Raw genomic sequence first — 144,179 nt, 5'->3', positions numbered from 1 at the left:
CCTTGCTCAGTGGGTTAAGGATCCGGCGTTGCCATGAGCTGTGGACGCGGCTCGGATCCCGCGTTGCTGTGGCTCTGGCGTAGGCTGGCGGCTACAGCTCTGATTAGACCCCTAACCTGGGAACCTCCATATGCCGCGGGAGTGGCCCAAGAAATGGCAAAAAGACAAAAAAGAAAAAAAAAAAAAAAAAAAAAAACTTCCAACAAACAAAAGTCCAGGACCAGATGGCTTCACAGGCGAATTCTATCAAACATTTAGAGAAGAGTTAACACCTCTCCTTCTGAAACTATTTCTAAAAATTTCAGAGGAAGGGATACTCCCAAACTCATTCTATGAGACCACCATCACCCTGATACCAAAACCAGACAAAGATACTACAAAAAAAGAAAACTATAGGCCAATTTCACCGATGAACATCGATGCAAAAATCCTCAGCAAAATACTAGCAAACCGCATGCGACAATACATTAAAAGGATTGTACATCATGATCAAGTGGGATTTGTCCCAGGGATGCAAGGATTCTTCAATATCCACAAATCCATCAGTGTGATACACCACATTAACAAACTGAAGAATAAAAACCATATGATCCTCTCAATAGAGGCAAAAAAAGCCTTTGACAAAATTCAACACCCATTTCTGATAAAAAACCCTTCATAAAGTGGGCATAGAGGGAACCTACCTCAACATGATAAAGGCCATATATGACAAACCCACAGCGAACATCATTCTCAATGGTGAAAAGCTGAAGGAATTGTTGTATCTTTGTTGTCATTTGCTTCTAGGTATTTTTTAATTTCCTCTTTGATTTCTTCAGTGATCCATTGGTTGTTTAGTAGCACAAAAAGAGATCAGGAACAAGACAAGGATGTCAGCTCTTGCCACTACTCTTCAACATAGTTCTGGAAGTCCTAGCCACAGCAATCAGAGAAGTAAAAGAAATAAAAGGAGTCCAAATTGGAAAGGAAGAAGTAAAACTATCGCTATTTGCAGATGACATGATACTATACCTAGAGAATCCTAAAGACTCTACCAGAAAACTGTTAGAGCTCATCCACGAATTTGGCAAAGTCGCAGGATACAAAATCAATACACAGAAATCGATAGCGTTTATGTATACTAACAATGAAAAAGCAGAAAAAGAAATTAGGGAAGCAATCCTGTTTACCATCACATCAAAAAGAATAAAATACCTAGGAGTAAACCTACCTAAAGAAGCAAAAGACCTATACTCTGAAAACTATAAGACACTGATGAAATAAACCAAAGATGAGCACATACCATGCTCCTGGATTGGAAGAGTTAATATTATCAAAATGACTATACTACCCAAGGCAATCTACAGATTCAATGCAATCCCTATCAAATTACCAAGGACATTTTTCACAGAACTTGAACAAAATATTTTAAAGTTTGTTTGGAAGCCCAAAAGACCCAGAATAGCCAAAGACATCCTGAAAAAGAAAAATGGAGCTCGAGGAATCAGGCTCCCGGACTTCAGACTATACTACAAAGCAACAGTCGTCAAAACTGCATGGTGCTGGCACAAAGAAATGTAGATCAGTGGAACAGGATAGAAAGCCCAGAATTAAACCCACATACCTACAGCCAACTAATCTATGACAAAGGAAGCAAGACTATACAATGGAGAAAGAACAGCTTGTTCAATAAGTGGTGCTGGGAAAACTGGACAGCCACATGGAAAAGAATGAAATTAGAACACTCCCTAACACCATACACAAAAAGAAACTCAAAAGACCTAGATATAAGACCAGACACTATCAAACTCCTAGAGGAAAACATAGGCCAAACACTCTCTGACATAAACGACAGCAACATCTTCTCAGATCCACCTCTTATAGTATTGACAATAAAAACAAAAATAAACAAATAGGATCTAATCAAACTTCAAAGTTTCTGCACAGCAAAGGAAACCCTAAACGACACAAAAAGACAACCCACAGAATGGGAGAAAGTCTTTGCAAGTGAATCGACGGACAAGGGATTAATCTCCAAAATTTATTAATACCTTCTGCAGCTCCATATCAAAAAAACAAACAAGCCTATCAAAAAATGGGCAGAAGATCTAAACAGACAATTATCCAAAGAAGACATACAGATGGCCAAGAAACACATGAAAAGATGTTCAGCGTTACTCATTATTAGAGAGATGCAAATCAAAACCACTCTGAGGTACCACCTTACACTAGCCAGAATGGCCATCATCCAAAAGGCTACAAACAATAAGTGCTGGAGAGGGTGTGGAGAAAAAGGAACACTAGTACACCATTGGTGGGATTGTAAATTGGTGCAACCACTGTGGAAAGCAGTATGGAGATTCCTCAGGAAACTAAACATTGAACTACCATTTGATCCTGCAATCCCACTCCTGGGCATCTATCCAGAGAAAACCACAACTCGCAAAGACGCATGTACTCCAATGTTCATTACAGCACTATTTACAATAGCCAAGACATGGAAACAACCTAAATGTCCATCGACAGAGGAATGGATCCAGAAGATGCGGTACGTATACACAATGGAATATTACTAAGCCATTAAAAAGAATGAAATACCAGCATTTTTAGCAGCATGGATGGACCTAGAAACTATCATGCTAAGTGAAGTCAGCCATACAATGAGACACCAACATCAAATGCTTTCACTGACATGTGGAATCTGAAAAAAGGACAGACTGAACTTCTTTGCAGAATAGATACTGACTCACAGACATTGAAAACTTATGGTCTCCGGAGGAGACAGTTTGGGGGGTGGGGGGATGTGCTTGGGCTGTGGGATGGAAATCCTGTGAAATCAGATTGTTATGATCATTATACAACTACAGATGTGATAAATTCATTTGAGTAATAAAAAAATGGAAAAAAATAAAAAATAAAATAAATAAAAAAGAGAAAAGCTAAAAAAAAAAAAAAAGAATGGGGCCTCTGTCTCCCCCAGTCCCATGGAGCTCTTGTGCACAAGCCCCACTGCTCCTCAATGCCAGATGCTCTGGTGGCTCTTTCTCCCAATGCCAGATCCCCAGCCATGGGGACCCGATGTGGGGCTCAGAACTCTCACTCCTATAGATGAGTCTCTGTGATACAGTTACTTTCCAGTCTGTGGGCTGCCCACCCACTGGGTATGGGGTTGCTTATATTGCATAATTGCCCCTTCTACCATATTGATGTGGCCCCCACTTTGTCTTCAGGAGTAGGATACCTTTTTTGAAAGTTTCCAGTCCATTTGGTTGAAGGTTGTTCAGCATTTTGTTGTAATTTTGCTGTTTTTAGGAGAGAAGTTGAGCTCCAGCCCATCTATTCCACCATTTTAATCCCATCTCCCAGAGAGTTTTTAAATCACAAATGGATGTTGAACTTTATCAAATCTTTTCCTACATGTATTGAGATGATCATGTGGTTTTTTATTCTTTAATTTGTTAATATGGAGTAATTAAACTTAAAGACTTTTGCATGGCAAAGGAAACCATCAACAATAAAAAAGACAACTACTGAATAGGAGGAGATATTTCCAAATGATATGACCAATAAGGGGTTAATATCCAATGTATATAAACAGTTCATACAACTCAACATCCAAAAAAAAAAAAAACCACAAACAACCAAATAGAAAATGGGCAGAAGAACTGAATAGGCATTTTCTAAAGAAGAAATGCAGATGGACAAACTCATGGAACAAATACATGAAAAGATACTCCGCATCACTAATCATCAGGGACATACAAATCAAAACCACAGCAAGATATCACCTCACACCTGTCAGAATGGCTACCACCAAAAAGAACATTAATAGCAAATGTTGGCAAGGATGTGGAGAAAAGGGAACTCTCCTACACTTTTGGTGGGAATGTAAGTTGGTGCAGCCCCTGCAGAAAACAGTATAGAGGTTTCTCCAAAAACTAAAAATGAAACTACCATATGACCCAGCAATTCCATTCCTAGGTATATATCCAAAAACAAAAAACAACATTAATTTTAAAAGATACATGCACCCCAATGTTCAGAACAGCATTACTTATAATTGCTAAGATACGGGATCAACCTAAGTATCCATCAACAGATAAATGGATAAAGAAGTACACACACACACACACACACACACACACACTCACACTCACCACGATGGAATACTACTCAAACATAAAAAAGAATGAAATGTTGCCATTTGCAGCAACATAAATGAACTTGGAGGGCATTATGCTAATTGAAATAAGTCAGACAGAAAAAACAAATGCTTTATGGTATCACTTATATGTAGAATCTAAAAAACACAACAAACTAGTGAATTAAAAAAGCAGACTCGTAGATAGGGAGAATAAACTAATGGTTATCAATGGGGAGAGGGAGGGGGTCAATATGGGGTGGGGAAAAAAGGTGGGGTTTTTATGGGATTATGTGAAAATGTGTGTGAAGCTTTTGAAAATTGTAAAACACTATAGAATTTAAAGAATCTTTCATTCAGGAGTTCCCACCATGGCACATTGGAAATGAATACAAATAGGAACCATGAGGTTGCAGGTTTGATCCCTGTCCTCTCTCAGTGGGTTGAGGATCCGGCGTTGCCAGGAGATGTGGTGTAGGTCACAGAGGTGACTTGGATCTGGCATTGCTATGGTGTAGGCCGGTAGCTGTAGCTCTGATTGGACCCCTACCCTAGGAACATCCACGTGCCTCGGGTACGGCCCTAAAAAGAAAAAAAAAAAAGAATCTTTCGTTCAATAGAAGAAGAACAATGCCTGGCACATCACAGAAGCTCAATAAATAGTACTTGCTCTTATTATTGTTCTTAGTAACCAGAGTAAAGAATAGTCTCCAGGAGTTACCATTGTGGCTCAGTGGGTTAAGAACCCTACATAGTGTCTGTGAGGATGCGGGTTTAATCCCTAGCCTCTTCAGTGACTTAAGCATCTGGCGTAGATTGCAGATAAAGCTTGGATCTGGTGTGGCTGTGGCTGTGATGTAGGCTAGCATCTGCAGCTCTGATTCAACTCCCAGCCTGGAATTTCCATGTGCCACAGATGTGGCCTTAAAAAAAAAAAAAAAAAAAAAAGTCTTGGAACAGCCCTGGCCACTTTAGGTATGCTGCTGTCACTAACTTTTGGGGGTAATTTGGCTGCCAACATCTTCAACCCAAACAGAATAGAAATCCTCATAGACATGTAAGGAAAAGATCTTAGGAGTAAAAGCAGGAAATACATGCATACATATACCAGTAAGAAATTAATTCAAGTACACAGGCCTTAACAAATATTCATCTTGTTTATACCAACATTTTATGTTAGTGTACATTTTTTAAATGAATGGAATAATTTTTTTTCCCCACTGCTTTCACCCAGGATTTGGGGGAAGCCATAACCCTCAGCAGCTCTGGCTACTCCTAGTCTGTGTGCAAGATAAATGCAGAGAGTGCTGTGAAGAAATGGGTCATATAAATGGGGAAAGTGGGCCATAAAAATTCATGATAAGAACTTGAGAGCATTATCTTCCTTCCACAATCTTTGAAACTCAAGTTTGTAAACATAAATTTGGGTGGAACTTAGTTTTAGTACTTTATGTTTAGAATGATGAGTTGTTTTGCTTTTAAAAGCTAAGTGAAACTATTAAGTGAACTCAGGAGACGTTTCTTATGCTAATTGGAAAAACACTTTTTTGGTAAATTACAGATATTGACAACAAAATTATAAGAGCAATTATTTTGCTCTAAATGTCTTTTTCCCTTTCTTTCCACTAGATGGCAGAACAGAACCATACTGGATCCTACTGATTAAGCGGCAGCTCTTCCTGCATAGAATTTAACTATATTTTTGTTTTGGTTCCTTCCAGATTTTTCTTTTGTCTAATGAGGGGAGAAAGTAAGCATTATCTATGCAAATTTTAGGACAATTTCTAGCATATCGACAGAGTCATTGTGTAGGCCCGGCTGGAACTGCCTTAGAGAAGCCCTGGAACTTTCTCCCCAGCCTTTGGAGAAATATTGGGCAATACCGTTTTGTGCTAAGGTGAATGTAAGTACTGAGGCAGATGCTATGCCAGGAGCTCCATCTCATTGAATCCTCACAGGGAGACTGTAAGGTGTAACCCCTATTTTGTAAAATAAAAGATTAAGAATTTAAGGAGCATTGAGATTAGGTAACTCATCCAGAGGAACAGAGCTGGGTTTGAACACTTGCACTTAACCCCGTGCTACTGCCACCTAAATGACTGCTGCCTGGTAGGTGTTAACTTCTGCCTGATCTGCCCTACTAGTTGGATTCGTTTCCATTGCACCACGACGGGAACTCCAGTGAACATTTTTTTTAATGAATGGAATTATTTTCTTTTCCCCACTGCTTTCCTCATGGGGCTAATTTCTGCCTGATCTGCCCTACTAGCAAACTAGAGCTCAGCAAAGGAGGAGTCTCAGGATTAGTCTAGTTGCTAGGCTGGATCAGGACCTTTTGCAAAATTTTGCTCTGTGAGCCAGAGTTTAAACTTGTACATTTAGACCAGTATATCTCTGAAGTGTGTATTTCCTTTTCAAGCCAGTTTAGAACCAAGTGGAACCAGAATTACTAATAATAATTGAGAGGGGAATTCCTGGGTGACTCAGCAGGTTAAGGATCTGGCATTGTTACTGCTATGGAGACTGGTTCAATCCCTGGCCTGGGAACTTCTGCATACCACAGGCGCGGCCAAAAAAAACCCCAAAACAAAACAATCAGTGAGAGGGCATTGGTATCATTTTTTTTTTTTTTTTTTTTTTGTCTTTTTAGGGCCGCACTTGCTGCATATGGAGGTTCCCAGGCTAGGGGTCTAATTGGAGCTACAGCTGCCTGCCTACACCAGAGCCACAGCAATGCCAGATCCTTAACACATTGAGTGAGGCCAGAAATCGAACCCGCAACCTCATGGTTCCTAGTTGGATTCGTTTCCGCTGCACCACGATGGGAACTCCTGGTATCATTCTTATAAAAATCAAAAATACCTTGCCGTAAGCTAAGAAAATCAATAATCAACATGAATTTTCAAAATATAGTACTTCTTTTAAAGATTAAAAATAGTATTTACCCAAGCTAGCAATTTTTGCATGCTTCATATAAAAGCTTATTTTGGACTAGAAGAAATAAAAAATCAGCACTCAAATTGAAGCCAGTTTTAATTTATTTTACACACACACACACACACACACACAGAGATAAGTAAGTATGAAAGGAACAAGGCTTTACCAAATATGTAAAACATTATGATCATGCACTTACATGTGTATGAATGTATGTATTTGATCTTTTTCTTCCTCTCATACCTTTAGAAAACATTTCTGCCATCCTGGCTTGCTTGGCTCTGGCATTTTCTCCCACTTGGCCCATCCTGTGTTCCCCGCATAGTGTAATCTGGTTCTAGCCAAATTATGACAGCTCTCTCTTGTTAATACTGAGTTAAGCTATATTGGTATGCGCATCATTCTCCATTCTTCCCTGCATGTCCCATAAGAGACTATCGCTGAGCCAAAAGTGTAGAAGTTGGTGGGAGAAACACACATCCTTGGGTCAGTGACCACATCTCTATTCAGTTGTTATCCCAGCTGTGAGAACAGCACCAGGTCTCAGCCTCCAGTGGCCCCAGCGCCTACACCAGCCTTAAAGCCAAACTCCTCAGCCTGATCCTCAAAGCTTACCTTGTTCTCTCTCACCTCATGTCCTTCCACTCTACCCGTGAACCTCTCAAGCCAGGCTCCAGGTCATCAGTCAGCATTGTCCCTTGGAGGCTGCATGGTGATTTTCAGAGCTTCCTGGGTGTGCCTTTATTATCCAGGTAGTCCAGTTGCTGGGATGGGTCCGTGGCCTGGATTTCCCACCTTGTGCTCTGGTGCTCTGCTGGGACCAGGGCTTTGCCTTGTACCAGGCACCGTGCCGCCCCTGCAGTGCTGCCTGTCGCCAGAGCCCCTCCCCGGTGGGCTTGATCCCCTCCCAGCTTCCCTGGGCCTCCTGGTCACAGGAGCACAGGCCACAAGTGGGAGGTTGTCCCAAAGAGTACTGCCTGCCGCCCTCCTTAACCTGTGCTGCTGCACCTCCTGCATCGGGTTACACTCTTCCCTTTCCTGCCCAAACCCCCTCTGACTCTGTAACTCCCTCTGGGCACAAGGCCCCTTTTGTCCCCAGAGGCCCTATCTCCACATCCCTCAGTGGCTCCCTGTGTCCTCTTGTCACCTGAGAGGCCCATGTTGCTGGGGTCCTGGATGTCTTGCCCAGCGTGCACGGGGTTATCATGCTCAGCAGTCCTAGGTTGAGGGCGGTTTAAGAACGAGCTGGGGTGGTAACACATAGGTGTCAGAGACTCAGAGAGCGTGAGGTGCGAGACACACGTAGGGTCCTGGTGTCCCCGACCTGGCAGCCTCCTGCAGCCTGACGGGCCAGAGTCTCATCTCCTCTGGGGACCAGCCCCAGGCTCACCCACTGCTCCCTCACCCACAGGGCATTGAGGCCCCAGTGAATCCCTAGAGCCCTCACTGTTGGCATCACTTGCCGTGACAAGTGAGCCAGGTTCAGGAGACCTGGTTCTGGTGCTGGAAAGTTGTGTGAAACTGACTCTCGGTTTGCCTACCTGCAGAGGAAAGAGGCTGGGACCACACCTCTGGGCCCGTCTTCTAGTTCTGAGGCTTTATGCATGTACTCTTTTTCCTTCTTCTCTGAACTTTATGCTCATAATACCCATCACAACCTTGAGCACAGTTCCAGGCTCACAGGGACCATGTAAATGATTTTCTTAATTGGCAATGGAATGATGAGTTTGTCCTAATCTGGTAAAGTGCTTTTTCAATTTGGCACTCCTAAATATATATTTTCTTTCCCCATCTCATAACAACTGCATTGTTTTCTGGGAGAAATTTTGTTAGAATAATGAATTGTAGTCTAAGTCCACCGACCAAACCCTTCAGATTCCACAAATACAGATCCCCAGGCACCAAATCTAGAGATTTTGGATTCAGTAGGTTGGGTGGGCTCTGGAAATATGTACTGACAAGCCCCTCAAGTAATTCTGAATCTGTGGCCCTGAGAAACATGACTCTAGGGAGAAAGCATCTTTAGGGCAATCTAGAGAGTAGGTTTGTTTCTGGGGGCACTGAGAGATATTTTCCCTCCTGGTGAAGAAAAGCATGGTAGGTTTCCTAGAGATGGTGCCCAAGGGGAGGGGAGTGCTCATTGGTTTCAGCAGATGGCCGAAAGTCTACCGCCCCGCTGCTGGACTCATGCATAGCCTCCATCTATGCCACCACAGCTATTCTCTTATTATTATTTTTTTTTATTACTCAATAAATTTATTACATTTATAGTTGTACAATGATCATCACAATCCAATTTTATTGGATTTCCATCCCACAACCCCAGCGCATCCCCCCACCCCCCAAACTGTCTCCTTTGGAAACCGTAAGTTTTTCAGTCTCACCACAGCTATCCTGTTCATGGAATTATTGTGCCCACGCTAGGGTGGCCGAGGGCAGAGGCTGGCTGAGGACACCTGGAAGAGCCATTCGGTTTGGCTGATTAGTGCCTCTCCCCGCTGTGTGTTAACATATATGTCAAAGATGTTTGCACTCCATGCCCTCTGTCCACATGCCACACTCTTCTTTCCCAGATACCTTCATCCCTAATCTGCCTGTCTTTCTTCTTTCAAGTCCCTGAATAACCAGCCAAGTGTGACCACTGCCCATGAGTGTCTGGGCATCCTTGCCCCAGGCCTCTTCTCTTTCTTCACAGAGTGGGTAGATGACCAGCTGCCTGCCTGCTGCTGTCTTTAGGAGGATACTCCCTTCTGCATCCCTTGGGGCCTCCTCTTAGTGAGGCTGTAATGCACCTCTGGACCATTTTTGTTTTGCACCCACATACCAACTGAGCTGTCCATGAACCTAGCTTAGCTGTTTTCCTTCATGTCAGCTTGTCATAGGAACTCTCCATGCAGTCTGAGATCTCAGATCCTAGAGTGGCCCCCATGACCCCTGCCTCCAGGTGTTCACTCTCTTAGGTAATCCTCTCCTCCTCAGTGTGGGGAAGTCCTGTGACTTGCTTCTAATCAGTGGAATATGGCAAAGGCTATGGCATGGACATGAGACTGCAGACATGATACATGATATAAGATAATAATGCCGAGTTCCCATAGTGGCTCAGCAGGTTAAGGACCCAATGTTGTCTCTGTGAGGATGCAGATTTGATCCCTGGCCTCACTCATGGGTTAAGATCTGGCATTGGCTCAACTCTAGTGTTGCAGTGGCTGTAGCATAGGGCTGCAGCTATGGCTCTGATTGAACCCCTAGCCCAGAAACTTCCATATGTCGCAGGTGTGGCCATAAAAAAAAAAAAAAAAAAAAAGAGAGAGAGAGAGAGAAATGGTAATGCCCCTCTCGCAAGGACACTCCCTGTGACTTGTTTGCTTTGAAGAAGCAAGTGACCATGTTATAAGATGCCAAATGGAAAGAACAAGTGGGCAAGGAGCTGAAGGGGGTGTCTGGCCAACAGCCAGCAAGAACTAAATGCCTCATTGTGGGAGTCTGCAAGAGACTGGATTCTGACAATAAGTACATGAGGCTGGGAGTGAACATGAAGCTCCTCAATGATCTCAGATGATAGCACAGCCCCAGTTGATGCAGCTTTGTGAGGACCTAGCTAAGTTGTGCCCAAGTCCTGGCCCACAAAAGCTACGAAGTAATAAATATGTATTATTGTAAGCCACTAGATTTGTAATATTCTTATGCAGCAATAGGAAACTAATACACAATCATAGATGTGAGCTGAGAGTGAGAGCCTGGTACAAAGTGTTAGGTGACACAGGAGGCAGGCCACCTGCTCATGCAACTATCTTGTATCCTCTTGTCCTATGCATGGCTGGTCCCACAGTTCCATGTTTTTGTTTTGTTTGTTTGATGTGCCCATGGCATGTGGAAGTTCCCAGGCCAGGGATCAAACCAGTGCCACAGCAGCCACCAAGCAGCTATATGCAGTGATAATGCCAGATCCTTAACCAGCTGAGCCACAAGAGGGCTGCACTACTTCCACCTTATGATGGAATGTTGCTGACTCCTCCCAACTTTAAGGCTTGGTGGTTTTGACCCAACCTGACCACTTAACATTCCATGGTTAAGTGTGTAATCTCCACCAGGCTTATTAGCATCAGAGGGTCCCTTTTCTGAATGCCTCTCTGCTGCAGATGTAGAGATTTGCATCAGGACCCCAAGGGCTTGTGCTGTGATTCTGCTCACCACAAGGCATCTTTCCTCACCACAGAGAACCTGATTACCATAGAGTCTACCTGGTTAGATGGGCCACTGGTTGTATTGCCCAGCAGCAGGTATGCCTGCACTTCAGCCTGGATCTGCTGCATAACTTCCTGCTAAGACTTTTCCTTGCCACTAAATAAATAAATGAGAGCAGTGTTTCTAAATAAGGATCATGCTGCCTCCAGAATCCAAAATACTGGTTAGGCATCATGCTTTCTTCTTCGTTGTGTGGGATGTGAGATAATTTGTACTTATTCAGTGGGGATCAGAGGGTATGTTCCAGTTTGCCACAAGTCACTGGATCTCTAAAAACTTCACTGATGTGGTAACTCCCTGAATCTTCATCTAGCCTTTATTTCTGTCCTCTGGAATGCATGTGCCTTATCTACTCTTCCAGTGTATTTGACACTTCTTATTTTATCATTTAATATAGTAAACACCGTGATCTTCTGCAGAATGTCCAGATGGCCCAGGTCCTTGAGACTATGTTATGGCCAAGGGTAGATTCAACATAGCTTGAGGGCAACACTGTGAGTGTATTGTGTGTCCTGTCCTATGGTAATGTGAACTGTTTCTGTCCTCCAATAAGGACGGAAAAGAACACATTATCAGATTGATAGCCATATACTATATATCTAAAGTCCTTTTTAGGGAGTTCCCATCCTGGCTCAGCGGGAACGAATCTGGCTAGGATCCATGAGGACGCAGGTTTGATCCCTGGCCTGGCTCAGTGGGTTAAGGATCCGGCATTGCCCTGAACTGTGGTGTAGATTGGAGACGCGGCTCGGTTCTGACGTTGCTGTGGCTGTGGCATAGGCCAGCGACTACAGTTCCAATTCAGCCCCTAGCCTGGGAACCTTCATATGCCATGAGTGCGGCCCTAAAAAGACAAAACAAAATATATAAAGCCATTTTAATCTGATCTAGTAAAGACACTGTATCTGGTTCAGTTGTAATTGGGAGGCTACTGCTTGGTTGAGTTTACAGTAACCCACTGCTATCCTCCATTGTATATCTAGTTTCTATAGGGGCCACAGCGATGAACAGAAAAGGCATGTGATAAAGACCACTATCCCTGCCTACGTCAGTGTTTAAGGGGAGGTGGCACTACTATTTGCCAGACCACTTCATAGGGCATTGTTTGTGGTTTACCATCCTGGCTGGGGCGGGGAAGGTGGTTTCACAGGCTTCTACTCGGCTTTCTCTACTATAAAAACCCAGTCCGAGGGCTGCGCGGGGACAGGATGAAGCACCGTCATTCCTGTACAGCCTGTGCAACCTTGAAAGTCTGCCTCTGACCTGCTTAACTACCAGGAACCGGAGGAAACGGCTCCCTTAAAGCGGGGCGCGCGCGGCGGGCCGGAAGTGACGCGTGACGCGCGGCGTGTTCCCGCCCTTCCCTTCGCTGGCTGTTCCTGGCGGGAACTCGGGCGGCTTGCTGACGCCGGCGATTCTAACTGCCCTGAGTCTGGCGGCCCTCGGCTTCTTGGGCCTGACATTCTCGGCTTGGGGAACGCAGCTAAGACTCCGTGACCGCCTAGGCCCTCTCTCTGTCCGGGAAACCCCAGGAACGAGCCGGCGGCGTCCACGCTCCGAAGACGAGAGTCTGAAAGGCCCAGGCAGTGCCTGGGAGGGAACACGCGAGGGGAGCCGGGGAGAACAGGTGACCAGCCGAAGGAATTGCGAGGGTTGCCTTCGCCTTCCTCTACTTCGCCCTCGGCGCCCCTGTGCTGTTATTCCACCGCCCGACGAAAGTGCTCACAGTGGCTGGACCAGCGCTCCAGCCTCGCCACTTTCTACCCTTTGCGCCCTGTTTGGTGTAACGGTGGCTCAATCCAGCATCACTCAGAGCCCTGCTTTGGGCGTTATTATTGTTCGGCAGCCTGTGGCGGGGATGGAGTAATTCAAGAATGTTAGAAACGTTAGTTGTTTACAGACATTACCAGTTTGTTTATTGATGTGTGTCAAGCACAGAACTGGGTGTGCACAATTCTTTGAATTGACTCAGTTACCTTGTGGAATGAGCCTTAATTTCTTTTTACAGAGGGGGAAACTGAGTCTCATAAATGGTAATTCAGTCACCAGTCTTACGGAGCACCTACTATTTACCAGTCACTGCTCTAGGCGCTGAGGGTACAGCGGTGGGAAAAAAAAAGGAATTGCCGCTAATGCTGGGTATTTTGAGATGAGCTGTCCTAAAAACAGCCTTGTGTTGCTGGGAGGAATGTTTACCTGAATGTTAATACTGCTTATCTTCTGGGTGAGATTTTGTGTGAATTTTTAAAACTCCCCACGCTTTTCTGCACTGTTTAGATTTCTCCAGATGAGCCTGTTATCAGAAAAACAGCTGTTGCCACTTTAACATCGGCATGTCCTCCCCCACCCCCCAAAAAAGCTTCTAAAGGCAGTTACATGGGCTCTGCCAGTAAAATAGGCCCTTCAGTAAGAGCTCTAGACCCCAAAGAAATGGAGTTTCCAACTTGGGGTCCCAATGCTCCTCCTAATTGCTGAGTCCACTCCCGAGCCTGAGCTAGAGCTAGGCACATGACTGAATTGGAAGGGTCTGGAGAAACCCATGTGCAGTTTGTCCGTTGAAGCCATTCCAAGAAGTTTGGAACTCTTAATTTTTTTTTTGTCATAAGATTTATCTTTATTCTATAGCTTGCTCACTATAAATAAATTTTAAATTCCTTCAGCACTTTGGCCTCCATTATGTCCCTCTAGCCCTCAGTACAGTGCATTCAGAGGATGCTAGGTCATTGGGTGATGTCCTTTATTTAGCAAGTATTTATTGAATATCTTTGTACAAAGTTTAGTGTGCTTTCAAGTTGTACTTCTTCATAATGGTTTCAAGATAACTTTCCTATTCTGTCTCGCACCTGGTCAGGGTGAAGTAACCATGCAGGCGTTTCTAAAAGGCACATCTATCAGCACTAAACCACCATTGACCAAGGATCGAGGAGTAGCTGCCACTGCCAGAAGTAGTGGAGAGAACAAGAAAGCCAAACCTGTCCCATGGGTGGAAAAATAGTAAGAACATTTGTGTTTTTATTAAAATAGTTCATAAATTACTTCTCTGACCATTTTTCTTTCTTCTCTTTTTAGGGGCACACCTGAAGCATATGGAGGTTCCCAGGCTAGGGGTCAATTTGGAGCTCCAGCCACTGGCCTACACCACAGCCACAGCAATGCCAAATCCGAGCTGTGTCTGTGACCTACACCACAGCTCACGGCAACGCCGGATCCTTAACCCACTGAGCAAGGCCAGGGATCGAACCCATATCCTCATGGATGTTAACCTGCTGAGCTACAATGAGAACTCCTAAATGATATTTTAACAAGTGGTTGAAACCTCTGGTGTATCCTCAGTTATTATCAAAGGATTGCAGGATTACTTATAAGCCGAATAATGCCTTCATAAGTGTTATTTGGCACCAACACTACTTTTAAAAATGGGAAATTTCACATAAAAATCTAGAATCTTAAATAAATTATACAAGAGAAAAGATCTAGACTTTCAGCCTCTCAGGAGATGCAGCACTAGATGCAGGTTCTCACCTGACAGCACTTAGATGAACATGAGTACTGCTTCTCATTTTGGTAAAGTCATACATTCCTTACTTCATAGTCCTTTCTAGTGCCTCTTGCCTTACATTCTGCTCTTCACTCTTGTCTTCTGCCTGGCCCCTGCAGGTATTTGAATATGAAACCTAGTGTATAATATACAGTAGATAACATAATCTGAAATAAAATTCCTGCCTGGCATTGGCCTGATTAATTAGAAAAGTATAAATCAAAGAATAGCTTTTGAGGAGTTCCTGTCATTGCGCAGCAGAAACGAATCCGACTAGGAACCCTGAGGTTTCAGGTTTGATTCCTGGCCTCGCTCAATGGGTTAAGGATCTAGCATTGCCATGAGCTGTGGTATAGGTCGCAGACGTGGCTCAGATCCCATGTGGCTGTGGTGTAGGCCAGCAGCTACAGCTCTGATTAAACCCCTAGTCTGGGAACCTCCATGTGCTGTGGGTGTGGCCCTTAAAAAAGAAAAAAAAAGACCAGCTTTTGATTAGTGAACTAAGCACAGAGCCTAATCTAAGGGTTGGGAGTGTTATTTAGTTTAGCATTAGTTAATGGTGTAAGACAAATGTTGTTATACTTTGTATTGCTTAAACTTGCTATTTTGTCAACCCTCAATGAAGTGAATAGGTATGCATTTTTTGTGCAGTTAGGTGACAGAAGAAATTGGTACCAACAAGTTAACAACATAGTAACATATATGTAACTGTATTGAACAAAATTGTTACCTATCCTGAGGTTTCTAAATAGTTCTCCCTTTTCAGCTTAGGTGCATATTGTCAAAATGTAATATTTCCAGGCAAGTGTTAACTTTACCTCTTTAACCATTTGGCATTTGTGATATTATAAAATTAAATCATTATGCATAAATTTTGTAGGCATAACAGATACAAACATTATATCTGGAAAAGTGGAAAATTACTTCATTCCTTCAGCATGTAATTGCCTAAAGTAAATACAATTGGGTTTCCAGCTGGCTTCCAATTATAAACATTACCGATATGAGAGCATTATCATTGGTATTTTAGCAAAAGGAGAGACTTCTGTGGTTACTATGATATACTAAATTATTTCTCTCTCTCTTTTTTTTTTTTTTTTTCCAGTCGCCCAAAATGTGTAGATGAAGTTGCTTTCCAGGAAGAAGTGGTTGCAGTGCTGAAAAAGTCTTTAGAAGGAGCTGATGTGAGTAGCAGATGGTCTGTTGTCATTGGGAGATTTAAAACCTAATTTACTTACCCTCTTCCTTCCTTTATAGCCTCCCACCCTGTTTAAATATTATTCCCTCTATACAGTAGACCCTTGATAACTATTTGTGCAATGGATGATCAGTTCAACAAATATTTGTTGAGCATCTCTTCTAGCCTATGGCATTGTTATATAGTACTCAAGTGGAGATCATTGAGCAAGGCAGGTGGGTCCCTTTTTACATGAGCTCTTATTTTGTTGGGGAGAGACAAAGAATAAACATGTAAGTAAAAGTAAATAACAGAATTATAGATAATGATAGGTACTCTACAAAAGAGCCAAAGATTCTTTGGAAATATAATTGCTCACCTAATTTTAGGATTTGGTTTGAACTACAATACAAAAAAAACCCACAAAAACAAAACAAAAAAAAAAACTGAGCATTTATCTATGTATAGCATCATGTCTCCTGCTATAAGGAGACATGCTATAAATGTCCTTGAGTGACTCAAATTTTAGATTAATTTCTAGTCAAGGTAAACCCATATGAATCATTAGCAGTTTAAAATTGTATATGATAAAGTGTTTAAGAGCTTAGTGAAGGAAGGAAAGCAGTTGCAGATGAAAGTGAGATGTGTTTTTGCTTTATTCCCAAGATCTTCTTCCATCCTATCAACCTGGCTACAATGCCAAATCCTTTAACCCACTGTGCTGGGCTGGGAATTGAACCTGCACCTCTGCAGGGACCCCAGCCACTACAGTCAGATTCTTAACCAACTGCACCACCACAGGAACTCCTGAGAGAGTCTTTGGTTTTTGCTGCCGTTATTCTCTTCCTGAAATTATACTGCAACAGTATATATTTTTAAAGAAGTTGTGCTTATAAAACTATTAAGGAGTTCCCATCAGGGCTCACTGGAAATGAATCTGACTAGCATCGATGAGGACGCAGGTTCGATCCTGGGCCCCACTCAGTAAGTTAAGGATCCAGCGTTGCCACGAGCTGTGGTTTAGGTTGCAGATGCAGCTCAGATCTGGTGTTGCTGTGGCTGTGGCATCGGTTAGCGGCTACAGCTCCAGTTTGATCCCTAGCCTGGGAATCTCCATATGCCGCAAGTGTGGCCCTAAAAAGGTGAGGGGGAAAAAAAACTATTGAAAAATCTAATTCTTCACCAGTATGTCTTGATTTGATCCAAATACCTTCAGCTTTTAATTTCATAGTAATATATAATAGCATACAAGTTAAATTGCAAAATATTTACACAGATTGCAGGACCTATTTTAATTGCTAGGATTCTCAATTCTTTAGGCAGATGTAGTGAGATTATGATCCAGTTCTTGACTTTATACCATCTAATTTATGAAGCTGAATTAAGAACTTTCTTCTTTAACCACTTAATTTTTTTTTCAAACTTATTTTTTTTTGAAACTCGAAGTAATATTTTCAACTCTAAAGACTAAAGGAAAATAATTCATTCCTTCATTTACTTTTTTTTTTTTTTCTTTTTAGGGCTGAACCCTGGGCATACGGAGGTTCCCAGGTTAGGGGTCCAATCGGAGCTACAGCTGCTGGCTTATACCACAGCCACAGCAACACCATGTGCAAGCAGCATCTTCGACCTACACCACAGCTCATGGCAATGCTGGATCCTTAACCCATTGAGTGAGGCCAGGGATTGAACCGGCAACCTCATGGTTCCTACTCAGATTTGTTTCCACTGCGCCACGACAGGAACTCCCCCTTTACTTTTAAAAAAAAAATTTTATTTATTTATTTTTGCCACAACTGGAGCATATGGAAGGTCCCAGGTCAGGGACTGAATCTGAGTTGTAGCTGGGACCTGTGCCACAACTGTGGCAACTCCAGTTCCTTTAACCCACTCTGCTGGACCAGGGATCAAACCCATGCCTCCACAGTAACCTGAGCTGCTGCAGTCAGATTCTTAATCCACTCTGCCACAGTGGGAACTCCTCTTTCATTTACTTTAAGGGTTTTAAAGTAGAATTATAATAAGCTTTTTCAGAAATCAATTTTAGAATTGAGTTCTTGAGTGCGCTGTGTTTATATATACACACATACATATCAGACTATCACATAAGACATAGTTTAATCATTTTACCATGTTTTAAAGAACTTAAATTATTGTATGTAATATTTGATTGGATGAATCATACAGAGGCATGCATGGATCAAAAAAAACAGTTACAGGAGTTCCCATTGTGGCTCAGTAGAAATGAACCCAACTATTATCCGTGAGGATGTGGGTATAATCTCTGGCCTTGCTCACTGGGTAAGGATCCCACGTTGCTGTGAACTGTGGCGTAGGTTGCAGACGAGGCCTGGATCTGGTGTTGCTGTGGCTGAGGTGTAAGCCAGCAGCTACAGCTCCAATTGGACCCCTAGCCTGGGATCTTGTGTCTGTCGCACCTGTGGCCCTAAAAAGCAAAAAAAAATTTTTAAAGTTACAACCTTAAAAATGAAGAAGCTTAGGAGGTTTTGTTTTTGTTTTTAGATAGGGAATCTCATAGTTTGTATCTTAACCTGTATGTTACCAATGCAACAGTAATAGTCTTTTAACTAATATATTTATATATTAATTTATTTTTTTGGCACACCAAGTACTACAGATGCTGAGAATATAGATGTGAATAGAACACATAAGGCCTTCTTAACCTCATCTAATGAGGAAGACAGATATTTTACAATTAAATCCAACTGTTAAATAAAAAATAAATACAAATTATGTCAACTGCAACAAAGATTGATAAGAGAATAACAGAATAGACTCTCTTTAGATTGGATGGTCAGGGAAAGCTTCCAGCTTGCTTTTTTTTTTTTTGGCCGCACCTGTGGCATATGGAGGTTCCCAGGCTAGGGGTCCAATTGGACCCGTAGCCACCAGCCTACACCACAGCCACAGCCACACCACATCTGAGCCATGTCTGCAAACTATACCACAGCTCTCAGCAACACCAGATCCTTAACCCACTGAGCGAGGCCAGGGATCGAACCCACAACCTCATGGTTCCTAGTCAGATTCGTTTCTGCTGAGCCACAACAGGAACTCCCCGAAAGCTTCCAACTTGTAATGCAGTTGGAGTTGACAGACAGAAAGATGGAGTCAGACCCCAGCTTCTGGGGGAGAGCATATGTACAGGCCAGAAAGTACTCAGCTGTTGGAGGCCATTAACGTTGGAATCCAGAAGGTGAGTGAGGTGGTGAGCAGATTGTGGACATCCTTGTAGCTTATGATAAGCAGGTTGAGTTTTTATTGTTGTTTTTGTTTTTGCAAGTGAAGTATGAGCCAGTGAATAATTTTTAAGTAGCAAGGAGAGTGGCTTCTGATTTGGATGAAGAATGAATGGATGGAAAGGAGGAAGATTAGGCAAGGGTGGCAGCAAGGAAACTACCCTGCCCTGTACAGTGATTTCTGCATCTAAAATGATGTACCGAAGAATGTAGTTTTATAACAGTGCTCATCAAAATTTAGTGCAGTTAGGGAGTTCCTGTTGTGGCACAGTGGGAACAAATCCAACTAGGAACCATGAGGTTGCAGGTTTGATCCCTGTCCTCGCTCAGCGGGTCAAGGATCTGCAGTTGCTGTGGCTGTGGTATAGGCCGGCAGCTGTAGCTCCGATTTGACCCCTAGCCTGGGAACCTCCATATGCCGCAGGTGCGGCCCTAAAAAGAAAAATAAAATTAGTATAGTTGTTAATCTGTACCACAGATCTATTGCCTGTTTGGTAGGAACCACGCCATTTAGACTTAAGGTATAAAAGAAGCCAACTAGTTATTTAATCTTATCCTTTCTTCCAGTGATGAAATCTCTCTGATACATGCGAGCATCCCTGTAAGGTACATAATCCTGATGTGGAGCACTGCCTGGGACATAATAAATGCTCAGTGTTTATGTGGTGTATGGAAGTTCCCAGCCTAGGGATTGAATGAGAGCTGCAGCTGCCAGCCTGCACCACCACCACAGCAAGACTGGATGCAAGCTGCATCTGCAACCTACGCTGCAGCTTGAGCTGGGCCACTGCAGTGACAACACCAGATCCTTAACCCCCTGAGCCACACAGGAACTCAGGTCTATGCCTCCTTCGAAGCAACTGACATTTTTAGAAAATATAAAATCTTGCATACTCCTGAGCTAAGATATGGGATAGGAAACTGACAGAAGCCTGGGATTCCCTTCAGAAATAAGAAATTTCTAATTATAGTATTGAAAACCCCACCTAAATATTAGGTTTAGAACAATCAGATACTGATTCAGCTTAAGATATTAGGCATTTTGGGGAAAAAAATGATAGTATTTGTGAAAAAGCAGGATTTAGTACTGTTATTATGATGACACCTCTTATATTAAATCAGGGAGTTCCCATCATGGCCCAGTGGAAATGAATCTGACTAAGAACCATGAGGTTGCAGGTTTGATCCCGGGCCTCGCTCAGTAGGTTAAGGATCCGGCGTTGCCATGAGCTGTGGTTTATGTCGCAGACGCGGTTCGGATCTGGTGTGGCTGTGGCTGTGGAGTAGTATATATATGCCCTATTAGGGAAGTCATTGCACTCTATCATAGACATTTTCAGTCATTTTCACCTATTTGTGCCAGAATATAATTTAAAAAATAATAAAATTTAACTTCTACAGCTCCCTAATCTCTTGTTTTATGGGCCTCCTGGAACTGGAAAAACATCCACTATTTTGGCAGCAGCTAGAGAACTCTTTGGGTAAGTTGAAATCCCAGTCTCTCTTTTTTAAAGTTTTACACTACAGAATCTGTGGTAATGCTTTTCTTTCTCTAAAACTTTGTATTTGGTTTTTCTGTGAGGTTTTTGGGTTTATTTTTGTTTCTGAACTTTTTTTTTAATCTAGTGGGCCCATTTCCAGTTCTTCCTCTCCAATAAATGAGCTACGTATATCTTTTGTAACCTTTATTCTGAACCTTGTCCAAATGTTTGTAACACAAGGAGCCTTGTGATTTTTTTGATCAGATTAACTCTTTCATTATGATCTTGGAACCCAGGGGACCCTATCTCCAGTTATGCTAATAGTTAGATCACTCTTAATGATCATGCTCACATCTGTGTCCTAGAATTCGATGTGTTTGATGCTGCTGATACGCACCATCCTTTGTTGAGTTCCTTTTGTTCTGTACTTCCCAGGGGCTGGGCTAGCTCCTTGCCCTCCGGTATCCTGCATGTAGGCAGAGTGTGGGGTAGTTGATGCAGTATGATTCCAGGTACAGCAGAAAATCTCTGTGAGACACTTCTTAAGAGTCCTTTTCCTAGACTGTCTCAGCTTAGCCAACTATTGTAGTAGAGGAGCTGTTTACCTAAGGTTGAAAGATATATATCAGCCCATGTCTGATATCTGTGCAACATGCACCAGCATGACAAAGGCTATCTTTAATTTATCCAGCATTTTCATATCAGGCATATGGCCTACAGTTACAAAGAAATCCTACACATGAAAATAATTAGATGCCTCTGAAACCACCAAATATGTAAAGATAATTAGTTCTTTTGAAACATGAAGGAAGATAAAAGAGGAAGCTGCTCTGAACTTAATATTTAATTTGATAGCAACTTTCTTTTTCCCAAGGAGATTTTAAAAAGAGCTTTTTGATTATTCCTCAATTCAGATTCAGTCTGAACCATCTGAACCATCCTTAGCAATGTAGTGATAATGAAACTGTTAAGTATAGTTTATTATTAGTTGTTCTAAAGTAGGATAATCCAAATTATATAACTTGTAAAATAGTCTTTTAAAATAATGTTTGTCTTTATAAAACTAAAAGAACTTAACTATAAATTCCACATTTAATGATATATATGGTTTTAAAATAGAAAATACATGCACAGAGCTTTGTAAATGTTTATGCCCATAGAAAAATGCATATGATATCATGCTATTTAGAAAAACTAGACTAATTCCCAACTCACTTTTTTCCTATTTAAAATATACATATGTTTTATATATAAATAAATAACTAGCTGAAACTATTCAAAACAGTGGTTTAGCAGAGTGGGCCAGGTATTTTTATTTTCTTTTGAGTTCTCAGATTGTCCTACAGAAAGCTACTTTTAATAATTAAAAAAAAAAAAAAACTCACTTTAAAAACTGTTCATGTTTTGGGGAGTTCCCGTCGTGGCGCAGTGGTTAACGAATCCGACTAGGAACCATGAGGTCGCGGTTCGGTCCCTGCCTTGCTCAGTGGGTTAACGATCCGGCGTTGCCGTGAGCTGTGGTGTCGGTCACAGACACGGCTCGGATCCCGAGTTGCTGTGGCTCTGGCGTAGGCTGGCAGCTGCAGCTCTGATTAGACCCCTAGCCTGGGAACCTCCATATGCCACGGGTGCAGCCCACAAAAGACAGAAAATAATAATAATTTAAAAATAATAAAAAAAATGTCTAATAGATGTTAAGTAAACTAAATGATGGTACATTCATATGTTGGAAAGTCATATAGCTATTAAAATGGTATTTACAGTGTTTATCATGACATGGCAAGATGTTTATGATATAATCCAAAGTGGAAAATTGATTTAAGATTTAATACATTATGTGATATCATCTACCTTTTTTTTTTTTTTTAATGCATGGGAAAAAGCCAGAATGTTAACTGTATGCCTTTGCAAAAGAGATAATACAGGATTAATTGTGTGCCTTCTATCCATATTGTTTACTGGGTGTATTTTAAACTACTGAAAACTATGCAAATATTAAAATATGGCTTAAGCCTGTGTTATATGCTGTATGATGTTTCCTGTTCATCTTGACATAGGCCTGAACTTTTTCGATTAAGAGTTCTTGAGTTAAATGCATCTGATGAACGTGGAATACAAGTTGTTAGAGAGAAAGTAAAGAATTTTGCCCAATTAACTGTGTCAGGAAGCCGTTCAGAGTAAGTAAGCTTATCTTTTTTATACCAAGTCATTGTATTTGTTAAAAATACATGTTTCTGCCACATTTTTGAGTTATTCAAACCTAGAAATGACCTTTCCATTATAATAATGAATTTTAAGTTGTTTAGCTATCAGGGGTTTTTAATTGATATTTGTCTAAGGAGTATTTATTCACCTCTGCAGTACTCTGCTCTACCAACTGAGCTATTGAAGAGTGCTAAGGAGTACTTATTAATCAATGTGATGGCTTTGCTGATACACTCATAATAAAAATCCTGATTTTTGCTATTGGGTTATTTTTAAAAGTCCTGTCATGTATCTTAAATTTCTATTTATGTTCATAATTAGGGTAACAATATAAGTCCTTGTCCAAACTGGGACACTTTTAGAGCAAAAGAGGAAGTGTTAATAATTAAAATTGGATATACCTGGAGTTCATTCAATAGGGGTCTTTAGTCAACTACTTAGATTCCTTTCCTTGGGTGGCAAAGTTCCAAGGTTAAATTTTTGTACCTGGTATATATTTAAATTTATATCAGAGCACACTTAGGAATTTGTAGAAACTGAATGACTCAATTTTTCATCTCTATCTAGGATTGACAGTGTATATAAATCATACAGATGATAAGGGCCTTAGATCAGGAGTAAAAAACTCTTACAACTCAATAATAAAAAGACAGTTCAAGGAGTTCCCTTGTGACACAGTAGGTTAAGGGTTCAGCATTGTCACTGCAGCAGCTCAGGTCACTACTGTGGTGCAGGTTTAGTCCCTGGCCCAGAAACTCCCACATGCCACAGGCATGGCCAAAAAAAAAAAGAAGACAACTTAGTTTAGAAATGGGGAAAGGATCTGAATAAACAGTAATTACTCCCAGGAAGATATACAAATGGCCAATAAGCACATCAAAAACAGGTTCATTGACATCGTGAGCCATTAGAGAAATGCAAATCAAAACCATGGTGAGATCCCACTTTACACCTAATAGGACAGCTATAATAAAAAAAGATAGAAAATAAGTATTAGCAAGTATGTGGAGAAATTGGAACCCTTATACATTGCTGGTTGGAATGTAAAATGATACACCCACATTGAAAACAGTTTGTCATTTCCTCTAAAAGTTAAACATAGAATTACCATATGACCCAACAATTTCAGTCCTAGAATATTTACTGACAAGGAATGAAAACATACACATGTATACAAATGTTCATAGCAGCATTACTCATAAGTCAAAACATGGAACCCACTATCCAACAACTAAAGAATGGACAAATGGAAGTTCCCTTGTGGCCCTGTGGTGCAGGTTGCAGCTTGTGGCCCAGGTCCAGTCCCTGTCCAGGGAATTTCCACATGCTGTGGGCACAGCCAAAAAAATAATGAATGAAAAGTAGTATATCCATTTGCCATATTATTTGGTAATAAAAAGAAATGAAGTAATGATATATACTAAAAAGTATATGAACTTGAAAATATTAAGGGAAAGAAGCCCATCACAAAAGACAATGTGTTATGTTGTCTGTCAACACATGATTCCATGTATATACAGTGTCCAGAATAGACAAATCTGTGGAAACAGAAAGTGGAGATTCCTGATTGCCTGTGGCTGAGAGTTTGGAGAGAAATCATTTAAAATGGGTGATGAGACGATTCTAAAATCAGATTGTGATAATGATGTGTTATAACTCCTATGTGTTTCTCTGAATCAGTGGGAAGCCATGCCCTCCTTTTAAGATTGTGATTCTGGATGAAGCAGATTCTATGACCTCAGCTGCTCAGGCAGCTTTAAGACGTACCATGGAGAAGGAGTCTAAAACCACTCGATTCTGTCTCATCTGTAACTATGTCAGTCGGTATGTATAGATGCTAAGCAACCTTATTTTGATAGCCCCAAATAGGGAGAAAAAAAATTTTTTTTTTAATGTTTTAAGGCTACATTAGTTTCTCCTCCATCAAATCTTGATTTGTTCTTGATAAAAATGAGTTCTTTGAGGGAGTTTCTTCTTTAGACACTGACTTGTTTTTTCCAATATTTTACAGAATAATTGAACCTCTGACCTCTAGATGTTCTAAATTCCGCTTCAAACCTCTGTCAGATAAAATTCAACAGCAGCGATTACTAGACATCGCTGATAAAGAACATGTCAAAATTAGTGATGAGGTAATTACTAATATTATTACAATTATTGTAAATCATTAATTCCTTTGATGAATGCCTGTGAAGAGGCCCTGTCTGAAAGAGTCAAGTGTTACCTCATTTATGATGCCAGTTCTTCAGGCAAAGTTAAGCTAAATGAGCAATTAGAATGTCTACAAATTACAGCTTCAGCCTTTCTGTTGCTATTAGTTTGTCAATATTTCAGAGACCCAAAGTGTGGGCAGATTTCATACCTAGAATGCAGATGCTGCAACAACAAATCTCTGCATAATGACAAGATATTCCACTTGTTACTACTAATACTCCACTTCAAGAACTGATTTGGTATGATGACATTCTGGTATAGTGATAGAATATATAGGCCCCTTATTATCACGGAGTTTAACCATAATTTGAATTTTCTTTGCTATAAGTAATCAAGAAAATAGGATCCCCAAAGTGGAACATCTTATCTGTTTATCTCTGCAAATTTTTTTCAAAGGAGAGAGATCTCAGGAGTTCCCTTCATGGCTCAGTGATTAATAAACCATGAGGATGTGGTTTGATCCCTGGCCTTACTTAGTGGGTTAAGGATCCCGTATTGCCGTGAGCTGTGGTGTAGGTCACAGACACGGCTCAGATCTGGCGTGGCTGTGGCTTAGGTGAGCAGCTACAGCTCCCATTGGACCCTTAGCCTGGGACCTTCCATATGCCGCTGGTGCAGCCCTAAAAAAACGCAAGAGGTCTCCTTCTATCGGACTGATGCTGTCTCTGAATTCTGCCACAGTAGGACTGACATTCTCTCAAAAATAGAAATAGATGGTTTTTTTCCCATTTAGCCAGTGCTTTTTACTTTTATTAAAGTCAGCCTTGATTGGCCATAATAGGTTAAAAAACTTCTTTCTCTTCAGGGAATAGCTTATCTTGTTAAAGTGTCAGAAGGAGACTTAAGAAAAGCCATTACATTTCTTCAAAGTGCTACTCGATTAACAGGTGGAAAGGAGGTCACAGAAAAGATGATCACAGATATTGCTGGGGTAAGTGCACTGGATATTCTGTAATTCTTTTAGTTGGCTTTTTTTGTTATTATAATTCAACACATATATATGGAATACTTACTATGTGTTATCTTAGTCTGTTCAGGCTGCTCTGACAAATGCCATAGGCTGAAATACAGTTCTGGAGACAAGGAATCCAAGATCAAGGTGCCCAATGATTCAGTATCTGTTAAGACGACTTCCTAGCTCAGTAGACTCCTAGTTCATGGATGGCCTTCACCTCCCTGATCCTCCTGTGGCAAAAGGGAGCTTTTTTCATAAGGGCATCAATCCCAGTCATGAGGGTTTCCTCCTTACGACCTCATCAACCTCCAAATACCATTACAACATTAAGGATTTCTCACATCAATTTTTTTTTTTTTGGTCTTTTGTCTTTAGAGGGCAGCACCCACAGCATATGGAGTTTCCCAGCCTAGGGGTCTGATTATGTGGGATCCAAGCCGCATCTGTAACCTACACCACAGCTCAGGGCACTGCTGGATCCTTAACCCACTGAGCTAGGCCAGCAGATGCTAGTTGGGTTTAACTGCTCAGCCATGACAGGAACTCCCCCTAACATCAATTTTGAGAGAATACATGTAGTCTATATAGCATCTGCTAAATATTGTGGTAGTAACAGTAATAAAGGAGTAAGCTGGGAGTATCAACGCTTCAGGCAGTGATGTGGCTTAAAACACTTTTTTTTTTTTTTTGTAAATGTAATGTGACCAAAGGTCATATTCAGTTTTTAAAAAAATTAAAAGAATCCTCTTCTGTCAGTTGTCTTTGGATACTCCTGTCAGGGTTCACCCCAGGATCACTATTTTATCTCCTCAGTGGCATCTTGAAGAGAACTATGCACCCACACTGACCATCTTGGGCTCAAACTTGAAAAAAAAAAAGGAATTTGCAAGCAAAACGCACCCGAATCAGTTTTCTGGGAAGCTTTATTCAGGTTTAGTAGTTATCAAGATCATCTATCTGGAGCCCAGAATAATAGCACAAGGCTTAAGAGCTAGCTTTACCAGCTTTTTCTCCCCTTGTGCCCCCCCCCCCCCACCAAGGTAGCAGGAGTGCAGGTTATGTGCTGTTTCAAGTATGAGAAAGTTTTAAGACCCACATATCTAAAGTCTTCAAACTTTTATTTTAGGTAGTACCGACTGAGACAATTGATGGAGTACTTGCTGCATGTCAGAGTGGCTCTTTTGACAAACTAGAAGCTGTGGTAAAGGTAAATTTACTTGACTAACTCGGGAAGGGGAATAAAAACAATCACACCAAGGTTTTCCTTCTATTGCAGGACTTAATAGATGAGGGCCATGCAGCAACTCAATTTGTAAATCAGCTTCATGATGTGGTGGTAGAAAATGATAACCTTTCTGATAAGCAGAAGTCTGTTATTACAGAGAAACTTGCTGTAAGTAGGCATTTTCTACATTTCAGCACAAGGATATTCACTTAAAAGGGCTATTTTATTAACCTTTCACTTTCTTTTAGGAAGCAGATAAATGCTTAGCTGATGGTGCTGATGAACATCTACAACTAATAAGCCTCTGTGCTACAGTGATGCAACAGTTAACTCAGAATTGTTAAACCACACCCAGTTATGTATGCTTTTTAACTGATTTGTAATAAAAATGACCAAAGCACCCTTAAAGTGAATATACAATTTATTTAACATTTAAACTTCATTAAGACATGTGCAATATGGCAATTTTACTGGGGGTTTAACCCTACCTAGGATATGATTGCTTGCTGGGGCTTAGCAACAGGGTCCAGTTCACACTTAGCACTAATTAAATACTTTATTGAATAATTAAATACAATACCAAACAATGCATTCAAATGCTTTCTAGAAAAAAAAAATCAATTTTAAAGGCCTTTCTAATTCAGGCTACTGACAAACACAATAAAGGCAGGTATGCTAGTTTAACATAATTGGCTGATTTTATACAGCACTTATATCTTTTAGTCCACAAGTATATTATTAAATGATAGAGAACATCTAATACAACCATTTCTACAGAACTAGGAAATAAATTTCTAAGAAAGTAAGATTTTACAGACCCCATCTTTTTTATACCCAACCCCAACAGTCTAACTCTAAAGAGGATGAAGCCAATGACTTTCCTCACAAGAGCTCACGACTAAATGTCGCTTTGCTATCAAAATCTGTATTTCTGATCCGTTATGAGCATTGAGACAAGATTCAAATATTCCCAAAGAAAGAAGCACAATGCACGTTGTGATCGCCTATTCAGCAACAGCGAGCACTGCATTCAAAACTATCTCATCCCAGGAATTAAATAAGGTCAGCCACATTCATTGGCATTTCCTCCACTGTAGTATTGTAGAAAGTCTCAATGTCACGAAGAATCCTCTTGTCTTCTTCAGTAACAAAGTTTATAGCCACACCTTTCCTCCCAAATCGACCCCCTCTGCCAATTCTGTGTAAGAAAAAGAAATCAGCAATTAGACTTGTTTCTCATATGCTGCATGAAATACTGAACATGATGATCCACTTAACCATCAGCTGCTGTTTACTTATCATGGTTATAGTTCGTGCTTCTAATTGGAGCACTAGCTGCTAATCAATATCTAGAGAAAAAAATCTTCCTTTGCAGTTAGTGCCAAAAGGATTCAAGGCTTGTCTGGCTGCAAAATGAGATTTTATCAGGTGTCTTGAGCATTACTTTTTTAAAGCAGATGACAGTATATTGTGTTTGGGGTAGTGAATTTAAAGCCCATACCAAAGTGGGCCAGCCAAGAGCAGATGTCAGCCTGGGACAGATGTAAAACACCAGGGTAAAACAAAAAAGAGCAGTTATGTAATCCATTTCGACGCAACTTCTGGAACTGTAAACTGTAAATACAAATGCTGCAAGGTTAACTACTGCCTAAAACTTACTTCTTCCAGTGGGAAAACAAGTATTTGGTATGGTAACCCAAACTTATCACTGCTTTTTTTTTTTTTTTGCTCAGTTTCACACGTTGAAACTCTAATTATTCAAACGTGTTTACCTCCAAAACAGCTTTCTAACCTTCCTGATAAGATACCAGACAATACAAACCACCTAACAGGCTACTATACAAAATTCCTTGGCTGGAGCATCTTAAAATATCAAATAATCATGACAAAAGAAAAACAAATATAAATACCGACTCGCTCTTTATTCAAACAGTGTGCTGTTTCGCTTATGATTCCACGTCCTAAATTACGTCAACGCCGTTTCTGAGCGCCATCTGGTCATCAACTGCTGCTATCGACTCCTGTATTTTTTAAAAAGTCTTTTTTTACATCATATAACAAAGTACAATTCAATTTATTTAGGGATAAAGCCACTATAACTAAACCAGGGACTGCTCAAATTGCTACCAGACAACACCAAGAAAATCCCAACTACAGAGAAATCACCAAGAAAGCACATGGACACACGAGCATCACTAAAAATAAAGCTCAAAAATAAGCTAAAACCAACAGAACTAAAACAACCTCATCTGTGTATGAAGTCCACAATTTGGGCAACACTCACAACTGTTTTCCCACTGTGTCTGACCAATCTTCCCAAATACAATTACACCCTACCAAGTTACTGTCTTAATTCCCTGATTGGAGGTTACCTTTCACACAAATCAGTCAGTAGAAAAGCGAAATGAATTTTACCAATACAGTAATAAATCAAGATGCCACCTACTCACCTGTGAATATAGTTTTCACGATTGGTAGGTAGGTCATAGTTTATAACCAATGATACTTGTTGCACATCAATCCCACGAGCCTAAAATACAATGTATAATGTTCAAATTCTAATTAAAAAACTAGACACCTATGTAATGTAGGCCACAAAATAGTAATGAACTATACTAAATGGTATAGCTCACTGTGGAGCGTGGTCTCTTCTTTACTCTCCCAAATAGCCTAAACTTGGTAAAGGTTATTAAAGAAAACCTTCCCCCAAAACAAACTTTTGGTAGATTAAAAAGAACAGTAAGAGACTCACCAACAAGTCAGTAGTGATCAGAACACGGCTTGACCCTGATCGGAATTCCCTCATGATAACATCTCTTTCCTTCTGGTCCATGTCACCATGCTGCAAATTAATAAGCCTTAAGATCACGAGTCATATTAACATTTAATTTTTATCAATATGTATGAGACCAAGCGTCCCTGGCTGCTACAGAGTATAACAGACAGGTATAGTTAAGAAACAACTTTATTTTGAGCAGGGGGAACGACAACACAGCACTTAACAGCTATATTGTAGTCTAAATCCTGCTTTAACAAAAATAAAGACTTCAACCATCATTACTAGGTTAGAACATCTTACCAGAGCAGAAACTGTAAAGTCCCTGGCATGCATTTTCTCAGTAAGCCAGTCCACCTTGCGCCTTGTATTGAGAAAAATCACAGCCTGTGTAATCGTCAGTGTCTCATACAAGTCACAAAGTGTATCCAACTTCCATTCCTACAGTATTTCGAGAAAAAAAAGTCATTAAAAGAACTGTTTCCAACTTATATTCATTCAAAATTCATTGCTTGACTATCTACAAATAAATATATGGCACCAAACGTTAAGACAAAGGACACTGGACATTAAGAAAGAGGTCCACCCCAGTCTTTACAATCTAGTGCAGTTACTCTTCTTCTTGTGTGTACTCTGCTAGCATTATTACAAAAACCAAGATGTGATCCTAGTTTCTGTAATTTTAGCACAGTGCTTATACAAGAAGGTTAAAAAAACCTGGCTACAATTTTTTACAATTAGACAAATTACCTCTCTTTCAACATTAATATAAAACTGTTTGATTCCTTCAAGGGTCAATTCTTCCTTTTTCACCAGAATTCGAATTGGATCTCTCATGAACTTTTTGGTCACTTCCAATACATCCGTTGGCATTGTGGCAGAAAGCAACACAACCTTTAAAAGACAATAATTGAACTGTCACACATCCCACAATTCCAACTCTCACAATACTCAAGGGAAAAAATGTTTGAGGCCAAGCGTCTCTGTCTTAGCAAGACATTGTGCTAAACGGAGATAGTTATGCATCAATTACTTTAAGCAGGGGGAATGACAATAGAACACTTCAGTTGTATTGTAACAGTACCTGCATTAACCTAACCTCCAGCTATTACAGGAAAATGAGGGAAAATAAAGCTCACCTGAATACTTGTATTTAATTTTTGGAAAATCTCATAGATTTGATCCTTAAACCCTCGGCTCAGCATTTCATCTGCTTCATCCAAAACAAACATTTTGATCCATTTTGGAGCTGTTAAAAATAAAGTCGTACTATTATCTCTAGACTATCAGGCATGTTATTGATTCCTAAGAGTTAAAAAAAAAAAAATCTATACTCCAACAAACTATACTAATAGGGAGTAATACTTACAAAGATATCTTCTGTTTAACATATCAAACACTCTCCCTGGTGTACCAACAACAATATGTGGTGCTTCAGCCTGCAGTTTCTGCATTTCATTCCGAACATTTGTCCCACCAATGCAGGCATGACAAGTTGCTCCCATATAGTCTCCAAGTGCCAGAATTACCTTTTGGATCTGAAAGCCAAAAGCGTTAATTATCATCCAGCAGCATTACATGCTGTGACTAAACTTCCAAAGCATATTGACAAGTATGTGGTCTGCAAACAGCTTTAATGCATGCAGAGCACCTAACTACTTTCAAGCTGAAAAAAATGCAGACAGATATAACTGTCAGGATAAACTTCACTGAAATATCTTGTGCCTTGTCAAAACTTGGGATCCTATTGCCCAGATACCAACCAGGTTATTTAGAGTGAAAAACATTTCCTACATTAGTATTGTGCAGGAAGGAGTAAATAAGATTTATCATCATTAACAAACTTTTTCCCGCAAAGTACTGCAGCATATAATCTTGACCTTAATAACAACTACAAGTGTATTAGCAAGGTTTACTTCAAAGCCAATATAGTAGTGAGCTTTGAAAACGCAGCATGCAACAGATGTATCACATACTGAGACAGTCAAATGAATGAACATGTCACTGCAGCTTTCATGTTGCACAACTGGATTCAAACTTAAAATGAGAAAAGATCTAGTCCAGCCTGAACAGAAATCTTCAGTTTCTCAATCTGTTACACAACCTTGCAAACCATACCTGCACACCCAGTTCCTGTTTAACTTTCAACAATAACTCCCTGCATGCATGGACAGTTAAAAGGAGGGCTCTGTAGGACCAATTTATACTAGGCTTTTAAATTCTCCACAGTTGTGAAACCTGAAACCTATGCAACACGCAAGCAGTTTTTTTGAACTACACTATCAATACCTGTTGAGCCAGTTCTCTGGTGGGGGCCAATACTAGTGCTTGGGTCTCCTTGAACTCAATCTCCAACTGTTGCAGGATGGAAATAGCAAATGTGGCTGTCTTGCCAGTACCTGACTGAGCTTGAGCAATCACATCATACCCTAAAAAAAGTAGGATACATATTTACCGATCCCACAGCAAACCGTCACTTCTAGTCACACCATGTATTCCATTTGGAACATAATTATGCCCAAATAATCAAGTGATCAGCAATGAGTATTCTCTTCATTTCAGGTCAGTCCCGAAAGATGATTGCCATCATTTCACTTTTTGGAATACAAATAGGTGCTAGTCCCCCAGAAGGTATACGTTCCCTTTTACGGTCCAGGTCTATGCAGAAGAGTGAATTCATTTTTAAAAACAGCCGAATTCTTTTACCTTTAATACAAGGAATAATAGCTCTCTGCTGAATAGCTGATGGCTTCTCAAAACCGTAAGCATAGATGCCCCGAAGAAGAGACTCCTTTAAATTCATATCGTCAAAGTTATCAACAATCTCATTCCAGTTGCTCTGAAAGTTTGGGCAAAAAAAAAAGGAATAAATGGGACGAACACACTTACCTTCCCAGAGTTTCAAATTCCACACACGTTTCTTACCTCGATGACACCATCGGGGTCCATTCCCTCTGGGCCGCCATGTTCTCTGCCAACAAAAACACTGCAGTTAGAGAAAATCCCTTCCCCAAACCCACTTCAACTGCACATGGGCGAAAAAGCGCTTTCACAACCGGTCTCTTGAGGTCGCCCTCCCCTGCACGAGTCCACTTCCCAAAGCCGCAGAAGAAGCTGATGCCGCAGGGCACACAATGTCCCGCGCGCCCGCTCAAAGGTTAGGACCTGAGGACACCCGGAAAGGCCCCTCCGACGCCGGCCCTCCCCCTCCAAGCCCGAGCGCAGGCGCTCCCCTCGGCGGCGGACCGTCTCGCGAGAGCTCCACGCGCTGAGCTCCGCCCCTAACACTGCGCAAGCCGGGGTGATTGACGCGGGCCGAGGCCTGGAGAGGCGAGCCAACGGCTCATTGGGACCCCGTGGCCGGCGCGGCCCCATCCGGCCTCCAGCCGCGGGCAGTGGGCGCCGTCGCCGTCCTGCCCCCCACCCCACCACCGTCTAGCGCGCCCAAGCCGCGCCGCTGGCCGCGAATAAACCTCCGAGCCCCATTAGACTCTATCAACCGCGGGCTGCGCCATGGCTTTCACTAAACGCCGGGCTCCGCAGGGGCAGGGGGGCGGCTGCGATTCAAATGCGCCTTCGGGGAAAGACACGCTTTAACCACCCCGTTTTCCTACCCTCGTCTCGTCTCCCCACAACCCGGGCCCTACACTTCATGGAAGCTTCTCGAAGGACACAGGAGTACCGTGGCCCAAGGCAACGCCTATGAACCAGGGCTTCTCTTCCTGCTCACCGCCTACTACCATCTCCTCTGGCGCCTTAGGACCATACCATAGAAAACCACCGGAGAGAGCGCCATACCTGTTATAATCCGCGGAGCCACCAGACATGATCCAAAGAACCACTCAGCGCCCGACTGAAAAGACAGCCGGGCCGCACCACCCGTTTTTTATAGGCTCGCGGCCGGAACCCGTTTTCCGCGGAGGAATTTTACTGTCGCTCTTCGGCCAGTCACAAAATTGTGATCCTGGGATGCTTATCTCAGAAAATATTCGAAGCAAATCATTAAGAAAATTCAAATTTGATTATGTGTCGATATTCCAGGGTTGTTGAAAATCCCAGGACCCTGGGGGAAGGTTGGGACTCTTTGACCCGCGGCGGAAGAATATTGCAGCAAGCAGTAGCTAGGTTCGCGTTCCCTGCCCGCCCTGCTCCTACGGGGTTTCCGCGTCCCTCGAGCAGAGGCGGCCGGGGCGCCGGGCAGGACCGGGAGGCGGAAGCTCGGGGCCCCTTGGAAGCTGGGTGGCCCCGGTTTCTCCGCAGGCGAGCCAGGGAACCTCGCTGTGCTCGCCGTGCTCGGTGCGGAAGGTGTAGGCACGGCCATACTCCGCACTGGAGGGCAATCGGGCTATTCCGCCTGTTCGCGCCGCTACTTAACGCGAAGGTAAAGAGCCGCCTGGCCTTTGACACGAGCGTTTAACATCCATACAGACCTTGACAGTGTGAAACTCGCGCTGCGGAAAATGTCGGCCGCCCAGCGTGTCACAGGAGATCCGCTTTACCGTACATCGTGCAGGGCGAGAAGAAATGTGTAGGGTCCTCTGCAAATTGTCTCTGGAGTAGCCAACTCCTTTCTTATGTTGCCTCTTCTCTCACTGCCTTTTAAAAATAAAGGTTATAAATTTTAACAGGTGTGAGCAATGCCTGATAAAATCATTGTAAACTGGCAAATAGAAGGGTAATTTTTCCTGTAATTCAGGAATTTAAGTGGATGCTTCTGGCAAGTACAGCTCCGTGCCGCTTTGGGACTACATAAGTTTTGCTTCCGGTCATTTTTTTTTTTTCCAAAAGGCTTTTTGAATTTTAATTGCTTATATATAATGAATGTTGATTTATTGATATTGAGAGCATTGTAACCCTTAAAGCTCCAGAGGCTTTCAACTATAGCCCTAACCCATACTCATTAGTAAAAACAAAACAAAAATTAATATATATAGTCATTTAACTTTGAAATACAATCCTACCCATACTGCAAAATATCACAATTACTCAAGAAAACCTTTTACCATTAAATCAGACTGCCAACATAAAGTCTGATAACAGGAAAAATGACTTAATTTTCTATATTTGTGTACTATATTCAGTATGATGCTTGCTTCTAAATGCCACATTTTTTCCAAAAAAAAAAAAATCATTTGCTTGAAAATTGTTGTGCCAGAAACTGACAAGAACTAATACCCAGATGACAGTGTCTTCGCCTGCAGTCTAGTGATGCTGCTCCTTAACCATCCCTTTATAATGTTCAAGTCCAAATTTGTGATAATGCCATACATTGTCTGAGAATAGAAAGCAGAAATCCTTGTTGGCTCATCCAAAATCTACTAAAAATCTCCTGGGATCCAGGAAACTGAAGGAAATACTAAATCAGAAAAGTAGCCAACAACTTAGTCCACTTGAGTCTATAGGGTGAAGTCAATCAACAATTAGGTGTTAATTGTTGAATGTTTTCTTTAGGTCTAGCTACTGTTTCATAATATGGGGGATTTCCAGAGTCTCTTTAACAGGAAATAATCAAGGGCCAAACTCCGGGTTTAGGTCAAAGAAAAACTTCCTAATCCAAAATCCAGCAAAAATCCGGATACATTGCCTGCAGCTCTACAATGTATTTCTAATAAATGCTGTGCTTACCACATTTGCTAAGTACTTAATAGTAAGTAAAAAGTGAGATAAAGATCCAAAGAAAACATACACATTAACAAAGTTTTGCATATCAACACAGAGCATACTCTCACTGTTAAAAGAAACTTTTCTACTTACCTGAGATCTAAAATTAGATAGCCACCTCTAGGTCAAGGACAAACGTTTCCGTGCTAACCTGGAGCATGTGAGGCCATTTACACTGCAAACAATGCTAAAATTCTGCTTCTTTCACTACGTGAGCCATCTAGTTTAGTTCTGCCCTTCAATAGCCTCCGCTGACGAATTGTAAACCCATCTAGCAACTGTAAGCCAACATTCACCAAAGGAATCAAGGAATTAGTACAGATTTGTCAGTATGACATGGAAAAGAGTAACAAAACCTTAAAAGAGTGTGGGGTTTTTTTTGGTTCATTTTTGTTTGTTTGTTTGTTTGTTTTTATCTTTTTCAGGGCCGCACCTGAGGCTATGGAGGTTCCCAGGCTAGGGGTCGAATCGGAGCTGTAGCCACTGGCCTACGCCACAGCCACAGCAACGCCAGATCCTTAACCCACTGAGCAAGGCCAGGGATCGAACCCAAGTCCTCATGGATGCTAGTCAGCTCCTTAACGTGAGCCATAAGGGGAGCTCCATTAAAAGAGTATGCTTTATATTTGGTAGTGAAGTCTTAATGTAGAGAGTACCATGTGTTCTTACCATTCAGGGCGTGTTATGTCATCTTGCCAATCTAACATTATTTTAAGGCCATCAGTTGATTTGAAATGATAGCTATGCATTTAAAGCAGTTTCTTGGTAATCTATTGATATGCAAAAGCCTGTTAGGATATGTGTTTTAGGTCTTTAATTCTCTTATTACTTATTAATGTCACTTATTATTTAGTAAACACAGGATAATCCATGGTGTCCCTCCATCTATAAGTGTTTAAAAACTGGATCGAAACAGGGTTATTCTCCTCTTTATTATTCAGTGGCTGGAGGAAATTAGAGGCTAGATTCTGCTTGAATGTAGGCAATGTCCACTGGAGCAATTTAGAGGGTAGCACTCATTGCCACATTCTTCACAATAATTTTAAAACCATTTGCATAGTGATAGGCAAAGATAATAATAGAGTTGAAAGAAAGGAAAAAAATAAGGACCACCATAGAAGGGGCTGTTTATATTAATTAATACCAGGTTATTACAGTCTATTGCGTGATCAAGATAGGGAGGTTTGTCTAGCTCCACCCTTATGACTGAAATAAAAAATATTATTGTACTGCAAATCAGCACATCTAAAACTATGGTATGCATAAAAAGCAATGAGAACAAAAAAACAAACAAAAGGAGTTCCCGTTGTGGTGAGCCACCGCAATGCCAGATCTGAGTCGCATCTGCAATCTATACCATAGCTCACAGTAACAGCAGATCCTAAACCCATTGAGCAAGGCCAGGGACTCTCATGCATCCTCATGGATGCTAGTCATATTGGTTTCCACTGAGCCACGAAGGGAACCCCCAGAAATTTTGTGTTTTATTTCGAGTCTAACAGTGAGGGAAATTGGGTGAGGGGTATATGGAAGAATTCTGTGTGCGATCTTGGCAACTTTCTACAAACCTAAAATTATTTCAAAATAAAAAGCTGATTTTTAAAAAGGAAGCCCCTGGAGTTCCCATCGTGGCGCAGTGCTTAACGAATCCAACTAAGAACCATGAGGTTGCGGGTTCGGTCCCTGCCCTTGCTCAGTGGGTTAACAATCCGGCGTTGCCGTGAGCTGTGGTGTAGGTTGCAGACGCGGCTCGGATCCCGCGTTGCTGTGGCTCTGGTGTAGGCCGGTGGCTACAGCTCCGATTCGACCCCTAGCCTGGGAATCTCCATATGCCGTGGGAGCGGCCCAAGAAATAGCAAAAAGACAAAAAAAAGTAAAAATAAAAAAATAAAAAGGAAGCCCCTGCATTCAACCTTAGGTAGCCACAGAGTCAGCTTTCGTGCATTCTGATCCTGTGTTTACTTCCATCTTCATTTTGTGTTTGTGCAATATCCCCTTTGTCTCTCAAGTTCAGCTGTGTTTTGAATAAGTTTTGCTGTAATTCATCTACCATATCTGGGAGTTATTACAGGTGAATTTTCAGATATCAGTCCACTGCCCATGGTACTTAATTCCCTATTTCCTCTTTTTTTTTGTCTTTTTGCCATTTCTTGGGCTGCTCCCATGGTATATGGAGGTTCCCAGGCTAGGGGTCTAATTGGAGCTGTAGCTGCCAGCCTACAGCAACGCCAGATCCTTAACTCACTGAGCAAGTCCAGGGGTCGAACCTGAAACCTCATGGTTCCTAGTCGGATTCGTTAACCACTGAGCCACAATGGGAACTCCCCCATTTTCTCCTTAATCCACACGAATCAAGTTTTATCTACAGCAGTGAAACTGGTCTGGTCCATTTGACAAATAGCATTCATTTTGCAAACCTGATGATCAACTCTTAGCAGTCAGATATTCAGTCTTCCATTAGCATTTGAACAGTTGAGCACACCTTCCTTAAAATCCTTTATTCTCTTGGTTCGTCACACTCTCCCCTTGTTTCTCCTCATTCGGTGGCTTCTCCTCAGACTTTTTTGGGGATCTTCTCCTTTGCGGACCTTCAAATGTTGAGTGCCCCTAGACTCAGTCTGCCGCCCAGTCTCATAATTCTGTACTCACTTCATGGATGATACTGTTTGGTCCAGTGATTTCGTTGTATTTATTTATTTATTTGGCTGCATGTGTGTGGAAGTTCCCAGACCAGAAATTGAACCCATACATAGCAGGGACTCGAGCCATGGCAGTGACAATACAGGATCCTTAAATAGCTGTGCCACAAGAGAACTCCTAGGAGTTCCTGTTGTGGCTCAGTGGTTAATGAACCTACCTAGTATCTGTGAGGACACAGGTTCGAGCCCTGGCCTTGCTTAGTGGGTTAAGGATCTGGTGTTGCTGTGAACTGTGGTGTAGGTCGCAGACGCGGCTTGGATCCCAAGTTGCTGTGGCTGTGATGTAGGCCAATGGCTACAGCTCCAATTTGACCCTTAGCCTGGGAACTTCCATATGCCATGGGTGTGGCCCCAAAAAGACCAAAAAAAAAAAAAAAAAGAGAGAGAACTCCCAATCCAGAGATTTTAAATGTCATTCATATGCCACGACCCCCAAACTGAGATCTTACAACCCTGTGACTTGCTTTCTTCTCCTCCCTACCCCTGCCCCACTGCTTCAGGTCCCCAGACTCATATATTCAGCTACCTACTCAATATCCTTGCTTGATGTCAAATTTAACATGGCCTTACCAGAAGTCTTGATTTGGTGCCAACAGACAGGAACAGAGTAGGCTGTCCTGTGGTAGGCCTTGGCCAGGCCTGGAGATGTAGCAGCAAGTAGAAGAGAAAAGTAGATTACTGTGGCATAGCAAAACCTCTTTATGAGTAGTAGGTAGACCTTTGAGTATGAACATGGCCCTTCCCCAAGAAATAGTACTAGATGATAAAACCACAGTTTGTACATTAATCACCGAATTTCAAGTACACTTTCTTGAGGGCCTTCAACCTAGAGAACTACTATTTTGGTATCTTTGGAGAGTAAACTTCTAGACTAGCCAGAATAAAGGAGAGAAGGTTGCATCACTACGTGGGGTAGAGGAGGAATTCCTGAAGTCTGCTTTTTCTTTTTTTTTCCTCATTTAATTTCACATTTATTCTCATTACATCGGGCTGGGAGAGGAAGGAGTCATGAGTGGGTTTATTTTTCCTCGTTTACTTCCTGGCAGCTGCTAGTGATGTCAGCCTCAATTGCTATTTCTCTCTTTTTATTCCTGAGTTTCCTTTGCAGGCACAGGGTTCTAATCCAGGGCTGACAAAAAGCTGGAGTTCAGGTCTTTGGAGCACAAGCTGCTGCCTGTATGCCTTGCTTGGCCCTCGCACTAAACCTTTCTCTGCTCCAAACTCTGACATTTCGGTTTATGCATCGGGCACATGAACTTGGGGCTGACGACTCTGCTGCTTCCTGTGTCCTGGTGCAACTCAGCAGAGTCGGGAGGTGGCCAGTGAAAAAATGTGTTTGCTCTTCTCTGCTCTGGCAGTTTCTAACTGTGTTTCTAGCAGATTTTCAACCAGTGTTCATGTTTTAGTCTCACATCCCCACATCCAAAGGAACATGATGATACCAATTCCTGAGTCTTTTAGTTGTTCTACAGAATAAATGAGGTTGCTTATCAGCTTTCCCCATGCTGAATTTAGGGCCAAGCTTTCTCCCATCTGCTAATTTTCTCATCATTTTCCCATTTGCTTTCTAAATTTAAGAAGCTCTGTGGGCTGTTGTCTCTTTTCTGATTTTCTTGAGTGTATGTCTTTTTAACAAGACTCTTAACCATTATTTTAGAGAGCTTTTCAGAGAGGACAGAGGTTAAATGTCAACCTTCTACCTTTAACCAAAGATCAAGACTTTGATATGTAGGGACAGAGATCCTCATTTAAAGGAGGAGGACAGGGTGGAGTAAAGGTGGGGCCTCTGATGCCCTTAGAAGGTGTATGAATCCACCTAGATCCCCAAACTATTCAGAGTTGCCAAGGAAGCTTGAAACCTCAATTCACACTAGTTAGCCTAAGGGACTGCCCCTGGGGAATTCTCATCACAGTTCTCTCAAGGAATGCACTCAGAATGCATGCATTTTGAAATAAATCATTCAATCTCTGTGCAATTCAATCTGTCCACTGATCTTTTGCCTCTAGGAACCAGGATCACTGCAAAGAGAGAAGACAACCCAAAATGCAAAATAGGTGTCCCAAAGGAAAAGTTAACAACTATGCCTCAATTTGTATATCGGAGTCTATTCCCTCAGTGATTCCCACTGTCCCCATGCATCCTTCTATCTTATCAGACAGCCTTTGAACTGATTAATCTAAATTCATATAGAAATGCACTCTCTAACTCTACTTTTTAACCTCCAGGCTTCATTTAGTTCATTTGATACATGTCCTATCATTGTCCATACCCTGGAGTCTAATGGATTGAGCAGCTTATCCCAAATCAGAGAGAGCAGGAAAAATAGGAAACTTCCCACCATAGGCCCCAAAGGATCTTCTGCCTTTCAGGACAGGGAGAACCACCCCAAGCATGTCCTTGCTTTCTGGAGGGAGTTTGCCAACTTTGAGTTTGACTTTACTACAACAGTACCTTGTCCAGGAACCAGGTTTTGAGTTGGTTTAGATAGTTTTTGTTTTTTGTTTTGTTTTTGCTTTTTAGGGCCACACCCACAGCATATGGAAGTTTCCAGGCTAGGGGTTGAATTGGAGCTACAAATGCTGGCCTATGCCACAGCCACAGCAAAGCGGGATCCAAGCTTCATCTGCAACCTAGACCACAGCTCATGGCAATGCGAGAGCTGACCCACAGATAGAGGCCAGGGATCAAACCCACATCCTCATGGATGCTAGTTAGATTGGATTCTGCTATGCCACAACGGGAACTCCCTTAAAGTTTTTGTTGTGGTTGTTTTTTTTCTTCTTCTTTTAGGGTCACACCCTCAGCATCTGAAAGTTCCCGGGCTAAGGGTCAAATCGGAGCTGCAGCTGTCCGCCTACACCACAGACACAGCAACACAGGATCAGAGCCGCATCTGTGACCTACACCACAGATGACAATGCCAGATCCTTAACTCACTGAGCAAGGCCAGGGATGGAACATGCATCCACATAGATACTAGTCAGGTTCCTTACTGCTGAGCCACAACAGGAACTCCCATACCTTCATCTTTGTAATTCTGTTTATTCTTCTGATTATTCAATGATTTATTCAAAAATATTTAAGTGTTTATTATATGTGTAAGGAGTTACTGCCAGCAGTGAAAAAAATCTTTTCCTTATTGGTTTTTTTGACCTAAAAGTAAAAGAAGCAGGAAAATCATTTTGCCATTTTGGGGTTAAATTCACAACTTCTTAGAAGATTTTCTGGAGCACTGCTAATAATTACAGTCTTTTCTTAGTTCCCTTTTTTTGTTTGTTTTTATTTTTTTTGTTTTTTAGGGCCACACCCATGGTATATGGAAGTTTCCAGGCTAGGGGTCATACTGGAGCTGCAGCTGCCGGCCTGTACCACAGCCACAGCCACACTGGGATGCGAGCCACGTCTGTGACCTACATCACAGCTCACAGCAATGCTGGATCCTTAACCCGCTAAGCAAGGCCAAGGATCAAACCCACTGGTTTGTTACCCATGATGGTAACTCCCTTTTCTCAGTTCTTATTTTTAAAAATATTTATTTATTTATTTATTTATATATTTAACGACCACGCCCAAGGCATATGGAAGTTCCCCAGGCCAGGGATTGAATCTGAGCTGCAGCTGTGACCTGTGCCACAGATGTGGCAATGCTGGATCCCTTACCTCTCTGTGCTGGGCCAGGGATCGAATCTGCACCTCCACAGTGACCCAAGCTTCAACCCACTGCACCATAGCAGGAACTTCCATAAATTATCTTTTTTTTTTTTTTGTCTTTTCTAGTGCTGCTCCCACGGCATATGGAGATTCCCAGGCCAGGGGTCTAATCGGAGCTGTAGCCATCAGCCTACGCCAGAGCCACAGCAACGCAGGATCCAAGCCTCATCTGCGACCTATACCACAGCAACACTGGATCCTTAACCCACTGAGCAAGGCCAGGGATCGAACCTGCAACCTCATGGTTCCTAGTCAGATTCATTAACCACTGCACCACGACAGGAACTCCATCCATAAATTATTTTTATTTATTTATTTATTTTAATTTTTTTTGTCTTTTTGCCATTTCTAGGGCCACTCCCACGGCACATGGAGGTTCCCAGGCTAGGGGTCCAATTGGAGCTGTAGCCACCAGCCTACGCCAGAGCCACAGCAACGTGGGATCTGAGACTTGTCTGCAACCTACACCACAGCTCAAGGCAACGCCAGATCCTTGACCTACTGAGGAAGGCCCACAACCTCATTGTTCCTAGTCAGATTCGTTAACCACTGAGCCGCAATGGGAACTCCCATAAATTATTTTGAAATAAACCTATCATTGGTCATTTGATAGAGGAAACATTCCTACAATGAAAAAACCATCATAGTCTAACATAACATTCATTTTAAGCAAGACATGGTTAGATTTAACTGAACCTGAAGAATGACTTCCATTAGTCTGCTAGAGCTGCCATGGTAGAATACCACAGGCTGGTCGGCTTAAACAACAGAAATTTCTTGTCTCACAGTTTAAGAGGCTATAAATCCAAGGTCAAAGTATCTCCAAGTTTGGATTCTCCTGAGAACTCTCTCCTTGCAGACAGATGTCTTCTTGCTGAGTCCTCACATGGCCTTTCCTCTGTGCTTTGCACACCCCTAGGGTCACCTCCTCTTCCTCTAAGGATATCAGTTCTATCCTCTTCCTCTAAGGATATCAGTTCTATTCAATTCAAACCCCACCTTTATAACCTCATTCAACCTAAGTACCTCTCTGTAAGCCCTATCTCCAAATAGAGTCGTCACACTGCAGGGTGGGGGCGTGGCTGGGACTTCAACAAGAATCTGGAGGGAATACAGTTCAGTCCATATTGTATGGAAATTAAAAAAAAAAAAAAAAACACAAAAAGGAGCTCCCGTTGTGGCTCAGTGGTTCAGCAGTTAAAGAATCCGACTAGTATCCATGAGGGTGGAGGGTTCAATCCCTGGCCTCGGTCACTGGGTTAAGGATCCAGCGTTGCCATGAACTGTGGTGGAGGTCACAGATGTGGCTTGGATCCTGTGTTGCTGTGGCTGTGGCGTAGGCCGGCATCTGCAGCTCCAATTGGACCCCTAGCCTGGGAATCTCCATATGCTATGGGTGCGGCCTAAAAAGCAAAAAAAAAAAATTTTTTTAAATAAAAAAATTATATGGTAATTATAATTTTTAAAATTATGGGCATAGTATTTGCCAGTGGTACCAAGAAATAACAGCAAACTAAGGAATAGCATGCTTTTTCCACCATCTGAGGACATGGTGATAAGTTGGCAGTCTTTTCACCAGAACCCGACCACATTGGCACCCTGACTTTGGACTTCTGGCCTCTGTGAGAAATAAGTTTCTATTGATTACAATCTACCCAGTTTGTGGTATTTTGTTGTAGCAGTCTGAACAGACTGCAGAACTTGTGGATCATATGGTAATTCTATGTTTATTTTTGAAAAATCACCATACTGTTTTCCACAGTGGCTGCACTATTTTACATTCCCAGCAGCAACGTATAAGGGTTTTGATTTCCTCCCACCCTCACCAGCACTTATTATTTTCTGTGCTATTTTTCAAATTTTTTTATTTTTATTTTTTTATTTTTTTGTCTTTTTGTCTTCTCTAGGACTGCACCCATGGCATATGGAGGTTCCCAGGCTAGGGATCTAATCAGAGCTGTAGCCGCTGGCCTACACCACAGTCACAGCAACGTGGGATCCGAGCCACATCTGTGACCTACACCACAGCTCACGACAACGCCGGATCCTTAACACACAGAGCAACACCAGGGATCGAACCCTTGTCCTCATGGTTCCTAGTCAGATTCGTTAACCACTGAGCCATGATGGGAACTCCTATTTTTTTATATATATAAGCCATCCTAGTGGTTGTGAAGTGCTATCTCATGGTTTTGATTGCTTTTCTCTGTCTGATATTAGTGATGTCAGGTATTTTTTCACATGCCTATTAGATCTGATTTAAATCTTTTTTTTAGGAAGTCCCATCATGGCTCAGCGGTAATGAACCCAACTAGCATCTATGAAGACACAGGTTCAATCCCTGGCCTTGCTCAGTGGGTTAAGGATCCAGTGTTGCCGTGAGCTGTGGTGTAGTTTGCAGATATGGCCAGGGTCTGGCAGTTGCTATGGCTGTGGTGTAGGCAGAGGATTGGATCCCCCTATACTGGGAATTTCTATCTTTCTTTTTCTTTTGCTTTTTAGGGCTGCACTCACAGCACGTGGAAATTCCCAGGCTAGGGGTCTAATAGGAGCTAGAGCTGCCAGCCTATGCCACAGCCACAGCCATGCCAGATCCAAGCCACGTCTGTGACCTACTCCATAGCTCACGACAACGCTGGATCCTTAACCCACTGAGCAAGACCAGGGAACGAACTTGCAACCTCATGGATACTTGTTGGATTAGTTTCCCCTGCACCACGATGGGAACCCGTAGCCTGGGAATTTCCACATGCCCCCCCGCCCACCCCGTGCTGTCCTAAAAAGGCAAAAACAAAAAAACTTCTGTTTTAGCTGGCTTTCTCTGACACTGCCTTGGCACCACCTCCCTACTGCCAGGAGATGAAAATCCAGGCTCCCCACTGGCCTCAGTGGATGCTGGAGGGGGGTACCCATTGTTACTGCTGGGCAGGGGTGGGGGTTCCAGCTCCACATGTGCTCTCCACTGACACAGCCATGGGCAGCCTCACTGCTACTGCATGATGGTGAAAGTCCTGATGTCCTGAACTGCCACGAGGCCTCCTTAGACACACTCCAGTGGGAGAGGAGAGAATGCCTTGGTTACTGCCTGGTGGGTATGCGGGTCAGGTGCCACGGGAGACCACGGGGTGATGGTGGTGGTGGCGATGTCAGGAACCAGTTACAGCCTTATGGGGTTGGAATCATAGGCTCCCCATTCGGCTTTACTGGTGTGACTGTGGGGAGGACCATGGTGTGTTTCTGCAGTATTTGGCTGGAATAGTGATGGTTGTCTGAAGGTTTTCTGTCTTCCTAAGATGCCCCTTTTCTTGGGCCTCTGGAAAGAGAGCAGATTTTTGTTGGCCCTTTTTTTTTTTTTTTGGCCTGTGCCTGTTAGCTTTTCTGGGTTGCTGACTTCTGTTCCAATGTGGGTATATGACTTAAGAGGAAAACCCAGAGTTCTTGTCGTGGCTCAGTGGTTACGAATCTGACTAGGAACCATGAGGATGCGGGTTCGATCCCTGGCCTCACTCAGTGGGTTAAGGATCTGGTGTTGCTGTCTGTGGTGTAGGTTGTAGACGAAGCTCACATTCCGTGTTGCTGTGGCTCTGGCATAGGCTGGCGGCTACAGCTCCGATTAGACCCCTAGCCTGGGAACCTCAATATGCCGAGGGTGTGGCCCTGGACAAAGACAAAAAGACAAAAAAAAAAAAAAAAAAAAAAGAGGAAAACCCAGGGAACTCACCACTATGGCCATCTTAAGGTTCCTTGTCAATCTGCCTTCTTTTTCCACCTCTTAGTGTTCTTGGGTTTGCGTTATACCCCTAGAGCATGGAATTTCCAAGTATGGAACCCATGCCACAGCAATGACCCAAGTTGGTGCAGTGGCAGTGCCGGATCCTTAACCTCTTTTGCCACAAGGGAACTCCTCTTTGTGTCTGCTTTATCTATAATGTGCAGGTTTTTAGTTGTACTTAGCAGGATAAATAGGGAGAAGTGTGTCTGTCTTCCCAGATATGGAAGTGAATCTCTTTGTTTTAAATGGCTAAGCAATACGCATAGCATACAATTTATTAAGAAATCTCCTTTTGGCAGACATTTAAGTTGTCTATTAAAATAATGAGACAAGTAGCTCAGTGGAAGCAAATCTGACTAGCATCCATGAAGATGAGGGTTCGATCCCTGGCCACGCTCAGTGGGTTAAGGATCCAGTGTTACCGTGAGCTGTGGTATAGGTTGCAGACATGGCTTGGATCCTGCATTGCTGTGGTGTAAGTCAGCAGCTATAGCTCCAATCTGACCCCTCACCTGGGAACCTCCATATGCTGTGGGTTGGGCCCCTAAAAAAAAAAAAATGAGAAAAGGAATGTTCTTTGAGGGGGGTGGGGTAGGGAAGAGGTGGCAAGGGGGGTAGAATTCTGGGCTCTTGTGCTGTTACACACACAGGGTAAAATTCCTAACTGGAATTGTTGGGTCAAAGGACATGTGCATTTCAATTCTTCATATTGATGAATCATCCTCAAAAAATGCCACACTGATTTAAACTTCCACCAACAGAAGAACATGTGTTTTCCCACCGAGTACTGTCAAACATCAAGTCTTCTCATCTTTGACCAGGTAATTGAGAATCGTTTCCTTGAGCTGTTTTCTTGTGCTTATTCTACTTTCTCAACCGGATCCAAAGTGATAATTGTGCCTATTTCCTTTTCTTTCTTTCTTTTTTTTTTTTTTTTTCATCTTTTTAGGGCCACACTCAAGGCATATGGAGCTTCCCCAAGACAGGGGTCAAATCAGAGCTGTAGCTGCTGGCCTACACCACAGCAACGCAGGATCCCAGCTGTGTCTGCGACCTACACCACAACTCACCGCAACGCCAGATCATTAACCCACTGAGCCAGGCCAGGGATTGAATCTGTATATTCATGGATACTAGTCAGATTCTTTTCCACTGAGCCATGAAGGAAACACCCTATTTCCTTTTCTTGATGCCTGTAAGGACTTAGCACCTTGTTATATTATATTGCTCAGTAGTTATTTGTTGTTGATGGTTTTTAGCTTTTTTTTTTTTTTGGTCTTTTTGCCATTTCTTGGGCTGCTCCCATGGCATATTATGGAGGTTCCCAGGCTAGGGGTCTAATCGGATCTGTAGCTGCCAGCCTACGCCAGAGCCAGAGCAACACAGGATCCAAGCCGCGTCTGCAACCTACACCACAGCTCACGGCAACACTGGATCCTTAACCCACTGAGCAAGGCCAGGGATTGAACCCACAACCTCATGGTTCCTAGTCAGATTCGTTAACCGCTGCGCCATGACAGGAACTCCGGTTTTTAGCTTTTTAAGATTAGAGCTGATAATGCAGGATTCTGACAGAGAGTCCAGTTCTTTCTTCTTTTTTTTAATGGTTGCATCTGAGGCATATGAAAGTTTCTGGGCCAGGTATCAAATCCGAGGCACATCTGTGACCATGCCACAGTTGTGGCAATGCCAGATCTTTTAACCCACTGCACCGGGATGGGGATTGAACCTGTGACTTCACAGCGACCCAAGAGCCACTTCAGTTGGATTCTTTTTCTTTTTCTTTCTTTCTTTTTTTTTTTTTTTTTAGGGCCATATGGAATTTTTTTAGGGCCGTAGGGCATATGGAAGTTCCCAGGCTATGAGCTGACTTGGAGCTGCAGCTGCTAGTCTATGCCACAGCCACAGCAACACCACATCAGAGCCACATCTTCGACCTATACTGTGGCTTGTAGCAACATTGGATCCTTAACCCACTGAGTGAGGCCAGGGATGGAATCCACATGATCATGGATATTAGTCAGGTTCTTAACCTACTGTACCACAGTGGGAACACCTAGAGTCCAGTTCTTAAAAAAGTTTGGAGTTTGAATTTATTTTACCATTGAAGTCCTCTAAGGCCCAAGTTGAGATCTTACCATAAAAATGTGCCCAAGCTCAGTGACATCCCAAGACTTTCTTGGCAGAAGTCAACAGAGAATGGATCTGCCAGGACTCTTGTTCACCCAGGGCACAGTGGGTTCTCTCAGGGAAAACCAAGCCCTGCTACAGATCATATGTTTTTTATCACAATGAGAACACACATGGAAACTACTCACCATGTTGAGAGCCAGCACTTACAACAAGCTCCAGGACTCAGGGGCCATGAACATCAGGTACTAGAAAGACTATCTAAAAGAGAACATGGAATAGGACATTTGGAATGACCAGGACAATGAATAATGGAATCCCTAAGAACAAAACCAGACACTATGAGAGAGTAACCTGGAAGGGGGACGGGTGTTGGAATGAACGGAGCACCACCTCTCCAGTCTCCCCTTCTCTCCACTCTCTTGTCCTCACCTTTTTCTCCTGCCCTTCCTTCTTTTTAATCACCGTAAATGCAGGAGAAGGGCCAAAAGTCCTTTTCTAGCTTAATAAAGAAAATTTTCAAGCGTTCATATCTTTCAGGAAAAAAAAGAGACAATAATTTAAATATTACTACCACATCAGTAACTTACTAAGAATGACAACCAGTAAGATACCAAACTGGATTAGAATGGTAGGAAAAACATCAACTTCTCTATGGCAAGGCAATCTAAGATGGAAAGAAAAAAAAAAACAAACAAACAACTGCTCTGCTTTGCAGTGGGCCTTTCCCAACATGCAGAGTGCGTCTGGTTGATACATTAACCAGACCTCCTTAAAGTAGGAGGATATAATCAACCTTTGAGAAAAGTGGTCTGTTTCTCCAGACACTAGCATTGTAACTTTAAGATTAATATTTCATATACACGCTATTTATTTTACTTTATTTTTTGTCTTTTTTAGGGTTGCACCCATGGCATATGGAAGTTCCCAGGCTAGGGGTCGAATCTGAGCTATAGCTGCCAGCCTACACCACAGCAACACCAGATCCCTAACCCACTGAGCGAGGTCAGGGATTGAACCTTTGTCCTCATGGATACTAGTCAGGTTTGTTACCGATGAGCCACAACAGTAACCCCCCCCTTTTTTTTTTGGTCTTTTTAGGGTACTATTTTAAAAATAGATACCCCAAAAGGACCTGCTGTATAACATAGGAAACTCAATATTCTCTAATAACTTACATGGGAAAAGAATCTGAAGAAGAATGGATATATGGATATGTGTAACTGAATCACTTTGCTATACACATGAAACTAATACGACAGTGTAAATCAACTACACTCCAATAATTTATGTGTGTGTTTGTGTGTGTGTTTTAGGGCTGAACCCACAGCATTTGGAAGTTCCCAGGCTATGGGTCGAATTGGAGCATAGCCACTAGACTATACCACAGCCACAGCAACGCCAGATCATTAACCCACTGAGCGAGGCCAGGGATCGAAACTGTGTCCTCGTGGTTACTAGTCAGATCCATTTCTGCTAAGCCACAACAGGAACTCCCTGATAGTTGTAGTTTTTAAAGTTATTAACTCTAATATAACCTTGATATGTCTAGATGCACTCACAGTTACATAGTCACATAAGTTTAAATGACAATCTTAAAGCTTTAAAACTCTAGCTCTTAGAACAACTTCATCAGGTATATCGTCACTTGATGTTTATATGGTTTATATCCTTTTAAATCTTGGGTATTTGGAAGAAAAAAGTGTTCATGCATAAATCAGAATACATATGAGGAGTTCCCGTCATGTCTCAGTGGTTAATGAACTTCATTAGTATCCATGAAGACAGGGTTCAATCCCTGGTCTTGCTCAGTGGGTTAAGGAGCTGGCATTGTGGTGAGCTGTGGTGTAGGTCACCGATGTGGCTCGGATCCTGTGTTGCTGTGGCTGTGGCTAGCAGCTATAGCCCCAATTTGGCCTCTAGCCTGGGGAATATCCATATGCCATGGGTGAGGCCCTAAAACGACAAAAGACCAAAAAAGAAAGAAAGAAAAAAGAATACATACATGAAACCATAATAGGTGCTGAGTAGGAACTACGTATTTTATTTTTCATTTCTCTCTGTGTTAGGCAACCATTCTCCATGGGTTTCTTATGATCCTGCACATCTCAGGAGCAGAAGCAATGACTAACTTTGTTCTGGACAATCTTTCAAAGATGTTTGTACAGTGAACAACTAGGAGATAGAGACTATGCCTCCCTCCAGAGCAAAGGATTTTTGTTTACTATCCATTATAATGAAGATAATGTCTCCGGCACAAAAGTCAGGTGGGCTTACTGCTCATTATAAAATATGTACATTCTTTGAACTTAGGGTTCCTCTCCCATAATGCAATCCACTGTTTGTGCAGTGCAGGTGTCATCTGACCCTCTTTATGTCACTCTGAGGGGACTGGAACTTAGGGGACTGGTGAGATGCTGAGATTGCTGGGAGAGACATTATCTCTGACCCAAGTGTCCTGTGTCTTCTGCCAGCATCCATGAAACTGTGGAAGGCTAATTTGTTAGCTGAAATTAGAGTAACATCTTAGATTCTTCACAGTTCTTGGCACTCTGAATTTTAGTATTTTTTTTAAAGTCCCCAGCTAAACATTGATTCTTAGTAAAAGTATCTCAATACACTACTTGTCTAAGTTTTCAAAGAGAATTTAAGATTTTAGAAAAATATATTAAGTTGGCATTAAAAGTCAATATAATACTGATTTTAAACTTTTATCAGAGCTCACATCTTATAAGTTTATACATAAAGGGTAGTAGAGAAACTCTACAGGGTTCTCATAAATTGCAATATTGTCTGAGGTTTTCAAGACCAGTTTCTTTTTTTCTTTTTCATCTACACCCATGGTATATGGACGTTCCTGACCCTGATATTGAATCCAAGCTGTGGCTGCGACCTACACCACAGCTGGGGCAATGCCAGATCCTTAACCCACTGCACCACAGTGGGAAATCCTCAAGACCAGTTTCTGGAGTTCCCGTCGTGGCTCAGTGGTTATTGAACCTGACTAGCATCCATGAAGATGCAGGTTCCACCCCTGGTTTTACTCAATGAATTAAGGATCCAACATTGCCGTGAGCTGTGGTGTAGGTTGTAGACCTGGCTCGGATCCCACTTTGCTGTGGCTGTGGTGTAGGCCGGCAGCTGTAGCTCCAGTTTGACCCTTAGCCTGGGAACCTCCACATGCTGCAGGTGTGGCCCTAAAAAGACCAAAAAAAAAAAAAAAAAAAAAAACCAGTTTCTAATGACACTAGTCATTCAAATAAAAACTCAGTCCAGCTGTATGCCCATATTCACGTTTATATAATTTAAGCAATAATAGTTTATAAGGTTAATTTGTCTAATTTTGGAACCTTCATTTGATTTTTTTTTTAGGGCTGCATCTGTGGCATATGGAGGTTCCCAGGCTAGGGGTCTAATAGAAGCTGCAGCTGCCAGTCTACACCACAGCCACAGCAATGCCAGATCTGAGCAGTGTCTTCGACCCATACCAGAGCTCATGGCAATGCCAGATACTTAGCCCACTGAACGAGGCCAGGGATCAAACCTGAATCCTCAGTGGATACTAGTCAGTTTTGTTACTACTGAGCCACAACAGGAACTCTGGAAATTTCTTTTAACTTAGTGTTTGGAAAGCTGTGAATTTCTCTTGTGAAATAAAATGCTATGTTTGCATTTTTATTTCTCACATGGCAAAACCAGGAGAAGATATATAGCTATCTTTCTTTTTTCTTTTTTTTTTCCTTTTTCTGCCTCACCCACAGCATGTGGAAGTTCCTGGACCAGGGATTGAATGCTAGACTGCATCTGTGACCTATACTAGAGTTGCAGCAATGCCAGATCCTTAACCTATTGTGTTGGGCAAGGGATCAAACATGCCACAGAGACAAGCACCATCATTAACCAACTGTGTCACAACAGAAACTCCTATAGCTATGTTTCACATCCAGGAAATAAAAAACAACTTATTAAAGTTAGAAGTGTCACATATATTTGGCTTACATTTTACCTTTTATTCATGTATTTTACAAGTAATATGAAAACTATATATATTTTTGTTAAAAGGATAATCAGGAGTTCCCGTCGTGGCTCAGTGGTTAGCGAATCGGACTAGGAACCATGAAGTTGCGGGTTCGATCCCTGGCCTCACTCAGTGGGTTAAGGATCCAGCATTGCTGTGAGCTATGGCGTAGGTCACAGATGTGGCTAGGATCCCACATTGCTGTGGCTCTGACGTAGGCCAGCAGCTATAGCTCCGATTTGACCCCTAGCCTGGGAATCTCCATATGCCGAGGGAGCGGCCCAAGAAATGGCAAAAAAGAAAAAAAAAAAATCAATTTTAATTTTTAACAGTTCTTTTCAGTTGGAAGCTGTGTTTTTATAATTAATCTTACAAATGAAAAGGGTCTTCTGCATATGTTTTTTCTTTCTCTTTTTATAATTACTCATGGTTGCCTTGTCACTTTTCCTGTCTCTCTTTTTTTATCTTATAAATAAGAAGGATGACAGGCCATTCAATGAAAGTTAAAATTTCTCATCTAAAAATGTTTTTGAGGAGTTCCCATCATGGCGCAATGGTTAACGAATCCGACTAGGAACCATGAGGTTGTGGGTTTGATCCCTGGCCTCGCTCAGTGGGTTAAGGATCCAGCACTGCCATGAGCTGAGGTGTAGGTTGCAGACGCGGCTCGGATCCCTCATTGCTGTGGCTCTGGCATAGGCCTGTGGCTACAGCTCCGATTAGACCCTTAGCCTGGGAACCTCCATATGCCACAGGAAGCGGCCCTAGGAAAGGCAAAAAGACAAAAAAATAAATAAAATAAAAATGTTTTTGAGAGTGCTTATATTAAAAAAACAGCTGAAATACTCTTTATTTTATTTATTTTATTTTATTTTTTGTCTTTTATGGGCTGTACCCATGGCAAATGGAGATTTCCAGGCTAGGGGTTCCATCGGAGCTGTAGCAGTCAGCCTATGCCAAAGCCACAGCAACATGAGATCCAAGCAGCGTCTGCTATCTACAGCTCACAGCAGTGCTGGATCCTTAACCCACTGAGCAATGCCAGGGATCTAACCTGTGTCCTCATGGATACTAGTCAGGTTCATTAACCTCTGAGCTATAATGGGAACGCCTATCTTATTTTATTTTTCCTTTTTAGCACTACACCCGAGGGATACAGAAATTCCTAGGCTAGGAGTTGAATCAGAGCTGCAGCTGCCAGCCTACACCACAGCTCACAACAATGCTGGATCCCTGACCCATTGAGCAAGGCCAGGAATCAACCCGTCTCCTCATGGATACTAATCAGATTCATTTCTGCTGTACCACAAAGGGAACTCTGAAATATTCTTTAAATTTTTATGAATAATGTAGTTATCTTTATACAATAATTTATATGATTTGAATTTTACTTTGGTCAGAGTTTTAATTCTCACCTAAGTTTAAACTTTTCCATTTGAGGAGTTCCTGTTGTGGTTCAGTGGAAACGAATCCTACTAGGAACCATGAGGTTGCGGGTTTGATCCCTGGCCTTGTTCAATAGGTTAGGGATCAGGCGTTGCCATGAGATGTGGCATAGTTTGCAGACGCGGCTCAGATCTGATGTTGCTGTGGCGTAGGCTGACAGCTACAGCTCCGATTAGACCCCTAGCCTGGGAACCGCCATATGCTGCAGGTTCAGCTCTAAAAGGACAAAAGACAAAAACAAACAAATAAAAATTTTCCACTTGAAGTCACCTTTTCTGGAAAAAAAACCCACAAAAAACCTTTTAGGTCTCAATTTTCTAGAGACAGGCATTCCTGCTGCAGAGCAAGATCATCAGCTGTGTCTCTGCAGAGATGGGACATAGGTTCAATTCCCACCCCAGGATAGTGGGCTAAATGATCTGGGTAGGTCGCAACTGTGGCTTGGATCCAGGCTGTTAGAGGCCAAAAAAGAAGAAGGAAAAAAAAAAAAAAACCTGTCAGTCACCTACTCGATGCCATCCTATAAGCCACAGAGTGTAATTTTACTGGCACTTACCTTTCTTCACAGCCTGGAGAATTTTTCCATTACCATGAAGGTTAATGACTCACATTTTTGGAGACACTTAATGATCTTTTCCCCTAGCCTCATAAAATCTCACCAATTATCATTTTACTGGGCTTTATTTTCTAATTTCCTCCTTGGGTGAGTCATCCTATATAGTGCAAAGGCTTCTACCAAGGAATGCTCGTGTCCTCTGTCTTTTATGGCATATCTACATTGGTCCTTCAGAACTGAAGGCTTGTACTGCCAAAGGCTTCAGAAAGGCTAGAGTCTCCTTTGAGGTACTACTTCCTCCTGGGTACGTGTGGACTTTCACATGGAAAAAAATAGCCAGAGCCAGATATAAAAAGGAATAAGCAAACTCTTAGGCCAACTGAAATGATAACAGCAGCCCTCTAAGAACAAGGGCAAGAAAGGATGGAAAGGAATTCATTAAGAGAAAGCACTTTTCTCCTGGTGGCCTTGTATTTCCTAAAAAGACCGCCACCTCTACATTTATCCTCTAGGGGGCAGAAGTTCCCCAAAAAGGAGGGAAGATACTCCTGGGAAAGATGAGAACTTCTTAAGAGCCATGCATTCCGTTTCTCCTTTTATAGGCAGTGAGGGAAAACGTGCTTCTTACTGGGGCCAGACTCAAACAATCCTCACTACCTGAATGAGATTAAGCTGAATCACTTCTCAAATGAGAGACACTTATACGGAAAGTAAGGACTACAGTGAGTCAGCGATTCACAGATGGGCCTCCACCTATTTTATGGACCCACTCCTTGTAATATCAGCCACAGGAAGTGACAGCAACAGCAAATACCATACTCACTGAATTTTCTTACCCACTACAGTTTTTCAGCAGTGTATCATTATTAAAAGTTATTCACATATTTATTATGCTTATAAATGAATTTATGAAAGTCAAATCTATGAGCATAAAAGTGATGATATATGTTGAGTAAAAAATGAGTTATAGGCATTCCCAACATGGCTCAGCAGTTACTGAACCAAACCAGTAAAAAAATCGTGAATTTCAACATTTAGATGAATATTTATTTATTTTGCTTTTTTAGGGCTGCACCTATGGCATATGGAGGTTCTCAGGCTAGGGGTCTAATCAGAGCTACAGCTGCTGGCCTACACCACAGCTACAGCAATACCAGATCCAAGCCGTGTCTGTGACCCACACCACAGCTCAGGGCAATGCCGGATTCTTAACCCACCAAGCGAGGCCAGGGATGGAACCTGCAACCTCATGGTTTCTAATCAGATTCATTTCCGCTGCGCCACAATGGGAACTCCCTCAGATGAATATTTAAATGTGAATAGCTTCCATCTTAGCCCTATGTTTTCCTGTCATATGCTCTGGATTTTATTCATAAATATTTATCTAGCACATAGAACCAGCATAAAGTTGTTTTGGGGTGGAAAAGATTTCAGAACTTAGTGACAATAGATGTTCAAAACAGAGAAGAAATGCAAGAGAAGGGCATGTGCTCATTACACTTTCAGGGCAACTGAGCAAACGTCACTGCCCACATCTTTCTCCTTCTTGTCTTGGTCCATTAGTTCTAGATGGCCTCATAGAATCTAGACTGTTGGAGGAGGGTGGACACCCCTGTCATCCTGTCCTGCCCCGCCCACCCAGCCCAGAGACCCTTCCCAGAATACCTCTGAGTTCCAGCCTCTTCTCTAGCACTTCTGGAAAATTCGGAGCTCAGTATTTTGTCTGCCTGGAGAACCACTCATCATTCAATATTCAAATCAGGTATGTGGTTTCTATGACGCCCACGTGGCACAGTTGTTGGTGCTTCTGAGTGTGGACTCTGTGATCAGGAAGACCTTAGTTCAAACCTGCCTTTCCTCCTAGCACTTCCTGTATGATCTTAGCCAGCCTGTCTCCCCTCTCCAAGCCTCAGCTTTCTTACCTGTAAAATGGAGTTTGCAGACGTGATCATATGTATAGGCTCTTTAGATGGTGTCTGGCAACAGCAAGGAAGTGATAAATGGTAACTGCTGCCATTAACATCAGGGGTTTCAACACTGACTTGCATATTAAAGTCACCTGCAGAGCTTTTTAAAGCGCGATTTAAAAGATCTGAGCTGATGTTCCTAGCGAAGGTCATATTTTTTTGAAGTTGCCCAAGTGATTCTATTATGTAGCCTGCCTGGGGGTCAACAGTTACATTAGCAGTTCTTTTTTTTTTTTTTTAAATCTATTTAAAAACTTATATTTTAAAAAACTTTTACAATTTGTTTCCTCTGACAAGTTATAAGACAAGCTCTCAGTTGGCTTGAGTTTTAAATATTTCCTTTGTTCCACTTGAATGACCAGTAAAGACACAAGTCCAATCAGCAAAGTGAAAAGGGGGTAATACCAGCGGTTCTGAAAGAGTGGTACCTGGGCCAGTGGCACCAGCTTCTCTTGGGAACCTGTTAGAAACTCAAATTCTATGGCCCCATCACAGATCTACGGAATGAGGAAGTCTGGAAGTGGGCCCCAGCCATCCGGTTTTGATAAGCCTTCCAGGAGGTTCTAGTGCATGCTTATGTTTGTGAACCACTGCACTAGTTTGTAAGCTAAGAATAGGCAAGAATATTGTCTTGTTCAATGCCGCATTCTTGGGGCTTAACTGTATGCCACATACAAGTTCAGTTTAGTTCAAGAAATGTTGATTGAATACTAGTTTTCTTTAAGGTGCCATGCCTGGGCCCTGGGAATATGATTCTGCATGAGGCATCTCAGCTTGCTTACAGCCTCTTAAACTCGACTCTTCCTTCCTGCTCTCACTACCCCTTAAGCAGACTGCTACCTGCTTATGCTAATTTACATTTTTATATGTCTGTGTTCCCCACTAAACTGATCTCCTTAGGGCACGAACAGCCTTTACTCGTTTCCTAGGAGATGCTCAAAGGCAGCTGCCTTGCTGGGCTAGGCTCTGCGTTCAAAACCAGAGGAATGTGTTTGTCTAATGAAAAATGATAGGAGGGAAAAGGCTGTGTGTCAGTCAAGATTTGCTCAGGGAAGCAGAGCTACTATGAGGATTACAGTACAAGGGATTTACTTTAGAAATTAGACTTTCCACCGCTGTTGTGGGAGGAGCTAGGGAAGTAAGACCCAGGACAAAGGAGTTGGAGGATCAGGGAGAAGTTACAAATTAGCCTTCCTCATGCACTGGTGCTTTGGGAAAGTCCGAGCTTTTAGGGGACTCTGGACAACACGTCCAACTGCCGGAGGGACAGCGGCTCAGTGGTTAACGAACCCAACTAGGACCGATGAAGATGAGGGTTTGCTCCCTGGCCTTGCTAAGTGGGTTAAGGATCTGGAATTGCTGTGAGCTGTGGTGTAGGTTGCAGAAGCAGCTTGGTTCCTGCATCGCTGTGGCTGTCGTGTAGGCCACCAGCTGCAGCTCCGATTCGACCCCTAGTCTGGGAACTTCCATCTGCCGCGGGTGTGGCCCTAAAAAGCAAAACAACAAAAAAAAAGGAAAAAAATCAGCAGAAGGCTGTCATCTGGTGGGTCTCCTATCGCTGTAGGTCCACATGGTTCGTAGTGGGAAGGGGAGCCACGTAAAAAACTGGGGAGGCTGAGTCCGGGCTTGTCTCATACAATCGGTGCTTTCCAGAATCTTCAGAATAATGGGTCTCGAACCCTCTTTTAGCATGTTTTAGCCCAATAAATGTAAAAGGTCCTCTACTGTCTATTTCAGTCTCCACTCCCACTTGGGCTTCCCTTTATCTTCCCATGTTGGTCCCCCACCTCTTCACCATCCTCCTGTCACATTGCTCAGGTTCACTGCCCCACACGTGATCATGCTTGGATTAAATGTCTTCCACAGGCTTTCATCTTGACTTCCCCATGTGATTGTAAGCTCTTCAGGGGAAAGCATTTATGTCTTAACATTTATTTCTCTTCATTTGCCTTGAGGTTCCCATAGTCTGACTTACGTGAACATGAGTCGACTGAAGACAAGTAGAAGCACTTGCTCACCACACACATGCTCTGAACACCTGAGCGCCCCCGAGATGGGATAAGCCTGCAGGTATTTAAACTAAGACTGACAGGAGTTCCCTTATGGTGCAGTGGGTTAAGGATCCAGTGTTGTCACTGCAGTGTCTTGAGTCACTGCTGTGGTGTGGGTTCAATCCTTGGCCCAGGAACTTCCACATGCCACTGAGCACCCAAAAATAAATAAACTAAGACTGACAAAAAGGATGCTGATGTCAATTTCTATCATCTTTTTGATGGCTTCTTCATCTTATTCTGTAATTCTTTAAAATGATTGGACAGTTTTCTCTTTACTGAGTTTCTCTTCAATCTAGACTGCAATGGAGTGGGATGCTTGAAATAAAAATTCAATATTTAGGAGTGTCCCGTTGCGGAAATGAATCCAAGTGGTATCCATGAGCATGCAGGTTCCATCCTGGCCTTGCTCAACAGGTTAGGGATTCGGCATTGCATGAGCTGTGTTATAGGTAGCAGACGTGGCTCGGATCCTGCACTGCTGTAGCCGGCAGCTATAATTCCAATTTGACCCCTAGCATGGAAACTTCCATATGCTGCAGGTACAGCCCTAAAAAGAAAAAAAAATGCAATATTTAAAAAAATAATATATTTCTCCTTTTCTCAGAACTGACTCATTTGGTAAATAGCTAGTGCTTGCTTCCATTCTAGTTTACTGTGGGCAGGACTCAGCACCTGCCACAATGAGGTGTTTCATAAGGGTTTGGGAGGAACAAAATAATCATCTCAGAAGCAGAAATTATCTTGATGTGTTTTTCTGTAATGCCAATATTGATAATAAAGCCTCATGATAACATGGTGTAGTGGAGTTCAAAAGGTCTGAGTCTGAATACCTTCTCCGTCACATATTAACTTTGTGACTCTGGGCAGGGCTCCGTGAGCTATGGTTTCCTCATTGTAAAAGAAAGGGGGGACCTAACAGTGGTTGTGAGGATTAAGTTACACACCAAAAGGAGCAGTCAATAAATGTGTTTATTCAGCTTCTTTTAATTTTATCCTTTACCCTGATCAAAAGATAATTTTAATTTTTTTTGGGCTGAGACCACAGCTTGTGGAAGTTCCTGGGCTAGGGATGGAACCTGTACCACAGCAGGGACAATGCTAGATCCTTAACCTGCTAAGCTACCAGGGAACTCCTTCTTTGAACTTTTTTGAGACTAGAGATTTTTCTCACAATGAGATGTTGGTAGATATCATATTAACAAAATATTTTTTTTCTTTTTTGGTAATTATCTGGATCATAAAAAATAGTGATAAAACAAGACAATTACTCTCAGCTTTGGTCTGGGAATCAGGAGGAGAAGGAAGAAGGGAAGGGAGAGAGAGTCCTTAGATTGATGGTAGAAACATGACCCACCAACCCTTGATGGGCACCCATGATGAGGTCTCGGTGGAGGGGAAGCCTAAGAGACCCTACCTGGGTTAGCAGGAGTGCCCCAGAGTTGTGCTGTGAGCCTCCAGGGCAGAGCCCTAGCCCTCTCTGATCAGCTCGACTTTGCTGCAGACCACTGTGAATTAACCAGGAGGGAGAATATCAAGATGGAACTTTATTTCACCCAGCCACCGAGTGATAAAATAAAATTCTTCTCTATTTAAATTCTATCCCATCTTCTCGTCCTTCCACGCAGGGCTGCTGACAGAGGTTGTCGGGGCTACTGTGCCAGGCATGGAGATTCTGCCCACAGGTCAATTGACCTCACTCTCAGGTACCAGCTCTGCCCCTGCCTCCTGCTGCCGGCCCTTGTACTCGCAGGACCTTAGGTGCCTCTGTAAGTATAGTAAAACTCCATTAATCTGAGGGTATTGTTCAAAAGGAGACAAGTGAAACCACCAGTTGACAGGATGAGACTTTTTCCTGACATCATTGTTTCTTTATTTGAAAGTACAGGTAATATTTGAAGTGAAACCAAAACTTAGAGGTTCCAGGGCATCTGATAAATTGAAGCAGCAGTGACAACATGCATCCGCAGGCGAGTGTAGCTGTCTAAAGCCCTATCTTGTTTCCCTAGGCAAAAGCACAGCAAGGGTTATAAAATATATGCCTCCCTCACAGATATCATATTATTCTCTTTAATATTGTACTCTTTAATATTGTAGCAGAAAAAAATAAAGAGATTATAAAAGGAGGGCAAAGAGCAATTTCTCAGAAAAAAATTCTCAACCAATTTTGCATCACATGTCGTGATATTCCCTTATCAATCACAGAACAGGGTTTCCTTAAGCAGCCCTGTCTTTATAGTACTTCCTCTGCTTCCCAGCCTTATCAGTAAACTCAGAGCTGCTAAAAACTAAGAGTTACTCAATCTAGCCTAGGCAACAAATAAACAAACAGAAAACTCCTATTTGAAAGCCCTGTTGCAAAGCATAGTTAATGAGTAAGCAGAAATTACTAATATATAAGAAACACTCTCACCTAGAAAAAGAATTATCAGAATAGATTTGCCAAATGGGAGTAACTCTTTAATATAGCCAGCCCATTTTGGAAACAGAAAGTCAGTTTATCTTTCCTGTCCTCCCTTTGGCCAACATTTCTCTCTTGTCTATCTTTGACCTCTGGAGGTTTTTATTATTATTTTTTCCCCATTAAGAAGTTCAGCATTCAGTCTCTTGGCTTCCCTTATATTCACATATGTTCAGGGACCAGACACTACAATTTATTCAAAATGTCAAGAATCTTTGTATGAAAATTGATGACGTACGTTTCAAGGTACACATCCATTATCAGAAAAGCAAACTGCAGTAGGCTACAAGTCACATGAGTTTATCCATTTTCTATGCTAGTTAAGAAAACTTGGGAAGGAGACCCAGAAGGGACTTAGAATTCTACACAATTTTATGTGTCATCCATAGAGATTGATGTTGATTGGGGAGTCTCACCGTTTCTAGGCTGTTCTGAATGTTCATGGTCTTTGTTGCATTATATCAGGATATTTGGACATTGGGAGAGGGGATAAGGAAGTGTTAAAGAAATATCCATGGCTGCATAAATCAATAAAAAGCATCAGAGAGACTGAAATCATGGAGTTCTTTCATTTCCACAGTTGGATTCACTCCATTAACTGGCTTCCAGGGGCGTCCAGGACATTTGGGGGAAGTTGTTTCTGGAAAATCCGAGATTGGTTTAAATGAAAGGCTATTTGGCTCTATCTTGATGTCAGGGATCCAATCATCATCACTCTCTGTGGGAGGTGGTGCTGTAGAAAGCATCACAGTGGCAATGAGATCTGAGTCCTGAAAGTCAGGGATGGTAACGGCTACACCTGGCTGGGCTAGGGAAGGAAGGGGTGTTGGCCCTTCTGTCTTCTCTTGTGTCTGTGCAGAAGATGTAGTACAATCTTCATGAGAACTTGACAAATGCTCTTTTTTCGAACCATTGTGCTTTCCATTGTTTTTTCCTTTATTTTTATGTTTTTCATGGCCATGACCATGCTCGTGTCCATGAGCTAGCCCATGTCCCCTTGGATGTCCATGGCCAAGGCCATGTTGCTTTTGATGTCCATGGCCAAGACCATGACCCTTATGGTGCCCATGGCCTTGGCCAGGCTTATATTTATGGCCATGGCCGAGGCCAGGTTTTATTGGCTTTCCATGGCCCCAGTCATGCCCATGAGCGGGTCTTTGTTCTTTTCCTGAATCCTGCTCTTCGTCTTGTATAGGTGCCATGGAAGAGTGGGGTAGACTTACAGTTACTCCTTCTTTAGTTTTCTCCACTTGTACTGATCGGAAAGGTGAAAAACCTGGAGGCCTTTTCATCAGTGAGGTCTAAATAGGAAATATTAAGATGAATGCATTACTGTGAAAAACCACACTATTGATGAAGGAAGGATGGGGATCTGGCAATGCTATCTCAGTTTACAATGGGGAATGTCTTGATCAGATTTTAAGTAGTATATTAATATTCTGGAAAGGATGAGGGTGAATAATATTTTTCCTCTTTTGACTGATTTTATGATTTGTGAATATTGATTCTTGGTCTTAAAAATACTCTAAATTGAAGAGTTGATTCTTTATCTGGAAAAATTGGGTGATCAACTATGTAATCCCTAAGGTACTTTCTAAACCTATGATTATGTGAAGCCATGGCACATTATTTGTTAATTAATGCTATTTCTCTTAGCGCAATTACTGCTTTTATCCAAAGAGGCCGTAACTAGTTTTATGAACAAAATATACAGGTCACATATATCCACAATCACTCTGTTGAACTGAAACACGTTAAGATATCTTCATAAGCTTGAAACACAGCCTTTGAATAGTGGGTTTTTTTTGTTCGTTTGTTTTTTGGTCTTTTCTAGGGGCGCTCCTGCGGCATATGGAGGTTCCCAGGCTAGGGGTCTAATCAGAGCTGTAGCTGCTGGCCTAAGCCAGAGCCAAAGAAACGCCAGATCTGAGCCACGTCTGTGACCTACATCACAGCTCACAGCAACACTGGATCCTTAACCCACTAAGCGAGGCCAGGGATCGAACCCGCAATCTCATTGTTCCTAGTCGGATTCGTTAACCACTGAGCCATGACGGGAACTCCTGAACAATGTTTTGTTAGACTATATACATACCTACACACAGCAAATATCTAAATCAGAACAAAGGGAGCAGATGTAGATCCATTTAGGATATGGATCTGGGGATTATTTCTACCTACACTTTCACTATCTGCAAGAACATGATGGTTGGAGACCGTGTTTGGTCATGCAAAGAACATGGTCTTCGAAGTCAAGCAAGCCAGACCCCACTAGTTATCAGCATCATGGTGAAAAGAGTGGGCTCTGATTCGACCCTGGATTTGAATCTGAGCACCGCTAGCTTCACTTTGCTCATTTATAAAATAGGAGTAATACAGCACCTGCCTCATAGAGTTGTCAAGAGGAAAATAATTGTCAAGTCCTCAGTACAGTGCCTGGGATGGCAGAAGCACTTGATAAAGTTATTCTTTATTCTAGAACTTTAGCATTTTTGTAAATTTTTTTTTTTGTCTTTTTGCCTTTTCTAGGGCCGCTCCCCTGGCATATGGAGGTTCTCAGGCTAGGGGTCTAATAGGAGCTGTAGCCGCTGGCTGACGCCAGAGCCACAGCAACGTGGGATCCTAGCCACATCTGTGACTTATGCCATAGCTTACAGCAATGCCGGATCCTTAACCCACTGAGCAAGGCCAGGGATCGAACCCGCAACCTCATGGTTCCTAGTCTGCTTCATTAACCACTGAGTCACGATGGGAACTCCACATCTTTGTAATTTTTAGTGTGGCAATGGGGAAAGTATTTCTTAGATCCACAGGTTCTTTTAAGATTTTTTCCTTTTCTTTCTTTTTTTTTTTTTTTTTTTTTTTTTTTGTCTTTTTAGGGCACCTGAGGCATATGGAGGTTTTCAGGGGTCAAATTGCAGCTGTAGCTTCCAGCCTACTCCACAGCCAGAGCAATGTGGGATCCAAGCGCATCTGCAACCTACACTGCAGCTCATGTCAACGCCGGATCATTAACCCACTGAGGGAGGCCAGGGATCAAACCTGTGTTCTCATAGATGCTAGTCAGATGCATTTCCGATAAGCTATGACGGGAACTCCTCTCTTTTTTTTCCTTCTTTTTTTTGGCTGTTCCATGGCATATGGAGGTTCCCGGGCCAGGGATCGAATCTGAACCAGAACTATGACCTACACCACAGCTGCAGCAATGCTGGATCCTTAACCCACTGCAGTGGGCCAGGGATGGAACTGGTGCCTGGACAGAAAGAGGCCAGATCACTAACTACCACAGCGGAAACTCCTCTTTTAGATTTTTTTTTTTTAAATGATGCAAACTAATGCTTCTGAAACTTGAATGTGGGTGTAACTCTCCTGGGGATCCTGTTAAAATGCAGCTTCTTTCAGTCAAGAGATGTAGGGTGGGGTCTGAGACATGTATTTCATTCCCAGACCTCTTGGATGTAAGCAGATAGCCTTGGGCCACCTGGAGGTCACAGCTAGTTAGCTCTCCACAGTTGGAACTAAGAGAGCCTACTGAACCATGGGGCTCTGACACTGTCTGAGAAGGGATGAAGAGGACTGCTGCTCGCCTTTTTAGCCAGAAAGAGAGAGATCAGCACAGAAATGAGAGAGTTCTCCCCATTTTAAAAAGATAGTCAGGAGTTTCCATCATGGCTCAGTGGTAATGAACCTGACTAGAATCCATGAGGATGCAGGTTCAATCCTTGGCCTTGCACAGTGGGTTAAAGGATCCAGCGTTGCCATGAGCTGTGGTGATGGCTGCAGACATGGCTCAGATCTGGTGTTGCTGTGGCTGTGGTATAGGCCAGCAGCTGTAGGTCCAGTTCAACCCCTGGCCTGAGAACTTCCATATGCTGTGAGTGTAGCCCTAAAAAGCACGCCCCCCGCCCGAAAAAAAAGATAGTCTGCCCAATTCACTCAAATAGTGATTCACTTTCAACCACAAAGTATGACTTTTCAGAATGAACAAAACTGACCCAAGCCAACTATAATTAGAAACATACCTGTCCAAGTAATTGACATTTGACAGTAGGGTAGATTTTTTTCTCCCAAGGTACCACGTAAACAGAAGCATTACACTTTAGAATTTGCTATCCAGGAAAACAGAATCCAAAAGAGAGAACAGTGTTATTCATGAGATGCACAAACAAGTGAAAAACATCAAATAGTTTTCCAGGGAATAAGTAGACAGTTGAATTACTACTCACACCAGGTTTCTTGATCTCACAACTTTCTGTCAACTCTTCATTACTTTGCTTGGAACATGTGGTTTCCCTGGCCGTGAACACAATAGAATATTTTTTTCCAGCCACCACCTGGAAAATCAATTGGCACAAAGTAGGAGCTGAATTAATATTATATAATAAATCATACATCTTATCATAGGGACTTTTATGGGAAAATATTGAAATTTTAATTACATGCTGACCAAATTAGTTACATCCCAAAGGTACAAATGTTTGACAACAAAACTTTAGTTTGTTTGCCTGTAAATACTTGGCTGTTGGTTGGTCTTATTTCCTTTTCTAAATGGGAAGAGAAAAGTGGGCTATAATTTTTATTTTTATGTTTTTCTGAGTTTTATTGTTTAGCAGCTGCAAAATTCACTGGGAATTCAAGGACTCAAGTCATAATAAGATGGAAGAAGAGTAGAAAGAATAAACCCAAACATTTTCTTTCAACATACCTTATAGTTCTGTCAAAACTTGAATCAGAGAAATACTGAATTAGCACCGCTATGCAAATTATGTGATTAGGAATCTTATTTGGACTAAATTATGTGATTAGGAAACTTACTTGGATTTTTACTTGATTCTTCTAGGTTTTTTTTTATATTAAGAAACTATTTTAATCCCTAGCAACAGTTTTAATCATTATATAATGTTATCTTTTATTAAAATTTTTTGGCCTATTTTTTTTGTCTAGAAGAGGCACATTTTATTTACTTAAAAAGTCACTGTGTATTTTAAAATGCACTAACTTCAGAGTTCCTGTTGTGGTTCAGCAGGTTAAGAACCCGACTAGTGTGTCCATGAAGATGTGGGTTTGATTCCTGTCTTGCTCAGTGGGTTAAGGATCCAGTATTGGCTCAAGCTGTGGCACAGGTTGCAGATGTGACTTGGATCTGGCATTGCTGTGGCTGTGGCTGTGGTGTAAGGTGGCAGCTGCAGCTCCAATTTGACCCCTAGCTTGGGAACTTCCACATGCTGAGGTGCAGCCCTAAAGAGAAGAAACAAAAACAAAAAACACTGACTTCAACAAAATCCCAAGCGTTTTTTTTAAAGCCTTACATCCTTTATACACTCAAAAAATCCACTTAATGTTTTTAAGGTATATACACAAATTAAAAAGTTAGTTGATGTAGCCCAATTTCCAGGCCAAGTTATTCAGTATTTCATTCTAGGATTTAAGAGTCTGTGTGTCTGTTATGGATGGAGTGTATCCCTCCCAAATTCATATACTGAAGCCCTAACCTCCAAGGTGACGGTATTAGGAGGTGGGGCTTTGGGATGAGGCCCCCTGATAGGACTTGTGTCCTTATTAAAAGAAAGAGACTAGTGCTCACTCTCTTTGCCTGTGAGGACACAATTAGAAGTAAAAAGGTGAACGAGAAAATATGATGTAGGGTCAATATTTTTACATATATGAAGCCCAAAACTAAAAAAAAAAAAAAAAAAAAAAAAAAGACAAAGGACATGAACAGATCTTCCAGAGAAAAAGTTAAAATGTTCATTAATCCTAAAAAAAGGTAAAAGGAATTCCCATTGTGGGTTAAGAAGCCAATTAGTATCCATGGGGATGCAGGTTCCATCCCTGCCCTAGCTCAGTGAATTAAGGATCAGGCACTGATGTGAGCTGCAGTATAGGTTGAAGATGTGGCTTGGAACTGGCTTTTCTGTGGCTGTGGTGTAGGCCAGCAGCTGTAGCTTTGATTTGACCCTTAGCCTGGAAATTTCCATATGCTGTCATGCACAAAAATAAACTCAAAATGTCTTAAAGACTTCAACTAAAGACAAGACACCATAGTACTCCTAGAAGATAATGTAGGCAAAACATTCTCTGACATCAGCCGTACAAATGTTTTCTTAGGTCAGTCGCCCAGAGCAATAGAAATAAAAACAAAAATAAACCAGTGGGACCTAATCAAACTTACAAGCTTTTACATAGCAAAGGAAACCATGGGGAAAAAAAAGACAACCTACAGAATGGGAGAAAATAGTTTCAAATGATGCAACTGACAAGGGCTTAATCTTTAAATTTACAAACAGTTCATACAACTCAACAGCAAAAAACAAACAAACAAACAACCCAATTGAAAAATGGGCAGAAGACCAAAATAGACATTTCTCCAAAGAAGACATAAAGATGGCCTATAGTCACATGAAAAAATGCTCACCACCACTAATTCTTAGAAAAATGCAAATCAAAACTACAATGAGGTACCACTTCACACTGGTTAGAATGGCCCTCATTAGTAAGTCTACAAATAACAAATAACAAATGCTGGAGAGGGTGTAGAGAAAAGGGGACCTCCTACACTGTTGCTGGGAATGTAAATTGGTACAACCACTATGGAAAACAGAATGGGGATACCTCAGAAAACTAAATATAGAACTACCATATGATTTAACAATCCCACTCCTGGACATGTATCTGGACAAAACTTTCATTGAAAAAGATACATGAACCCCTATGCTCATTGCAGCACTATTCATAGTAGCCAAGACATGGAAACAACCTCAATGTCCATCAACAAGTGAATGGATTAAAAAGATGTGGTACATATAACCCAGCAGAATACTACTCAGCCATAAAAAAGAACAAAATAATGCCATTTTCAGCAACATGGATGGAACTAGAGACTCTCATATTAAGTGAAGTAAGTCAGAAAGAGAAAGACAAATTCCATATGATATTATTTATATATGGAATCTATGAATGAACCTATCTACAGAAAAGAAACAAACTCACAGACATGGAGAACAGACTTGTGGTTGTGAAGGGGGGAGGGGAGGGAGTGGGATGGACTGGGAGTCTGGGGTTAGTAGATGCAAACTATTGCATTTGGAGTGGATAAACAATGAGATCCTGCTGTATAGCACAGAACTATATCTAGTTACTTGTAATGGAGCATGATGGAGGATAATGTGAGAAATTTCTGTACAGTAGAAATTGACAGAGCATTGTAAATCAACTATAACACAAAATTAAAAATAAAAAAATAAAAAGTCCTGGACATCTAAGTGTTCCTTGGCATTTCTAGGACTTCGTCAAAGCAAAAAATCTGAACATGCACAGACAGATCATTCAAGTATTCATCTGAGCAGCAGGAAGGAACTGACAGCAGTGGAAGAGTGGCACTAAGGACAGGGTCAAATAAACCATGTATGACAGAAGGTGCAATCATTCCCACATGAAAACAAAGGATTAAGAAATGTTTGGTATCTGAACTTTGAAACCAACTTAGAATGGACGCACATCCAAATAGGACTATGAATGCAAAGCCAAGACTAACACTGTAAAACAAATCTAGCCATTTGGCAGACTGGTCATTTCAAGACGGGCTTTTGCAAATTCCTTATGGTAAGTTGATATCCAATAAATTGGCCTCTTCCATTGAGCCAGCTTTCTTTTTTTGTTTGTTTTTTGTGTTTTTTCTTTTGAGGTCTGCACTCGAGGCATGTGGAAGTTCCCAGGCTAGGGGTTGAATCAGAGCTACAGCTGCCAGCCTACGCCACAGCCACAGCAATGCTGAGCTGCATCTGCGATCTGCACCACAGCTCATGGCAACATTGGATCCTTAACCCACTGAACAAGGCCAGGGATCGAACCCTCATCCTCATGGATCCTAGTCAGGTTCGTTAATCACAGAGCCATGACGGGAACTCCCAAACTGCTCTCTTTAAATGAAAGAAATTAGTAAAGATTCATCTCTTAAAAATAAATTTGAAATTCTCACAATATTACAGGCTGATTTGGCAACTGAAGGGACGTCACTTCCCTTCAATTCACAGCCTAACCTAAGGTGGTTCCCCTGGCATCCTTTGGTGTTAACACACACCCTTTCTAGATTGCTAATTAGCTAACCTATAGGGAGTACCACGACTAAGTGGACTGGATATTTATATTTGAGAATGAGTGGTTCTCTCCTGACAGCAGTCCTTTGACATGTAATAATTTAGGGGCTGTTCCTGCATCATTAGGAATAAGGGAATTTCACAGGAAAGCAAAAATATAGAATGAGAAGAAAAGCTGACAGAGACAGGAATAGCACAGATTGGTTTCCCTTTCAAGTAAGCCTGATGTGGGCCATGTGCCACTGACATCCAGGACAAGAATAAGGGCCTGGGTTGGAGACAAAGTGTCAGTTTTGTTTTTTTTTTTAAATGCAGTTTGCTTAGGCCCCCCCCCCCCCCCCCCCCGGCTAGACAACTAATAAAGAAAATAAGGAAGATGAAAACGGTCCCTTGTGCCATCACCTAAAGGACACCACTGTGAAAAATCTGAGGAATTTGTTTAATTTCATTGTGGTTTTTTCTACCTTTTTATAATGCAATTGAGAATAAAAAGTTTATTAAATTTTACAGCCTCTTTTTTTTCCACTGTATCATTAAACGCAAACATTTTCCAGATCAAGAACATCTCACAAAAATGCTTTACAATTGCTGCTTAAAGAGTTCCCATTATGGTGCAGCTGAAACAAACCCAACTAGTATCCATGAGTATTCAGGTTTCATCCCTGGCCTCACTCAGTGGGATCCAGCATTGCTGTGAGCTGTGGTGTAGGTCACAGACATTGCTTGGATCTGGCATTGCTGTGGCTGTGGCTGTGGCTGTGGCCAGCAGCTACAGCTCTGATTTGACCCCTAGCTTGGGAACTTCCATATGCTATGGGTGTGGCCCTAAAAAGGAAAAAAAAATGCTGCTTAATATTCCATTGTACAGATATACCACCCATGACCTGATCATTTCTATATTATTGATCATCTGGATAGTTAACCATTTTATTTTGCTTTTGCAATTATAGCTGCAATGAATATAATTGTATTTAAAGATGCCTTCTATTTTAGATTTCTAGAAATTGAGTTACTGAGCCAAACTATGAACTTTTTCACATCGGTTTGTTGTTGTTGTTGTTGTTGTTGTTTTTCCATAGATTATAAGATCATGTTGGTCTGCGGTTAAGAGTTTGGTTCTGGAGTTCCTGTCATGGCTCAGCGGTTAAAGAACCCAACTAGCATCCATAAAGATGCAGGTTTGATCCCTGGCCTTGTTCGATGAGTTAAGGATCTGTTGTTGCCATGAGCTGTGTTGTAGGTTGCAGATGCAGCTCAGATCCCACGTTGCTGTGGCTGTGAAAGAGTTCGGTTCTATTTTGACTTCTTTTCTTTTTCCTTTTCAGGCTGCTCCTTATGAAAGGCATATGAAAGTTGCCAGGCTAGGGGTCAAATCAGAGCTGCAGCTGCTGGCCTATACCACAGCCATAGCAACACCAGATCCGAGCCACATCTGCGACCTATGCTACAACTTGAAGCAATGCCATGACCCACTGAGTGAGGCCAGGGATCGAACCCACCTCCTCATAGGTACAAATCATGTTCTTAACCCACTGAGCCACAATGGGAACTCCTTGATTACTTTTTCTCAGCTTCAATTTAGGGAAGCCAGTTTTGAGATTCTCTTAGAGGCATCTGTGCATGAATACATGGTCATATGCTGTTGGAGTTGGAAGGGATTTGGGCTTGTCTAATCCAGCCATTCATTTTATAGATAGGGGCACAAAGGCTGAGTGAGTCTGAATGACTGCCCGTGGTCACCTGGTATTCAAGTGCTGATGCTGTGGCAGAACTGGGTCCCCTGACTTCCAGACCAGGACACCCCTTATCCTCTATTGACAGGCATGAAAGGAGAGATGAATCCCCAGAGGATACATGTGCAGAAAGGATGGCACCCCAGGTGGGGAACAAATGACATGGAGATGAGTGTGTAAAGAGTCTGGGCAATGATTGGCTGATGCGGCTGAGCCCAAGGCATTAAGTGACCTTGGAATGAGAGATGAGTCTAGAAAGGCAGAAGACAAGTCTTGCTTTTCCTGGTCCTGATTTTTATTAATTATATAATAGTTGCTAATACTTATAGAGCACTTTAGAGTTTGAAAAATGATTGCATACATAATCTTCTTTGACCCTCTTCCTAGTCGTTTACAGATCAAAAATGGAGAAAATGTTTTAAATGACTTGTCCAAGGTCACATACCAAGTGTGCAGTGAGGTTGGGAATTGAAATTCAAATGTACCAAATTCCATTCACCAGGTAGACTGTTTCCCGATTCAGAGCCAAGGTCAGTGGCAAAATTAATAAGCAACTTACAATAGACTATAATATCATTATTTTTATAGCATAATCTACAGACCTGTACTGTTGCTTTTTCCACAAGGTCAATCTTGAAATAGAAGACTGCATTGTTCTCTGCATTAAGCTTGGCGATGGAATGATTTAGAGGCTCCTCCAGCTCTGGACTGTTGACAGGTATATCTCTGGGGCAGCCAGCGCAAATCTTGACAAGTGGTTGTACAAAATCCTTCCCTGAAAGAGGCAGGTTTTACATCAACATTTGCACTAAGGAGCAGCCTAGCCTACGACCTTTCCCACACGTGGTCCAGCATCCATTCATTGAGCACATGTGTCAGCCCAAGGCCCCGCACTGAGCAGGTGGAGGTTATCTGTCAGACTTCCAACTTACTGTCCTTCCTCTTTTCTTCTACTAAGAGCCAAGTGTGTTTAGAGAAACTTTCAATCAGAAAGTATTAGTCAATCCATAGGCCATACTTTTCTTAACATTTTTTGTTTGTTTGTTTGTTTGTTTTATGGCCACACCCGAGGCATATGGAAGTTCCTGGGCCAGTGACTGAATCTGAATTGCAGCTGTGACCTACGAGCCACAGCAGCACCAGATCCTTGAACCCACTGTGCTGGGCTGGGATTGAACCCCGCAACCCTACAGCAGTCTGTTGGATTCTTAACACTACACCACAGTGGAACACTAAGTTTTTGCATTTTTGATGAAAACTGTCAAAAGCAGAGTTTAATATAAACAAATGATTTTCTAGTGCGAACACTTTAAATCTTATGACTTCAGTAATGCTTCGTATCATGAAATATATATAACTATCTTCCAAGTATGAGAAAAGCCAACTCTTTATATTAGAAACACTGACTTGCCCTTAAACTTGCACCATCTCCCTTTCTCCTTATCATAACATGCAAGAAAAAACTTTAACTGAAAGGATTTTTATTCTGAGTAGTTAAAAATAAGATATGGGAGATCCCGTCGTGGCTCAGTGGTTAATGGATCGGACTAGGAACCATGAGGTTGCGGGTTTGATCCCTGGCCTCACTCAGTGGGTTAAGGATCCAGTGTCGCCGTGAGCTGTGGTGTAGGTTGCAGACGTGGCTTAGATCCCTTGTTGCTGTGACTGTGGTGTAGGCCAGCAGCTACAGCTCCGATTAGACCTTTAGCCTGGGAACCTTCATATGCCGTGGGTGTGACTCTAGAAAAGCCAAAAAAAAAAAAAAAAAATGAGATACAGATTCCCCAGTTTACAACACCTGACACAGGGACAACCTGTATCTGAGGAAGATCAGCTGCAACACCCAAAGACCAGCTTTGCCCAGGAAACATACATTTCCCCTTCTATCACGTTCCCACCTGGCCACTTGCAGATCCATCTCAAAGGCACCTGCTGCAGCACAGCAGGCAGAGATGGGGCACAGTGTTCCTAATAAGGTTTGAGTCATGTAGACTTTGTGGTATATCAGGGAACCAAAGCACAATTTCTACCAAAAGACCTGGCCAGCTGTCTGGGACCGGCGTGCACTATTAGAGCACTGAACATGTATTATCCCATACCTTGATAAAGGCTACATTCCTGTGAGAAGGAAGCAACTCTTAGCTGAAGATCCACATGTGCTTTATCTGTACATTCATGGATATCCTGGGTTTTAATAAGCACACAAGAGCATAAAATTAAAAACATTTTTAAAAACCTTTAAAACAAATGACTAGTAAAATTGAAAAGAGAATGTTGACTTTACAAATCATTGCAGAGAAAAAAACAAACCAAAACAGAGTCCAACTGCAAAAGAGAGAATAAACAATGAGGGAGTAGCATCATCAACAACAAATATAAGAGTTCCCGTCGTGGTGCAGTGGAAATGAATCTGACTGGGAACCATGAGGTTGAGGGTTCAATTCCTGGCCTCGCTCAGTGGGTTAAGGATCTGGCGTTGCCTTGAGCTGTGGTGTAGGTCACAGATGTGGCTCAGATCTGGCGTTGCTGTGGCTGTTGTATAGGCCTGCAGCCTTAGCTCTGATTAGACCCCCAGCCTGGGAACCTCCATATGCCACAGGTGTGGCCCTAAAAAGAAAACCACAACAACAACTATACCCACACAAACACACAGAAACATGAATAAGACAACAAGGTACATAGTGTAGAAATAATAACCATGTAAGTAAATGGGTAACATTTTCTTTTAGCAAGGCAGACTTTCAGATTAAGTTAAAAATGAAATCAGCATATTAAACTGTCAAGAATAACAGCATATAATGAAGAGGACAAAGATTAAACATCATAGGTGAGCAAAGCCATATGAAGCACATATGAACAAAAAAGGAGTTACACTATTATTAATATTGGACAAAATAAAATTCAAGGTAACAAGAAATTCTTAAGGGTGAGAGAAAGATAATTTTTATTTAGAAGCATGGAATCAAAAAGTGAAAAGCAAAAGACATCCAAACAGAAATGGATAAAAATAATTGTGTTGGGAAAAGCTAATATACAACTATTATACAATAGACAAAATGGATAAAAAATAAACAGGGTAGGGGAGTTATCACTGTGGCTCAGTGGAAATGAATCCAACTAGTATCCATGAGGGTGTGGATTCCATCCCTGGCCTCGCTTGGTGGGTTGGGGATCCTGTGTTGCTGCGGCTGTGGTGTAGGCCAGCAGCTGTAGCTCTGATTCGACCCCTAGCCTGGGACCTTCCATGTGCCGTGGGCATGACTCTAAAAAGCAGCAAAAAAAAAAAAAAAAAAAAAAACCACAAAAAACATAAAACCAAACAAAAAAACAACATAGGAGGTTCCCATTGTGGCTCAGGAGAAACGAATCTGACTGGTATCCATGAGGATGGCAGGTTGGATCCCTGGCCTTGCTCAGTGGGTTAAGGATCAGCATTACAGTGAGCTGTGGTGTAGGTCACAGACGTGGCTCAGATATGGCATTGCTGTGGTGTGGCATAGACCAGCAGCTGCAGCTCCGATTGGATCCCTAGCCTGGGAAACTCTATATGCCTTGGGTGTGGCCCTAAAAAGATAAATAAATAAACAAGGTCATAGAAGACGGAATAAGATAATAAAGATTTATTGAAATGGTATTCTCATATGATACACCTGATTTAAGACAATATTTTCATAATCATGATGCAAATAGTATTTTTAATGGCTTTTACCCTAGGTTACAAGAAAGGCTTAATAAATTTTGCAAATTAAAAACACTACAGGCCTCATTCTTTGACCTCAGCACTGAGAGGAAATAACAAACCTCCCTAAAAATTAATAATACAAGGTTAAACACATAAACAAAACAGCAAAAACTACATGGAAATATAAACATACTTGCCTAAATAGTTAAGGTCTTCCTTGATAAGGAAAATAATAAAAAACAAAATGAGAAAAATGAAAACTCCACATGATGTTGCCAGAGCAGCACTCAGAGGTAACTCTTGGCTTTATATGCTTTCAAAATTTAAGAGAGGCAAGAAACAAACAAAACAAATCCAAATCCAGTGTTAGTCTCAAGAAGATAGGACAAGAAGAATAAACAGCCTTAAGGAAAACAAGAAGGAGGAAACAATAAAAAATAAAAGCAAAACCAATGAATTAGAAAACAGAAAGCACTAGCAGTAATAAATAAATCCAATCATTTATGGGGTCAGGAAAAAATCAAATGCATAAAAAAGAAACTTAGCAAAGGATACAGAGAAATATAAAAATATAAGAGAATATTATGAACAGGTATACGCTAATTAAAAGCCTAAAGAAATAGACAATTTTCTGGAAAACTATAAATAACCAACACTGACTTAAGGATAAAAGGAAAACTGGAATGGGAGTTCCGATTGTGGCTCAGTGGTAACGAATCCGACTAGTATCCATGAGAATGTGGCTTCGATCCCTGGCTTCACTCAGTGGGTTAAAGATGCGTTGCTGTGAGCTGTGGGGCAGGTTGCAGACGCAGCTCGGATCCTGTGTTGCTGTGGCTGTGGCACAGGCTGGCAGCTGCAGCTGGGATTCAACCCATAGCCTGGGAACTTCCATGTGCCTTGGGTGTGGCTCTTAAAAGAAAAAAAGAAAACTAGAATGGACCAATGACTAAAAAAGAAATAGTACTGTTATTACTTTCAATTTCCATTCTATTTTTCACCTCCAAACACCACAGATGTTTTATAAATGATTAGTTTTAAAACTTAAAGAAATATATACTATATTTTCATGCTATGTAAACCACTTTTTTTTTTTTTTTTTTTGTCTTTTTGCTATTTCTTGGGCCGCTCCCGTGGCATATGGAGGTTCCCAGGCTAGGGGTCGAATCGGAGCTGTAGCCACCGGCCTACGCCACAGCCACAGCAACGTGGGATCCAAGACACGTCTGCAACCTACACCACAGCTCACAGCAACGCCGGATCGTTAACCCACTGAGCAAGGGCAGGGACCGAACCTGCAACCTCATGGTTCCTAGTCGGATTCGTTAACCACTGCGCCACGATGGGAACTCCCTGTAAACCACTTCTGAATACAGAAAATAGTGGCAAACTGCCCAACTCATTCTATACAACTATATACTGGACACCAAAATCTGACAGACACACACCCAGAAAACTGCTAAACCACTTTCATTTACGAATATAGATGTAGAATTCTTAACTAAACTAGAAATAGAATCCAAATGCATATTTAAAGAATAATTAACACTAAACAGGGAGTTCCCATTGTAGCTCAGTGGAAATGAATTTAATGTCTATGAGGACACAGGTTTGATCCGTGGCCTCACTCAGTGTGTTAAGGATCCATCGGTGCTGTGAGCTGTGGTGTATGTAGGTTGCAGACAAGACTTGGATCTGGCACTGCTGTGGCTGTGGTATAGGCCAGTGGCTACAGCTCTGATTCAACCCCTAGCCTGGGACCTTCCATATGCCATGGGTGGGCCCTGAAAAGACAACAACAACGAAAAGAATAATTAACACTAAACAAATAGAGTTTAATTTAGAAATCTTAAGATTACCATTAGGAAAGTTGTCTAAGCAGCATAGATTAAATTAGAAAAATATAATATTTCTTTTTTCGTTTGTTTGTTAATATAATATTTCAATACATATTCTAAAGCATGTGCCAAATTCGGCAACAGTTTCTTATTCAAAAATAAAACAAAACTCTTTTTTTTTGGCCATACCAGTGGTATGTAGAAGTTCGGCCATAGGTTAACACAACAGTAACCAGAGCCACAGCAGTGACAACACCTGATCTTTAACCCATTGAGCCACAAGGAACTCCAAAACAAAACTTTTTAAAGAGCAATAGTTTAAGGATGCTTCCTTAACGTGACACAGAATATCTACTTAGATTCCACAGCAATATTATACATAGTTTAAAAATTCTAGAGGCTTCCCATAAAATCAGGAATAAAACAGGTGGAGTTCCTTAGCAGCTCAGCAAGGTAAGAATCCAGCATTTTCATGGCCGTGGCTTCAGTCACTCCTATGGCGCGGGTTTGATCCCTGGCCCTGGAACTTCCACATGCTGTGGGTGCAGAAAACAAAACAAAACAAAGCAAACAAAATATGAATGCGTGATATCACCACTATTTCAAAAAATATCTCTGAAAATTTGGGTCAATTCATTGAGATGTAAAACAAAAAAAGAAACGTGGGAAAAGAGATGACATTACTTGTAAAAGGTATTATTATAGATCTGGAACAATCAAAAGAATCAATGAAAAGATGTTAATCAGAGAGTTCAGTAGTTTCCGGATAGAAGATAAGTGAATCAAAACTGATATATTTGTATATAACAATAACATTTAAAAGAGAATAAAAGAAAAGAAAAAGGGATTTAATTCCTAATATCACTAGCCAAAAACAACAAAACAAACAAAACCTAGGAATAATTTTAGTGAGCAATGTTCTTAATATAAGCAAATCACACAATTTTAGAAATATAAAATAAAGCTTGACTACCTAGGGATGCATACCCAGTTCTTAACTTAAAAGGGCTAAATATAGTATGTTAATTCTCCTCACATTAATTAGAAATTAAATGCAATTCCAAGCTATGTGATAACGTAAGTTTTTCTTATAATCCTATTCTAAGGTTGGTTTTAAAAATACAAACACTACAGGAGTTCCCGTCGTGGCACAGTGGTTAATGAATCCGACAAGGAACCATGAGGTTGTGGGTTCGATCCCTGGCCTTGCTCAGTTGGGTTAAGGATCTGGCGTTGCTGTGAGCTGTGGTGTAGGTCGCAGACGTGGCTCAGATCCCACGTTGCTGTGGCTGTGGCATAGGCCGGTGGCTACAGCTCTGATTCGACCCCTAGCCTGGGTACCTCCATATGCCACAGAAGCGGCCCTAGAAATGGCAAAAAGACAAACAAACAAACAAAAAAATGCAAACACTACAATAATAAATCACATACCCAAACTTATGAAGCTGTGGCTGTTAAAACATGGTAGTATTGGTACAAAAATAGAAAATAGGTGTTTTGTAAGAAACTATTATGGGATAAAGGTTGTCACAATTTTTTTGTCACAAATTTATATAGAAGAAAAAACTATAAAGGTGTCTGATTATTCTCTTGAAAGAATCAAGTTAGATACTTCGAAATCGCATCAAAATTAATTCCATATCATTTCAAAAGCTATACTTAAAAATACCGACCATAGACAAACTAGGAAAAAAACCTTATGTAGTGACTGCTGAGTAGATGGTGGAAAGATTCAAAAGGAAAATACTGGTAGATTTGGTCACTCATAAACAAAAACTATTTGTAAGTCAGAAATATCATAATGAGGGGTTCCCGTTGTGGCTCAGTGGAAATGAATCCGACTAATGACCATGAGGTTGTGGGTTCAATCCCTGGCCTTGTTTAGTTGTCATGAGCTGTGATGTGGGTCACAGATGCAACTTGGATCCTGCATTGCTGTGGCTGTGGCACACACTGGCAGCTGTGGCTCTGATTCAACCCCTAGCCTGGGAACCTTCATATGCTGCAGATGCAGCCCTAAAAAGCAAAAAAAAAAAAAAAAAAAAAAAAAAAAGTTTGTTTTGTTTTGCTTTTGTTTTAGGACCATACCTAGGACCATACCTGTGGCATACGGAAGTTCCCAGGCTAGCTGCCAGCCTATACCACAACCACAGCAATGTGGGATCCAAGCCACATCTGCAACCTACACCACAGCTCACTGCAATACTGGATCCTTAACCCACTGAGCAAGGCCAGGGATTGAACACTCATCCTCATGGATATTAGGTTCGTTACTGCTGAGCCACAATGGGAACACCCAAAAAGTTTTAATGACATATAAAAATTCTTAGGTAAAATGTAGCATGTAAAATAATGACAACAATTAAAAGACAAAAAAGTCAGGAGTTTCCTGGTGGCCTAATAGGTTAATGATCTGGCATTGTCACTAGTTTGACATGGTTCAATCCCTAGTCTGGGAGCTTTTGCATGCCGCAGGCATGGCCCCCCAAAATAAAAAATATATCACCGAAAATTTTCCATATCCTGCCCCCACCCCCCTAAAAAAAGACAAGAGGGAAACACACTCAAATAGTTTTGGGTGTTTGGGTATGTGGTTCAACATTACTTTTTCGTTTCCGCATTGTCTTGAAGATGTCTATAAATGTCTATTTCCAATAAAGGAACACACATATAATAAAGGCCATTTTTTAAAGATAAAGGAGATACCAGACTTATAATACTTTAATTTTGGATGGGGAGAAGGATGCTGGAGGCAGCCCAGAGTTTCTCAATATTATCAGCACATTTGGTTTACCTGAGAAGATTTTAGATCATCTGACTCCAGGGACCCACCCCAGAACAATCAAATCAGAATACCTGGGGAGGAGTTCCCGTCGTGGCGCAGTGGTTAATGAATCCGACTAGGAACCATGAGGTTGCGGGTTCGGTCCCTGCCCTTGCTCAGTGGGTTAACGATCTGGTGTTGCCGTGAGCTGTGGGGTAGGTCGCAGACGCGGCTCGGATCCTGCGTTGCTGTGGCTCTGGTGTAGGTCAGCAGCTGCAGTTCCGATTAGACCCCCCAGCCTGGGAACCTCCAAATGCCTCGGGAGTGGCCCAAGAAATGGCAAAAAGACAAAAAAAAAAAAAAAAAAGAATACTTGGGGAAATGGCCTGGGAACAGGTGTTTTTTTAAAGCTAGGCTGGTGATTCTCTGTGCAGCACGGCCTGATAAGTACTTAGGAAACCTCTCAAATCATTGCTTTCCAAACTTTAATGTTCAAATGAATCACCTGAGAACCTTGCTAATATGCAGATTCTGATTTGGCAGGTTTGAGCAGAGTTGAGATTCTATTTTGCTAACAAGCTCCCTGGTGATACTGATCTGGAACACACTCTGAATAGCAAGGCTTTTATCTTACCAATTATGGGCAAAATATTTCATTTATATTTTATGCCATATAGTTATGATATTAGCTCTATGTATTGGTGATATTATGCTTCATGATTTTACAGATGAGGAAGTGAAGGCTTAGAGAAGTTATACCAAAATCAGATGGGCTTCGCAACTCCAACCAGCCCTTGCCTCTCTCCCTGTCACAAAGAGAAAACTTAACTGAAGCTTTGCAAACAGATGCACCAGGATTAAAGCTAGATAGCATTTAGGCTTATAAAACCTCAGGAGTTCCTGTTGTGGCACAGCGAAAACAAATCCAACTAGTAACCATGAGTTTGCGGGTTCAAGCCCTGGCCTCACTCAGTGGGTTAAGGATCTGGCATTGCCGTGAGCTATGGTGTAGGTCACAGACGCGGCTCAGATCTGGTATTGGTGTGGCTATGGCGTAGGCTGGCAGCTACAGCCCCAGTTAGACCCCAAGCCTGGGAACTTCCATGTGCTGCAGGTGCGGCCCTAAAAAGCAAAAATAAATAAATAAAATAAACCTCAAATGGCTAAGCATAAAAATCCAGAAGATGGTAATAGATATTTAAAAGGCCAGACTCAACTCAAACTGACAAGGTTAAATACTGGCTAGAACATATGTTTTTAGTGGGTTCTTCTCTCTCTCACTCTTTTACTATTTTTTTAAAATTATGATAAAAAATATGCAACATAAAATTTGCCTTTTTTTTTTTTGGCCTTTCTAGGGCCACACCTGCGGCATATGGAGGTTCCCAGGCTAGGGGTCAAATCAGAGCTATAGCCGCCAGCCTACACCACAGCAACACGGGATCTGAGCTGCATCTGCAACCTACACCACAGCTCATGGCAATGTTGGATCCTTAACGCAGGGATGGAACCCATGCCCTCATGGATGACAGTCGGGTTCATTAACTGCTGAGCCATGAAGGGAACTCCAACTTTGCCATTTTTAAGTGTATAATTTGGAGCCATTTATTATAGCCACAGTGTTGTGCAACCATCTCTATTTCCAATGGCTTTCCATCTCCCCTAAACACAAATTCTACAACCATTAAGCAATAAATCCCCATTCTCCCTCTTTCCAGCTCCTGGTAAATTCTTTTTGTCTCTGTGAATTTGTGTATGTTAGATATATCATATAATTGGAATCATATAATAGTTGTCCTTAGGGAGTTCCCTGGTGTTCCAGTGGTTAGGATTCGAAGCTTTCACCACCGTGGCCTGGGCTCAATCCCTGGTTTGGGTACTGAGACCCCATATCAAACCACTGAGTGCTGCAGCCAAATAAAAAAGTTGTTCTTCTGTGTCTGGCTTATTTCACTTAACATAATGTTTTCGAGATTCATCTATGTTGTAGCATACATCAACACTCCATTCCTTTCCATGGCTAACAAAGATCACATTATGTTTATACATTCCTCTGTGGATGAACATTTGTGTTGTTTTCACATTTTGGCTACTGTGAATAATGCTGCAATGTTTTTTGTTTTTGTTTTTTTTCTGTTTGTTTTGTATTTTTAGGGCTGCACCCATGGTATATGGAGGTTCCCAGGCTAGGGGTCTAATCAGAGCTGTAGCCACTGGCTTATGTCACAGCCACAGCAACGCTGGATCCGAGACGCGTCTGTGACCTACACCACAGCTCACAGCAATGCCGGAGCCTTAACCCACTGAGAAGGGCCGGGGATCGAACCTGTGTCCTCATGGATGCTAGTCAGATTTGTTTCGGCTGAGCCATGATGGGAACTCCTGAATAACACTGCATATAATATGAATACTGCATATAATATGAATACTGGCATGTAAATATCCTGTTTGAGTCTGTTTTCAATCCTTTCTGGTATAGATCAAGGACTATAATTGCTTGGTCAGATGATAATCCTACGTTTTAACTTTTTGAGGAACTGCCAAAATCTTTTCCACAGTGGTTGCACCATTTACATTTCTATCAGCAATGTCTGAAAGTTCCAATTACCCCACACTCTCCCCAGTACTTGTTTACAATTTTTAAAAATTATAGTCATCCTCTAGGTGCAAAGTAACATCTCACTCTGGTTTATATTTACATTCCCCTGATGGCTAAAGATGTTAAGGAGCTTTTCAAGTGCTTGTTAGGCATTTGCATGTCTTAGAGAAATATCTATTTGAGTTCTTTGCCCATTTTTTAAAATTGGGTTGATTTTTTTTTTGGTTGCATTGTATAAATTTTTTTGTATATCGTCTATATATGAAGCCCTTATCAGATATGTGCTTTGCAAATATTTCCTCCCATTCCATCAGTTGTCTTTCACTCTCTTAAATAGTGTCCTTTTAATTTTTTCCCCTAATTATGAAATAAACACATGCTTGATTAGAAACACTGGAAAGTATTAAAGAGTTCCAAAAAGTATAAAGAATCAGAAAAAGCAACTAAAAGTTGCAAATAAAAGTTAACTGTATTTTATATTTTGGCATATTTGTGTTTCATGATTTGTGGCAGTTATTATGTACTTTATGTATGAGAATGAACCTGTAGGTATAATTTTGTATCCTGCCTTTTTTTTCCCCCCCTTAGGGCTGCACCTGCAGCATGTGGAGGTTCCCAATCAGAGCTGTAGCTGTTGCCCTACACCTCAGCCACAGCAAAGCCAGATCTGAGGCTTGTCTGCAGCCTACACCACAGCTCATGGTAACGCTGGATCCTTAACCCATTGAGCATGGCCAGGGATCGAACCCATGTCCTTATGGATACTAGTCGGGTTCATTACCACCGAGCCATGACAGGAACTCTGTATCCTGCTTTTCTGAAACTGTGAAAACTTAATGGCTACACATATTCTACCATATAGGTATACTCTATTTAACTCTTCCATAATGTTGAAAATATGTTATTACCAATATTTTTCTATTAATAAAATGCCAAAATTAACATCTTGTTGTCTAGATTTCTCATTTTCTTCCTATCTAATGGAATTCAAGAAGTAGAATGACTAGATAAAGGGCTTGCAGCCATCCCTGACTTAAAGTATAGCTTCTGCTAAAATGCAGATATCCCTGGAATGGTCAGCAAGCCTTAGCCAGCTTAACATACACTAACTCCTACCACCCTGAGATGCTCTCTCGTAACATTATATTGGTTCAGATAATAAGATATCATCCTATAAGGGGTCACTAAGGGAGAGAGACTCAAGATGTGTTTATTAAAGACAAAAAAAGGGCAGGGAAAGCAAGAAAACCAGCAGAGACAAGTTGGAAGTAAAGGATTCTCCTGCATAGAGCTCAGGAGCCCTGTAGGATGTTGAGCACATTGGGGAGGAAAAGGAGACAGGAGAGCATGAAGACATGAAGAAAAAAAGAAAAAAGAAAAAAGAAAAAAAAAAACATCTTGGCCACAGCATCGTTTTCTCTCAGGCTGCTCCTAGTTCCCGGTTATGTCTGTAAATGCTTATTGCCAGCCATGCAGATTCTCTGACTAGGTCAGCAAGCAGCTTGACCAGTGATATGAACTTCAGATTCCCAAATGAACATGAGTGTGAACTGGTGAATATCATGTAAAATTTTAGTGACTGAGTCTTCTTCCACAGCTGAGAGTTCCTACATCTGTAAATACCAGACACAAACAGCTAAAAACTTTATGATTAGATTTTTTTCTACTTACACCATTTGAAAGGGACGTGCACTCTGGAGTTAAAGATGGAAACTTCTCCTTGGAACAATTTGTTTGCACAATTAAATAATTAATCTCATAGTTCCATCCGGCCACCACCTGAAACAATTTTGGATTCACTGTTTAAAGGGAAGCTTAAACATTATTCACAGTGTTAGGAGAACCTTAGAATACTGCCTGGCATTTCATAAGTTCTCACAAATATGAACTATTATTATTACTAGACAAAAGTCATTACTCAATAAATATTGAGCACTTCAACTTTCATTCATACGTTCAACACAACACACACACACAGCTACACATCTGAACATGAAAAGTGACTTATAGATGGAGTTACAGTATTTCCTAAAGTTAGATCTAGCAAAATTTCCTCTGGATAGTAAGAAAAAAAAGGGGTCTGTTGAATTTTGTGAAATACTAATAACGCTTTTCCAGATGGATAAAGAAAACTTTGGAGCTGGAGTAGTTTTTACCAGTAGGTCCTCAGCTTCCCAGACTGTCAGGCAGTAATATTTCTCCCGCTTTATGGAGGGCGGGTCCCACCCTGAAAGCTGGATATGGACAGAATTGAATAGAACATGCATCTCGCATGAAGGCAAGTTGGGAAGTTCAGTTAAAAGCAGGATGGCTGCTGATTCAAGTGGGTTGCTCATAATTAGAGGCTGAAATCCAAGAGGCCCCATCAGCTGTCAGTAAAGGCTTCATGAAGTGAGGCAATAAAAAGACCAGATTTATAAGTATTTACTTTTTTCTCAGATAAAATGGAAACTATAATTTAGAGGGTACCCACCAAGCCGAGCCAATCTTTGGAGTCACAATTTAATATCAGGGGGCCATGTCTGTCTCATGATAGCTAGTGATGATAGAGTCTTCTTAAAACCCTAAGGTCAGAATGACTTTTCCATTCCACCATCTCTAGGAGACCGTGTAATGCTGACCACCTGTTCGTTTAAAATAAATCTCATGGGGAGGGGATCTGATTAGCCTCCTTTCCCCCTTCACACCCTGCAATAACTGGATCACTTTGCCTGAAGAGAAAGCCTTTGCCTCCTGAGTCAGCCGCGTGGGAACACGGAAGAGTTCCTCACCACTAGCTGTGGAAAAATACGTTTTCCTCCACTGATGGTTTATTTTAGGTAATGAGATCCTAAACCACAAAGATCTGAAAGATGCTTACAATACTGTAAGAAGTGAAAAATTAGGAGCTCCCGTCGTGGTGCAGCAGAAACGAATCTCACTAGGAACTGTGAGGACAAGGGTTCAATTCCTGGCCTCCTTCAGTGAGTTAAAGATCCGGTGTTGCCGTGAGCTGTGGTGCTGTGGTGTAGGTCGCAGACACGGCTAGGATCCCACGTTGCTGTGGCTGTGGTGTAGGCCAGCAGCTGTAGCTCCGATTAGACCTCTAGCCTGGGAACCTCCATATGCCTAGGGTGTGATCCTAAAAACACAAAAAGCCAAAAAAAAAAAAAAAAGTGAAAAGTTAAAGAACAAACCTGTCTTTGGGCACTTTTTATTTCATGAAGATGAAAGAGGTGGAGATGATCACTCTTGTTGTTAAAGTGTTGAATGGTGTGTCTCAGAACAGGTTGCAGTTCAGGGCTTGAGGTTGATATGGGGTGCAGGCAGCCCAGACAGTCATACTGGGCTGTCACCACAGGGCCCTCAGCTTGACAAAAAACAGGCAAAAGGACAGTATTAACAAGAGAAACCTCCACTCTGATACATCGCCCTTAATAAGTAAATACTTTAGAAGGCTCCGATAAACAAACTTTCTAGTAAATCCTAGTACGCTCTAGAAAAAGAGAACATAAGACCACTTTTTAGTCAGAGGGAAGACCTATCGTTCACTTTTGGACATCCTATATACATTCTATTGTGCATAATTATTGCATAATTATTTTAAATTTATTTTGAAGTCATTTATTTTCATTTTTTAAGATGTCTTTTTCTTTTCTTTTTTTTTTTTTATGGCCACGCCCACAGTACATGGAAGTTCCCCAGGCCAGGGTTTGAATCTGAACCACAGTCACGACCTATGCCATAGCTGCAGCAATGCTGGATCCTTTTACACTGTGCCAGCTGTGGGTTGAACCTGGGCCCCACAGTGACTGGAGCAACTGCAGTTAGATTCTAAACCCACTGTGCCACAGTGGGAACTCTTTTTTTTGTATTTTGAAATAATAAAAGTTGTTTAAAAAAATCACAAGATCTTTACACAACTAAAAAAACCTGGAATTCTTTAATATTATCAAATATTCTGTATTCAGAATACCCTGGTTGACTGGAAGTTTTTCTTCTAATATTGTGACAAAATATTCATAACATGAAATTTACCATTTTAACGATTTTGAGTGTAAAATTCAATAACATTAATTATATTCACCATATTGTAAAATCATCACCACTACCAATTTCTAGAAATTTTTAAATAAACCCAAATAAAATATCTCTACCTAATAACCAGTAATTCTCCATTCCTCTCTTGCCTGAGCCTCAGGTAACCACTGTTCTACCTTCTGTCTCCATGAATTTGTCTCCTCTAGGTACTTCATATAAATAGAATCATACAATATTGTCCTTTTGCGCCTAATTTATTTCAATTAGCATAAGGTTTTCAAGGTTCATCCATGGTGCAGCCTAAATAAGAATTTCATTTTTAAGGCTGAATAATTTTCCATTGGATGTACATACCCATTGGATGTGTGCATAATTACATCTATATACCATGTATGTGTGAGCTGTTCATCTGTTGATGGGCATACAAATTGTTTCCACCTTTTAGCTACTGTGAATTATATGATTGTTATGAATGTTGGTATACATGTACCTATTTGAGTTTCTGCTTTGGATTCTTTTGAATATGGAATTGGAAAATATATGCTAATTCTATCTTTAACTTTTTGAAGAATCCACAAACTGATATTCATGGTGGTTGTACAATTTTACATTCCCAACAGCAAACACAAGTGTTCTAATTTTTCTGCATCTTTACCACACTAGTTAATTTTCACTATCCTATTGAGTGTGAGGTTGTAACTCTTTTTTGTCTTGATTCAAATTTCTCCAGTGGGTAGTAATGTTGAGCATCTTTTTATGTGCTTATTGGTCATTTGTATACCTTCTTTGGAGAAATGTCTGTTCAAGTTCTTTACTAATATTTTTGATGGTGTGGTGTTGTGTTATTATTAGGGAACTCTTAAAGTCATTTTAAATTACAGAAGTGATGCATGAATTTATCCTCATAAAATTTAAAGCATTACAGATATATTATTATTTATTTTTTAGTGTTAAATAAAGCTCCTTGAAGCCTGGCTCAGGATTTAATACATATTGCTTTTTTTTTTTTTTTTTTTTTTTTTAGGGCTGCAGCTGTGGAATATGGAAGTTCTCAGGCTAGGGGTCAAATTGGAGCTATAGCTGCCAGCCTACACCACAGCCATGGCAACATGGGATCCGAGCTGAGTTTGCAACCTACACCAGAGCTCATGGCAATGCCATATCCTTAACCCACTGAGCAAGGGCAGGGATTGAACCCAAGTCCTCATGGATCCTAGTCGGGTTCGTTAACTGCTGAGCCATGAAGGGAACGCCAACAATACATTTTGTATCCATGCAAATAAACATATATTTCATACCTGCTGTAACAAGCCCTGTGCTGAGGTGGGCGGTGTGGATGTGTGAATTGGTTAGAGATGTTCACTGCCATGAAGGATTTGGGCAAAGACAATGGGGAGAGGTGGAACTGGAGAGGAATCATTTCAGTATAATTGGGCAAGAGCTTGGAAAAGCAGTGACCCAGAGTGAGCCCAGGGAAGATTTTTCTGAGGAAGAGAGGCTGAGCTAACAACGGTGGAGGGCGGTCAGGGCCAACCTCACAACCTGAGGTGTAAGCCTGAGGAGAAGGGGAAGTTGAGGCGAGGACAGCCCTGTGGGACATGGTGTATACACATCTTACTAGGGCTTGAAGCGGGAGGCAGGGAGGGTGAGGCAAGGTCTGAGCAGTCGGTAGAGAGGCCTCTGCTTGCTGTGAAGCCTGGGCTGAGTTCTGTAGGCAGGGATTCCTAACTCTTCCAGAGTCATGGGCTTCTTGGGGACCTTAATGTGACCGATGGCGCCCCCCCCACAGGAAAATGCACATACTTACAATCTTCTCATAATTTCAAAGATTCCTAGACCCTCTGAAGTGAATTAAGAATGGTCTGCTGGGAGTTCCCACTGTGGCTCGGGGGGTTAAGAACCCAAGATAGTGTCCATGAGGATGCAGGTTCGATCCCTGGCTTCACTCAGTGGATTAAGGATCCAGCATTGCTGCCAGCTGTGGTGTAGGTCACAGATGTGGTTCAGATATGGTGTGGCTGTGGCTGTGGCATAGGCCTGCAGTTGCAGGTCTGATTTGACCCCTAGCCTGGAAACTTCCATATGCCACAGATGTGGCTGTAAAAAGAGAGAGGGGAAAAAAAGAATGGTTTGCAAACAAGAGAACAGACTTGTGGTTGCCAGGAAAAGGGAATTGGGGGAGGGATGGAGTGGGAGGTTGACGTTAGCAAATATAAGCTATTACATAAGGAGGGAATAAACAAGATCCTACTATATGGCCCAAAGAACTATACTCAATGTTCTATGATAAACCATAATGGAAAAGAATATTAAAAAAAGTGTAGGAGTTCCCGTCATGGCTCAGCAGTTAACAAATCCGACTAGGAACCATGAGGTTGTGGGTTCGATCCCTGGCCTTGCTCAGTGGGTTAGGGATCTGGCGTTGCCGTGAGCTGTGGTATAGGTTGCAGATGCAGGTCGGATCTGGCGTTGCTGTGACTCTGGCATAGGCCGGTGGCTACAGCTTCAATTAGACCCCTAGCCTGGCAACCTCCATATGTCACGGAAGCGGCCCTAGAAAAGACAAAAAAAAAAAGTGTGTATATATGTGTGTGTGTGTGTGTAATTGAATGACTTCATTGACTAATTATAGCAGAAATTACATTATAAATAAACTATAGTTCAATTAAAAAAAAAGAATGGTCTTCTGTAAGAAGCAGGGGCATTGAAGGGGTTTTAATAAAATGATGTAAAATACCTTTAAAAAGGGAAAGAGTTTGCATTCAATTTCCAGTGTTCAGAACAGAGAGCCCTGGCTCACTGGACAGTAGCAGCGCATGTGTAAAAAGGGGAGGTGATGAGAGTCCTAGGCCCCGTGGCCCCAGGAGCTCTCCCTGCCCAAGCACCTAAGATCCCAACAGAATCCAGAGGCCAGCTGTGTTCTACGCAACCCTTCTCGCAGCTGTTTCTTGGTTTTGCTTTTTTTTTTTTTTTTTTGTCTTTTGTCTCTAGTCTTTTTAGGGCCACAACCACAGCATATGGAGGTTTCCAGGCTAGGGGTCAAATCGGAGCTACAGCTGCCGGCCTACACCACAGCCATAGCAATGCTGGATCGGAGCTGTGTCTGTGACGTACACTACAGCTCACAGATCCTTAACCCACTGAGCTGGGGCCAGGGATCAAACCTGCAACCTCATGTTTACTAGTCGGATTTGTTTCCCCTGAGCTACAATGGAAATTCCTGTTCCTTGGTTTTCCTCTCCATCAGTCTGTGTCAGGAAAAGTTTTACCCAGTGAATATTTATATCTTTCCCCCTCTTGCCCCTACCTCCTTTCCTTGCAGTAGTTAGGTTGGATCAGAGTAACAGGCAATGTTCAAATACCAGAGGGGATTACATGGAAAAGGGGAGGAAATGACTGATGGAAGAACAACAACAACAAAAAAAACCGAACAGGAGGTGAAAGGGGAAATGGAGAAAAGCCCAGAGGCTAGTTCACCTGACCTTGACGGCAGGTATAGGAGAAGAGATGGAGCAGCCTTTTGAGGGTCAGGAACAGAGAAAGATGCAAACTCAGTTTTTCTGGGTGACAAAATGATTTTCCACCCTGCCCCAACATTTCCAGAGAGATGTTTTTTAAATTAAAACAAAAATTTAAAAATTTGAATTCCAAAACACATCTAGCCAAAAAGGTTTCAGATAGGAGATTATGGACTGGCAATAATTTCCGAAGCTGTGGTAAATGGCTTTTTTTTTCTCATGGTGCATACATGCTGTGCTCCAGGTCATGTGAAAATCTGCTTAACAGAGTTTTTTTTTTTTGTTTTTTTTGTTTTTTTTTTTTTTTGGCTTTTTGTCTTTAGGACCGCATCCGTGGCATATGAAGGTTCCCGGGCTAGGGGTCTAATCAGAGCTACAGCTCCTGGCCTATGCTGCAGCCATAGCCACACCAGAACTGAGCCACGTCTGCAACCTACACCACAGCTCACGGCAACACAGGATCCTTAACCCACTAATCGAGGCCAGGGATCAAACACACAACCTCACGTTTCCTAGTTGGACGGGAATTCCACAAGACAGTATTCTTAAACTGAATAATAAAACGCTTCCCCTCCCCCATAAAAAGATTTTAATTACTTGTGATTTCTATTGTTTTGAAATGCTTTTCTTTTTCCTTTCTTTCCTTTTTTCTTCCCCCCTCCCCCACCTTTTAGGGCTACACGCAAAGCATATGGAAGTTTCCAGACTAGGGGTTGAATTGGAGCTGCTGCTGCCGGCCTACACCACAGCCACAGCAACGCCAGAGCCATGACCTACTGAGCTCACAGCAACAATGGATCCTTAACCTACTAAGTGAGGCCAGATATTGAACCCAGATCCTCATGGATACTAGCCAGGTTCATTACTGCTGAGCTACAATGGGAACTCCCATGTTTTCCTTTTTTTTTTAAATAAGCATTTTAATTGTTTTTATTTTGGTACATTTTATTTATTTTTTATTTTATTATGGCCACATTCATGGCATATGGAAGTTCTTGGGCCAGGGATTGAATCAGAGCCATAGCTGCGACCTATGCTGGATCCTTTAACACTCTGTGCCAGGCTGGGGCTTGAACCTGTGCCTCTGCAGTAACCCAGCCACTGCAGTTGGATTCTTAACCCACTGAGCAACAGCATGAATTCCATTTTAAAGTACATTTTAAATTCTAACCATAAAGTATTTCAAAAACAGAAAGCGATCACAAAATATCATGTTTGACAACTATGCCACTACCATCTTAATTTAATACTTATTAACATTTTCCATCTTCTTTTTGGGCCTTTTTTGTAAGAAAATTTTGATACAACTAAAATACCTCTACTCTGTTACATTAGCTTTCATCCCTCCCCAGTGATCTTCACTGTCTTGAATGAACTGTTTTTCTTTGATGCAACTTCTTGCAAGAATAGGAGCTCAAGGGATGTAGTTTTTGTGGGTTCCATATGGATGTCTAAGGCCAGAATAGAACAATTACCACTATGGTGAAGTTCAATAGTTATGGATGAAGATGCTGTCCTGGAGCACACATACAAAAACACTATCTTGCAGAAGGCCAACTCCAGAACAGCTTTTGTGATTGACATCACCTAGATGTGCTCATCTTTCTGTACCTAGAGCCTCTGCCACAAGAGGGAAGGAGCCAATAGTGGTTATCTGTTGAGAAGCTGCTCCCTGCTTCAATTCTAAAGATATTTTGTTGAGGGTCTAACATACCAATTCTGCTAATTACTAGCTGTGGGATATTGGGCAAGATACTTGGGCCTCTGTTTCCTCATCTGTAAACTGGGGATATTAAGACTTGCCTCACAGAGTTGTGAGGATAAGTTATCTTAAAACACAGTGAAGTGATCAGAACTATGGCTGGTAATAATCACTCCATGTATGTTAGCTATTATTACTTTTATCCTGATTATCGTTAATACACTACTGTGATTACATTTTCAGGTATATCATCTAGTTTTATTCTTTTTTTTTATTTTTTAAGGGCCACACCTGTGGTATATGAAAGTTCCCAGGCCATGGTCCAATCGGAGCTGAAGCTGCCACCCTACACCACAGCCACAGCAATGCTGGATCCTTAACCCACTGAGCAAGGCCAGGGATCAAACCCTCATCTTAATGGATACTAGTCGGTGTTCATTGAGGTATTCCTGAGCCAAAACAGGAACTCCTCATCTAGTTTCATTCTAAACAATCTTGCAAAGGGCGAATTATTGTGATCTCCTCTTCCTGGTAAGGAAAAGCAAAGGAAAGAAGGTGAGAGCTTCGAAAGATTTCACACTTGATCTGACCTCAAAGCCTGTGCTTTTTTGTCACGCTAGGATGCTGCCTACAAGTAAAGCCAGTTCTGTACCTTCTCATCCTTCCGCACACACGTAAGACAATGCACCTCTTGAGGAAGAGAACCAGGACAGCGCTGACAGAATGATTGGCATGAGCCTGGCCCCACCTCAGGATACTGGCGCACCACCCCTCGAGCGCCCCCTCAAGGCTGCAAATGGTATCGCCACTGCTGCCCTCTGCAAGGAAAGGGTCTTGGAGCCACACAGAAGAACATCATTTTTCCCCCAGGGCAGTACGGCCAGACACTCAGCTACCTGGAGTAATCTGGCAGGTCTGGGTAGCCACGGAGAACTTCTCATTGCCTCTCTTCGCCACGGTTACTGTGCATTCTCCTGTGGCCTGAGAAGAAGAAGAGAGATCATTTATCTTCATCTTTCAGATGAAATCCACCTCGTACTATTGCTAACTATGGCTCTCCTTCTTTAAAAACATGTCAAGATTTTTTTTCCCACAGTTTTGAGACACAAGAACGAATGTCTTTCAGGCTAGTCATTACTTTATAGAAGCCACTGATATTCATGAGCTGTCAGAGGAGAGGTGGTATAAATGATGAGGTTTTAAAGTATAAATCTTTGTTTTGAGCCTTGGAGAGAATTCTTTTTCACCAAGATGCACACAATGCCTGAGAAACAGGCTGCTCAACAATTTTCTTGGTTTACCTTCCAATTTCAGGGTCCACACTGCATATAGGATGCCAGTGTTATGACATTAAGTCCTGGCAGGTACCAGCCTAGTCCCTCTTAATTACATCAACTGTGCTGTGCCCACAGGTCAGGCTTAGGTGAAGACAGCCATTGTTATTAAAACAAGATCCTTTGCATAATGTATCTCACTGCTTCCTGCAACCACCAGATGAAGTCAATTTTATCTCCCTTGAGGAGGGAGCACACGGTTGCCAGGGGTCAGCTGGCTGGAGGGAGAGCAGGATTCTTACTCAGGCCCGTGCAGTTGAAGCACCCACTTGCTCTCCTCACCAGCCCCTGATCTTGGCTCACATATTGATCTGTTCTCTCTCCGAGGCCCGGCTGGTCGTTAAGTTCCTCTTCCTAAGGGAGGGTTTCCTCCATGTGTAAGTCGCTGGCCTCTCCAAGCCCTTCTGTCTATGTGAGAATACAGATATCAGGCATTTGTTCTACGTAGTTGAGGGTTTATGTGCATCCCTTAAAAACAGTGCAACAATACTAATCATCCCAAGCACCCTAGAAAAGTCTGGCACACTCTGCAGAGAAAACTGGAGGCTCGGGAACCATCAACACACTTACAGCTTGTGCAGGGTCTTTGTAATCACAGTCCTGCCAGGTTTTGTCACTTTGAACAAGACAGTCGCCCTCCTTGATTTCGTACTTGAAGGAATAAAATATGTCAGGATTATCCTGAAAAACAGCAACCAAAGACACCTTGGTTTCATCTGACTGACCCAACAGCATTTGAGTGGGAACTGGTACAGTTATGAATATTTAATCTTGATTTGATTCAATTAGGGCAAAACCTTTATTAAAATTATTGAAAGTTTATAAATATTTACTTGGAAGAATGTTCATAATATACTATTTACAAATATGTATAGATATATATATATTTGGTCTTTTTTCGTCTTTTTAGGGCTACACCTGCGACATATAGAGGTTCCCAGGCTAGGGGTCGAATCGGAGCTACAGCTGCAGGCTTACACCACAGCCAGAGCAACACTAGATCCAAGCCAATCTGCAACTTAAACCACAGCTCAGGGCAATGCCAGATCCTTAATGCACTGAGCGAGCCCAGGGATCAAACCCGTAACCTCACGGTTCCTAGTTGGATTGTTTCCACTGTGCCACGACAGGAGCTCTGTATAGATATTTTAGAATAAAAAACATATTTGCCGTGGATATCCGCCAATACTAACTGTTGCTTAAGAATACCACAATTCACACAATTACACAATTTTGTGAAACAGAAAGGCTGGACTTGGAGTTCCCATTCTGGCTCAGTGGTAATGAACCTGACTAGTATCCATGAGAATGCAGGTTCAATCCCTGGCCCTGATCAGTGGTTAAGTATCCAGCATTGCTGTGGCTGTGGTGTAGGCTGCAGATGCAGCTCCAATTCGATCCCTAGCCTGGGAACTTCCATATGCCACAGGTGCTGCCCTAAAGAAAGGGTGGATGTTACTTTAAGAAAAAAAGCAAAACAAAATACGACCCTGAGCTTTTTCCTTTTTCCTTATAATGTCAAATGGCTGTGATTTTTACCCCTACCTAAGTAATCAACTACTTAACTATCACAGAAACACAATGTTTTATAGTGAAATTCATTTAACAAACTACTGAAAGATTACCTTTTTTTTTTTTTTTTTTTTTTTTTGTCTTTTTAGGGCTGCGCTGGCAGCATATGGAGGTTCCCAGGCTAGGGCTCGAATCAGAGCTGTAGCTGCTGGCCTACGCTACAGTCACAGGAAAGACTGCATTTCTTTTTTTTTTTTTTTGTCTTTTTTCTTTTTTTTTTTTTGTCTTTTGTCTTTTTGTTGTTGTTGTTGTTGCTATTTCTTGGGCCGCTCCTGCAGCATATGGAGGTTCCCAGGCTAGGGGTTGAATCGGAGCTGTAGCCACCGGCCTACGCCAGAGCCACAGCAACGCGGGATCCGAGCCGCGTCTGCAACCTACACCACAGCTCACGGCAACGCCGGATCGTTAACCCACTGAGCAAGGGCAGGGACCGAACCCGCAACCTCATGGTTCCTAGTCGGATTTGGTAACCACTGTACCACGACGGGAACTCCCAAGACTGCATTTCTTAAAGTCACACACCCTGTCAGGGTTTGTCTCCATCCTGAGTGCATCAATATGTGATTAAAAAAAAAAATGCTAAAGGAGTTCCGTCATGGCTCAGTGGTTAACGAATCTGACTAGCATCCATGAGGACACAGGTTCAATCCCTGGCCTCACTCAGTGGGTAAAGGATCCGGCGTTGCCGAGAACTGTGGTGTAGGTCACAGACGCTGCTCACATCCTGCGTTGCTGTGGCTCTGGCATAGGCCGGCGGCTACAGCTCCAATTAGACCCCTAGCCTGGGAACCTCCATATGCCATGGGTGCAGCCCTAGAAAAGACAAAAATAAATAAATAAATAAATAAAATAGAAATAAAAAATCTACTAAAAACCAATTAGAACTTGGCTGTTACCTTGATGCATCAGTCATACAGACTTCACGGTAGATATTTTGTCCAGTGCAGTAGAACCAAGTTAATCCCATTTATAATTCCTTTTAGACATACGACTCCTTTCCCCCAGCTTAACCGAGGTATAATTTTCAAGTAAAAATTGTCTATCTTTAAGGTGTACAGTAGTGATGAATTGATACACATATACATTTTGCAACCACTACCACAAATAAGCTCATTAACATACCTATCACCCCACATAGTTACTTTTATTTTTCCAGTGAGACTATTTAAGATCTAGTCATTTAGCAAATTTCAAGTATACAATACAGTATTAATTATAATCACCACACCATACTTTAGATCCCTAGGACTTATTCATCTTATAAGTTGATACCCTTCGACCAGCATCTCCCCATTTCCCCCATCTCCTAGTCCCTGGCAAACACCATTCTGCTTTCTGTGTCTGTGAGTTAGAATTTTTATTTTTTATTTTTATTTTATTTATTTATTTATTATTTTGCTGCACCCATAGTCTGTGGAAATTTCTGGGCCAGGGATAGACCTGGCTCCACAGCAGCAACCCAGGCTGCTGCAGTGACAATGCCAGGTCCTTAACGCGCTGCGCCACAAGGGAACCCCGAGTTAGAATTTTTAAGATACCATATATAATTCAGATCATACGGTATGTTTTCAGCTGTACCACCTGAAGTACCCCCCTCCCCCGAAGTCTAAAGGTCTATATTTTAGTCTAGGGCTAGTTACCCAGTAAACCCTCTTGCTGGTAGCCAAGTTCCTAGGTTCATCGACTGCATAGTCTCTTTCAAATTACTTCATCTGCTTGTTTGATTTCACCCTGGAAAAGTGCTGCTCTGATCACCCAGGACTAGTCACACCCTTCCCTTCACCCCAGATGTGTGTGGTGCGGGGGAGGGGGGTGCCTGGGCTCCCAAGTGACAGCACAAACCCCAAATGACCTCAAAGTTAAACCCAGCTCACTCACAATTTTGGTGACTTCGGTTATTCGGTACAATACAAACTGGTTGCCACTTTTGTTTCCACTGTTATATTTCTTCAAAGCCGTGTCCACAGCCTTAAATACATCTTGGTGGTTGCAGTCAATTTCTTGCGAAGACTCCTGAGTTAAACTTGGTAGCAGCCTGGAGCAAAGGAAAAGGATGGCGATTAATTTCATGATATAAGTTTCTCTCTGGGACTTTTACCCAGGGTTGGGAGCCAATTTAGATGCTGATTTTAATTGTCTTCAGCCTCTGTCTCCTCCAGGTTCTCCTGATTCTGCCTCAGTGCTCTAGGGCCCTGGTTGATTCCTGCTGCCATGTACTGTTTGCCCTTCTCCAAAAGGACAAATGGCCCTGCTGGGTTATACAAGAAGATTTCAGACTGAAACATTACAACACTGGGGTTGTTGACCTGCTTGTTTACATTTGGGGAGCATGTGGGAGCACAGAACACATTTCCTGGTGATTGCATAACTTTCTCCAGCGAATCAGAGCAGGTTCTAATAAGGGAGGAGGGGAAAAAAAAAAACACTAACCACCTCCATTATTCCCTCGTGACTTTCCCAAAGCCATTTATGAAGGTCACTGCATGTGACAACAATGCAACAGTGAATACAACCTGCAGATATCTTTCAATAAAATTTCTTTGCAGAGAACCGGCTGCTACCGATCATATTGCACAATGGGGGCACCCACGCACAGGGACGTAGTGAGTGCTGGGGGTCCCACACCAGGATACTGGTGCAACCAAATGTAAAACATGGATATTCCTATAATGTCTCTGGCCAAGCCAGCCTCTCTCCACTCACTTTCATTAATTCTAGAAAGGAATGAGTTCCCTTTGTGGTTCAGTGGTAACAAACCCGACTAGGATCCATGAGGATGCTGGTTCAATCTCTGGCCTCGCTAGGATCCTACATTGTTGTGGCTGTGGCATAGGCCAGCAACTGTAGCTCCAATTCGATCCCTAGTGGGGGAACTTCCATATGCTGCACCCGTGGCCCTGAAAAGCAAAAAAAAAAAAAAAAATTCTAGAAAGGAAAATGCCCTCCCCCTCCCCCGCCACTCCATATACCCCAGGGTGGAGGAGACGGGGAAGAAGCATAAGAAGAGATGGTTTGGATGAAGCAAACCACCCCCAATTCTTTCTTCTTGTTTGGTGGATATTTCACTACAAAGCCACCTGTTTGAGAAAGACTGGCTATTAGGGGAGAGGCAAAAGTAGTTAAAGACAAGAGCTAGTTCCTAGTGGATGTTTGTCTTGCCACCCCCAGAAACATATTTGACTCCTTCATTGTTGTTGATAGGGTCTCTAGCTTGGCAAGTCTCCCTGAGAGTCCCTGGAAAAGACAGGTCATTGTGGGCTGAGTAGTGGCTTTGTAGTGGAGTGGCAGGAACACGAACGTCGCAGTAAGTCCAACCTTTATTCCAGTCTAGCTCTGCTATTTAATTGCTCTATGATCCTGAGCAAGTCAGGGTTATATAAACTTTCTGAGCCTTGGTTTCCTCACCTGTAAAATGTGGGAAATCATAGCATCTTAATGGGTTTTTTGGAGGAGGGAATGAGTTAATATGTGTACAGGGTCTGGTAATTAGTTCTTATAAATTATGTCTCCATTTAGAGTGGGTTGGTTAAGAATCCCTGACTTATTGAAAAGGTTTCAGATGCATGGTGATGGCAGAAGGTAGATTCCAGTGTGTGTGGCTTGGGGAGGCATGTAAGAAAAAAGCTAAGGGTAGAAGAAACTTGAGGAAGTTCTTAGGCTGGGAAGATGGAGGGACCCACAAAGAGGAGGAAGCTGAAGCAGGGGGAGGGAGGAGGCTGCTGGAGGTGCATGGTCCACGAGGAGCCGGAGAGAAATTCAGGGCTGGTCATGGTGGTGTTTCAAGTGAAGACTCAAAGGCAGGACTTGGAGGAACGTGGTCAATAAAGACAAAGTTCCAGTTATAAGATAAATAAGTACAAGGGATGTAAGATGCAACATGGTAAATCTAGTTAACACCGCTGTCTGATCCATCAAAAAGTTAAGAGAGTAGATCCTAAGAGTTCTTATCACAAGGAGAATCCCTTATCTTTTCTATATGAGATGACAGATGTTAACTAAAACTATTGTGATAATAATTTCACAAAATATGTAAATCAAAGCATCATGATGTACACCTTAAATTACACAGTGATGAATGTCAATTATTACTCAATAAAACTGGAAAGAAGTTTAAAAAACCCCCACAGGACTTGGTGTATACAGGCAATATATAAATAGGAAAGAACATGGCTTTGGAGGAAGCCAATCCTGGTTGTAATCCCACACCTACAATTTACTGACCATAATAACATCCTAAGAAAATAATTAAGCTTTCTCTGGGCCTCATCTTTCTTTCCTAAAAAACGGTAGTGGTGGCAGCCCGTTTTCCTTTCTCCTTGGAATACAGCTAGACTTCGTTTCCTGCAGCCACAGTGACCATAGTCAAAAGGTTTAATAACTAATATAATACACACACTGATCAATCAGACCAGATTGGTCCCCAGCGAGGCACCTGCTGAATGTTGGCCCTGCAGAATCATATTCCTCCATGATGGTGTGGACACAGGGTTGGTTGCTTGAATAGGGAGTGGAGAAAGTTGAAATCCAGGAAGACCCCAAAAATATATCACATAATTACTCACAAAAGAATTTGAGCAATATTTTATTATTTTATTAAATCCCTTCTCAAACATGGCTTGAGTTCTTGAAAATATCACCTGGAAAACATAGGATTGAATGCCCTCAATGCATTTCAATTAAATGCATTCATAACAGGCAAACACTATTGCTATGGGTGAATGATGGGGTAAAAAACGATTCCTACTTTAAGAGATCACACAGGATCTTATATTGTGCTAGAGGTTTAGAGAATATACCATTGATATCTAGATTTTTCTTTGGTTACATGGTAGCTAAAAAGCATATGATTGTTTTTTTATTATTTGTTATAATTACTAAATTGTGGGACTTGGATTAGGACCTGGATCAATATCCTTCAAAGTCACACTCTTTCCTATTATACTCCCATATATGCTGCCAAGCCTGTTGTGATGGAGTGGGACACTTAGGAGTCTTCTTGGAGCAGACCCCCACCCCATGTCGGCTGCCTGCCTTTGGTTTGTAGAAAAAAGGCTTTAGTCTCCTAGACCTTCCCTGAGTTCCAAAGAGCAGATTCAAACTATTACTAACTAGGGAAATGAGGGAATGCAGAAATGAAGGGAAAGCAAGCCCCAAAGAATCTTTATTTGTTTTAAAAAATTTTAATTATAGTTGATTTACATTGTTCTATCAATTTCTGCTGTACAGCAAAGTAACCTAGTCATACATATATATACATTCTTTTTCTCACATTATATTTCATCATGTTCCATCACAAGAGATTGGACATAGTTCCCTGTGCTATACAGCAGGACCACAGCGCCTATCCACTCTTAATGTAACACTTTGCATCTGGGAGTTTGGGGTTAGCAGACCCAAAAGAATGTTTTCCATTGACTGCTAGCTTAAACCAATGCCTTGATTTATGACCCCAAACTCTCCTGTGGCTTCAACCAGCTGGCCTCAAGCTGGCTTAAAATTGATGATGCCAGGAGGGTCAATTAAGAATGGAAACTCCTGAACCATCACGAAGGTGCTAAGAAATAACAAAATGCCTCAACCATTGCTGTTGCTCTATCCTAGTAAGAAGTTAAGGGATCTCTAGCCCATGATTTACTGGATCGATCACCATTGCCAAGGACACATCAAGTCACAAGAGGGTGCAAAGATATCTGCAACTGAGGTCTTAACAGGAAGCTGAAACCACAAAGGTCCCCTGCCCCCCTTTACCTTTTTTGCCTGTAAAAACTTTGTACCCTGGCGAGCCATCAGGATGGATTTGAGGTGAGTCTAGGTCTCTCATCTTCCAAGTTGATGCCTCCGCATCTAATCAACTTTTCTCTGATCCAAACTGACATTTCTTTCGGCCATACGGTGCATCGGGCACACCAACTGGGGTTCAACAACACTGTTCTTGGGTCTTTACTTTGAATCACCATGAGACCAGCCCTGAATTCCTCTCCAGCCCCTTCTGGATGGTGCACCTCCAGATGCTTTCTCACTTCCCCAGCTTCAGCTTCTCCATCTTTGTGCATGTCTCCTTCTTCCCCACCTAAGAACTTACCCAAGTCTCTTTCACGCTTAGCTTGTTTTCCTCCACGCCCTCCCCATGAAATCTCCCTGCTGCTATCACCATGCACCTGAAACCATTTCATGAAGTCAGGTAGAGAGAATCTAAAGTCATACTAGCCTGTGTTTAAATGCTCGAGCCCTGATTTGGGAAGACAGGAAAACAAAGAGGATTTGAGTGTGAAAAAGGAGTCTGCTGGCACCCGAAATTAATGAAGTTATATCTAGCCTGAAGAAAAGACAGGAGTTTTGAAGCAGAGGACACCTCTACCCTGCTTTCTGGGGACATAGTCTGGTGGCTGCAAGATCTCAGGGAAAGAGAACAGCCACTGGTCTCTCTGGGCAGTCATGTCCATTAGCGGTCTTACAGAGACTTCCTTGTCCCTAGTTTGATACAGAAGATGAGCAATGTGAATGTTTAGTAAGCATCCCTTAGGAGGACACCCTGGTGGACCACTGATGAAGAATCAGACCTCCTTCACATGCCCACCACCCAGACACCTTGGCACTTTGTGAGAGTAAAACTCTGGCACCACTTTGTGTGGGGAGTAGCAGCAACACCAAGAAGGATGAAGCTTAAATTTCCCAATGGGTCAGTTAGGACTGCCACCTGAAATGGGAATTGATTTGCTCCAAAATAAAGTGTTATTTTTTGCACCCCTGAATTTATAGTCATGATTCATGCTTGCAACCATTTTTTTTCTTTTGCAATTTATAGCATGAACTTTGTTTCCTTCATAATTGAATTGAGAAATTCTTTTTCCAAAGGGAAATTTAAAGGACTAGAAAGCAACAAGTAGAAGAGTATTTGTGTCATTTTTATAAGAATAATCCTTTAAGTAATAATACATTTCTTCTTGGTATGCCCAGCTACAGCATAAGTACTGGCAGAGGAATGATGCTATCATAAAAGGAGTTAAGTCCAGGAAAGAAAGAAATGCTCAGGATCAGAGATTTGCCTCAAGTGCTGTAGTAGCCAGTGATGGAATTAACTAATCTGCAGTGCTGTGATCTCTCCTCTCCTTTCCATTTGTCTCTCTCTTCTCATGCCATTTTCCCACACCCATCCCCATTGTGCCATATCCTGGATATGAAAATACAATTAAAATAACTTGTAATTTTGCATTTATTACTGATCACATTTTATTTATGGTTCAACTTCAGGACGTGATCCATTTTTCCCCAACAAGGCAATGAGATTTTATTTTGGAAATGTATGTGCAAAAAACTTTGACAGATGTGAAAACTCACCCCTGAATGTCCCTGGACATGATTCAGAGGCTGATTGAGGGAAGGGCTGAATCTCTGGCTGTAGGGGCTTGTGGTGTGGCAACAAGAAACTGGGAAAATTGGCTTCGGGAAGAGGAAGAACCTCACCTTTCTTTAATGGTGGGAGTCGGTGAACATATCCAATCTCTCTCCCATGGAAGGGAAAGTGTTTTTTACCTGGACCTCTTTCTTCTGAGTGCCTAGGTGGTGGGCCATGGCCCCAGCGATGGTGGTCTTGGGGATCTTGGCTATGGGGTGGTGGGTCACAGGGTCCATAGTCATGGAAATCATGGCCATGGGGATGGTGTCTATGAGGAGGGGGTCCATGGGGATGGTGTCCATGAGGAGGGGGTCCATGGGGATGGCGTCCATGAGGAGGGGGTCCATGGGGATGGTGTCCATGAGGAGGGGGCCCATGGGGATGGTGTCCATGAGGAGGGGGCCCATGGGGATGGTGTCCATGAGGAGGGGGTCCATGGGGATGGCGTCCATGAGGAGGGGGCCCATGGGGATGGCGTCCATGAGGAGGGGGTCCATGGGGATGGCGTCCATGAGGAGGATGTCCTGGGAGATGATGCTCACTGGAACTATGATTATCTGAGGGTCCATGGACCCCATTGGTGCCTAAAGAGGCCAATGATGGAGAAGCTTCTGCTTGAAATGGTGGACTGTCTGAGTGACTTTTGTCTCCTAGAGGAGGTGGGCACCCAAATTTATGTGGCTTGTGGGAATCATGGTGATCTCGAGATCTACCGGGCTTATGTGGAGGCCTGCCAGCAGGAGAATGCTCATGCTCGCCAGAGTGGAAGCGATGGCCCAAATGCTTCTGCCCACCACTGATGTTTCTATGATCCTGGCAAAAGACACAGAAGAGTGACTATCATCATGGAACACATAAGAAGTTAGACGTTTAATCTGATTTAGACCAATGGCTCTCAGACTTTTGGATTCCACAGTTAATGTTAAAAGTAGAATACCAAAAAAGGATCCCCCAAATTCTTATCTAGCCAACTTGGTAATTAAAATAGAGAAAAGCATTATCACCTACCACCATCATTATTTCACAGTAGGAAATAATGTGGGATCTGAGCCACATCTGTGACCTACACCACAGCTCACAGCAACACCAGATCCTTAACCCACTGAGTGAGGCCAGGGATCGAACACGCAACCTCATGGTTCCTAGTCAGATTCGTTAACCACTGAGCCACAACGGGAACTCCAGGGTGGTCCTTTGAATGGAATAAATGTTGTATTATGAAAATACTCTTTCTTATTACTCTTCTCATTTCAGCATAGACAGGTAAAATTATAGTGTAGAATGGTAATCATCTGTAGACCAACCTTTGAAAAACTAATGCTTTATAATTTATATTCTCAATAGAGTTGAGGCTTTATGATAAAATATCTCCTATTCCTAAAGGATGCGCTCTTACTTCTTTGCACAGCTCCTTGTTGAGATTTTAATTTTTAAGAAAGTTATGGAGCCATGTTCATGGTGACAAACCTGCCCCCTCTGGGGTTTTTTGTTTGTTTGTTTTTTGTGGTTTTTTTGGTTTGGTACATGGATATTTGGATAATGTTTAGTTTTTTTGTTTTTTGTTTTTTGCTTATATCAAAAATACTGTGAAGAATATCTTGGTACAGAGCAAAGCTTTCTGGGACATATGTAAAATATTGTTTGAATCTTATTTCATATATGTTTATACAGCAAACTTTAGGCTAATTTATTCTTCTTAGGTTCTATGCCTAATGATAAAAGCTGGGAATTATTAACTGTCAGCACTGGAGTCCTGACTACAAGAGCCACTTTCAAATTCATTAAAGGTTGATTGAATTGGTCATGATTTTACTTTTTTGGCAAATCTTACTTTCCCTAATTATTGGAAGAAAAATAATCATACTTTTTGTGTCATACCAGCAATTATACTTTCCCCAGAGGCCTATTCTCTCTGTATTTCTCCTCCCCCTCAACCCTCATCTTTCTCTCTCTCATTCTCTCTCTCACACACACACCCACACAACATACAAACAGCCGTAAGAACAAAATATACTATGTGTGTGAAAATATCACTTTTCTGACACTGCTCGTGACAAAGGCTACTTAAGCAACCCACCTTGAAGTTGAAGACTTCACAGTTTATGACAATATCTTCTGGGTTTTCCAAGTCAGAGGCTTCTGCATCATTGATGAAATCTGCTCTACAGAATCCAAAGGTCTATAAAGAGATAAACCTGTTAGAGTGTGTGTGTGTGTGTGTGTGTGTGTGTGTGCGTGTGCGCGCATGCGCAGGTAGTATGAAGTTACCCAGCTTTTGCTGTGAACCTTCAGACATTTGGGAAAGGAAGATGGACTTTAGAAAAGTCAGGATAATATTATCAAATCTCCCCAGCACCTACTGACCATCTTTCCTAGTCAATACTTTGGGGAAAGTGCAGGCTCCAAAGGATTTCACTCCAGGTCGATGTGGTTCCCTTCTGTGAATGATCCCCAGAGCCAGGCTTCCCTGTGGGCTATAGGAGAAACCCCATGGCACTGATGCCTTGCCTCTAGGCCAGCTTTCTGCCCGAAGAACTGACTTGCCTGTGCCTAAAGAGAGTGAAGAGGGACTTACACAACTTTAATAGGCCCCTTGAAGGAAAGTGTTGGAAGGGGAGAGCCAGTGTAAAAATGGGTTTGCACAGACTGTACAAAGTGACTGTCTGCTGGCCCTACCCTAAGTACATAGGCTACCACGGGCTGGCACCCCTAGGTCCTGAAGCCTCGACATCCAGCTGTCAAAGTTAAATTAGACAAGAAGAAAACTCTCTTATTTACTTATTATTATTTTGTCTTTTGGGGGCCACACCCACGGCATATGAAATTTCCCAGTCTAGGGGTTGAATCGGAGCTGCAGTTGCCAGCCCATAACACAACCACGGCAAAGTGAGATCCAAACTATGTCTGCGACTTTCGCCAGAGCTCATGGCAATGCCAGAGCCTTAACCCACTGAACTAGGGCAGGGATCAAACCCGTGTCCTCATGGATACTAGTTGGGTTCTTTACCACTGAGCCACAAGGGGAACTCTAAAACTCTCTTTTTTAGAAGAGACTGTTAAGCATTGAGGTTCTGAGTACAGCTTTAGAGTCAGATGGTCCTTTATTAATCCTGGGTTACCATCTACTAGTTGTGAGTTTAAGCAAGTAACATAAGATTTCTGAAACCAGTCTGTGTCTGGTCTATTAAATGAGTACAGTACTAACTACCATAGCTTAATTAAAGGAGAAAGGCTGGAAAACACTTAGCACTTAGAAAGGCTGGAAAACACTGGGCTCCTCTTCTTCAGCTGTCATGTCTCTGCACTGGGTTTGCATCACCCGCACCAAGGTAGGCTTTGTTGGGGGTAGGAGTGGAGGAGTGGGGAGGTATCTTTCCTGGTACCCCCTAAGTAAGATTCTAGAACTGCCTCAGACTGAAAAAGTGGAACAGCCAGAGAAGGAACTAATGAATACCTCCTTTCTTCCAGTCCTGGAGAAGTATTCTTGAACTTCAGAAAAATCCTGGACTTGACATTGGAAGGCCAGGGAGTTCCCGTTGTAGCAGTAGAAATTCAACCTCTAGCCCGGGAACTTCCATATGCTGCAGGTGCCACCCTAAAAAGCAAAAAAAAAAAAAAAAAAAAGACAGAAAAGAGATCAGAAGGCCATCATTAAAATCCTAACACGTTCTAGCTCAGTGTTTTCAGGTAAGTGTATAAATGCCTAGGCCCTCCTGTCCTGGGGAAATGGAGGCAGACACTGGCCTCTCCTCAGTGGGGTTGTCATAGGGCTCCAACAAGGTGATAATATATGCGTTTTGTGAACTTTAAGTCACCGTACAAGTGCCAAGTGTTAGTAAGGAGATCTTCCTGCAGGTGTCTGAGTATCAACTTACAAATGACTCAGGGAACACAACACCACCACCCCCACCCCCACAATCCAGGCCAAGCATCTGAGGACTGGATTCTAATCTCAGCTTGGTTGTAGGACCCTCTGATGTCCCTCTATTACCTCCCCATTTGTCACATGGGACTATTGTGAGGAGTAAATCAGGTGGAGAGAAAGCACCCTTTGGTGTCAGTTCTTAGTACAAGCTAGTGACTAGTTTTAGCTAAGACTGTGATCCTAATGGGTAAGAAAACCCTCAGTGTTAACGTATATATCATGTATAGTTTTATAATATGCATGATATGCTCATGATTCACTTAACTTCTCTGTGCCTCAGTCTCCCCCTCTGTAAATCAGGAATCAACACTGTATGTCCAATTTTTAAAAATAGTACCTACTTCACAGGGTGGAGGTGGGGTTAATAAGTCAACATATGTTGGAATTCCCATAGTGACTCAGTGGGTTAAGATCTCAACATAGTCTCCATGAGGTTGCAGGTTCAATCCCTGGCCTCGCTCAGTGGGTTAAGGATCCGGTGTTGCCGCCAGCTGCAGCAGAGGTTGCAGACACAGCTCGGATCCTGAGTTGCTGTGGCTGTGGTGTAGGCTGGCAGCTGTAACTCTGATTCGAACCCCCTAGCCTGGCAACTTCCATATGCCTCAGGTGCAGTGGTTAAAAACAAAACAACAACAAAAACCTTAGCATATGTAAAGCACTTAGAAGGGTGCCTGGCATATTGTAAGTGGTCTCTAAATATTACCTCGTTTTTCATAGATGCTGATTATACTCACAGGAGAGCGCCAGCGACTGGAGCAGTTCCTCACAGAGAAATCCACGTAGTAATTCGTTCTTTCCCCTCCTCTCTAGGATAAAACAGATGAGTCAATTTCAGGAATATAAATAGTTTAAGAAAAAAAAGGCAATAGATACCTTCTATCTACTGTACTTAATAAAGCACTATGAAGATTCAAAAATCTCCAATAGGTGTCATTTTTCTGATGGTCTCTTTTAAAAATTTATCACATTAAGTGATAGGTGAATATGATTTCATGGAGAGGGTCAAATAATACAGATGTAATCAAGTATAGAGTGAAAAATCACCTTTCCTTTACCCCAGCCTCCCCTTCTCAAAGGTACCACTACCATCCCCCTGATGGGTTTTTCCTTCAAGGCTTTTCCAAAATACGTTGCTCATAGACACATATATCTAATTACTTAATAGAAATGGGCTCAGAGTCTAAGTATTGTTCTGTAATTTGCTTTTCCCGTCAATAATATATCTTGAAACTCTTTCTGGTGTCAAACATCCAAAACGTGTTTAGGATGCTTGGATGCACCATTATCTACTTAACTTCGCATCTTCACCTGCCGGGTTGGAACCTGGGCCCTCAGGCTCTAGCTAAGCATTAGTGGGGACTCACCACTCTTGCAACCCTCTCCACTTTGTCCACTCGGAAAGAGGCAAAGTCACTGTTCTCCCTTTTGTACTTTTCCAAGGTTTGGTTAGCTTCTTTTCTGTAGGGCTCCGTATCCTCAAAGAAATCGATGAGTACTGGGCTGTCTTTCGTATTGGCCAGTACTGAAGAGGCTGGAGAAAAAAGTTGGCAGCTTTGTAATTATTGGCTTAGAAACAACAATGTCACTGTTGGGATTTAACATACCTAAGTGTGGAGACAAGAATAAAAATGGCTTCTCTTTTAGAGATGGACAATTTGAGGGTTGGAGAGGCTGAGTTACTTGTCAAAAATCACATCAGCCAATCAGCAGCAGAGCTAAACTTAAACCCAGATCCTTCTTCTTCTTCTGTGTGTGTGTGTGTGTGTGTGTGTGTGTGTGTGTGTGTGTTTAGTGCAGCACCAGTGGCATATGAAAGTTCCTAGGTTAGGGGTCGAATCGGAGCTGCAGCTGCCAGCCTATGCCACAGCCACAGCAACGCAGGAACCAAGTGGCATCTTCTACCTACACCACAGCTCACAGCAATGCCAGATCCTCAACCCACTGAGCGAGGCCAGGGATCAAACCCGCATCCTCATGGATACTATCTGGGTTTGTTACTGCTGAGCCGCAACGGGAACTCCTAAACCCAGATCCTTCTGATGCTCAGGTCTCTGTTGTGACCCCTATTCACGATGCCCTCCAGCCCCATCACTCATGAAGCATTAATATTTTTGTGAACTTTTTCTGTCTCTGTCAAGGACAGCGGCATCATTAACATAAAGTTTTGCCCAGAGAGAAGAGAAGATACAACTTTCTTTAAGCCAACTTCCTGAGTTAATTGCTTGGCTGTTGAATTTTTGTATCTTGAACCATGTTAAGATTTGCTATCTTAAAGGGAGTTCTATGATAATTATTTTTGAAAAAGTGAATTAAAAGAGCATGGAATTTAGAGTCAAGGCTGGCAGGGAAGGGTCATGTCTTTGCCACACTGTGGCTGTTTTCCCCAGACCAAGTCATTGAATCTTTTTGAGCCTCAGTTAATTTATCTCTAGAGTAGAAAGTATCATAATCTTTACTTCATAATTTTGTTGTGAGATTAAATGACATGTATAATCACTTTGTGAGCTGTTCAGTAATACATAGCTCTCAGATGTTGAAGTCAATATATACATATATGTTGAAGTCTATATATATATATTTTTTTTTCTTTTTATAGCCGCACCTGTGGCATATAAGTTCCCAGGATAGGGATCAAACTGGAGTTGCAGCTGAGGCCTACGCTGGATCCTTAACCCACTGAGCAAGGCCAGGGATCAAACTTGCATCCTCATGGAGACTACGTTGGCTTCTTAACCCACTGAGCCACTACAGGAACTCCTGAGCTCAATATTTGAGTGCTAAGTACTTTGCAAAGTGTTCTCTATCTAGACCATCTTATTTACTTATTAGAAGCACCCAAAGGGATAATACTATTTTTATCCTCATTTTACAACTGAGGAAACTTGACGAGGTTAAGTAAACTGCCCTCAAGACCATACAAATAGTAAGCGATGAGGTTGGGATTCAAACTCAGACAAATTTGAATCCAGAGCCTATATTCTCTGCAATGATGCTATGCAGCCACTTGTAAATTTCTATTTTTTATATTTTGAATTTCTTTAAAGGAAAGTGTACCAATAACAGGGAAAAAACCTTCTCCCTTCTCTTCTCAAGAGAACAAGTAATAATTGCACCCATAGGGCACAAACCATTTCTGATTATGTATTTCATAGTCTTAATGTGATGAATACCACTGTATGATTGAATTTTATATTAACATATAATTGATTAGCATTTTACAAGGTGACCATACCAGAACTTGTGGTGCAATTAAAGCCATTCACTCTAAGATCCTGAGATCCATCCAAACATGTTGTAGCTATTACCTTACATTGTCCAATAACCTGTAAGAAAGAGGGGTTAATGTTAGCACACACGGCTTTCCTCAAATTGAACATAAGGGAACAAACAAGTGAGAAAATGTATTCCTACTATCCATTTAAAATTTTTTTCTTCTTATAACCACACTAATGGCATATGGAAGTTCCTGGGCTAGGGATCAAATTGGAGCTGCAGCTGCCGGCCTACACCACAGCCACAGCAACACAAGATCCAAGCCGCCTCTGATGTACACCACAGCTCATGGAAATACCAGATCCTTCACCCACTGAGTGAGGCCAGGGAGTGAAACCACATCCTCATGGAGACTAGTCAGGTTCTTAATTCACTGAGCCACAATGGGAACTCCCATTTAAAATTTATATGTGCCTTCTCTCACCAAATCCTCTCTCAAAGACCTGAATTTTCTTAGTATGCTTCTGTGAACCAGATGGTCTAAGCATCCAAAACCCTCATGAGAACCATGGAGAAACTGTTAAAACAGTTCATCGCCATGTCCCAAATGTTTGCAAGGGGAAAAATGCCAAAACTTTACCTTGGGTATGTAAACATCCTATTTCTAGAACTGAAGTCCTATAAATGTGCATCTTTCTATCCTCCTCCTGTGGCTGAGAGATGGGGATCTGAGTAGCTGTGAGCAATGTTCAGAACAAGACCTCACGGTGTCTACAATTAATTTCTTTGGTCATTTCTGTTAGCGGCACCAGCATTCAGAGGACACAATTCCAAGTTCCTAGGTTCTTAGGCATTAGGTAATTTGCCCAAGGTCTCACAGCTGGTTGAGCTAACATAGGAGATCACAAGCCCCACTAATTTATCTTGAACTGGGTTCCCAGTATGGCTCTCAAGAGAGTATTGCTCACAGTCAACACTGTTGTCATGAGCCAAGAGGCAGAAGCTGCTCACACTCTTTGGCCGGGTTAGCCCAGCTATGCAGTTACCATGGGCAAGCGGGATAGACAGAAGTCAAGAATGCTAAAAGGAGGGGAAGGGCACCCTGTTTACTTACTATATCAGATGGACGTGTGGAAACAGCTGGCTCACAGTCATCCCAGTGCTTCCTGGATAGGACTGGACAGTCTGATTCTTTTACATGCAAGACTAAATAATACACAGCGGTAGATTCCTGGGGAATGCCAAGAAAGGAATGGGTGAGGAGCATGTGGGAGCCTGGTGCTTTTTCAATGAAACAACCTTTTTATTTCTTTTTTTTTTTTTTTTTTGTCTTTTGTCTTTTTGTTGTTGTTGTTGTTGTTGCTATTTCTTGGGCCGCTCCCGCGGCATATGGAGGTTCCCAGGCTAGGGGTTGAATCGGAGCTGTAGCCGCTGGCCTACGCCAGAGCCACAGCAATGCGGGATCCGAGCCGCGTCTGCAACCTACACCACAGCTCACGGCAATGCCGGATTGCTAACCCACTGAGCAAGGGCAGGGACCGAACCCGCAACCTCATGGTTCCTAGTCGGATTCGTTAACCACTGCGCCACGACGGGAACTCCTCTCTTTATTTCTTAAATAGAATTATTGCTCTTCTCAAAGTCATGCTGATGTCCTACCTGTGTGTCCTTGGATCTATTTATTTGAATAAAAAGTTTCAAAGTGTTGCTTCCAAATGCTCTCTTTAACTGGTCACAATGTTGCTCCTGCCCATGAACTTTAGAAAGCAATCACTAAAAAGCAGTGTTGGTTTGGGTGGAGGTGTTGAAGGTGCAATCCTAGAATATAAGTGATGGCAACCACGTCGTGGGCTCCAATCCATGAGTGCAATTGTGTCCCCTCATCCAGCTTTATTCCTCATCTTGGATTTCTTGTCTTGATTGCAATTTGCCCTAAGTCAACGTTACTCTCTTCTCTTACCAACCAGCTCCCTCTCTCGACTTTCCTTGTCTGCACTGTGAATTATTTATTTCCTTAGTCTTTGGCTTGAAGAATGTCCAGTGGCCAGGCCTGGATGGTCTTTCCTGCAGATGTCCCAGGTCTTTATTTATTGCCTAATTTATTATTCTCATTGCCTAATTCCCACTGCCTAGGTCTGGTCCGCATGGCCTCACTTCTGAACACGTGAAGTAACTCCCAATTTGTGTCCCTGCCACTTGCTCCCATATCCCCAGGCACAGGGGACACCTTCCCCTCATCCCCACACCCTCCCTATACCAGTCAGAGGTAGCAGTGTGACAGTTCATCCTGTGCCCTACATGTGTGGCAGAGAGCCTGCAATGGGACTCACGGTCACCAAATTGCCAGCTGAATCCTAAGGCCCTGCACTCTTGTTCTCTGCAAACTTTGGTGCCTCTATTTCTAACATGTTAACAAGTATAAATGTCTCTGCATGTCTGCTTTGCCCCATGGTCTGGCCTCCCCTAATTTCAGGGGTTCCACAAGGGAAAGGTTATTTTTGAAGGACATGGAGAGGGAGGACTCCCTCCACAATCTCTGTCAAGCCCTTCAACTCACTCAAAATAAGCATATACTCCGAGACAGTTGGCTTGCTTGGCTTCAAGATAAAGCCTACATTCTTTTCCAAGATGATGACTGCTCCAAAGCCCACAGAGAATTTCTGGAACCTCTCTGCTTAGATTCAGTTTCTCCCTAACACCCTCCCTCCTGCTTCCATCCCCACATCAAGGAGGTAGGCATGGAAGTACCCTGGAATGGCTTTACCCAGGCCATCGTCCTATTCAAATCCTGGTCATTCTTCAGGACCCAAAGGAAGGCTTCTCCCATTCCATCTTTCTTCTTCTTCTTCTTCTCTTTTTTTGTCTTTTTTATTTTAGGTGGCACATGGAGGTTCCCAGGCTAGGAGTCCAATCGGAGCTGCAGCTTCTGGCCTACACCATAGCCACAGGAACGCCAAATCTGAGCCATGTCTGTGACCTACACCACAGCTCATGGCAACACCAGATCATTAACCGACTGAGCAAGGCCAGGGATCAAACCTACATCCTCATGGATGCTAGTCAGATTCATTTCTGCAGAGCCACAGCGGGAACTCCTTCCATCCCATCTTAACAGACCCCCATTGCTCTATTATTTCCATATCCGTACCATTTACTTGGTGCCTTGAATATGCTGTGTGTGCATGTGAGCTGATTATTGCATTGAGAACAAGGCCCACAGTTTATTCTAACCTTTCTCTGAGAGCATTTAGCACTGGATTGGGCTCTGCCTAAGTGCTTATAAGTAGTTGTAGACCGATTCATAGTTAAGGACATACTAATAACAAATATTAATTATTGGTTGAATCTACCTGGAAATGAAACAAACAACCCGACCAAAGCCAATCCAGGGGGCAAAGTGGCCAGCCTAGAGTCACACTGGTCCTGATCCATCACCCTCTCTCCCACTCAGCTCTGCCACAGGCGACTCCTCACCGATTTGTCCAAGTGGGCATCAGCAACCTGCAGCAACTCGAAAAGGTAGCCGTCCCATCGTCCTTTATTGATCAGGTCTAGAGCTTTTCTGGCCACAGGCTCAGCATCGTCACAGCCTGTGGGACTCACAGCACGGGAACACTGCAATGTGATCAAAAGGATGAAAAGCGGCACTGCATTGAGTAACCTCATTTTGTTAAAAAGTGAAAACCATGCCTTGCTCTGGATACCACGGCGGAGAAGTTTATATACAGATTTTCTTAAACACACACATGCACAATTGATTAAACAATGTCTTATATGTTTTTGTTGTGTAACCGGGGATGTTCACCTTGACCCCTGGTTCAAATGTCTGTCAACACTCTGTAAATGATTAGTGGGTCCTGGGGACAGAAAGTTGAAACATGCCACCTGTGGGTGGGTGAAACTCTGATCTGTACAAATCTGGAAATTTCCAGTAGGTGGCAGATCCAAAGTGTGTTTTTGACCATAAGCTCTGCCTGCGTTGGTGTGGCAGGTGGAGTCAGAAATAATTATCCACCATCTGCCAGCTAGAAATTTCTACCCTCAGTCCCCTTTTTGGATGGTGGTAGTGAAAATCCTCAGTAGAACGTAGCTACATTATTTAAAGGAGGTAACATGTTAAATAGTTAATACTCTAGGAAGTTTCCATTGTGGCTCAGTGGTAACCAGCCTGACTAGTATCCATGAGGATTCGAGTTCCATCCCTGGCCTCACTCAGTGGGTTAAAGATCTGGCATGTCTGTGGCTGTGGCAGGCAGCTACAGCTCCAATTTGACACCTAGCCTGGGAACTTCCATATGCCGCAGATGTGGCCCTAAAAAGCAAAAAATGAAAAGGAAAAAAATAGTTAACACCTAAAAGGAATTGAGTTCAGGTAGAATAGAATGAATGATTACGGGAAATTTTGCTTTGAAGTTAAGATCTGAATTTCCACCCTGGGTCTGTTACTCTTACTGTGTGATGTTGGGTAAGCTATAAAGCTTCTCTTCTTCTTAGTTTCCTCATTTATAATATAGGGATTAATATCTCTTGGTAGGATGGTGTGATAACTAAGAAAATGTGTATAAAGTAACCAATTCAATTCTCTGCACAGACTCAGGTGCTAAATGAATATTGCTCTTTTATTATTTTAATTAGTGTGCCTTGAAAGAGTTAGGGTTACACTCACGATGTTCCAGTTCTTTGTGACCCTGAAAGCATGCTAAAGAGAATTAATTCATGTGGAGGAGGATGTTAGTGAGGGTAGGAGCCAAGCCATTCAATGTCTGTTGGAGGAGCCATTGGGGGAACACACCCTTGTGGGGGGGCTCAGCATTGGGGGATAGGGTTGGGATAAGCTGATGCTCCACCCACCTCCCTCCTAAAAAAACCAATATACCTGCATGGACCACTCACCTTAGCAGAGCCCCGTGGCATCAGAAAGGACCACTAATAACTACCATCTGCCATCCTCCCCACTTTCTTCTCTGCAGTATCTGTAAGAGTCTATGGCAACGGTTCTCATCCTTGGATTCATACTGGAATCGCCCAAGGAGCTTAGAAAAATCCTGTGTGCCTCTTCTGAGAAACAGCTGCCAGGAGCGAGGACAATAGTTACGGCTGCAAATTCCCTATTAGTGTGAGTTTGCTGGAATTCCAAAACAAAGTACCGCAAACTGGGTGGCTTAAATCACAGAGGTTAGTTTTCTCACAATTCTAGAGGCTGGACATTCAAGACCAGGGTGTCAGAGGACTGATTTCTCCTGAGGCCTCTCCTTGGTTTGTAGATGGCCACCTTCTCTGTGTCCTCACATGGTCTTCCCTCTATACCATCTGTATCCTAGCCTCTCTTTTTATTTAGGACTGCACCTGAGGCATATGGAGGCTAGGGTTTCCAGGCTTGGATTCAAATCAGATCTGCGGCTGCCAGCCTACACCACAGCTCCAGCAGCACTGGATCTGAGCCTCATCTGTGACCCATGACAGATCCTTAACCCACTGAGTAAGGCTAGGGATCAAACCTGCATCCTCGTGGACGCTATGTAGGGTTCTTAACCTGCTGAGCCACAATGGGACCTCCCTAACCTCCTCTTATAAGGATACCTGTCATACTGGATTAGGGCCCATCCTAATGATTTCATTTTTTTTTTTTTTTTGACTTTTGTCTTTTTGTTGTTGTTGTTGCTATCTCTTGGGCCGCTTCCGCGGCATATGGAGGTTCCCAGGCTAGGGGTCGAATCGGAGCTGTAGCCACCGGCCTACGCCAGAGCCACAGCAACGTGGGATCCGAGCCGCGTCTGCAACCTACACCACAGCTCACGGCAACGCCGGATCGTTAACCCACTGAGCAAGGGCAGGAACCGAACCCGCGACCTCATGGTTCCTAGTCGGATTCGTTAACCACTGCGCCACGACGGGAACTCCCTAATGATTTCATTTAACCTAATTACCCTTTAAAGATTCTGTCTTCACTTGTGGCTGCCTGATGGGAGGGGGAGGGAGTGGGAGGGATCGGGAGCTTGGGCTTATCAGACACAACCTAGAATAGATTTACAAGGAGATTCTGCTGAATAGCATTGAGAACTTTGTCTAGATACTCATGTTGCAACAGAAGAAAGGCTGGGGGAAAAATGTAATGTATACATGTAAGGATAACCTGACCCCCTTGCTGTACAGTGGGAAAAAAAAAAAAAAAAGAATATATATATATATATATGTAAAAAAAGATTCTGTCTCCAAATACAGTCACATTCTTAAACAATTTTTTTTTGTCTTTTTTTGTCTTTTTAGGGCTGTACCCACACATATGGAGCTCTCAGGCTAGGGGTTGAAACAGAGCTGTAGCCACTGGCCTACACCACAGCCACAGCAACACCAGATCCAAGCCTGTCTAGAACCTACACCATGGCTCATGGCAATGCTGGATCCTGAACCCACTGAGAGAGGCCAGGGATTGAAACTGTGCCCTCATGGATGCTAGCTAGTTAGAGCCATGATGTTTCTGCTGAGCCATGACGGGAACTCCCATACACATATTTTATATTACATAATTTTTAAGTGAAAAAATTGGGAGTAAATGTTATCTGGGCCCTTAATTCCTGTTCTGGGGAAAACTTTTTTTTTTTTTTTTTTGGCCATGCCTCCAACATGTGGAAGTTCCCAGGTCATGGATCAAATCCAAGCCACAGCAGTGACCTTAACCTACTGAGCCACCAGAAACTCCTAAAAACATTTTAAAGGAGTCAGAAATTTCCCCAACTTGGAGTAATTATTTGTTCTCCCCAGGCTTAACCACAGGGTACAGGTAAATATCCCTTCCATCTATTCCATCAATGAGTATACCAAGTTCTGGGGCTGGGAGACTATTCAGACAGGTAAGGGAAAAAAATTCAGTTGAAGGTTGTACAGAAAATATCTGATCAATACCTGGTGTTGAAATAATTATGGATTAAAGGGAAAGTGAAATTCTGATGAAACTCAGTCTCTTGATATCCTTCAATTTTCATCTTATTTGATCAAAAGAATCATAGAGTAAAAAATTAACAGAAATCGTGATTACATAAGGTCGGAAGACCAGAGCGGGGAGCACTAACGCCCCGTGGCAATAGCAGAGACCAATAGGAAGAGAGCTTTCCTGTCAACAACTCAGCTGATAAAAATCCACAGACTCTTTGTTTACCCCAGCCTTCCCAACTTCCTCTTCATAAAAGGGTTCTCCTTCCCTTGCTGTTTGGGGACTCGCCTGTGGCTTGCTGTGTTTGCAGACCCCAATTCGCACTTCTCTGATGATCCAAAATAAACCTGTCTTTGCTAGAGAAGAATCTGGCAGTCTTTTTGTTTCAGATCAACATTTTAGTGGCCTGTACAGGAACCAGAGAAGATGCCCAACAGCTCTGGGGTTGGTGAGCAAACAAGTATAGTATCCAAAATTGAACCCATTGCCACTCATTGATTTTCTGATCCTGATGTTGGAAGGTACAGCTTTATCTTCCATCTAAGCTCACACCCTCTTTGCACTTGAAGCTCAGGCTTTATTCAGTATCTATTTAAAGGTTTCCTCTTTCTGATTAAGGCTTTGTCCTATATGTGAAGTTGGCACGTCTGTCTGATTTGAGATCAGACTGTTTCACTGAAACTGGCCAGCCTTTGGCCTATTCCTTTTGGACAAGGGCTGCTTCTCTTGAACCTGGCTAGCCTTTGACTCATTTGTTCAGGAACAGGGGTTGTTTCTCTGAAACAGTGCCAAGTGTTTCTGCCTTTGGCCTGTTCCTTGGGAAGGGCTGTCTTTTGGAAATTGGCTTTAACCCTTCGATGTGGATTCTCCAGGAACAAGACCTCTCCTTAAGACTGCCTGGGATTGGCTTGTAAGCTGTTTGAACTGTGCTGTTGTGCTGCAAGCTGTTCAAGCAGTTTGAAAATTATTCTTTATTCTAGAGGAAAAAAACTCTGAGAAATGGGATCCTAGTTGTCTAAGTATTTTGAAGGTGCCCCCACTACAGGGTTGCCCCCGTGGCATGTGGAGGTTCCCAGGCTAGGGGTCAAATTGGAGCTTCAGCTGCTACCCATAGCCACAGCCACAGCAATGTGGGATACGAGCTGCATATGCAACCTACACCACAGCTCATAGCTACGCCAGATCCCTAACCCACTGAGCGAGGCCAGGGATCGAACCTGCAACCCCGTGGTTACTCATCAGATTCGTTTCCGCTGTGCCATGACGAGAACTCCCTCAGGTTCTTTTCTAACTAAAGACATGGACCTGACCAAAGGCAATACCAATGGCCATTGTGGGGAACTTTTGAAATTCACAGACTTAATTTCCTTAAAATCAAACTGGACTACAGTAGCTCAAAAATTTCCAGAACGGAGTGGAATGCTTATTTCAACTGGTATTTTGAGGCTTCCCAGCTGTTACCAGGAGTCTAAAATTGCTTCTGCAAAACAAGGTTTTAAGATTAAATGAGGCAAACAAAGAAAGTAAATGGCTCCCGAAACCCCAGGCTGTTCTTCTTCGGTTTCTTGGTCTCAGGCTCTGTCCTGGCACCATCTTTCTTCCCTTCTGTGATGCCAAGGTCTGCTCTATACCCTCAGAACTCATGTACAAATTCTACCACCAAACTCTCCCTTATCTCTTCAACTCTCCACACTCCGTTTTCTCCTGAGCTTGTCAGAACCTGTCTTTTAAAAATGGAGTCTTCTGAGGATCCAGAGGCAAAACCCTTATTTTTTTTTTTTTTTGCTTTTTTTCTTCCTTTTTAGGGCTGCACTCATGGCATATGGAAGTTCCAAGGCTAGGGGCTGAGTCAGAGTTATAGCTGCTGGCCTACACCTCAGCCACAGCAACTCGGAATCCGAGCTGTGTCTGGGACCTACACCATGGGCCATGGCAATGCCAGATCCTTAACCCAATGATCGAGGCCAGGGATCGAACCTGCATCCTCATGGACACTAGCCAGGTTCTTAACCAGCTTAGCTAGAATAGGAATTCAAAAACCCTTAATTTCATATATTCCTTGGACTAAAGCTAAACTGTGAGCCACAAAGATTTTCCCAAAGCACCAAAGATCTTCACATATTTGAATTTAATATAGTCATTCAAACTTAACCTGCCTTCTCTGACTTATGTCAACTAATTCTTATTATTATCCACAAAGGCCAAGCCCAGCATTGGATGAAAACTGCTAATTGGGAAAGCTCAGAAAGGTCTCTGGAATTATAGCAGTGAGACGAGTCCACTAATTTATTATGTAATCAGACTCAGGCAATTGCTAGGTAACCTCATTAAACAAATTCTAGGGCTTTTTCCCAAAGCCTGTTGATGGGAACAAATTTCAGGTTTGCACATTCTGTTCATGAATATTACGATAGACGTCGGATTGGTTTTTTGTTTTTGTTTTTTTTTGGTCTTTTTTTGTCTTTTTAGGGCCACACAGTGGCATATGGAAGTTCCCAGGCTAGGGGTCAAATCAGGCATGTAGTCACCGGCCACAGCCACAGTCACAGCAGCAGCAGATCCGAGCTTCATCTTTGACCTACACCACAGCTCCCAGCAATGCCAGATCCTTGACCCGCTGAGTGAGGTCAGGGGTTGAACCTGCAACCTCAGGGTGCCCTGTTGGATTTGTTTCCACTGTGCCACGATGGGAACCTCTGGTTGGTTTTTGTTTTTTTTAATACTTTCTTTTTTTTTTTTTTTTTTTTTTAATTCTTATCTTCCTTCAGATGTTGATTTTACCTGGTAGCTTTTAACGCAATGTTTATTAATAGGCTGAACAAGGACTTTTCCCTTCTAGCAAAATGGACCAAGATAGAAGGGAAAATTATACTCAGATTTAGTGAATCTGGCAAATCAACTCTCTTGTATTCCTGATAAGTCACATCCAAGGAAGACTTCCAAAATTGTAAACTTTAGCTCCAGCAAACAAAGGCTACTAAAAAAAACCAAAGCTCTCCTAGTTTTTGCTAGTATTGCAAAGAGCCAGGACATTGGCTGAGAGATTGTTAAAAATTCAAGTTCTTTAGGTGCCTTCAGCCCTCTGACCAGCCTTTCCAATGTCCTTTCAATGGTCAATGACAGCATTCCGAGGAACTAAAAGGGCTCTTGCCAGTCCTCCCTCTTTATTTCTTTGGAGAAATGTTCTCCAGATTGGGGATGAAACTCTTCCTGTCCTAAGTGACACTAGAGCTGTAGTTTGTGTGCTTAACCCAATACCATTCACAGTCCCTGTCTTGTAGCACTAAGACAGTTCAAACAGTGGGAACCTCCAGTGAACCTTAAAAGGTTCCTGGAGTTCCCGTCATGGCTCAGGGGTTAAAGAACCCAACTAGTATCCATGAGGATGAGGGTTCCATCCCTGGCCTCACTCAGTGGGTTAAGGATTCGGTGTTGTTGTAAGCTGTGGTTTAGGTCGTAGATGCAGCTCAGATCTGGCATTGCTGTAGCTGTGGCACAGGCCGGCAGCTACAGCTTTGATTCTACCCCTGGCCCAGGAACTTCCATATGCCATGAATGCAGTCCTAAAAAGAAAAAAAAAAAAAAAGATAAAATGTACCTCTTTAAACTCTAGCTGATCTAGCGCCCCATGAGCTTCCACTCTCTAGTTCTAACAAAAAAAAAAAAAAAAAAGGTGCTTTTTTTTTTAAAGAGTTTACTGTCTCTGAACTCATTCCCTTTTGTTTAGGCCTTTTCTCCTTAGTTCTTCTGCCCTTACTCATTTATTAGGCCAGGACTTCTTCAGGAAGTATCATGCTAGAATGTCTCCCAAAAGGGGAAGATAATTTTAGAAAATTTTTAGTCATCATCGAAACAAGCCAATGAATTAAAAGATCCTTTGACATCGTGTATTTCTTCCATCTCTGACAGTGCTTAGAGCAGATTCTGGAAAAACTGATCATTTGTCCCTATTGAGTCAGCTACCTCTTTCCTTATGGCAAAATCTACAACTGATGTTGGCACAATTCACAGCCTACTTCCCATCAAGATTCAAATAGAGCCCTAGAAACCTCTTCCCAGAATTATCAATACCCTATTAGTAATGAAACCCTTCAAGGCAAAAAGCTCATAGTAGATTACAAGGCTCACGGCCTCATTTTATGTCATATGAGCTCCCGTAATGCTCCCATTTTATTGATGAGAAAAACCTAAGGACAAAGCATGAAGATTTGCCCAGGACCTCTGAGCAATAAACAACATTGTTATACCTTAAACATTACTAATGTCTTTTCCCACCGGAAGTAAATTTTTTTTTATCATAATTTATGCTGTGCTTTAGTATTTCAGATGATGAAGCTGGCCAATAACTTCCTGTAAGTTTACTTGGGAAGAAAAACAATTCACCTGCATGGTAACGCCTGAGGGTTATTCTGAGAATAACCTCATTTCTCACAAATCCTGCAGGCTGATCTGGACCACAAAGTTCCACAGAGATTCTACTTTGTTGCATCATGTAGATGATTTGTTTCTTCTCCTACACAAACCTCCTCACAGGAAGACAGCATGCACTTGCTAAAGTTTTTAGCCTTAAAGGGACATAAGCTGACCAAAGAAAACTTGCAGTTTTTCCAAACCCAGGTTTTTGTCTTTTGTTTTTTTGCGCCACACCTGCAGCATATGATAGTTACCAGGATAGGGGTCGAAACAGAGCTGCAGCTGCTGGCGTGCACCACAGCCACAGCAATGCTTGGATCTGGCATATCTGTGGCTGTGGCACAGTCTGGAAGCTGCAGCTCCAGTTGGATCCCTAGCCTGGGAACTTCCATATGCCACAAAATAAACATAAATTAAATTGGATTCCAATTTTCTCTCTTATGCCAAATCTCTGTGTTTTACTCAACAATAACCCTAATTCAACTTTATGGGAAGAACACAGCTATCAAGGCTCTCAAAGAGAGTTGGATGAACTCACCTGCCTTTGGACATCCCAATTGTCAGATTCCCTTTTTCCTTTTTGCATATGAAGAAGAAGGGAATGCCTTGGGGTACTCACCACAAACACAGGGACCATCATCAACCCACAGTGTATTATGTCCAGCAAAGGAACTCTGTGGCACAAGGATACCTCCTTGCCTTAGGGCTATTATGGCCACTGCCCTTTTGGTTAAGATCACTGAGAAAACAATTGTGGGATGCCCTTTAACCATTTTGTACCTCATGCAGTAGAAGGCTCCTGAATTCTCATCACACTCAACATTTCTCAGCCAGCCACCTCACCTCCTAGACGTCCTTTTGATAACTGTTACCCATATAACTCTTTTATATTGTAATAACCTTAATCTTGCTTCTCTTTTCCCCTCCATAACTGACAGTCCCTAATGACTGCTTAATGCTGATGAACCACCTGGCCCCTCCAAATGATCTGTAGGAAATTCCATTGGGTAACACTGATTTCTCCTGGTTCATTGATGGTTCTTATTTAAAGGAGACATTGGCAAATATTGTGGTAGGCATACCATTACAACCCCTTTGGATGGTGTTGAGGCAGAATCTTTACCTATGTCTCCATTGGCCCACCAGGCTCAATTATATGCTCTTTCTTTTTCTTCTTCTTCTTTTTTTTTAATATGCTCTTTCTTACACAGGCTTGTCCTTTAGCCAAGGATAAAACTGCCAATATTTATACTGGTGGTAGATATGCTTTCAGGGTAGCTCATGATTTTAGAATGTTGTGGGAACAATGTGGCTTCTTTACTTCCATGGAAATAAAAATTTAATTGTCCCCTATGTTTAGGAATTATTAAACAACATTTGAAACTGTTGCTTTAGTTATTATTAAGATCCCAGGGCATTTGAGACTTTCTGGAAATCACCTTGCTGAGATTTCTGTAAGGAATGCTGTCCTTAAAGGGACCAACAGCTGCCAAACCCCTGTCATGGTCCGAAGAGATATTTCCCAAATGGTAATTTAGAAAACCTGGTTAGAGGGGCCCAAAAATTGGCCTCAGAAAAAGAAAAAATAAGATTGGAAATTTAGCAATTGTTGGTTTGGTAAAAAGAAAAAGCTCTAGTTTGGACCAAATAATAACCCATTCCTACTGAAGACGCTAAAATTCCTACTCCTTACACTGTACGGGCACTAAATCATTGGTGTCCTGGCAAAGTAATAGCCTTCGTGAATCAATATTGATGGAGAAACATTAATAAAGCCACAAAAAGTACCTTCTTCACTTGTCCCACTTGTCTAAAGCACGAGCCACAGAAGCCCGTTCATACTTTTCTCAGACATTTTAAACTTCCTAATGGAGCATTCAAGCCCTGGCAAATGGATTTCACGCAACTTCCTCCATCGACTGGATAGAACAATATTTTAGTCATGATCTGTACGTTTTCACACCGAACTGAAGCTGCCTTTGCAGACAAGCTACTGCCTCTTCTGTGGCTCAAGTTCTTCTGGAAAAAGAAATTCTGCCTTCCTGGGGAACTCCTTCAAACTTCACAGTAATGTGGGAACACATTTTACTAGCCAGGTGCTTTGACAAGTATGCGCTCCTTTCTCACTCTTACAAAACTTTCATTGAGCTCACCCTCCTCAAGCCTCTGGTTTGACAACATATTAAGGCTTAGTTGGAAATATTTGTAGAGGTCCTCCAGACTCCTTGACCAAAAGCATTGTTGTCGGTCCCTCTAAATCTCAGATCTGCCCATTTCAGAACTCATACAAACTCTGGCCCCTTGAGACAGTCATAGGACACTCAATGCACTGCTTCTTTTCACCCACACCTGATAAAAGAGATACTCCAATATTGCAAAGGCCTAATTGCTTCCATTAAAAACAACCATGCGTTGGTAAAACAATCCTTTCACAGTATACCCTCAGGAGACAAAGACCTTAAGTGTCATACCTTACAACCCAGAGATCTTGTCTATTGGAAAAGGCACCTCCAGGAGAGCTCTCTTCAACCTCATGGAAAAATGCCTATCAGTTACTGCTAATCCAAATCTTGTGCCACTAAACTCTAAGGAATAGACTCTTTGAATAACACGACATACCTGCCCATCTGCTGGTGACCTGAAAGTAAAGATTTCCTAGAATTGAGGCAGATGACATCTGATGAGACAGCTCTCTCAAGATATCCATACCAGGACTGCTTGAAGATTGTTGCCAAAATTTTGATGATGTAACTCTTCAGATGATCACTAATGTCTATGGTCTTGATAAAATGTGGACCTTAGATAAAAAGGGCCTGAAGTTTTCCCTCCTACTCCTTCTTGTCACTTAAACGTGACCTTCCTAAGTTTCCACTCTTTTGTACTTTTCCCTTCAATTTGAGATACTAAACCCAGTAAAGGTCATTTTGACACTGATGACAAAAAGCTACTGAAACTGGAAAACCTGACTCTTGGTCAGTGATGCTTTCAGAGAAAGATCTTGATCAAAAGGGGAGAAAGGTAAAAAATTAATAAACAGAAACCACAATTAAACAGACTTGGGAGACCAGAAGTGGGAGCTGTGACAATAGCACAGCCCAATAGGACTTAGCCAATGAAAAGCCATGGACTCTTTGTCCAGTATGGCCTTCCCAACTTCTTTTTCCTCTCTATAAAGGCCTTCTCCTTCCTTTGCTGTTTGGGGACTTGCACGTGGCTTGACATGGTTGCAGATCTCGAATGACAATCCTCTGCTGACCCCATAAACCCATCTTTGCTGGAGGAATCTCTTCAGTCTATTTGTTTTAGGTCATCATCAGAAAGATGAAGACATTGCAAAGTAAGGCCCTACATCAGAGACACTTAGCTAAGAGGAAGAAGTCATTATAAAGAGAGAGGTGAAAGATCTGAGAGGGGTCTATCCACGGCATGAGACCTTGGGATGGCTTAGGAGGAATGCAGCCCAGTGTATGAGTGAGCAGTTTAGTATTATTTCCACTTCAGGCAACATGAGAAGAGGAAGAGTCAAAAAGATGCACTTTATTAGCCCTCTCTCTGTTTGAACTCTCCATCCCTCTTCTCCACCACCCCTCATCTTCTGCAGGGCCCTGTGTTCCCAGGAATCCCCTACTTCATTTTCATGGCGGGAGAACAAGAGGGTTGGAAACCCGAGCTGGTCCTGGGCATTCAGCAGAGCGCCATTCTCTTGAGGGGAAAGGCAGAACAACCAGGTCCTTCTCCACAGGCTCTGGGAAGAGGAAGGAGACATCCAGCGGTTCTCCTTGAGGATTCGAAGTTAGATCCACCCGTACAGGGAAGGCCTCCTCAGGGCCTGTTTCCGGGGAACCTTTAGGCTTATCACCCAATCCGGGAAGGTGCTGGACAGATCCCTTTGGCACAGGCTTGGCAGAGGCTGTGCTTTCCTGCTGGGGCTCTTCCACCTTGGTGGGGTCACCTCGGCTAGCAGTAGAGTATGCATCTCCAGGGGTGGGAGCCTGAAATAAGAATGTTTTCAAATAAGGGAACATCCTCCAAGAAAATCCCTGCCATGCCTGTGACTAGGTTAGGCTGTTTTGTGCCTTTTTGACGGGATTTTCAAAAGGAGACCAGCTAGAGGGATGGGCCTGATTAAAGAGTTAAAAAGCAAAACAGATAAGAGCCTGTAATCGTCACAAATTTCAGGGCTGAACAATGATCCAGAGAATTAGATGGCTTGTTCAAAGTCCTGAGCGAGCTATCTCCCCACTTCTAGAGATGGCAGAAGCCTCATTTGTTTATTCTGTGCCAGGCCTGGTGCAATGCCCTTCAACCAGATCCTCTCACCTGTCTCTCTGAAGGTGGCAAGTGCTACAACCCCATTCTATAAATGAGGCAACCAGGACTCAGAGAGGTAACACCTTGTCCATGTTTACACACCTTGTAGGTGGCAGAGCAGGACTGGAACTCAACCACCCTCTCACCTCTGCCAGGATGCCTCGCAGTATGTGCTCAAGAAATATTTCTGGAAAAGGACTCAGTACTTCCATGGAAACAATTTCTATTTATGGTTCAGGGTAAGGGCCTTTGGGACACGGAATGTAATGTTTCAGAGGCCTGAGCCATTCAAACTAAAGGAGTCTTACTTGTTCTGCGGGGACTGTGTTGTTTCTAAAAGAAAGGGTTACAGGTCTTTGATCAGCTACCCTCTGGATGTGGCTTTTCGGCAGCTTGAATAAAATGGTGATCATTGACTTTAGGAAAATAAAAGGAGAGGGTTGAGGCAATTAAAGATAGATAATCTTCTCTTCTTTTATTCACAGAAAGAAAAACAATTAGATTGAAAAATACCTGTGATTTAAAGAAGCTACACCTCACGGAGACAAACTTTTCGGGGCCTCTTTCACTCCGAGAACCACTGCAAATACCAACAGGCTAAAGAAAAAGAAAATACAATGTCATTTGTGTATTACAATTATCAGTTATCGTAAATGGAAATCAACTTGCTTTCTGCTCACAGAGACAAACAGCCAATCAACACGTTTATGCTCTTACCGGGTAACAGGTAGACTCTGAACTAATTCTTTAGATCATTCCTACCAAGTAATTACTCAAACTAGGCTAATCTGTCTCCAATGAGAGAAACTCAGGATTTCCTGAGGACCAAACTCAATTAGAAAATTCTTTTTATTGAGCAGAAAACTGTCTATAGAACAGATACAGAAATCTGGGTCTAATTCTTGGCCATACTTCTACCTTTGGGTCAATTAGAAAACCTGTTTTCATCTCTCATATAGCAGCCCTTTATATATGTTCCACCTGAGTTTTTGCTGCTCAGACAAGACCACTCAGATCTTCAACTTTTCTTAAAAATAATTTTGGGGAAGTTCTCATTGTGGCGCAGCAGAAATGAATCTGACTAGGAACCAGGAGGTTGCAGTTCGATACCTGGCCTCACTCAGTGGCTTAAGGATCTGGTGTTGCCATGAGCTGTGATGTAGGTCACAGATGTGGCTCAGATCTGGTGTGGCTGTGGCATAGGCTGGCAGCTGCAGCTCCAGTTCCACCCCTAGCCTGGGAACCTCCATGTGCCTCAGGGTGCAGCCCTAAAAAAAAAAGGGTGAAAAATAAGTTTGGGAGTTTCTGTCATGGCACAGCAGAAACAAATCTGACTAGGAACCATGATGTTGTGGGTTTCATCCCTGGCCTCACTCAGTGGGTTAACGATCTGGTGTTGCTGTGAGCTGTGGTGTAGGTCACAGATGCGGCTCCAATCTGATGATGCTGTGGCTGTGGCATAGGCCTGCAGCTGTAGCTCCAATTTGACTCCCAACCTGGGAATCTCCATATGGCACGGGTGCAGCCCTAAAAAGCAAAAACAAACCAAAAAAAAAAAAGTTTGTTTTCGTATTACAAATGTAATAAATAGTTATTTAGAATATGGAGAAACAAAAATTTAAAAACCTATAATTGCATGAAAGGTACCCATTTCCTACAACAATTTGATTTCATTTCTTCTAATCTTTCTTCCTATTCACTTTTTTTTTTATGGAAAAATAGGATTATACTATCCATAATATTTTATAACTCTCTTTGGTCATTAACAATATGTAAAGATCTTTGTGTGACATTGAATAGTTTTCTATGATTTTCTTTATAATGGCTACCTAATATTCCTCTGTATTATTTAATATGTTCTCTTTTGTTAGACACTGACTTGAATCTAATTTGTTACGTTTAAACATTGAAGCTTATCTTTTCGTATATCCCTAGTTGCTTCCTTAGGGTAAATTCCTAGAAGAGAAATTTTAGAGTCACAGAGTATACTTTTTCAAGGGTAAATAAAGGGCCAGTGTAGACCAAGAGAAAACTACAACTGAAGGTCTAGTTGTGTAAAAAGACTTTAAACTCTTTTCTCTAACCCTCTCTCTTTCTTCTTGGGACTTTGAGAGACCACAATTAAATAAAAGATTGTAGGAGAAAGAGTGAAAGAACAAACTTTGAGTCCTTCCTCACAGTAAGTCCTAAGCTCTAGGTCAGGCTTGAGTTACAGAGAGGAAAAAGCTTTGAATTGGATATGAGATAGAAGTTCTGATTCAGAATTGACTAAAAAGAAATTTTAATCCCTGAAAATGAATTTTAATTACTTAAGTGAAATTGTTCTTATTATGGAAATTGACAAGAAAGTAATGGTCATTTTCCCATTTGCCCATCTGGGGTGATCAGCACATGATGGCACTGAGAAAAGAGAAAGGGAGAGTCCACAGAAGATGATGATGTTTTCCCAATTATTCTCAGTTGAGGAAACTGAGAATTTGAGAGTATTCAATTGACTGGTTATAAAAGGCTTTTGAGAGACACAGTTCAGATTCAAAGACACACATAGTCTGAAAGTTAAAAGATGAAAAAATTTTGCAATGCAAATAGTAACCAAATAGTAATCAAATGGCTACATAAATATCAGACAAAATTGACTTTAAGACAAAAATTGTTACCAGCGATAAGGGAAAAAGATTTATGATAAGACTCAATGTGCCAGAAACACATAGCAACTACAAACATACATGCCCCTAACAACAGAGCCCCAAACTGCAAAAGCAAAACCTGACAGAATTCAAGGAAGACATATATAATTCAACAATAATAGTTGGAAACTTCACTCACAATAATGTATAAAAAATATGCAGAACATCAACAAGGAAAGAGAAATATTGAAAAACACTTTAAACCAACTAAACTTAACAATTACAGAATGCTTTACCCAGCAATAGCAGGATATACCTTCTTCTCAGGTGTACATGGCACTTTCTCTAGGATATGTCTTATGTGAAACCATAAAACAAGCTTCAAAAAAATTTAAAATAATTGAGATCACACAGAGTATATTCTCCAATCACTTTGGATGAATTTAGAAATGAATAACAGAAGGAAACTGAAATTTTCACAAATACATGGAAATTAAATAATACTCCTAAATAACCAATTGGCCAAAGAAGAAATCACAAGGAAAATTAGAAAATATTTTGAGATGAATGGAAACAAAAATGACATGTAGGAGTTCCTGTCGTGGCGCAGTGGTTAACGAATCCGACTAGGAACCATGAGGTTGCGGGTTTGGTCCCTGCCCTTGCTCAGTGGGTTAAGGATCCGGCGTTGCCATGAGCTGTGGTGTAGGTTGCAGACGCGGCTCGGATCCCGCGTTGCTGTGGCTCTGGCGCAGGCTGGTGGCTACAGCTCCGATTCAACCCCTAGCCTGGGAACCTCCATATGCCGCGGGAGTGGCCCAAGAAATAGCAACAACAACAACAACAGCAACAACAACAACAAAAAAGACCAAAAAAAAAAAAATGACATGTATAACTTGTGAGATGCAGCTCAATCACTGCGTAGAGGGAAATTTGTAGATATAAGCATTTATGCTAAAAAAAAGAATAAAGATTGTAAACCAATAACCTAAATTTCTACCTTAAAAAGTTAGAAAAAAGAAGAGTAAACTAAGCCCAAAGCAAACAGAAAGAAGATGATAATGAAGAGTAAAGAAGAAATACATTAACTAGACAATAAAAAAAAGAACAAAGAAAGTAAATAAAATTGAAAGTTGATTCTTTGGAAGAAAAATCAATAAAATTTACAAAGCTTTAGACAGACTGACCAAGAAAAAAATGACTCAAATTACTAAAATTGTAATTAAATAGGGAATCACTAATCAAATAAACTTCCAGCAAAGAAAAGCCCAGGCCCAGATGGCTTCACTGGTGAATTGTACCAAATATTTAAAGAATTAACACCAATCCCTCACAAACTCTGTCAAAGTAAAATAGAAGAGGGGTGAAAATTTCCCAATTCATTCTATGAAGCCAATATTAAATTCATGTAAAAATAAGGCAGAGACAATGCAGGAACACTACAGACCAATATCTCTTATATAGATTAAAAATCTTTGGAAAAAAAAACCCACTGGCAAACTGAATTTAGAAACATATAAAAGAGATTATACACCATGATCAACTGTGATTCATCCTCAAAGTGTAAGAATGTTTTAACATATAATAACCATTATTATATACAATTCTACTAGATTAAAGGAGAAAAAAAAATCCCATGATTATCTCATTAACATAGAAAAAGTATTTGACAAATTCCATCACTCTTTTCTGATTAAAAAAAAAAACAACATTCAAAAAACTAGGCATAGAAGGGAACTTTCTCAACTTGATAAAGAGCAACTATATAGAGCTTACAGTTATTCATATTAAATGATGAAATACTTAATGCTTTCCTCCTAAAATTAGGAATAAGATAAGGATGTCTGCTCTCTGCATTTCTATTCAACATTGTACTGGACATTCTAGACAGGGACATTAGGTGAGAATTAAAAGTCATTTGGATTGTAAAGGAGGAGTAAAACTATATTTGTAGAAGACATGATCTTGTATACAGAAAATCTACTAGAAAACTGCTAGAACTAATAAACGAGTTCAGGAAGATTACAGAATACAAGGCAAGTAATCAATTGTATTTCTATATACCTGCAATGAACAATCCAAAAATAAGATTAAGAAGACAAATACATTATATCAGCATCAAAAAGAATAAGATATTTAATTATACAAAACCCGCAAAGTTTTGTACACTGAAGACTACAAAATATTGTTGAAAGAAATTAAATAAGTCCTAAGCAAATGGAAGGACATCCCATATTCATGGGTTGGAAGAATTAATATTTTTAAGAGGACAGTACTTATCACATTGGTCTATAGATTCAGTGCAATCCCTATCAAATTTCTTGCTTTTTAAAGATAGAAACTGACAAGCTGATTTATTGTGAAAATGCAAGGGATCTGGAACACCCAAAACAATCTTGAATAAGAAGAAAATAGGAGGACTCGCATTTCCAATTCGGAATTCACTACAAAACTATGTACTGAGATAGTAGGTACTGGTATAAAGATAGATATACAAATCAATGGAAAACAATTTGTGGTAAAAAATAAGCCCTTACCTTCACAGCCAATTGACCTTCAGAAAGTATGTCAATACAATGCAATGAGGGAAATAATAGTCTTTGAACAAATAGTGCTGGGACGACTAGATATCCACAAGCAGAAGAATGAAACTGAACCTCCTACCTCACACCATATACAAAATTAACTCAAAAATGGGTCAGGGACCTAAAGCTAAAACTGTAAAATTCTTAGAGGAATACCCAAGAGTAAATCTTAGTGATCTTGACTTAGGCAACAGATTCTTATCTATGACCCAAAAAGCACATTTTTGGGTCAAAAATATAAAATACTGTAAAAAGAGGATTTCATCAAAATTGAAAACTATAAAAAGAGGATTTCATCAAAATTGAAAACTTTTGGGAGTTCCTTGTGGCACAGTGGGTTAAGTATTCAGCACTGTTACTGCAGCGGCTTGGGTTGCTGCTATGGCACAGGTTCAATCACAGGCCTAGGAACTTCTAAATGCCATAGGCACAGCCAAAAAAAAAAAAAAAAAAAAAAAAAAAAAAAAAGAGAGAGAGAGAGAAGAAAAAAGAAAGAAAAAAAGGTTTTGTCTTTCAAAGAACAACATGAAGAAAATGAATAGATAAATCAAAGATTTGTAGGAGAAAATATTTGAAAATCAAATATCTAATAAGGGAATTATATCCAGAATATGTAAAGAATTCTTATAATTCAACAATAAAAGATAATCCAATTTTTAAATGACAAGGATTTGAACAGACATTTCTCCAAAGAATATATACAAATGGCCAAAAAGCACATTAAAAGATACTCAACATCATTAGCTATGAAGAAAACTCAAATGCAACTAAAATGAGAGATGATTTCAAATTCAGTAAGATATCTATAATAAAAAAAAAAAAGAATTGACAAAAATGTGGAGAAATCGAAAGCCTCACACATTGCTGATGGGATTGTGAAACTGGTGCAGTCCCTTTGGAAAACAGTGTGCAATTATTTAAAAGGTTAAACATAGAGTTCTCCTATGACCCAGCAATCCCACTCCAAGGTATATACCCCAAAGAAATGAAAACATATGTATGTATAAAAACTTTTACGCAAATGTTCATGGCGGCACTATTCATAATGACTCAAATGAGGAAACAATTCAAACATCCGTCAACTACAGGATGATAAACAATACATGGTATATCCAGGCAATGAAATATTATTGAACCATGAAAGAAATGAAGCATTGATATATACTAAACATGGATAACCCTTGAAAACATTTTGCTAAGTGAAAGAAGCCAGACACAAAAGGCTACATACAGTATGAGTCCATTATATAAAATGATCCAAAAAATGCAGTCATAGAGACATAAGCAGATTAGTGGTTTCCAAGAGTGTGGGTAAGGAAGCAAGGTGAATGTCTGCTAATGGGTATGGAGTTTCTTTGGGGGCTGATGAAAACATTCTAAAATTAGATAGTGGTGATGGTGGTACACCTCTATGGATGACTGAAAAACTGAATTGTACTCCTTAAAAGAGTGAATTTATAGCATGTGTCATATCTTAATAAAGCTGTTATTATAAATGAATAAGGGGGGAAAAGGCTTCTGATGCTTTTGCCTAATTGTGCAATGATACATTGTGCCAATTGACATTCCTACCAGGTGTGCTTCATATGGTTTCAAGGCACGCTCCCCATTTTGGTTGTATTCTTTCAAAGAAGGTCTGTTTGACATCATTCTTCTTCAAGAGTAAGTGGTCCAAAGAATGGGATACGATGCTGTATCCAAATCCAAATGGATTTGATCATTTAAAAGTAGGACCACCACCAACCAATGAGGAGATTTTACAGCCTCCTGTGATCATTTTAAAGGCATCACATTGCTGATGAAAACTGTACTTACAATCAGATATTATTGCATCTAGATCATCCCTAAATAGTTTCTCCTTAAGGGGAAGACAAGTGTCTTGGGCATTACGACACCTCATGTATCATTTATGCTCAACAAATACATATAGATGATCTGTGAGCACACATCTTAAATTCTGAAGACATTCAGGAATACTCACCTCAGGGTTAGGGGGCTGGAGTGCGCAGCTGCTAGCCTGAGATTTGGTACACGGTGACTCTTTGATTAAATATTCCACAAAGTAGGCAGGGCCAAACACCCACTGGTATGAGACAAGAGTTGAAAAACATAAATCAAACCTTTCCAAGTGGAGAAATGACTCAAGTTTGGCAGAATTCTATTTATAGAAACTGTACATTGCCAGGGTCACTGTCAGCAGGGGTCTCTTGTCTCTGTAATCCCTACCAATCAAACCATGTATCATGACTTTGTTATTCAGAAAGCATAATCGCCATGCCTTTCTTCCCTTCTTAGGGATTTAAAGGGACTCTAAAAACCTCCCCTTGGATGAGTTTATTTTTCCTCATGTAAGTGTGTTTTTAGATTAACTTTTCTCCATATGCTAGATAGGAACATAATTCAAATACAGATAAACTGATGTTTCCTGTAACCCATGAAACTCAGAAACAAAGACAAGGGTGAATGTGCGTCAGGGCAACAAAGTAGGGAATGAAGAAAAGGCTCTTGGTTCTGATTGAAATGAGGGCCTTGATAGCTATGGCAGCAGTTATGAGACATGCTGATGTAACTGGTGCTTCAGCCTCACCTGAAAGAGAGCCCTGGTAACTTTGACCAGTGAATACTTCTTTGAGGTTCTCCTTTTATTGAACTCTTCGAGAGACTTGGTGGCAGCTTCCAGGACTTTGGTATCTGACATGTTCACGTGGGTGGGGCAGTCAGGGCATAGCGTGACAAGCTGTCCTGGAGAAACTGTTGATACCAAAGACAGCAAGTTGAAAAAGAAAACTCCTTAATGATTTGGAATCCTATACATCCTATGACCACAATGGAGGCAGAGATTGAAAGGAAAAATAAAACGATCATGTTCACTTGTGGCAAGAATGAAGTAGATGCATTATCTTGAAAGAAAGAGCGTTCTGCACCGTTTTCTGCAATGAGCATGTATTACTTTCATAATTAAAAAAAACCTGAAGCAATATTTTTTCACCTTACATAAATGTTTTTTTACCCTAGAAATTTTGTTAAAAATATGTAATATACGACATTTGATCCTTGAACAATGTGAGGGTTAGGGGTGCTGACCCTCCACACAGCCCCAAATCGCAGTTTAACTTTATGTTCAGCCCTCTGTATCCACCATTCTGCATCTGTGGATTTAACCAGCCTCTGACAGTGTAGTATTGTAGTATTATTTAATGAAAAAAATCTATGTATGTGTGGACCCTCATAGGTCAAAACTGTGTTGGTTCAAGGGTGAACGGTATACTGGTATAACTCATTTATTCTCAGTTAGCTCAGTATCTTCCACCATCACAATCTCGGTAAAGCAGACTGAGTTGGGATTTCATTACTTTTATGTTTTACTTACCTTTTAGTCTCTAATACCTAACATAACATCTAATGCATGTTGAGTGCTTAGTAAATGTCTGCTGAATGAACGAGTGACTGAATGACATATGGGAGGTGGAAGTACACCCTCTTTGGTTAGAAAAAGCAAGTAAGACAGAAAATAAAAATTGGTCAAATCACTATATGACTGGATAAAATAAACACACTAACGTTATAGCTAGAACATCTGATTGGGAGGAGCGAGGGGTGGGTGACAAAACTAGTGTGTAAGTCAGGCTAGGAAGCTTGTCTAAAAGTTGTATTGACAAAGTAAACATATCTTTGATCAACTGTGTACTTACTTGGGTGTTTAGTTGGGGAGTTATATCTACGGCTTATCACTCCCAGTACCACCCCCACATGTCATTTCCTGACCTTCCGTACCCCTGGTACCTATGACTTTCATTTCAGACCTGATGTATGTTATTAGTTGTTGTCCTCTAATTTATTTGAGGTGAGCTTTATCGTCACAACCAGGAAGCTTTAGCTCTGTTGCCTAGTCCCTCAAAGGAACCAGCAGCATTGCTATCACCTAGCTAGGGCTTGTTGGCAGTATAGAATCTCAGACCCTGCCCCAGACGTATAGAATCAGAATTTTCCCTTGAACAAGATCCACCAGGAGAGTCATGTGCACATCATAGTTTGATGAGTAGCTATATCCTCTCTTCCAGTGCTATGGATGCTTGCTTTTCACAGAGGGACCCAGTATGAATGTATGTACATTTATTAATTTATTCAGTGAAAATTTAGACTCCTTCTACTGGATAGGAATTAGGGGAGAGTTGTAGCAGAGAGGAAGAGGGAATAAAATGTTCTACACAATAGAAGATAGAAGACTCCAAATCAAGGCATTGTCTGTGTTTTACGAGTGGTTAGGATAAAGTTGTATAGGAATGTAGAAGAGGAAAGCACAATGTTTTATTTATTTATTTTTTTCTTGACTAGAGAACATGGTGGAATAAGCAGCATTAGCAATGGTCTGTAAAGAATGGATATGAGTTCCTAGGGCAGAGCTTATCGGGGGAGGGCATCCTCAGCCAAAGGAGAGGCACACACAAGATGCAGAGATTCGAAAGTACAACGTGTGTTCAGAAAAGTGAGCCATCTGGTTGAATGGAATGCAAAATTGGTGTAGTCAGGGAAATAGGGCAGAGATTCCTAGAAAGGAAGCCTGGGGACCATCAGAGAGATGATGCCATTTATGACAGACTAAAAATTTAGGATTTGATATAGGACACAGTATAGAACTGTTGCAGGTTATTTAGGAAGATTAATTGTGGGAAGAGAAGCAGTGTGAGGGTTGGATATATGAAGAACTTGACTTTGGAATGAACAAGAAGTAAGGATGGGAGAAATGCTACATACTATAGCATAGTATACTTAAATGCTCATTTTCCATTTATTATTAAAATGAACAAAATCAGAGTGATCTCTTACCTGGGCGAAGAATACAGTTATAAGCAGGTAAATAGTGAATTCTTCTTGCCTTATTGATGTAAAATATTGCTTTGCATTGACCATATTCCTGGAATCAACAAATACATTTTACGACATGGTAAAATGAATTATGGCTTTAAAAAATACCCCAGATGAAATTGGATATTTCATTTTTAAGTAATGAGAAACCTAAGGTCAATTTTGGTGGTTTAGGGTGGGGAAACCTGCCAGCTGATCATCAAAGAGTTCAACCTTCTCTTGGGCTGCAGCTACACTACTTCCCTGCCTCCTTCCTACTTAGATAGGACTGTGTGTAACTGAGTTCTAACCACAGTGAGGTGAGCAGAACGGATGGGTAACCACTTCTAAGCCTAGCCCATAAGGCTCTCCCATGTGCTCTCTGTCCTCCAGGCTCTTTCCCTTTCTGTAGGTTGATGTAGATGAGCATGGTGACCACAGAACCATGAGTTGAGGGCAGCAGAGTCCAAGGCCACAGCATGGAGGGAACCTGGGTTGACAAATCACTCGTGGAGGAGAGCCCCTCACTGATGAGGAGTTTCTATATTTTTTTCTGGTCTTTTTAGGGCCACACCCCTGGCATATGGAGGTTCCCAGGCTAGGGGTCCAATCAGAGCTGCAGCTGCCCGCCACATCCACAGCCACAGCAAAGCCAGATCTGAGCTGCACCTGTGACCTACACCACAGTTCATGGGAATGCCGGAGCCTTAACCCACTGAGCGAACCCAGGGATTGAACCTTTGTCTTCATGGATGCTAATCAGATTCGTTTCTGCTGAGCCATGACAGGAACTCCAGCTTTCTATTTGAACTTTGCATAAATGGGAAAATCAACTTCTATCATGTTGCGATCAGTATACACTTTTTAGTGTATATGTTATAGCAGTTAGTGTCTCCTTAAACATAATTCCCAGGGTAAATAGATGATTTGCTTTTCAAAACCAGGTAGGTGAGTTTGACACATTTGGTTAAGTGATTAGAGAAAGATATCTTGGTCAAAGAGTTCATTTCTAAAGACGTATACCACAATCCTGTATACACAAAGTTTCATATCCATTAATAAAAATAATCTCAGGATAATTGAGAACCAGATGAAAACTGTGTTCTTTTCAAGCGTCTTCTCTGGTCATCAATTTTGACTCATTTTAGGTGCTGTGATTCCAGAAAGTCCTTTATCCATGGTACCTCTAAGAGCTCTCATACCATAGCTTTCCCTCTCTCCAGCCTCAAATCTTGTATCAGTGTCAATTAAAACAAAATAAAGCAAAATAAAACAAATTTCAGAGTTGCCCCTCCACTGCTTCTACAGTTTTCCTTGGATACACATCCAGAGAGCTACACCTCAGACATCTTCTTTTTTTTCTCCCGCAACTTAAACATTGGCTCAGAGCCTATAGGAGGGTCCTACAAGAGGTGGGAAACAACTTGGGGACAACTTTCCTTTCTTTTCTTATTTCTTTCTTTCTTTTTTTAAAAAAATTATTATAGTTGATTTACAATGTTCTGTCAATTTCTGCTGCACAGCAAAGTGACTCAATTATACACATACATATACATTCTTTTTTTCACATTATCCTCCATCATGTTCCATCGCAAGTGATTAGATACAGTTCCCTGTGCTATACAGCAGGACCTCATTGCTTGTTCATTCTAAAGGCAGTGGTTTGCATCTGGGGGCAATTTCTCATGACCCAGACACCAGAAATTGAACTCTCAGAAATCCCTCTGATGAAACTCTATTTTGTCTATAGAATTGGAATAACTACATAGGCACCCTCCTCAAGAGATTATAAAGTGGGACATTTAAAGATGGTACATGCTGAACAATCTTCATTCTGAAGACAGAGGTCACCTAGTTTTCCTGCTCAAGCACCTGGACACAAGCACTTACCGATTCATGGAATGGCGTCAGCCCACAGTCCTTCCATGACATCTTACTGAGCACATGGCAGCTAGACTCTATCACGTCCAGCGTGAGATAGAACAGAGATCCCAGGTCACCCTGTAGGAAGGTGAGGAGAAAATGCACAACCTACATGAAGCAGAAACCCCTAAAGCCTGGCCCCCCAAATCCCTGTTTTATGGCAAAGCTAAACAAAGGCTATAATGTTTGTGAAGATTTCTATCTTTCTTCCTTTTTTTCTTTTTTTCTTTTTTTTGGTTGTTCCTATTGCATGCAGAAGTTCCTGGGCCAGGGATTGAACCCGCGCCACAGCAGTGACAGCGACAGATCTTTAACCACTAGGCAACCAGGGAACTCTGTGAAAATAGAAACGGTGGGACACAGTACGTTTCAGAGTAGATTAGTACTTGTTCCTAATAGCATTAAGAACATGTAGCACTCTAGCAGAGGAGCTTGGTGTGTACTCAGCAGGTTTTCCGATTTGAAAGGTACCTGCCAACATGTGTCTCTGGGTTCCTGTCCCCTTGGCAGCCTCCCTGGCTTGTGCAAACACCTGCCCTGGAGGGGACTGCCACTTGCCTGTCTGTGTTCGCGGACATCGCTCACTCGGTTGGGGCTCAGCACGTAGCCGTCCTTCTGGTTCCTGTTGATCTCCTGCAGGACGAGGTTCACAACATCCAGCACATAAGAGCTGTTGCAGGCATGGGAGAGGAGAAGCGAGGATGTAGGGGGCAGCGGCTGGGGTGGAGATGTAGCCCCGCAGCCCACGGCCAGGGCGCAGAGCACCAGCGGGAGGAGCAGACCCATCCTGTGGGGAGTGAGGCCAGGCAGGGGTCAGTATGAGGAGCCACAAGGACAGCTACTTACAGGGCTCTGCAAGAGCAATTTAAGCAGCCTTGTAATTGCAACCTGAACCAGGGATCAGGATTTGAAACACAGGGCCCTATTTTATCTGCTTGAATTCTAAATGTAGATTTCCCTGAGTCAGGACTTAGGATAGGATTTGCCAATATATCTAACCTTGGACCCCGGAGCAATCTGATACTCATGGTTACCTGTAAACAGATTTAAGTTTCCTAATCTTTTCCTAGGAAAGCAAAATAAACTCTTAGGTCAAGGTTCCTGGGAGGTCACGATTGAATTCTTGCTTGTGTGCAGGGCTCAAGCCGGTTCAGAAGATGACGACTGTCACGTTCTCCCTTGGGCACTAGAATCTCGCCTCCAGCCCATGTCCTGGCTACACTTCTCTTCATCTCAGACTCGGAGCCCAAAGTCATGGTACCAATGGTGCTCAGTGAGTTCTGACCTCCCGCCCGACCTCCTGGGTTCACCATTCTTGTTAGATCAGGAAAAAGGCTTCAACCCCACATCATCTACATGAAGCCTCAGTGAGATTCCTAAAGCACTCTGGGATCTGGCTGGAAAGAGTTCCATTTAGCATACAGAGGGCCAGCAGTCACATGAAAAGATGCTCAACATTGCTAATTATTAGAGAAATGCACGTCAATGCTATATTGAAGTATTACCTCCCACTGGTCAGAACAGCCATCATCTAAAAGTCTACAAATAACCAATGCTGGAGAGGGTGTGGAGGGAATCCTCTTACACTCTTGGTGAGAATGTAAATTGGTGCGGCCTCTATGGAAAATAGCATGGAAGGTCCTTAAAAAACTAAAAATTGACTTGCCATATGATCCAGCAATCCTACTCCTGGGCATATATCTGGAGAAAACTCTAATTTGAAAAGATACATGTATCCAATGTTCACTGAAGCACTATTTACAACAGCCAAGATATGGAAGCACCTAAATGTCCATAGACAAATGAATGGATAAAAAAGATATATAATCTATATATTCTATTCTACACACACACACACACACACACACACACACACACACACACACTGGACTATCACTCAGCCATAAAAAAGAATGAAATATTGTCATTCGCAGCAACATAGATAGACCTAGAGATTATTATACTAAGTGAAGTAAATCGGAAAAAGACAAACATCATATGATATCACTTATGTGTGTAATCTAAAATGTGGCACAAACTTATTTATGAATTAGAAATAGACTCATAGACATAGAAAGCAAACTTATGGTTACCAAATGGGAAAGGGAGCAGAGAGGGATAAGTTAGGAGTTTGGGATTAGCAGATACAAACTACTATATATAAACTAGATACCAACAAAGTCCTACTGTATAGCACAGAGAACTATATTCAATATTCTGTAATAACTCTGTAATGGAAGAGAATCTGAAAATGACTATGCATATATAAGTGTAACTGAATTACATTGCTGTATACCAGAAACTAACACAACATTGTAAATCAATTATACTGCTTCAAAAAAATAAATTTTAGAAAGTAAAACAAAACAAAAAAAAAGTGTTCTATTTAGCCTCATCTAGGTTTTGGGTTTTTTTGTTTGTTTGTTTGTTTTGGTATTTTTAGGGCTGCAACCTTGGCATATGGAGGTTCCCAGGCTAGGAGTCCAATTGGAGCTTAGCTGCTGGCCTACACCAGAGCCACAGCAACGCGGGATCCAAGCTGTGTCTGTGACCTACACCACAGCTCACGGCAACGCAGGATTCTTAACCCACTGAACAAGGCCAGGGATCGAACCGACATCCTCATGGATGCTAGTCAGATTCCTTTCGGCTCATCCACATTGGGAACTCCCTCATCTAGGTTTTTTTAAAACAAAGATTTGAATGGCATATCAATAGTTCTTGCATCATACTCTAGTCCTACACTTTTTTATATGGAGTTGTGTGGAAGCAAACTTATTCAGAAGCTAAACCAATACTATTGTTAAGAGATAGAGCGTGACTGGAAGGTGGACTGGAAGACAGGAAGACCCTTGCTTTTGTTTTTAACTTCTGTTTGGGGTTCCACATGAACGTTATTGCTGATTGGAATGTGCAACTTATCTTTTAAAAGTTTCTATTTAAAAAACACATATACACATCAGAGACAGTCTGTCATAAGAGAAGGGAAGCTTCTAGATTAGGCTATCACAGATGTTATTCCATAGACCCCTAGCCTGTAAGGTATGTTCCCTGCCCCTCTCTTCATCCAGTCCCATTTCACCTCCCACTTGTCCTCAGTGTTTTGTTCTCAAATAGTTTTAGGAGCTGCTACATCCACAGATGCAGTGTTATAGAGTCTCAACACACCTGCGAATGTTAAAGGCACCCTGAAGCTTTGAAGAAACCTATTTATATCACAATTTCCAATACTTATTTGACTGTAAGATTTTTGTAATATTACTTATTTATTTTTAGGGACTCACTCATGGCATATGGAAGTTCCTAGGCCAGGGGTCAAATCAGAGCTGCAGCTGCCTGCCTATACCAGGGGGATGCTGGATCCTTAACCCACTGAACGAGGCCAGGGATCGAACCCACATCCTCATGGACACTAGTTGGTTTCTTGCCCCACAACAGGAATTCCTTTTACAGTTTTTTTGTTTGTTTTGTAATATTTATTATTAACCTGCAAAATATAATTTTGGAATACTTTGCTGCACTAGTAAATAAAGATAGCTATCTATGAGGGTTTTTTGATAAGAAACTGGTCAGAGGTATGAAGTTTTTGACTTCACAGAGGAGAGCTATTCCAAGTGGACTGAAAGAAAAACTAAACATAAGCAAGGCATTTATTATTATCTATGCTTATTTAAAAATTTAAGTTCACACTAAATGTAAGTATACGATGTGTGTTGCTACTAAGGATTACTATAATTAGCTATTGTGATAAAATTTAAATTTTTATTAAAAAGTTGACTGGAAGGTGGTTTTTTCATTTGATACCCTCTCTGTGATAGCATACAGACTCACTGAGAAGAACCCTTAACGATAATTTAGTGGCTCTAATCACACATTTCTTTTTTTTTTTTTTTTTCAGTCTTTTTAGGGTCACACCCACGGCATATGGAGGTTCCCAGGCTAGAGATCAAATTGAAGCTGTAGCTGCTGGCCTACACCACAGCCACAGCCACACCGGATCTGAGCCAAACCGTGTCTGCGACCTACACCACAGCTCGAGACAATGCCAGATCCTTAATCCACTGAACAAGGCCAGGGATTGAACCTGCCTCCTCATGGATGCTAGTCAGATTCATTCCCGCTAAGCCACAATGGGAACTCCTAACCAGCACATTGCTGAGGGAGAAAACTGAGGTTTAGGAAGGTGGAGTGCCTAAATAAAAATCATAAGTAAATTAGTGGCAGAACCAGTTCAGAAACCTTCTTGTTTAGAATCTTTTTCAACAGAGCAAACAATACAATAGCCTAACTCTTCTAATTACCAGTTGAATGAACACAGAAAGTCAATTAACCACCATCTGCCTCAGTAGCCAGATCTGTAAAGTGGGCTAATCACAGCGCCTGCCTCTTAGGAGATTCTACACACAGAGGACTAGGCCCACTCTTGACCCCCAGGGTAGCTAGTGTTATAGGCATGAGCACGGTCATTACTTGAAACTCCACAAGCACTGACTGAGGAGCTCCACGATGCCACCGGAATCACGGGTTTATAAGACTAATTATATTCATAAGACACAGCCCCTAACTGATTTCTGTAGGCAAATAATCAGTTTTCAAAGCTTGATTTACAAACTTGAATCTCATGATCCCAACTCCTTAGAGATGGGCGTCAGGCATCATTTTCAACTAGGAGCAACACTAGAAAAATGAGCATGAAAACGGAAAAGGGTATAGAAACCGGATCTTCAAATGTGGGGAATGATGTAAATTTACAGCCAGCAAGTGAACACACACAGGCCTCAGACGATGTACAGAGGAGGGTGGGAAGAATGGAGGAGACAGGGCTGGAGAGGGACCAGAATAGGAGGAGACCACTTGAGGCTAGAGGAAACGTATCCCACGTGCATGGGTGAAGGCCATCACTGCAGCAAGAGGCAAGGCAGCACTCAAACAAACAGATTAGAGGGGATTAAACGCTGACTGACCCTAGAGGAAACTGGACTTTGACACGGATGTCCTGGTTCAGCCCCTTGGTGGTGTGACCACAGGTAAGTGGCATGAGCTTTCTGAAGTCCAGTTTCCTCAGCTGGGACATGGGGTGTAAAACCAGGTGGGCTGCCAGGCACCCTCAGTTCTGCAGGAAGGCATGCCTGCCCTTATCTTTAACTGACATGGTTCCACTTTCCAGGAGAGTTCCCCTCTAGGATGCAGCCTAGGGCATCTGCCTTTCAAGCCAGTTCCAAACAAGGTTTGGAGGCCAGCCTCCTTCTAGGTTGTGGAGTGTGGCAGCCTGGTGAGGGACAGCAGGGGAAGAGGCCAGTCTATGGAGTCAGATAGACCTGGGTTTAGCTATTTATTTTTAGGGCCGAACCCGGCATATGGAAGTTCCCAGGCTAGTGGTTGAATCAGAGCTGAAGCTGCCACCCTCCGCCACAGGCATAGCAACGCCAGATCCCAGCCACATCCATGACCCACACTGCAGCTCATGGCAATGCCAGATTCTTAATCCACTGAGTGAGGCCAGAGATCAAACCCGGGTCCTCACGGATACTAGTCGGGTTTGTTTCCACTGAGCCACAGTGGACGTTCCCTAGACCTGAGTTTAAATTCTACCTCTGGCGTTTCTGTCGTGGCTCAGCAGAAACGAATCCAACTAGCATCCATGAGGACACAGGTTTAATTCCTGGCCTCACTCAGTGTGTTAAGGATCCGTCGTTGCCGTGAGCTGTGGTGTCAGCCGCAGACGCGGATTGGATCCCGAGTTGCTGTGGCTTTGGCATAGGCCAGAGGCTACAGCTCCAACTGGACCCCTAACCTGGGAACCTCCATATGCCAGGGGTGCTGCCCTAAAAAGACAAAGATAAATAAATAAATTCTACCTCTACCACTCATTTCGTAGAGGGCCTGGGACAATGTGGGTGTGCCAAAACACACACAGCTCCACCTACTTGTAGAAAGAGGAGAACATAGCTGGCCTTTCCCCAGGAGTCCCCCTCCCCCGGTGCACTTATGTTTTTTGGTCCCCATCACATGTGTGGATGATTTTAATACCAGCAGAGAAGTTGAGTTCCGCATAGGAGTGAAGAGCAAGGCTGCAGAGACATCAACCTGGGTTTAAACCTTGGCTCTGGTTTAGGGTAGTCATTTCATCAGTGCTTTCCATAAACACACACTGCAAGTCACCGGTTCATTTCAAGTTTCCTCGTAGCCACACTTGAAACTTAAAAAGAAGCAGATGGAATTAATTTTAATATTTTACTTAATCTAATGGATTCCAAGTATCATCATTTCAATGAGTAATTAATAGAAAAGCTTATGAATGAAATTGTTTCCCCTCTTTGTTCCACACACTGGCACATTTAAGGTGACAGGCAGAGGTCACGGGCACCCTGCTGTCCAAGAAAGGTGCAGAACTGCTATTGCCTGAGGTCTCAGGAAGGACTGGTCATGGGGGAGATGAGTGTAAGGTGCTTGGCACAGCCCTGGTGCATGGGACCTGTGGGACAACGTCTGCTGTCATTGCTGTGACTGTTCCTTGTGTTCCTCACCTCCTCTCACACAGACCCCATGCCACTCTGCTGGCCACCTTTTCCCAGCCACCTGAAGGGAGTCACCACCAGGGGGCGCCAGGTTGGGAGGAACAGAGCTGATTATCCTTGAGCCAAGAGGGGTCAGTATCCAGCCCTCCCCCTGCCCCCCGCCTCCACCCCTCCTGACAATGGTGTGATTCAGGGTGGATATTTAACACTATTGATTTTAGAACAGGGAGAGGTCGGCCAGGTGAGGTGAGGCATTGTTTGCTGCAGCTCGAAGAGGCACAGCGCATGCCTGGGATTAGGTTTCTGGGGAGTTAGAAATAGAGGTACCAAGTCTTTTTTTTTTTTTTTTTTTTTTTTTTTTTTTTTTTTTTTTTTTTTTTTTTAGGGGCACACCTGTGGCATATGGAAGTTCTCAGGCTGGGGGCTGAATCAGAGCTGCAGCTGCCGGCCTACACCACAGCCACAGTCACAGTCACGCTGCAGCTTGCAGCAACCCCAAATCCTTAATCTCCTGAGCGAGGCCAGCGATCAAACCTGCATCACCACAGAGGCTATGTTGGGTTCTTAACCCGCTGAGCCGCAATGGGAATGCAAAGTTCTAAGTCTGGTCCTGAGAGGGTGACTTATGTACTCAGGAAAACTGTGCAGAAGCCACATCTTCAAAATATCAGGCTTGGCACCATCCTCGTTAAAGATGACCTCTACAGCTGGTTGGGCCATTTCCCCCACTTTTTCCTCCTTTTCTCTTCTCTTCCGTCCACAAATATTGAATGAACATTAACTCCACCATACACTGCCAAGGCGCATGTTATAAATAAATAACACTGTTCTCAGTGTGTACTCAGCTCCCTGCTAAATATTTTGTCTTCCTCTATTGATTTAAGGTCGATGACCAACCCAGTGCTGTAGGTACCACTGTTATTACCAGTGTTCAAATGAGGAAAACTGAAGAACAGAGAAGTTAAGTGGCTTGCCCAAGGTCTTACAGCAGGGTGTGCACCTAGCCTATAGGACTTCAGAGAGGAAGGCATCATTCTTGTCTTCAAAGAGTAGATACTAGGAAAGCAACAGGGGAAGTACTAGCTTTTCTGGAGAAGTCAAGAAGGCTTCCCAGAGGAAGTGATATTCTGTCTGGGGCTTGAGGGATGAATAGAAGCATGCCTGATGGGCAGGGTAGGGAGAGTGTCCAAGGAAGCAGAAGCAGGAGGAGTAAAATTTTAAAACATGAAGAGGATTTCCTATTGTGGCCCAGTGGAAATAAATCCAACTAGTATCCATGGGGATATGGATTTGATCCCTGGCCTTGCTGTGAGCTGTATTATAGGTCACAGACATGGCTCAGATCCCTGCATCGTGTAGTCTGGCAGCTGTAGCTCCAATTTGACTTCTAGCCAGGGAACTTCCATAAGCCATGGGTGCAGCCTTGAAAAGAAAAAAAGAAGAAAAAAAACCCCAAGGAGTTCCCTGGTAGCTTAGCATGTCAAGGACTTGGAGTTGTCACTGCTGTGACCCAGCTTCAACCCATGGCCTGGGAAATTTCACATGCTGTGAGCACAGCCAAAAATAAGTAAATAAATATAAAAATTAAAAAGCGAATTACATAGTTTACTTTCTATGTCCTTCCCACCTTTCCAGCTGCCTCCTCTATGAACTGAATGGTATTCATTCCTCCCAACCCATCTCATAGCCTCAGGCTACCTGTTGACAGTATGTCTCCTAAACTTCCATACCTCTCTTTCTTCCTTACTTTTGTCAATCGTATTCTGGCAATGTACAACAAAATTCAGATGGTTTAGAGTCATCTTTCAGTATCAAAACATCCTTGGGGCAAATCTGCTTGACAGCACCAACAGTGGGATTTTCTCCAAGAATCCCTATGGTATTGTGGCAAGCGCATAGACTCTGGACTCAAACAACCCTGGTTGCAATCCCAGTTCCACCACTCAGCAGCTGTTGGACCATTCATAAATTGAGGCCACAGTTAACCCACTGGATGCATGTGAGAGTTGAGCCGAACTCCGTACATAA

At 42.0% G+C, this 144,179-nt stretch overlaps 5 protein-coding genes across 13 annotated transcripts; 1 reads left to right on the top strand and 4 right to left on the bottom strand.

Annotated features, from left to right (window-relative positions):
- On the top strand, nt 12,636–27,765 carry RFC4 (replication factor C subunit 4). Of its 4 annotated transcripts, none has more exons than XM_005652371.3 (11): nt 12,636–12,929; nt 14,154–14,296; nt 15,946–16,024; nt 20,679–20,758; nt 22,816–22,935; nt 24,644–24,787; nt 24,975–25,095; nt 25,983–26,108; nt 27,259–27,339; nt 27,409–27,525; nt 27,606–27,765. In XM_005652371.3, the coding sequence occupies exons 2-11, from the start codon at nt 14,166–14,168 to the stop codon at nt 27,699–27,701; spliced, it is 1,095 nt and encodes a 364-aa protein (XP_005652428.1). In that variant the 5' UTR covers nt 12,636–12,929; nt 14,154–14,165; the 3' UTR covers nt 27,702–27,765. The 4 variants fall into 4 exon arrangements, with proteins under 4 accessions (XP_005652428.1, XP_013843779.1, XP_020925676.1 ...); XM_021070017.1 differs by having other exon boundaries at nt 12,650–12,782; nt 14,151–14,296; XM_021070018.1 differs by lacking the exon at nt 12,636–12,929 and adding an exon at nt 13,166–13,187.
- EIF4A2 (eukaryotic translation initiation factor 4A2) lies at nt 27,761–34,235 on the bottom strand. Of its 4 annotated transcripts, none has more exons than XR_297056.2 (12): nt 33,932–34,235; nt 33,059–33,104; nt 32,840–32,972; nt 32,423–32,562; nt 31,503–31,671; nt 31,273–31,382; nt 30,884–31,027; nt 30,437–30,574; nt 30,110–30,199; nt 29,808–29,887; nt 29,268–29,378; nt 27,761–28,555 (listed from the first exon to the last, which is right to left on the bottom strand). XR_297056.2 is itself a non-coding variant. In XM_021068176.1 (11 exons), the coding sequence occupies exons 1-11, from the start codon at nt 33,958–33,960 to the stop codon at nt 29,369–29,371; spliced, it is 1,089 nt and encodes a 362-aa protein (XP_020923835.1). In that variant the 5' UTR covers nt 33,961–34,235; the 3' UTR covers nt 27,761–29,368.
- KNG1 (kininogen 1) lies at nt 59,673–95,781 on the bottom strand. 3 transcript variants are annotated; one of them, XM_003483288.3, is made up of 11 exons: nt 95,343–95,775; nt 92,463–92,573; nt 91,455–91,539; nt 84,495–84,667; nt 82,990–83,097; nt 72,535–72,619; nt 71,038–71,210; nt 64,833–64,940; nt 64,629–64,715; nt 61,830–61,907; nt 59,673–59,912 (listed from the first exon to the last, which is right to left on the bottom strand). In XM_003483288.3, the coding sequence occupies exons 1-11, from the start codon at nt 95,532–95,534 to the stop codon at nt 59,832–59,834; spliced, it is 1,281 nt and encodes a 426-aa protein (XP_003483336.1). In that variant the 5' UTR covers nt 95,535–95,775; the 3' UTR covers nt 59,673–59,831. The 3 variants fall into 3 exon arrangements, with proteins under 3 accessions (XP_003483336.1, XP_005652427.1, XP_013843662.2); XM_005652370.2 differs by lacking the exon at nt 61,830–61,907; XM_013988208.2 differs by having other exon boundaries at nt 59,675–61,907; nt 95,343–95,781.
- On the bottom strand, nt 100,670–111,752 carry HRG (histidine rich glycoprotein). Its single transcript, NM_001244639.1, is given in 7 exon segments — nt 100,670–101,673; nt 102,938–103,039; nt 105,520–105,591; nt 106,150–106,316; nt 108,018–108,108; nt 109,113–109,229; nt 111,473–111,752. Coding segments are annotated over 7 exon segments (1,662 nt in total). The 5' UTR covers nt 111,665–111,752; the 3' UTR covers nt 100,670–100,752.
- On the bottom strand, nt 122,860–136,601 carry FETUB (fetuin B). Its single transcript, XM_003132577.4, has 7 exons — nt 136,192–136,601; nt 135,601–135,711; nt 133,693–133,780; nt 131,453–131,616; nt 130,847–130,948; nt 124,167–124,250; nt 122,860–123,334 (listed from the first exon to the last, which is right to left on the bottom strand). The coding sequence occupies exons 1-7, from the start codon at nt 136,417–136,419 to the stop codon at nt 122,978–122,980; spliced, it is 1,134 nt and encodes a 377-aa protein (XP_003132625.1). The 5' UTR covers nt 136,420–136,601; the 3' UTR covers nt 122,860–122,977.

Source organism: Sus scrofa, chromosome 13, assembly GCF_000003025.6.
Source record: "Sus scrofa isolate TJ Tabasco breed Duroc chromosome 13, Sscrofa11.1, whole genome shotgun sequence".
In the NCBI taxonomy this organism is placed as follows: Eukaryota; Metazoa; Chordata; class Mammalia; order Artiodactyla; family Suidae; genus Sus; species Sus scrofa.
The sequence above is the reverse complement of the archived record's forward strand: the minus strand, read 5'-3'. Positions and strand labels throughout refer to the sequence as shown.

Coding starts and splice junctions, on each gene's coding strand:
- RFC4 (XM_005652371.3), top strand. CDS start 14,166: ATGCAGGCGTTTCTAAAAGGCACATCTATCAGCACTAAACCACCATTG. Junction 14,297..15,945: donor GTCCCATGGGTGGAAAAATA/GTAAGAACATTT, acceptor TTTTTTTTCCAG/TCGCCCAAAATGTGTAGATG. Junction 20,759..22,815: donor GCAGCTAGAGAACTCTTTGG/GTAAGTTGAAAT, acceptor ATCTTGACATAG/GCCTGAACTTTTTCGATTAA.
- EIF4A2 (XM_021068176.1), bottom strand. CDS start 33,960: ATGTCTGGTGGCTCCGCGGATTATAACAG. Junction 30,200..30,436: donor ACTTTACAGTTTCTGCTCTG/GTAAGATGTTCT, acceptor ATTAATTTGCAG/CATGGTGACATGGACCAGAA. Junction 29,888..30,109: donor TGATCACTACTGACTTGTTG/GTGAGTCTCTTA, acceptor ATTGTATTTTAG/GCTCGTGGGATTGATGTGCA.
- KNG1 (XM_013988208.2), bottom strand. CDS start 95,534: ATGAAATTAATCGCCATCCTTTTCCTTTGCTCCAGGCTGCTACCAAGT. Junction 64,716..64,832: donor GTGAGATCAAGAAACCTGGT/GTGAGTAGTAAT, acceptor TTTCCTGGATAG/CAAATTCTAAAGTGTAATGC. Junction 61,908..64,628: donor AATGTCAATTACTTGGACAG/GTATGTTTCTAA, acceptor TTTCCTATTTAG/ACCTCACTGATGAAAAGGCC.
- FETUB (XM_003132577.4), bottom strand. CDS start 136,419: ATGGGTCTGCTCCTCCCGCTGGTGCTCTGCGCCCTGGCCGTGGGCTGC. Junction 135,712..136,191: donor ATGTCCGCGAACACAGACAG/GCAAGTGGCAGT, acceptor ACCTTCCTACAG/GGTGACCTGGGATCTCTGTT. Junction 133,781..135,600: donor TGACGCCATTCCATGAATCG/GTAAGTGCTTGT, acceptor TGTTGATTCCAG/GAATATGGTCAATGCAAAGC.